The sequence below is a fragment of the Epinephelus moara genome, chromosome 23 (assembly GCF_006386435.1).
Source record: "Epinephelus moara isolate mb chromosome 23, YSFRI_EMoa_1.0, whole genome shotgun sequence".
NCBI classification, from domain to species: domain Eukaryota; kingdom Metazoa; phylum Chordata; class Actinopteri; order Perciformes; family Serranidae; genus Epinephelus; species Epinephelus moara.
The window spans coordinates 9,306,762-9,450,940 of NC_065528.1; the positions used below are offsets into that span (position 1 = coordinate 9,306,762).

At 40.4% G+C, this 144,179-nt stretch overlaps 7 protein-coding genes across 14 annotated transcripts; 4 read left to right on the forward strand and 3 right to left on the reverse strand.

Annotated features, from left to right (window-relative positions):
• Positions 1–3,667: 3,667 nt before the first annotated feature.
• ldhba (lactate dehydrogenase Ba) lies at positions 3,668–16,388 on the forward strand. Its single transcript, XM_050036590.1, has 8 exons — positions 3,668–3,827; positions 10,992–11,128; positions 11,291–11,408; positions 11,525–11,698; positions 11,790–11,963; positions 12,088–12,205; positions 13,776–13,899; positions 15,447–16,388. The coding sequence occupies exons 2-8, from the start codon at positions 11,000–11,002 to the stop codon at positions 15,612–15,614; spliced, it is 1,005 nt and encodes a 334-aa protein (XP_049892547.1). The 5' UTR covers positions 3,668–3,827; positions 10,992–10,999; the 3' UTR covers positions 15,615–16,388.
• Positions 16,389–17,826: 1,438 nt separating this feature from the next.
• On the reverse strand, positions 17,827–20,039 carry kiss2 (kisspeptin 2). The gene is made up of 2 exons (XM_050036487.1): positions 19,850–20,039; positions 17,827–18,226 (listed from the first exon to the last, which is right to left on the reverse strand). Exons 1-2 carry the CDS (start codon positions 19,959–19,961, stop codon positions 17,961–17,963), a joined length of 378 nt encoding a protein of 125 aa, XP_049892444.1. The 5' UTR covers positions 19,962–20,039; the 3' UTR covers positions 17,827–17,960.
• Positions 20,040–23,953: 3,914 nt separating this feature from the next.
• On the forward strand, positions 23,954–44,073 carry gys2 (glycogen synthase 2). Its single transcript, XM_050036475.1, has 16 exons — positions 23,954–24,222; positions 26,345–26,526; positions 28,894–29,085; positions 29,250–29,435; positions 33,004–33,148; positions 33,289–33,406; positions 33,582–33,702; positions 33,900–34,006; positions 35,067–35,126; positions 35,255–35,333; positions 37,640–37,753; positions 37,858–37,984; positions 39,932–40,027; positions 40,212–40,375; positions 40,845–40,925; positions 43,398–44,073. The coding sequence occupies exons 1-16, from the start codon at positions 24,099–24,101 to the stop codon at positions 43,614–43,616; spliced, it is 2,115 nt and encodes a 704-aa protein (XP_049892432.1). The 5' UTR covers positions 23,954–24,098; the 3' UTR covers positions 43,617–44,073.
• Positions 44,074–45,709: 1,636 nt separating this feature from the next.
• On the reverse strand, positions 45,710–49,536 carry spx (spexin hormone). Of its 4 annotated transcripts, none has more exons than XM_050036480.1 (6): positions 49,424–49,536; positions 48,939–49,022; positions 48,720–48,777; positions 47,757–47,819; positions 47,497–47,583; positions 45,710–45,930 (listed from the first exon to the last, which is right to left on the reverse strand). In XM_050036480.1, the coding sequence occupies exons 1-6, from the start codon at positions 49,427–49,429 to the stop codon at positions 45,869–45,871; spliced, it is 360 nt and encodes a 119-aa protein (XP_049892437.1). In that variant the 5' UTR covers positions 49,430–49,536; the 3' UTR covers positions 45,710–45,868. The 4 variants fall into 4 exon arrangements, with proteins under 4 accessions (XP_049892437.1, XP_049892436.1, XP_049892435.1 ...); XM_050036479.1 differs by having other exon boundaries at positions 45,710–45,933; XM_050036478.1 differs by having other exon boundaries at positions 47,443–47,583.
• Positions 49,537–53,070: 3,534 nt separating this feature from the next.
• Positions 53,071–62,645, reverse strand: golt1ba (golgi transport 1Ba). 2 transcript variants are annotated; one of them, XM_050035901.1, is made up of 6 exons: positions 62,471–62,645; positions 61,593–61,684; positions 59,306–59,484; positions 59,010–59,091; positions 58,465–58,499; positions 53,071–56,013 (listed from the first exon to the last, which is right to left on the reverse strand). In XM_050035901.1, the coding sequence occupies exons 1-5, from the start codon at positions 62,493–62,495 to the stop codon at positions 58,491–58,493; spliced, it is 387 nt and encodes a 128-aa protein (XP_049891858.1). In that variant the 5' UTR covers positions 62,496–62,645; the 3' UTR covers positions 53,071–56,013; positions 58,465–58,490. The 2 variants fall into 2 exon arrangements, with proteins under 2 accessions (XP_049891858.1, XP_049891857.1); XM_050035900.1 differs by lacking the exon at positions 58,465–58,499 and having other exon boundaries at positions 62,471–62,642.
• A 2,438-nt stretch (positions 62,646–65,083) lies between these two features.
• Positions 65,084–83,341, forward strand: recql (RecQ helicase-like). 2 transcript variants are annotated; one of them, XM_050035898.1, is made up of 16 exons: positions 65,084–65,223; positions 65,351–65,514; positions 66,266–66,357; positions 67,061–67,297; positions 68,328–68,507; positions 68,657–68,763; positions 71,864–72,062; positions 72,679–72,845; positions 73,154–73,235; positions 73,402–73,550; positions 74,584–74,701; positions 74,805–74,943; positions 75,038–75,129; positions 75,242–75,458; positions 75,852–75,981; positions 81,201–83,341. In XM_050035898.1, exons 3-16 carry the CDS (start codon positions 66,333–66,335, stop codon positions 81,894–81,896), a joined length of 2,538 nt encoding a protein of 845 aa, XP_049891855.1. In that variant the 5' UTR covers positions 65,084–65,223; positions 65,351–65,514; positions 66,266–66,332; the 3' UTR covers positions 81,897–83,341. The 2 variants fall into 2 exon arrangements, with proteins under 2 accessions (XP_049891855.1, XP_049891856.1); XM_050035899.1 differs by lacking the exon at positions 81,201–83,341 and adding an exon at positions 79,032–79,147 and having other exon boundaries at positions 65,085–65,223.
• Positions 83,342–85,064: 1,723 nt separating this feature from the next.
• Positions 85,065–133,337, forward strand: net1 (neuroepithelial cell transforming 1). Of its 3 annotated transcripts, none has more exons than XM_050036181.1 (11): positions 85,065–85,270; positions 99,345–99,408; positions 113,425–113,487; positions 128,993–129,100; positions 129,220–129,384; positions 129,889–129,951; positions 130,185–130,358; positions 130,462–130,719; positions 130,811–130,981; positions 131,215–131,401; positions 131,510–133,337. In XM_050036181.1, exons 1-11 carry the CDS (start codon positions 85,128–85,130, stop codon positions 131,956–131,958), a joined length of 1,845 nt encoding a protein of 614 aa, XP_049892138.1. In that variant the 5' UTR covers positions 85,065–85,127; the 3' UTR covers positions 131,959–133,337. The 3 variants fall into 3 exon arrangements, with proteins under 3 accessions (XP_049892138.1, XP_049892139.1, XP_049892140.1); XM_050036182.1 differs by lacking the exon at positions 85,065–85,270 and adding an exon at positions 98,898–98,970; XM_050036183.1 differs by lacking the exons at positions 85,065–85,270; positions 99,345–99,408; positions 113,425–113,487 and adding an exon at positions 125,875–126,199.
• The last annotated feature ends 10,842 nt before the right edge of the window (positions 133,338–144,179 follow it).

Here is a 144,179-nt window from a genome sequence, read left to right on the forward strand (position 1 = left end):
TTTGGTTATGTAACATGTTAGCCCCGCCTTCCTACACTGGCCAATCTAATCCCTCCGTCACTCTCCTTTCTCTTTACACGCAATGGCCTTACCAGCCCTCTCACTCACACACACACACACACACACACACACACACACACACACACATATACACACACACACACAATGGCCCTGAGGCAGCTGGGTGGGCGCCTTTAAGGGATCTACATCCCCGACCCCGTTGGAGGAGAGAGATGCATGACCGCAGCGTCCTATTGGGTGCCAGCCTGTATCACCACCACCATCATCATCATGTGTGACATGTGCAGCAACAGCAGGGGGATGCAGAGAACAGCATGTTCACATGGATATATGGGCCACCATTGGCTACTGTTGAAGCAAGGTGCAATGTGTTCACATTGCAAAATGGAATAAATGCCCTATAATTAGCTTTTAATGTGTGAAAGTGAAACATTTAAAGGGACAGTTCACCCAAAAATTAAAAACAAATATTTTTCCTCTCCTGTAGTGCTGTTTATCAGTCTAGATTGTTTTGGTGTGAGTTGTCGAGTGTTGGAGATACTGGCTGTAGAGATATCTGCCTTTTCTCCAATATAATGGAACTAGATGGCACTCGGTGGTGCTCCACTGAGTGCTCAAAGTACCAAAAAATACATTTGAAAAACTCAACAGCAATGTCTCTTTCCAGAAATCATGACCCAGTTACTCAAGACAACCCACAGAGCTTGTTGGAAGCAGTTTCCTTTTTGGAACTATTTTCTTTTTACTGAACTACGCCCACCAACCTTATCACCGTGCAGAAGGAAGCCTCCATAAACATTAATGGCATCCTCCTCAGCTAAGCTGTAGCGTTAGCTAGCTCAGCTTCTGTGCGATGATTTGGTTGGTGTGTGTAGTTCGGTAACTACAAGTTCAGTGCCACTAATGTTTATGGATGCTTCCCTCTGCATAGTGGTACGGTTGGTGGGTGTAATTTGGTAGAAAGAAAATAGTTCCTATGTGAAACTGCTCACAACAAGGTCTGTGGATTATCTTAAATAACAGGGTCATGATTTCTGGAAAGAGACTTTGCTGTTGATTTTTTGAAGAAAGTTTTGGCACTTTGAGCACCACAAGTTGAGTGCTATCAAGTTCCATTATATTGCAGAGAAGGCAGACATCTCTACAGCCAATATCTCCAACACTCTGCAACTCACACCAAAACAATCTAGACTGATAAATAGCACTACAGGGTAGAGATATGTATTTTTGATTTGGGCTTGAACTGTCCCTTTAACACTTTGTGAAAAAATGAAGGTAAATGTTAAAAAAAGAAAGAAAAATGTCAACCTGAGTTGTTCTGCCATAGAAAGGAAGTGGAGAAGAAAAGAAGAGGCTCTGTGGAGTTGAATATTGTATCTCTGTTCACAGACTTTCTCTTCTTCTCTGTGACCCAGTGACCGTTGAAGACATAAAACGCTTGAGATGAATCTCGTCTGACCTCCAGACCTCGTTAGCAGGCACAAAGCCCAAAGGTGACTGATGGATATTTTGTTATGCAATATCACAGGTAATTATGACTGAGTAAAGAAAGCTGCAGACATCACTGCAGATGGTGTTGAAGACGTGTCACAAGTTGTAAAAGAATCCTGATGTTATCATATAATAAAATGTCGGTCACATTATATTGAGAGTTTTAACCACATGTTCTGCAGACTGGACAAAGTGCACCACTGAGTTGAGTTAAATATTTTATTTGCTACAGTAAGTCTCACCCTGGAGTATTATGAATGCTTTATTTACAGGTCAAGGTCCACTTGTGTCCGGGTCCACCCAGATAAGGTAAACACGCCGGTGGAGTTTACAGAGACTTATTGGCTGGATGCCATCTCAGTTCAGATAACTTAAGGTAAAAGACTGGGTTGTGTTTTAGAGCTGATGAAGCTGTGTCTGGTCACCAGTAGGAAAAAACCACATCCTTTACTTCTGTGAAAGCAGAGATACTACACGTAATACAGTTCTGCATTCAACGTGTTTCTTTTGTAATGGTACCGAATAATGTCGGTAGTGTAAAGTAAAGTAGTGATTATGCTAATACAATAGCCCCTCTCAGTGTTATATTATTGTATATTATAATGCTGTTATTGCAATAAATGATGTTGTAGCTGGTAAAGATTGAACCATTTAACATTCTGCTGGGTAGTTTCAACTACAACAGAGAACCCTCACTTTAAAATCTACTTTCAAAAATCAAAGAAAATGACTGACCTCAAAAGGGTAAAATGTTATTATTATTATGTTATGTTTACTTTCTATCTAATAATAAATTTACTTTAAATTTAGTAGAGAGGTACCGAACTTAGAGATATCTGAACTCCACCACATGCAAAATCCCCTTTGTCATGATAAAATTAAGTCAAAATAACTTGGTTTAATTAAGTTGATAGAACATAGGAAGAACAACTTATTTCTCTTGTCATTTTCAAGTTGCAACAACTTATCAAAGTTAAGTTTTATAATCTGTTTTAAGTTATGTTTACTTTATGTCTAATGTTAGGTGTACTGACAATTTATTTGTATGTACTTTAATTGTTTAAACTTAAGTGTTGGCAACTTAAATAAACCAAGTTGGTCTGATTTAATTTGATCATGACAAAAGGATTTTGCATGTGGTGAAGTTAGGATATCCGTGAGTTCTGTAGTTCTATACTTAATTTAAGTAAACTTAATAATTACTGGTGGATGTAAAATAAACATAACTGAAGACTTATAGTTATATTTACTGGTTTCCTAGATCCTAGATTTTTTAGTAAGGTTAACTTGTCAGGTTTTCCAGAGTAATTTAAAAGTTGAGGTTATATGAAAAAAAAATCTGTTAAGTAACTTTAGCTGATATAAATGTAGTAAAATTAGAAATATGTTTTCTCTGAAATACACAAAAGTACAAAGAAGTATTGCAGCCAAATATATACGCTACTCAAGCAAAGTAGTTCCTCAAACTATGTATAAAAACTATAGCCTATGTTCATAGGTTAGGTTATTATGTACATATTTTATTTATATTATTTTAGTCTTTTTTGAAACTCTGCTGCTGCAGCTGAGACTGAACGTGTGGGTCAGAAAATCCGAAACCCCCAGGAGAGGTTATTATTGGATCTGTCCTTAATTTAACAGTCCTATATACTGTGGAGCATCTTTAATCACATTTTGCATCCTCTCCTCTCACATTCATGAAGAGATGTTTATATTTTAAACTTTTTAACTTTAAAATGACCTCTCTTTTATGTAAAAGAATGCATTCAGAGCTAGGAATCTCTGCTGGGTTACAGTTAAATAGAAATAAAATGCAATGTGTCACCCACTTCAGGAAATGAAAGGGAAAGTGTGAGTAAGATACCCTGGTGGTTGAACTCACTGACTTTAGTCAGAAGGGGAAATTATACGTGAGCAGGGAGCGTGGTTACATTAACCTACATCACTCAGGGTGGGTGTCCGTGCTGCTGCCTGACTGAGGAGTGGAAACTTAAAAAATAAAAATGTATCTTAAAGAGACAGGGGGGGGGATCATGTGCATTTTAGATCCACCATATTTCCCGATGCAAACATGTAAATGTCTCGCAGACAGCCTGGCATCATGCCCTGCACTCCTCCTCACATGTGAAGCCATCCTGGTCACATTGGCAATCCATCCTCCACCTCCTCCTCCTCCTCCTCCACCACCTCCTCCTCTTCCTCCTGCAACCCGTTCAGCTCCACACTCTCCCCATCTCTGTGCCAGCCGTCTCCTCCACCGTCTCCTCCACCGGACCAGATAACGGATATCAGCTTGTAGAAACGTCTGTAAAAACGTGAGTATCCTGCTTATTATATTTCATATTTCTCTGTCTCGGGTGCGGGGCTGGCGCACACAGATGCGTGCTGAGCGCAGCAGCAGCAATGGATGCTCTCAGTTGAAATGCCCGCTGCAGGAATCCATTTTCAATTTATGCGAAGTTGCACTAAATCTCATTTAAATGCTTGAAACTATATTAAAGGAAAGTTTCATGAATGTTTTGCGTCACTTTGGATACGTCAACAGCCATCGGGTAGCTAAGATTATGAATTATTATTTTTAATGACGTGCGAATTTTTTCAGCCTTTCATATGAGTTAATAAGTGCTGAAAGTGCAGCTACTGTAGCTCGTTAATAGAAAAATGTCGGGCCATTATTTTACATTCTATTACATAAATATCGACATATTTATATTTACGGTCATGTTTGATTGTAACGTTATCTCCGGAGGTGCACTTGACTGTGAGAGCGCTTATATATTTGTACTGACATGCCTTATTGTCGCACAGACAGGAAACCACATGCCAATGAACTCGCAGTGAACTTGAACGCCTCTCGGAGTTCGGATGCCATTAAGCGCTGTATTTATATGAACTGCACATCTAAATCTTTCTGCCTGCACAGTCTGTCTTCATGGTCACCAAAATCGAGGTCGACGGCAGGCAGGGCCGAGGCCGGGCTGTTACATAACCCCAATTCCATTGAAATCACTATAAAAAAAAAAGAGGAACAAAAGCAGCCTGTCACCTCATTAAAGTAAATCTCCATCAGGCTGTGTTAGTAGGACACCTGCCCTGTAAGCCATGAGGCTACTGAACCCATTACAGAGTTGATTTTTGGAGGCTAAAATGAGGCATTGTGTGCTTCAGCAACTCCATTGTCTCCTGAACAAGTGGCAGATATCTGCACAGCCCCACACACAGCCACGAGGTGCGTCCCTTTCTGGACACAAACCACCTCCCCTACCGCCTATTTCAACTAGGCATATGACCTTGGTATGAGCTGATATCATAACTTGTTGGCAGCGTGTGCCAGCAGGCTAAATATTACAGGACAGCACGAGCTCAGGGCATTGTCCTTCATGCATGCTGATAGATAAGGTCATCAGTTCCCAAAGTGAGGCCCTGGGACCTGCAGGGGTGTCTGTTGGGATCACTGGGTGTCCTGAACATGTGGTTTATTCAGTTTTCTTTGTCATAATATATTACTTTATATAAGGGTGCCATTTTTAGTTAATCTTAAGTTAATTGTATAGTGATGTGTTATATTTAGTAACTCCTATGATTTTCCTCTCAGTCCAGTTTATTAGATAAGACTTCACAGTCTGTTATATTTCTAGAGGTGAGTGAAAGTTGGCGAAGTCCTGATTTCAGTGAGTACATTTACATAACATTAGAGAAAATTGGTTTATTGTGTTAGTCCAACTAAAACCAGATTTTTTAAACATGTTAGTCCAACTTACATCGTACTAAATCAATTTTTTCAAAGTCGGACAAACACACTCAGATAATGCCATTGGGAGCTGAATTACTCCTACATATATACAGTCAATCGGACCCAAACTGGCCGAGGTGCTCTGCACATGCTCCACAGTTTCCACCCCGGGCTTTGACCAGAAGTTGAATGCATTAAATGCAAAATAGAAGAAGTCAGTGACAACATGACAAAATCTACATCCAGAGCTGTGCATTTTTGGACGGACGAAATATACAGAGCTGTAAAGTCGTCCACCATGGTACCAGTTTGCCGCTAGCTAAGTGTAGCTAACTTGCTTGTTGATTGTTTGGTCTGTGACGTAACAGGTCAACCAAAAAAAAGTTATGTCGCCTGCACTTTTTCTTTTTCAGAAGGCCTTTCGTTGTTTCCAAAAATGCTATACAAAAATAAAACGGCATGGAAGTTGGAATGTGTCAATATAGCATTATATTGCGATATTTTTGTGTGGCAATACCGTGTCACCACGCAGTGCCAAGTATCTATTTTGTTTTTGTAGAAATGATTACTATGACAAATACAAATTAAACTTTAGGTAGCCTACTACAGTAATAGAATCAATTGCTTTATCAGTCCACTAGATACATTTTGCTAGTGCAAAAAAAATGGCTGAAGTGAGATGAATTTTATTAGATAACAGATGTTGACAAAGTTTCTCTTTGGGGACATCATTTACCATTGGAAAAAAGGAAATAAATGGCAGTATATTTTATCACAATACACAGCATATCGCAACATAATTAAAATCGCAATAATATTGCATCTTCACTTAAGTATCATGATAATATCATATCGTGGATCCTCTGGTGATTCCCACTCCTACATTGTAGCAAATTACAAAAAAGAATGAAGGGAGAGTATGGAAATGAGAATAACCTTAAAATAACTTAAAAACTAAAAAGAATTTCAAAAATCTATGTAAAATCTTTAAAGTACTTACAGTATCTATTAGAGTGAAGCTCGATGTGTCTATTTTAAACCTTGCTAGATACATTTTTAAATCTTGAGCTCCAAAGGGTTTAATGGAGTTAATATTTTATTTTCTAAGAAAGAAATAACAGTTTATTGTTGAATACTTTGTTAAATATTAACTTAGAAAAATAAATTTCACTCCTCACTTGACACATTTTGCTTTATTGCACCATCATTGTTTTTGTGCAACTGTGCCAACATACCATCATATATCACCTTATGTCAAAGTAACCTTCTTTTAAAAAGGTGTCTGTGTGAAATTTCTGTCTGCTTTGTATTTAAAGGCCTCTATGAACTAGTTTTATGACATATTTTGATATTCATGTAGGGCAGACATGAGGGCAAATTTGACCTAAGTAGGTGAAAAATGACTGTGACACTGTTTGCTGTATAAAATATTGTTCTTATGACCATCCATTTCATGACAGACATAATTCGGCCTCTGGTTTCAGTTGTACACTGTGTCCCACTTTTGGTGAACAGCACCTACTTTCATCCTGCCATTTGAAGTGCTGATTTGACCTTGATAATATATGACATGATAATATATAAATGAACAGTGCTGCTGATTTAGGCACAATAAGATCAACTCAATTGATCGGTTGTTTTAGTGCTTTTCCTCGAATCATTTTCAGTCTCTGAGCTTCCTATAATTTGTAATTGAAATGTCTATTTGACCGTTACTATGAGAGGTCATTTCCCTGTTGATACTGTAACTTGTCAACAGAAAGCACATGAGCAATGCTGTCTAGGAGGAAGTACAACACTGAGGGACAAAATGAACTTGTGACTCAAGTTGAAAATGTTTCTGTGCAGGAACACACAGACGTAAACCTGCTGTTCTGTTGTTAAGTTTGAATACACTGAATTCAAAGATATTCTGTAACCCAGATTTGATTCATTGTCCTGAGTGTCATTGTAAGGTTGGTGAATAGAGGACTGAGAGACCTCTGTGGTGCTTTGTCAGTCTGGGGGGCCCTAAAGTGGATTGTTGGCTTTCAGAGAGCCCCAGTGCATCTTATTTTATTCTATTTTTTTTTGTTTGTTTGTCAGGAAAGTCATGTTTGACTCAAGTGTTTTTCAGTTGAAATGATTAGGGCACATGTGTCAACATAGTCCCCAGGGAGGAGTTCTCAAAATGCTGTGATCAACACTTTGAATAATTCATTTTAACTAAGAAAGTAATATGAATAGTACTTTAAACACACAAATATCAACATTAGATGAAGCTTCAATGACATCTACAAATGAAAGAGGGACAAGTTAGGAAAAGACACTACATGTGTTTTTGCAATAACGGCATGAAGCCATGAAAATACTGGGGCACATGGAAACACCAACACCATTTTTTTTCCAGACCGTCACAAATCAGCTGTTACAGCTGCAGCCAGCTGTACACATTTAAGAACTTGCTCATAATCATAGCATGTATCAAGACCATTTCCTGTATTATTTTGCAATATATTTAACAATTTGATAAAGTAATAAAAATGCCACAATGTGAACAAAACTGTGGCTGTGAACTTGCTTGTAATCATGCTGTAATATGTCATAAATACAAGTTAAAACTTGTAAAAATGAGAAAAGTGTGGGTTTCATGGCTCTCTTAGAAGCTGCTAGCTCATGCAGATAGCTAACATGTCTATCTAACAGGACATCTCGGTACTGTTCCTGGTGCCCGTATTACAGAACAGTGCTACACCCAGTCCTCACACAGCAACTAGTCATTAGCATGACTCACTTTTCTCTTTTTTCCCTCTTGGTGTTGTGCCTTTGTCACAACTTGCATACCCAATATATCCAAATGTAGTGAGAAAGAATTATTTTTCCTGCACAGAGTCCACTAAATCCACTCAGGTAGGTATCACACATATATTGACACAGAGATCTCAGACATGTGCTGATACAACAGGATCCAACTGTACTCATTTGTACCTGACCTGACTCAGGACTAAGAACTGAGAGGACCATGAACACAACCCAGTCGCCCCTGCAAACCACAAATATATTACATATGTACGTTATTATGTATTGAACACATTGAAACTTTATGTTTCAACAACGCTGTAGTTTGCATGTGGTTCTGTTTAAGCACAAAAACCACTCTGTTATGGTTTGGAAAAGATCATGTTTTGGCTTGAAATACCTGGTTTTGGGGGTAACAATCCTGGCTGGAAACGCAGCGATTTCTCAGTAAAAAAAAAACAACCATTTTTTTGGCTCTATCCCTGCTAGAAAAACAGTAATGGGTCACTACAAAACAGCCATGTTTGGTGTCTAAAAAGCAGCTGGAAACACAGCGATGATTCACTAAAACACAACTGGTTTTGCTGTTTGTTGGTTTTATGACCCAGCACAAATGGCCACCACAAAGCAGAAACACACCAAGGCAAATTTTGACAAAAGAATTTTTTTCAATCCAAATTTGACCAGATCTGACCAAAGTAAAGATGAACTTAATATTAACGGTGTGGAGGTCAGAAGTGTCACTGCCAAGGTTTTCCTCTGGCGACTGGGCTGGTGAGAGGAATGTGGCATTGACTTGACAGACCTTACAATTCTTGGTGTCAGATACACTCCTGCTTTTTCAGGTAGATGTAGTAGATTTCCCCATAATAACAAACAAGAGGAAAACATGACTCATCAGTACAAGATACTGACATTCTACAATGATCACAAATAAAAACAGTAGTAGCATTTTTCAGTTCCCAGTTGAGCCACTCTTGGAACATCAGGCATCCATGAAGGACACCATCTTCTTGTGATAAGTGTCAAGCTCTGAGTCAACCGTTGTGTATCAGAGGATGACAGCATCAGAAATGATAACTGCTGTCAGTGTCATACATGCATACAGTGGTGCAGGATGGATATGATAACAGCCACAGTAACAAACACATCATGTATGTTCAGATTAGCATGTTGCTCGAACAACTTTGTGTTCATGTCCGTACAGTGATGATGCCGTCAGTGAAAGTGAAGAAAATTATGACAGTGACAATCCTGATAAGACTTTACTATTTAAAATGGACACTGGCTTTTAGTCAGTCATCAGTTGTTGATTTCTGGGTTTGGTTCCTGCACTTGCCACGATGTCTCGCTTTCTGATGCCCATCCGCAAATCCTCCTGTAAGTGTTACCGTACCCTTCATGTGGGTTTTACGTGTTATAACTGCTTGTGTTTTGTTATTCTGCAGCGTACAAACCAGGATTGGTTGTGTTGTAGACTTTATTTGCCATTATCTAGTCTCTATCGAGACTAATTCCCTTATTTGTGGAGCTACTTTGTTTTTAAAATCCACTGCTGTTCATTAGTTTTGGAACTATTAATCAATGACACTTTAATAATCAGTTAATATTTAAGTCATTCACTGAACAGAACTGCCACACATGGTGGTGACATCTACCAATCTGAGCATTTGCTTTCCTTTTATATACTGTTGTAAATCAAATACATTAAGGGAAAAAATGAACAGTAGATTAATGGGTGATGAAAATAATCACTGAAGCTACTGCTTGTTCATTTTGATTCATGTTTGTGTATGCAGTCTCCAACTATTTGTTTGGAGAAACTGAGCACTAAAGTGATTCATCAATTCATCGATTAGTTGACAGGAAATGAATCAACACAAACCTGATGAGCTACTTTAGACATTTATCAAGCAAACATTGTCTGGTTCCAGCATTTCCATGGGGATGATTTGATGAGGCTTATCTCTGTGTGATATCACTGTAAAATCTTTAGGTTGTGAACTGTAGATTAGACAAAACAATACATTTTAAGACCTAACCTGGAGCTCTGAAAACATATGATGGAGATATTTTTAGTTTTAGATAATTTGTTGACGATATCTGTCTTCCCCATTGCTTTGGCTGGGAAAAGTTTTAAAGTGACGAGTTTGCTATGTTCCACAAGCTCTCTTAGCTTTTTTAGTCAAATAAAAACTAAAATGAACTCACAAAATGTCACGAGAGGTAATATTCTTAAACTTATTTTCTTTATTAAACAGACAAAAAAAAAAACCCAACAATCTTACATCCTCTGAATTCATTTCAACATTTCATTCAAACGAGACAAATCAAAATGAAACTCACCAAAATCATCTCAGTTAGTCTTTCCACTGTTCTAACAATCATAAGCTCTGGTTTGGTTGAAATAAACCCTAACTCACAGAGTTAGGTGTGAAAATATGCTGTTTTTCCTGCAGTCTCTCTCTGCTGTTGGTAGCCATTTGTTTGCAGTCCTGTAACGTTATCCCCACCCCTGGCAGTCACCATCTTTCTCAGCTCAGGTACCTGTGCCACCTGTAGAGACTGACCTCTGGTGGTGCATGCGGTGCACTACGATACATCATCTCAATACAGTATCTCCGTATCAGTTTATTAGAAAGACAAGTTTTATATTAAAAGGGTTACAAATTATAGCATCAGGATTTCTGAAAACCCTGGTATACCTTCACACCGCTCAAGCCTTCTGTTTACCCTTTTTCAAAACAGAATTCTGACTCACTTCCTTATTTATTGCAACCCCCTGAGAGATTCTGTGACCTCTGACCTGTGTGTTGCTACACTAAACCATTTAGGCAAACCGCTGCTGTAGTCTGCAGGCTGCTTTTCGGATCGGACTAGTTGAGACGGACTGAAGCCCAGATTTTTTTTCTTGCTTCCTGTCTGAGAGCTGCTCACCAGGACATGTCTCCTCTGTGTCTCCCTGCAGCTGTGATCATGTCCTCAGTGCTGCAGAAACTGATCAGCCCTCTGGCCAGCAGCCCCGCTGAGCCTCCCAGGAACAAGGTGACGGTGGTCGGGGTGGGCCAGGTGGGCATGGCCTGTGCCATCAGCATCCTGCTGCGGGTAAGACACAGCAACACATTCAGAATGAGCCGTCTCACAAGAAATACAAAATGGAAATGAGCCAATAGAAATAGCATTGGTGGTTAAGTCCAAGAAGAGTCAAAACCTTTTTGATTTTGTCAAGTCACACCCTCTCCTTGTCTTCCTCCTCCTCCTCTACAGGACCTGTGCGATGAGCTGGCTCTGGTAGATGTGATGGAGGATCGCCTCAAGGGAGAGATGATGGACCTGCAGCACGGCAGCCTCTTCCTCAAGACCTCCAAGATAGTCGCCGACAAAGGTCTGTATCTGCTGTTCACATGCTGCAGCTGCACTGCGCGGGAGAGCATCCTCCCCTAAAGAGAAAGCAGAAATCACTCATCAGATCTTGTTTCACTTCCTTTCCTCTTCTTTTAGATTACGCAGTGACAGCCAACTCCCGCCTGGTCGTGGTGACGGCCGGTGTCCGCCAGCAGGAGGGAGAGAGCCGCCTCAACCTGGTGCAGAGGAACGTCAACGTCTTCAAGTCCATCATCCCCCAGATCATCAAGTACAGCCCCAACTGCACACTCATCGTGGTGTCCAACCCTGGTGAATACAATCATACACATCTCTGGCTTTGTTTGCATGTGTTGTGTATCTTACATATCAGTAACTCCTGGCTGTAACACTCCCTCCACAGTTGACGTGTTGACCTATGTGACCTGGAAGCTGAGCGGTCTGCCCAAGCACCGTGTCATCGGCAGCGGCACCAACCTGGACTCTGCCCGCTTCCGCTACCTGATGGCCGAACGCCTCGGCATCCATGCCTCCTCCTTTAACGGCTGGGTGCTGGGAGAGCATGGAGACACCAGTGGTGGGTAGACTTTGTTATTCATCATCACTTCAGAATCATAAGAATAGTCTACACTGACAAGGTGAACTTAAAAAATGTGCATTGTATAGTATTAACTATGTGTTTGTGTGTTTTTTGTTTTCAGTGCCTGTGTGGAGCGGTGCTAACGTGGCAGGAGTCAACCTGCAGAAGCTGAATCCTGAGATTGGCACTGATGGTGATAAGGAACAATGGAAGGCCACACACAAGGCTGTAGTGGACAGGTACGGTTTGTGTGAGTGAATGTAAGAGAGAAAGCAAGACTTATGATCAGATAATAAAACAGAAAAGTTAAGTTTCAGAAAACTGAATTGATAACTCATCTCTAATATCTGGGATTTACGCACAAAATTAGGGTTCATATCTTTTCAATAACTAAGCTAAACATCTAATAAAACATCCAGTAGGCTGAACTAATCTCATCACAAAAATATCTATTGAGCCAAAGTCCTGATGTCACTTCCTGTTTAGCAGGTCCAAGAAGCAAAACATTTACTGGAAACAAGCCTTCGTAAGTTTAGGGGAGACTTGTGGGTACCCATAGAACCTATTTTCATTCAGATATCTTGAAGTAAGAGTTCAAGGGACTCTTTCGTAAATGGCCATGCCAGTTTTTCCGTCGCCACAAGTTAGCAGCATTATTAAGCTCTCTTTGCAACAAGCTACGCCGACATGGTTGGTACAAATGGGTGCCTTATGCTGTCTAGTTCTCCAGGATGCCCCACTACTTCTGCACTATCTTAAAAAATGAGTGTGTCACAGCCTCTTAAAGAAAGATGTTTTTGCCCCCAGTTATTTCTGCGAGGGGGTCCAATGGGGGGCCAGCAATTGTATCAGGGTGGCCATGGCCCCCCCTGCCCCCCTTTGGGTGGCACCACTGCTCAGAGCTCAGGCTGCATCCTGTCATGGCTTTTAAATGGAGACAAAACACAAGACCACAAGACTGACGACATCTTTATATGATTAAGTGGACCGATAACTGCTATCGTGTACATGATCATTGATTCTCTGTGCTGTTATTTAACTCGTCTGTCAGTGGGAGAACTGTGAGTGCTTCTATTATCTGAGGCATGAGTGATTACAGTTTTAGTTCAAGTGGCCCAGAGGGAATGTGACCTCCAACCCAGGCAGTGTTAATACCAGCCTCACTCACTAGCAGCCTGTCAGAGTGGATGTGCATTAAGGACTCTGCATGAAAGGCAGCAGCACAGTTAGTTCATCCACAGTACATAAAAGACCAATCAGCAGGTTGTGTCCGCTTAAACGGCATTTACACATTTTATAATACATTTTTATGATGGCATAGTATATTGACTATTATTCATCAGCCTGTGTTATATCAGTTTTGTTACTCATATTAAAATGGGTTAGGGTTAGCCTAACCCTGATCCCCAACCCTGACCATAACTCATTCACTGTAGAATAGGCTCTTAAGAATATAATGACTTATGTATTCTTGCAATATGATTAATATATTATACTGTAGGATGTCTATAAAAATGGAAAGTTCTATTTGTGTACTTTTCATATTAATATAAAATTGATTTACAATGATTTAGGTCAGTTTTTTACGGGGTAATGGTCAGATCATAGATTTTATATGAATTTACATGTTACAAGGTGGTTGCTACGGTGTTGTGGGTGGTTGCTAGTAAATATATATTGATATATGTGTATTTGTACACAATGTACACATGCGTGCGTGCACACACACACACACACACACACGCTATTATATATATATATATATATATATATATATAAATGTTAAAAGAGTGTGACTTTGTGTTTCAGTGCCTACGAGGTGATCAAGCTGAAGGGCTACACTAACTGGGCCATCGGTCTGAGCGTGGCGGACCTGACTGAGAGCATCGTCAAGAACATGAGCCGTGTCCATCCTGTCTCCACCATGGTCAAGGTCTGACAAAACACACATGCATGAAAAAGCACAAACAAAAACACACGTACACTCACATACGTTTACTTACGTAGACATATACATTAATTTCCTGGAAACTAACCCCTCACCTCTTAACCTTCATGCTAACTTTAACCATAACCACTGGAAGCTGACCCCATAATCTTCTTCTTGCCAACTGGGGACATGACTTCTGTCCCCAGTTGCACAAGCCGTCCCCCGATTTACAAATTTTGTTTTGTTATTTATTGTTGTTGTTTATTACCCACAATGCAAATTTTTGACACAGTTCCCCTTTGTTAAACAGGTAGTAATGCCTTAATATCTCATCATTTACCATCATTTAAGCTGTTATTGTGCCTTAGTGGTGCTTATACCCAAAATAATTTTAAGTGAATTTAATTACAACAAATCACCTGCAAAAGAATGAAGGTGGATTCTCAGGACCCCGGGATAGCTTCCTGCTATGGCTAGTTGGTGATCTAACCTTGCACTCAGCCTAAATCCTAAATACAGTCGTTGTTTCTGATAAAAACCATGGTGACGTGATTATTTTTTGGTCTTGCTATCAAATGATCCCCACCATGACTCATATTCCTCTGCCATTTCCATTCCTTGTTTATTATTGAAGGACAGAAGGGAGGTTAAAAAGACACACTGTTCTGCATCATTGTCTCATTTTTCTAACAACCTAAACTTATGCTGGTTAATTTGTTATCTCTAGATTACAGGTTTAAAAAATAAGAACACTTACCATAACCTAATCAGATAACAAATGCATGTTCTTGGACCGAAAGTTTATGTTGTGTATCTATATCTATCTGTATCTATACATGTTAGGTGATGTATTGTTAGCTTAAATTTGGAGGACATTGAATGTAAGTAAAACACTTACTAGAAACAGGCCTTCTCAACTTTAGGGGAGACTTATAGGTTCCCCTAGAACCCATTTTCATTCAGATATCTTGAAGTGAAAATTCAAGGAACCCCTTTGAAAAGGGCCATGCCAGTTGTTCCCTCGTCAAAATTCAGCCTTACTTTGGAGCATTATTTAGCCCCCATGCCTTCAACAAACTATGCTTATATGGTTGGTACCAATGGATGCCTTAGATTGTCTAGTTGTCCAAAGATACCACTACCTTCTTAGCTTAAAAAACAAGTGCACCACAGCCTGTAAAAGACAGTAATTTCAGCCTCTAATCATTTTCGCAATCATTTTTTGGCCAGTTGGGGCAACTGTTTCAGGGAGGTTGTGGCCCACCCGGCAACCCATTTGCAAATATTGATCGTGAGCAAATCCCTTTCTTGGCTTCTGCAGTTGCCTCCAGTTATATGACTTGTCTTAAATAGCAGTCCTACAGCTGGTGTGTTGATGACCAGTCATTGCGACTCCAGCACCATTTAGCACCATAAGTACTAGATGTAAATATTTAGTAGTCAGTTTTTTCCCAAACATCACTCAGTCAGTGCTGTCTCTGGAAGTCTCTGGATGGTGTGTGTCTTTGTGCCTCCTCACCTAACTCTGTGTATGTGTGTTTTTTCCTCAGAGCATGTATGGGATTGGTGAGGAGGTCTTCCTGTCTCTGCCCTGCGTGCTGAACAGCACCGGTGTGAGCAGCGTGGTCAACATGACCCTGACGGAGGCCGAGGTGGCCCAGCTGAAGAAGAGTGCCGACACGCTGTGGGGCATCCAGAAGGACCTGAAGGACCTCTGAACACACCCGCGCACATAGGACACACCCATGGTGCAGAGAGGCCTGTCGGCACGCACACACTCCTTTTATAACGCCCCCCTCTCTTAGACCGTATCGCTCTTATTTTGAAGGAGAGTACCAGAGTTTTTTGTAAAGATTGTGCCAGTGAGATTTTTTGTTTTACCTGTACGTCATCCAGCCTGATTTGACTGTTTAAAATCAGTGCTGTCAGCTTCCTGTCATTCACCTTTATGTCTGAGAAACTCTGGTATGCTCCTTTAACAAAATAAAGAGATTTGCTCTCCAGCACTTAGTAGGCTGAAGTAGCTGTGTTACTGTGTTTATGTAACGAGATGTAAGCTGACCTGTGTTACTGTACTCTTTCAGCTGTTTGGACCAGAATCAAACACAACCCTCAGAAAGCCAAAACTATCACTGTACTCCACCGCCACCACTTCCTGTACTGAGTCCTTTCTTTAGTTCACTCAAAGAAAGACCCCAAACGTCTCGGCAAAGACACAGAAAAATCCAAAATGACACTGTTTTCCTCTTGCCTTCGTCTAAAAGTGGTTTTCTGCAGCAGTCGGCTGCACACTTAGGTCAACACGCAGTGAAATTGTGATATCGTGAGTGTGATGGTGGATTGTTCTTCCCCTCCTGTTTTCTCAGTGTTAGCAAAGGGAGATGGAGCAGCAGGGGAGGAGTGGGAATGTTCAGCTTGAGTTGTTTTTTAAACATCAGTTGTTACCGTCTGACCTTGTGTTGTGTGTAACTTAATAAATCTGATGAAGAGTGGTTTGTGTATGTGAGTGTTTTTCCTTCTCAAATTACTCAAATTGTGTCGCCTCTTGTTAACAAGAAGAGAAATCATTGCTCCTTCATTTTTTGTTTGTGGAATAATAGACACCACCGTGAGAGCAGAGGGACGACTGGAAGGTTGTCCAATAGAAATGCACTTCTAAGATCAAATGGATAAAAAGATGTCAGTAACATTTGCAAAATTCCAACAGCAGGCTTTATTATCTCGGAAATGGTGTTTTAGTTGGAACCACATCAATATTACTGTCAACTATTAGAGCACAGATGCACCATTTCGTTACTGTGTTGTTTGAGAGTGGCCATCTCTTAAAAATAAGGATTTTCTTCCAAGTTTAAGAATGAATCTCTGTAATAAAGCCATTCTTAAAAGTATTAAAAAGTTATTGAAATGAAGTTATCATGTTACTGTAACAGAGTCCTGTTTTTGAGGAAGATAACAGATCCAAAATATTTAAGTACAGATCGTTTAGGAATCAACAAATTAGCCAATATCGATTAAGTTTGCTCCTTTTAAATTTTGTATTTCAAATGACAGAAGAGAATCTGGTTAAAGATTTGACCTGACGTTTGTTCATGATCATGTCAAGAATATACTGATATGGATGATAAACATAGATATTATGATATGAAACGAGGTAGCACTTCTCTCTCTCTCTCTCTCTCTCTCTTTCTCTCTCTCTCCGCAATCCAAAATAATCATTAGCAAATAGAATCATAATCATAGATAAACTTAACAAATTGACATCATTATTATGATATTATGTAATATGGTGTACTTTGTGCAAGTGGTGTTGAGGCTGTGGCTCGACTGCAGTGGGTAGATATAAGTAATGCCAAGCACTGTACTGTCTTTCTATTTCAAATTTATTTAAAAAAAAAAAAAGCAAAAAACTAGAACTGATAATGAGCGCTGCATAGGCTATATCACTGTCACTAAACTTTAATCTTTGCACGCTTATTGTGTGTGCTTAGATACTTAATACACAAGCTGGTTCAGTGCCACGTTAACATGTTAACACAGGGGTGGGGGGGACCAAATCCTGGTTAGTGCTTCCAAAAGTCTAGGGCCGGCTCTGATTGCTGATGCACATTATATGAACATGATACTTATTTGCACAACAATGTGGCCAAACAACTCGTGCAGTTTATTTTAAAAGGCACCACAGTGACATCTTATGGTCAGATCAAGCCACTACATAAAATTCCAATTGAGCTTCTCTAACATTGCATCTCTTCTATTGTCCCCTCATCACTAAAGCCTATGGACTGTTGAACTTCTTAAATACTAGAGGACTACAAGCAAACATGCAAGCAAAAAAAATGTTACTGTCTGAGGCATTACCCTTTTCTAGTATAGTAGTTTTTTGTTCCTCTCAAACTCTTGTTTTAAAATAATTTCACAGTGACAGTGGGTACAAAAGTTTTATTCACAGAAACATCATTTCATCTGAGACAAAAGGCCTTTTCCAAACACATATAGACAGACACTTGTCATGTTGACTTTTCACCAGTGGGACACAAGTCCTCAAAGGAAGACACGCATCTATTTCAAGAAGGCACCTCCAGTTCTCGCGAGAAGAGAGAAAAGGGTGAAAACTTATTTGTCCTGGCTGTTTTCACGGCTCTCCTGTAAATGTAGCCGTTGTATCGTTTCCCGAAGCGGAGGCCGAACGGGTTGAAGTTGAATTTACTCCTGCGGTCGTTACACAGCAGCTGCCGCTGCTCCTCATTCTCCCTCAGGGACAAACACGGGCTGGTATCCTCCGCCACAAACTCTCCTGTGCTCCTTCTCCTCAGTGCAGACAGGATGGATCCTGAGGAGGACAGGGACATCAGCTCAGTGCATGGACCTGCAGCCTGCTGCTGCAACATAAACACGCCATCACTGTCACTGTTTGTTAACTAAACTAAATGACAAATTCTATCATTAGTATTATTTAAAGCTAATATTTTACTTAGGCATATTTGGTCATATTTTCTGTCAATTTTATATCTGTTTTCTGAAAATGTAAATACGCAAATAAGGCAGCTAAAAAACAGCCCTAAAAAAATCTCTTTTATTATTATTGAAAATATCTTTTACCATGTTTTTGGGAAATAAAATGTCCTATAAATCTGACATATTGACAAACCCTTCTGTAAAAACCTTCAGAATATAGACAGGAATACAACTGGGAAGTTTGGTGTATGAAAGTGGTACTGATGTTGTTAGTCTGAGGAAAAAACTGCCTTTAAAAGATTTGTTTTGTAAGGTTCCGTACGTTTTTAGACCAAAAATAAGACAAATTAAGACAGAAGACATTTTTCTTCTCAATATTCTTGTTTTGTTTACATGTTAGAGTCAAAGGTTTAACAGAGGGAATTTTAAATTTCTCTTTTTATAACTCCATAAATTTGAAAATACTGTCAGCAGCCATTGAAAAAATCCACTGTCGCCATGTTTTTTTTAATAGAAATAAAAATTAAGGCTGAAAATAATATTTGAAAAAATTCCTCTGTATTACAATCACAATACTAGAAACATGGCCTGTAATGATAAATATTGTAAAATACAAAAAAGAAGACACTACAGTGGATAGGGTAAAAAACAAAACAAATAAACAAAAAAAACTTATACATATCACCATGAAACTTACCCAGTTTATTACTTACATTAAGATAATATTTTTTATCTTATAAATTCTCTGAAATTGTATGTATAAATTTGCATTATCTAATAAAATACATGCTCATTTGCCAATACAGAAATCTGAACTAAAACAAACACCTAAACTCTTAGACACTTTATTTCTACTAGTCTGAAAGAAGACAGAAGTAAAATAACCCAAAATCTCAAAATGACCAGTGTATACAATATGTTTTAACTTAACCCTTAATTATTATTCTGGACTGTAAACTCTAGGTTTCTACAGCCAAAATAAAAGACAGGTCCAGTGTCAGCCTAGATTAAAAGTAAAAATCCTGCATTAAAGGAAGTTTAAAAATATCAAAAAATATGGTAGTGAAGGTACTTGGTGGGACTGTATACTGTAAGTACTGTGGAGAATGGTCCCCTTTAGTAGTGGACTAATAATAATAATGATAATAATAATAATAATGATGATAATACATATATCATTTTATTGGATTGGATTAGTGCAGAGTGTTGTAGCTGGGCAAGGTGGAGCTGATTTGCTTCAAAGACTGTTTGGTTAGTGTAATTAGATTTCACAAGTTAATCATATGATTTGAGTGCAAAATCATAATCAGCAAAGTAACTTAATGTAAAAAGTAAGCTAACTCTCTCTGTAGTAGAAATTAGCATAAAAAGGAACAATTCTTAAGATTATATTCAGTTCTTGGGTAAATGTATCCTGTGTAGTTACCCTCCACCAGTCACAGTCTACTATCTCCATAAAGAATAATATAAGATTAAATATTCTCATCAGTTTGCCCACCTGTTGCACGTGTCCTCTGTGCAGAGTCAAATCCCGGCAGAGCTGCTCCCACACCGTCTCCATCCTGTCCAACAATCAGGCCACACACCACAACCAGAGTCACCAGTCTCATGTTTGGACACAAGGTACAAATCCTTTGTCTCTCTCTCCAACAGTGCTGATTCAAGTGTTTATCTTCACCTCCTCAGCAGGCACTAACATGTTCACTCCTATCAGACCTGTTTTATATTTCCACCAGGTGACCTTGTGCTCCTCCAGCTCACAGCCAATCACAGCCGTGTGCGTCTGTGAGCTGTAAATTGCGGAGCTGTCCGCTGCTGCTGGTGCTGAAATGTATCATTCATCAGCTCTTCTGGGAAATGTGGCCAGCTCAGTTTGCTGCTGGGATCATTCAGGTATTGCAAGATAATGTGTGACTGCATGTTGAAAATGGTGACGTCCTGAGCATTTTAAAATCAAATAAGTGACAGGAACAAGGCTGAAACGCCAGGATGTGTAATTGACCAATTAGGTTCCAGTTTGGCGACAGTAAAACAAAGAGCAGCAGCAGAATGGTGGGCTGAGTTGATAGTAGAAAACTGTTCTTTAATATATATTCTACTTTAATTCTTGACTTCCATGTGTGTAATACAGCAATGTGTTGCCATGCAGAGGGAGGAAGGCCCAAAGCATAAATGGCTACACAAACAGCATTTACTGACTTGCCACTGCACGCTGTACGGATATGAGCTTGTAGACTTTCCAGGGATGAAATGCAGCTGTATATGAAATTGGGACACAATCTGATAAATAGGTACATACCTGGATATAAGGAGCATTACCACTATTGGTAAAGGTCTGTCATTGCAGGGAGGGTTAAACAATCTTTCTTGTATTCATATTTTTTTGGCATTTCTTCCAGACAGGATGCAGGGAATGAGAGGGGAGAGAGGTAGGATAACAGGAACCATAGGCTCTTAGTCAGACTTGAACCAGGATGATGACATCACGTGGTTAATGTCTTGAAGCCCTGTGGCTACCAGAACACACCGGATTTCATGAATTGAAATAAAATACAAAATAGACCAGATTTAGATTATTAAATAAAGTGAATGCATTTGGAGAACTGTCTCTAAGTCATATTTAGACCTAAGTTACTTCTTGTATTTTTCTTATAGAACATTACAGAGCCGTAATCATCTAGTTAACATTTGGGGTAATAAGAATGCTGAAACTAAAACTAAAAGGGTATAGCAACAAAAATGGTGGGGATGTTGCATTTTATTAACTGTTTGACTTGTTACTCTACATTAGTTTTTATGGGGAAGGGTTTTAAGTAAGTAATTAATGCATTCAGGTAAAATGGGGCAAAAGATGATGCAGTGAGTTTTACATCAGCCAAAGTAGTCCGGCATTGGCCATCATTGTTACACAAATGCAAGCACACACAGAATAAGTCCATTGTGGACAATATGGCAACAAGGAAACAGACAACAAAAGGACTGGAAAAGCATGTCAGAAAAGCTGGACATATATTTTAAATGAATAGTTAGGTTACATTAATGATTTGACGAATTAATGACTGAACTGGTAAATGGATTTAATTGTTTAAAAAACAAGCAAGCATGAGTGTCCCACTTTACCTGAGCATGTCAGTGGAGTGAGGTAGCAGTTCTTAGGGTGTTTAAATGTCCAACATTTCTAAATTATTTTATTTGGCAACATATTTTCTTTATAGAAATATAGCAGAAATATATAAAGTTAAATAAGTAACATTCAAGGTAGTCCTCAGAGTTTTAGGCAGTTTTCTTAATAATTTACCAAAAAATGTCCCCAATGACCAGACTGCTAACACTTTGCAAAAACTACAAGTGACAGTGATGTAGCCTACATGACACTCATATAAGATTCTATTTTTCCACTTTTCAATGCGTGTGAGAGATTTATAATTACAGCCTAGGGAAATGATAAGCCTGACAACGGCTTGCAGGTATTGCAAGAAAACTGTATTAGACAGGATGAGCGCAAAAAACTGTGCAGTATTTCCTCACTGGAACATTACCCTGCCTGAGGTTAGCTGTCTGCCACTTAGTGTGTGATAATGTATGAAACACAGATCTGTTTCAGAATATGCACCAAGTGAGCAGAGTATTAGTGTTTTCTTTCCACTCTGTGGCATCAGTGAAAACACTAAACATCTTTCCATTAGGTGTCTGACAGTGAACCAAGACAGAGATGATGAAGATGACTATGAGGTTGATGATGACTATGATTAATTGCATTGTTTATGAGAACATTTAATGAAAAACTGATGTTAAATGAAAGCTTGAGAATACTGAAAGGAGTTCTGACCATAGGTGGATTATGACACAGTGGGCCTTTGGGCTCAAACATGAAAGAGCCCCTCCTTCAAGGTGATTGTGTAGGTTTTTCCTTCAGGGTTTTTTCTGTTTTAGCACTTTTGGGGCTTTTTTATTGACATGATGACTTACTCCTTTCACAAAAAAGCAAAGTTAAAAACAGTGACTTCATGCAGAGAGGCCCTTGGGCATCTGGGCCTGGATCTTTAAGGCCCATTTGGTTATACAGCCATGACTCTGACAATGCGCTGATTAAAGCCAGAGAGTATTGAATGAAATTGAAGATGCAGACAAAGCTTAAGCATGTTTGTGTGTCGGTGTAATTAGCCCATATTTACATTTTTATCAACCTGAAAATGAATATAACTTTGATACACTTTGTGCTATACATTGCCAAAGTATGAGTTAAAACATTGCTGCACCACACTTATGACACACCAGAGGGCTCCACAGGACTGCAACAATAACAGTAGTCCTTCTGGCTTCCTGGTCTGGTCTGATGCAAACCATGCAACTGCCAAATTCTCCGGTGTCACCGCCTCCTCTCTCCTCATATTTATTGTCAATTTTTACTTTTAAGTGTCACATATGAATTATTACATATTAGAATGCATATATGAATTTTATGTTAGGTCTTTTTATTCTATTTTCAGGTTGCCTTTTTTAGTATGACCAGGAATAACAGAAGCAAATGAACCTTTTAGGTTAACACAGGGTCATTTACAGTGTTCCACTGTTGATCATTAAGCACTGTCCCTGTCAAATATACTAACTAAAGTAAACATGAAAAAAATGAAGATAAAGGCAAAACATAGCACAAGTAATCATCTCAAAGAAATGTAGCTAAAAAAAATTCGGCATCATAACTTTCTTAACTAGTCATATGTCACATGTGTATGTCATAATGTGGCGGATACACTGAAACTTAACATCTCCTTTTCCAACAAACCACTTGGTTATGGATAGGAAAAAAAATCATGCCTGGATTTAAAATACCCAGTTTTGGTTGCACAGTCACAGCTGAAGAAGCCACCAAAAAAAACAAAAAAAAAAACACTTTTGTGGCATGTTCTCAGAAGGAAACACAGTGATGTCACGACTGCTTTCTGTTGTACTATCCTCAGTGGAAAAACAGTGATGGGTCGCTTTAAACCATCCCCTCCACCTCCAGGTGACAAGGTCAGCTCATATTGTGACATACGGAATACTGTTAATTTATTATGTTGATCTGTTTTGTACCACATCTATTGCATGTCAGAGGGATGTCGTATGCTGTAAAACCCTGTGAGGCAAATTGTGATTTGTGATATTGGGCTTTATAAATAAAATTGATTGATTGATTGATTGATTGATTGATTGATATACTACGTCACTTTAGAAACACTGATTTGATACGTATGACACATACAAATGTAACATATTCGTGGTTCGCAAAAACATACAAAGCCAAAACATTTTCTTCTGACATCTGGGCTGCCAGTAATGATGCTAAGTTTTTACTATGACTGCCAGGGTGACATTCTCTGTGAATATTCTGGCACTTTCAGTCAGTGGGAGTGCACTAATGGGAAGACCTGCTTTCATTCATCTACATTTCACAATCACATTCAGTTCAGCTCAGCAACAACACTACTAAACCTTTCACCCCTATGTGTGTGTGTGTGTGTGTGTGTGTCTGTGTGTCTGTGTGTCTGTGTGTGTCTGTGTGTGTAATGTTGACATCCCTTCCTGGAGGTCAGCCTCAGTAGGCGGGGTGGAAGATCTTTGCCCCCATCAGTCCCTTTTATCTTGTCCTGGAGGTCTGTCCCCGCTGAGCCCAGGACCTCCACCTGCAGGCCTGTTTGAAGGATCTCTCCACAGACTGTTACACTTTTCCATTCAGTTTCTGTCGGACCTTCAGATATTTTAAGATGCCGCTGTCACGTTCCCTGTCCATGTCGTCCCTGAGCGGGGTGCTGCCGGCCTGGGAGGAAGACGAGCTCCCCGTGGAGGATCTGCTGCTCTTTGAGGTGGCTTGGGAGGTCACCAACAAAGGTCAGATCACAAGTGTAATGATTTTCTGAAGAAATTAGATGTTTGAATTGATGCATTCAGTCAGTAAGTAAGCACGAGTTCAGCCACAGAGGGCTTTCTTCCAAATTCTATAGTGCGAACATTGCATTTTTATATTTCACAATGCTACCTTATCATTTCAAGTATTTGAACATAGTATAGCCTGCAACTTGAATCAAAGTCAGCCATAATGAAGGGAAAATATTGTCTGATTTTAGCAGGAAACTGCATGATTTATCCGGAGATTTCTCAGATTGTATAGTAACTGTAAAATAATTCCATACAGGGCATTTTATCAAAAGCAACAAATGAAGCATGTCCATTAATGCTTATGACTCAGCACTTAAAAAGTCTGTCTGTTTGGCAGTGTTGGTTTTATTTTGTGTAAATCTGTGTCTCTGTACCCCATAAAGAGCAAATATTGAAATCCAGTGAGCATAGACACAGAGTCTGCTCCCTCTTAAGAGTTAAACATTAAACTGCAGATAAGTGGTGAAAGAGAAAAAGGCATGTGTAATAACACAGACATGAAACAAAAACTGACAGCGAACAAACTGGATAAATAAATTCCTGGATAAGGTGTCAACATATCCTAAGTGTTGGTGACAGTGTGTCACCCTGTGTCACCACTCATTATGACTGTATATACCCTCAGTTTGACTTTAGCTTTGACTGAGGCAGAGCCGTACTGCTGAGGATGACGAGGTCATGATCCCTTTGGGGGATGTAGAGGTTTTGCAATTTGTTTCTAATGTGTGTAGCAATCAGTATAGGTGGAGATTAGTTGTGGAAATGGTCTGCTAGTGATGACATCATCTATTGGTTTCAGCACCAGTATGTTATACACTCAAAATATTCTAATGTTTTTGAATTAAGTCTTTTTGTCAGGCTCACGTATTTTAATGACATAAAATTTCCACCCAACTGAAGCAAGTAATTCTAACATAAACTAAAAAGTATCACATATGGAATTAAATCAAATAAAGCTGAGATTAATAGACCATAAGAATTTATCTAACTATAACTCACAGAATTTACCTAATTTACTTTAATAAAGTTTATGTAGTTACTGTTAATATTCTAAGTATTTCAAATATGTTAATGTTCATCAATTCACAGCTGGATGGAAATTTTATATGTAATTGAAATATGTAAACTTGAGAAAATACATAAAATAATTTCTGTCTTTCTTCCATAGAGTACATATTACAGTATTCATATTATATTGTGCATATAGTGCATGGTCATGTTGTCAAACAGTTCAGAGGTTATTGGCCATTCTGGTGTTTTCTCTGCCCTCTGCTCTTATATAACGCCTGCTCTCTGATGCAGTTTAGACGTCACTGATTGTTGATGGTCGTTCATATCAATATTTGTCTTTTTGCTGCCACGTGAGAGACTTGGAAAACATTTCCACATGTTTTGGTCTGTTACAAAAAAGAAAAAAAATCTGTCTGTGTCACAAACCAAACAGCGATGAGATCAGTTTGTAGCCTGCTTTAAATTTACATTTTCCATTTTTTTTTAATGTTTATCTGTATGAAATTACCCCCTTAGAACTGTGTCAATCTGGTCTTGATTTAATTTCAGACTCATCTTTTTTTCAGATTTTTCCTGACCTTTAAGATCCAAAATTAACACATCCATCCCAAAGTCCAAAGTCAACTGCATAAATACTCAGGGACAGATGTGCCTCTCCAAGTCTCTTAATAACTCCAAGTATGGATGAATGCACGTCTTTCTTCAGAATAACCTTCTTGAAAATAGAGAAACATCTGAATTTAAAATTTATGACAGATTATGTACATGTACAATTTAGGTTAGCCCATGAGACAATTGTTACAAAATGCACTTAATTATAATAGACTGTATCAGATGAGTCTTATACAGAACCGTAACTCAACTGATCACTTTGACTTGTGAGGACTATCTGACCTTTGACCTCTATTAGTGTATTCAGGTAGAACAGGGTCCCAAATTTAAAACAGCATTTCCTTCATCTTACTCAGTGACGTCACACTAATTAACACTTTAAATGAAGAGAAGTTAAAAACACAACTTCAGGGATTTCTCATCCGTTCACTCTCTGTATGTGAACCTGCAGTTGGAGGAATCTACACGGTGATCCAAACCAAAGCCAAGATCACAGTGGATGAATGGGGGGAGAACTACTATATGATGGGGCCCTACTTTGAACACAACTTTAAGACTCAGGTGGAAGGCTGCGAGCCGCCAAACCCCGCCATCAGGAAGGCCATGGACGCTCTCATCCACAACGGCTGCCAGGTGGGAGAGAGTGAGTGTTTGTGTGTGTTAGAAATAGACAAAATGTCTCATGTCTAATGTAATTAAGGACGTTGAGAGTGCTATTTTAGTTTTAGTTTAATTTTAATAATTGCTAACACGTATGATTGTGTCTGGAGCAGGTCGTCATTATTCATAGAATAAGTGGCTACCTGGGTTTGAGCAGATTTGTGTGTTTAAGAATTTGATGCACTTGATTCCTCTTATTTTTTCTCTTAACAGAAATAAGAGATATCCTTAAAATTAAGAGAATGTTGTTGCATAAAGCACATCGCCCAACCTCATAAGAGACTCGCTCACATCTCCCACCCAACACAATAGGCTATGATGCCAGAAATTAAAGTGATCACACCACTAAGCATGGGAAATAAACATAAACGGATAAACAAAAAAAGACACCCAACTATTAGCATATGAACTGACTACTGCACTAGTAGGCCTGTGTTTTCAAAACTTTTTTTTGGCTACGTTTAAAATATGGACTAAAATGTATTCAACAGAGATGTTTATTACATAGTATTAATAGTGTTCATAATTATCTCTTAAAATACACTAAATTCTATGGTTAGGCCTCCTGGTTTCACAGTTAATTCTATGCCTATTATCACTGAGTGCATTTTTATTTATACTTATCTTTTTTTAATGACCAGTCATACCTTTTAAGAATGCATCATACCCAGCAACACAGTCAACCACACCTTCTCACTAGGGTAAAAGTTTCTCTCCCTTTGTTGCTCAGAGTTGTGCTGTGAATTTCCCTAAATTACTCCTAAGCCAGAACTCCTTACTACAAAGTGAGGATCTCTCTGAGAGTATTCCCAGAATGTCTGTGAATATGACCTCTGTTTTTTTTTTCAAAATATCCAAAATCTTTATAGCTCAGTCTGGTTAAGGATTCACTTTGTTCTGAGGTTCACTAAATTCACTAGACTCAATAAGGAGATTGGTGGTTGGCATTAGAGCAATTAGATCTTCATCACGCAAAAAGACACTGGCTTAGAAAAATGAAAGTAAAAAATATTTTTTATGAAAGGTATTTTGTTAAGTATCAGTTCTCTGATACACTTCCCTTTTTCCATAACTCAAGCTTTTCCCTTTCCGAGAAACCCAAATTAATTCCACATGACTCAAATTTACCACTCAAATATACCATGGGAACCAAATAAATGTACATTGCACAAATATGCATATATTAAGACTGACTTTATTCTCCCACCCCAACAGTGTCACAGTGTACATGCACTTTACTAATTCACCAAACTCTCACTGATAGTACTTGTGCATTGTCTAGCTACCAATCAGTAGCCACTAGATGGCACCATATATCAGAGACCATGAGGATCCAGGAGTCTGGACAAATATTTCAGTCCAAAATTGTCCCAATTTAAATGCTATAGGTAGCTCATTGGTCTGCTAAAACAAAAAAAACTGCCACCACTTAAGTCAAAATATTTTACTCCAGTCCATGATGTGTTAGAAACAGAAAATGTAATGTTACAAGCCTGCAAAATTTGAGTGAACAGTGCCTGACCACATAAAGACAACCTGAAGATGAAATCTAATTAAGATCCAAAAGTTTTCAAAGGTAACAAATGCTCAGTTGCAGGGAAACATGCATAAAATGATGCACAATAATTTATTTCATTTATACAAAATTGCAACCACAATAATGGCTTCTTGGGTTTAAAAACTCAAACATAACAGTTTATGGAATTAGAAATGCTAAAAGAAACAAATATTGTATGTGATATTGTTCTTTTCCTTAAAGGTCCAGTGTGCAGGATTTAGGCTCTTCTGCAGAAATGTTATATAATATTCATAACTATGTTGTTCTAAGTGTATACTTAACTGAAAATAGAATTTCTTTACCTAAGAACAAGCCGTTTATATCTACCCACAAAGCAGGTCCTCTTCCACGGAGTCCTCCATGTTGTTTCTACAGTAGCCCAGGATGCACAAACCAAACATTGGCTCCTGTTAGGACCATAAGTATTTTCACTACCATAGTTCTCCTACACGCTTGGCACATGGGAGAAGTTTCAGTTCTGCAATCTCCCCAATAGACACCACTAAAACCTCACACTGCACCTTAAAGTAGAACCTTAAATGTAGGACTTCTGCATGTAGGGATTCTTCTATTTAAGTAAAGACATTGAGAACTTTTTCTACCACTATTATTTGCAAAAAAAAAATCAATGTCAGCAGCTGTGTATGAGCAGGAAATTGCTGATAGAGGCTCTCATCGCAGTGTGTTTTTAGTGGACCCAGTCACACTAATTACATTTTGCCGATTGCTCTCTAAATGGTATTTCTCTCACTGGGCTTCCTTTGCTGACGTTGATGCTGCAGGTTTATTTTGGCCGCTGGCTGATTGAGGGCAGCCCCTTTGTGATCCTGTTCGATATCGGCTCTGCAGCCTGGAACCTGGACCGCTGGAAGGGGGACCTGTGGGAGACCTGCCACATAGGCTTACCCTACCATGACAGAGAGGCTAATGACGCACTCATCCTGGGCTCCCTGATCACCTGGTTCTTCAAAGAGGTGAGGTGGTGTTCAGCCTGCTGTTCAGCACGCTGCTCATCTGTAAATTCCCAGAATGTCAACATTTTACCTCCTGCTGCCATTTCTGGCTAAAAAAGTGCGAAAGTGACCGTATGAATTTAGTAAACACTATTTCTAACTCAGATGCATCCTTTGTTTTCCAGTTAACAGACCAGCTGGGAGACAATCCCAATGTCATCGGTCATTTCCATGAGTGGCAGGCGGGTCCAGGGGTTATTCTCTCTCGCTCCCGCAAGATTCCCATGGCAACGGTCTTCACTACACACGCCACCCTGCTGGGAAGATACCTTTGTGCTGGGAATGCCGACTTTTACAACAACTTGGACAAGGTGAGAGACCAGGAGATCAAGTTGGTCATGCAGTATACAGAGGCATACACATACTGTCACTGCCTAAAACAACACTGTAACAGATATGGACACATTATTACTGAAGGCGACAATGCAGCTCCTGCATTATTCTTAGAGTTAAATGCAGCTTGTGCATAGTTGATACTGTGCGAACATGGCAACCTGATCTTACAGAAATACATGAAATAAGCACAACCTCTTAACACCACATTATGTGGTTATGTGGTGGCAGGTTTTAGCACCACAGAAACAATGCCAATGGAAAGTCAATTAGGACCATTTGTTGTGATGGGCACATGAATTCCCTGACTCAACGATGTGGTTAATGTTACAACCCCACAGGTAGTATGAAGAGAGGGAAGGTCCATGTAGGGAGGAGGTTAGGATGGTGGATGGGTCAAATAAATACAGGACTTTCACCCAGGAGACAGCTGTTTATGTCCTAACCCTAACCCTTACCCTAATACCCTAACACAGGACTTTCCGCCAGGAGCCTACTGTTTGTGTCTTAAGTTAAAATGAAACTTAACGCTGACCTCTTTTAACTTTACATACTTGCATCCTTTATGTAGTTACACCACTTTACAAAGTATTTATGTCCCGTACAAAACGAACATAGATATTTTCACCAAAAACACAATCTTTTTCTAAGTCTAACCAAGCAGTTTTGGTGCCTAAACCCAACTGTGCCACCACCATGTAATGCAGTGTTAAGTAGTCACGGTCATTTCACATATTTCTGTAAGATCATGTTGCACATGCTGATTATTTCTATAGGATTTCTATTTAGTTATCGAGGTTCAGGGTTAAAGGTTATTATACAACATATGGTTGGACAGCAAAACGCAGCTGTAGTCCCTCTATGCTACACACACACACACACAAAAAAAAAACAGCAGTGCATTTTTTGTAGTTTGCATGAGGTGGCGCAGCAGCAACAAAAACACAGGTGGATTCTCTGGGAAGATAATACGGCCGGCATCTTAACATTAAAAATGAGTGACACTTGATCATCAAGCATCCCAGATGCAAAGTTAGAGTCCCCCTTCCCCCTTCCCACTGGAGTCCTGCACTTTGTTAGCCTGGACCACCGACTACAAATAGACTCCAAACAAAAACCAGAATACTTCCGATACTAAATCTTGTCTCATCACCTATAGACTCAGAATCTGTGTATAGAGAGTGTTCCACACCTGACCAATTACTGCATAAAATGGGCCTAACCCAGCTGTGTGTCTGGGGCCAGGGCTTTTAAACACTGTTTCACCATTCAACAAGTACTTTGTTTGAAACATTCTAACACTTTTATTCCAGTGCACACCATAAAACATGTTTCTTTCTTCTAACTTCTGGATAGAGTAGTCAAGACTGGAGTGGAGTGGAGCACTTGAGAGACAAAACTCTTGCATACATTAAGACATTTAAAAAGGGGTTTTATTCTGAATTTTTGGAGCCAGCATTGAGCAGCCACTAGTTGCAAGATTAATTGCAAAAGAATTTAAGAATTTTGTCATTTGTTTCAATTGTCGGTCATCATGGTGGCTGCTTGCTAAAAAAAAGGTGTCTTCAAAATTCCAGGAACCAAGACAAAGACACCTGGTTTATTGCTTGATAACAGTTATTCATTAGCATTTAGAGCTACAGTATTCCCCAGGCTTTGAAAAGGTCCAAGAGGTTAGAAAATACTCCCTCATGTAACTCTTCCATCCCAAAAACAACACATGAAATCCCCATTTGATTCACCTTCTATGTTTTCACCAAAACGTGATTCTCACACCACCTATGGGAGTTACTGCACATGATTATCACATATGGACCTGAAGATCTCCCACATATTTCTTCTTGTCCATATCAACAACATATTAAGATCAACAAACCATGATAATAGCAATATGCATTGGATTTGGGACACACATGCAAACACAAACAATTTTGAACATGCACGCACACATCCTACATAGTTCTGTTTCATCAGATTCATTTTCACATTCAAAGGTTCAGGTCAACAAATCGCAGTCCTTTACAGTCACTTAGAGCATCATCAGCGGTGTTGAGTTGTGTGGAGGGGTCAGTGTGAGGTTTATAATTGGCCCTGCTCTCGTCACATCCTAAAGGTCAGCGTGCAGCTAAAGGCCACTCACTGGCTGAATGGATAATTGACAGACATCGTGTTTACAACCCTTGACTTGAACAGGAAGTCCAGAGGCACTTCACGCCTGTTCTATTGAAGGAATCATATCAATATGCATTTTCGGTTTTATTGGCTGTGTCTTATTATGCACGCAGGATAGAGGAATCAAAGCAGAACATGGAACCAGAGAGCTGTATTATGTACCAGAGATACACATTGTAAATGAAATCAAAATAAAATATATTATATATATATATATATATTTTTTTTACATGTATAGTAGTTGTATGTGTTTAGCAAACATCATTTGAAGTTTAATTAGCAGTGGGATGCCAAAGTCACAGTTTGATTTACATTTATTTGTTCACATTACATCACTTCCTGTTAGTAAAAACAATGCTTTTACAGCCTCTACTCACCTTTAGATGCATGCAGAATCATGCAAACACACACAGATGCACATGAGCTCAAAGGCAGTCATTCAGATTTGGATTTCATAGGTCAGGGTTTCACAATACAATTTATTATCCAGAAGCATATAAACTGCTGTAATACAAATTTAAGAAAAAAAGAAGCTGAAAACTAGTGTTTTGATACTGTTTGTTATAAGGATGTGGTTTTGCATGTTGCATGCAGGACTTAAGGCATCTACAGCTGCGATCTTACATTCACATTCACAAGGTTTAAATGAAGTAGATTTAATTATAAATACAATCCTTTGTGTCTTCAAAAATCAACTGAAAAAATGTATATTAATTTATTAATAAAATTAATAAATAAATAAAATTAGCTTATACATAGCATGTCACTTCATGTACCTGCAAGCTCTGTGGCACTTCTGTCAGGTCGAATGTTGAACTGAACATTGAGCATAGACTGTATGAAGTAATGGACATCCCAATGTAAGTCTATGGGAAAAGGAGTTATGCACTCAATGACACTAAGTGGCGGACACAGAAGTTGTAGTTACATGGTTTGGCCACTATGTCACACTTCCTGGGGGCCTGGTTGAAATAAGTTCGTTTGTAGTCTCTATATACAGACTTTACATTCAGTGAATGTAGAGTCTGTAGGCAAACCCCGGAGATCTTGCCTCCGGAAGAAGAGCGGAAGAGCCCTGGTTTCCAGTGCTAGGCTGTATTTGGCATCTGCCGGAAGTCAGACGCCGAATACAGCCGATGGGTTCCAAGAATGGTTCATTTGTAATGTAACACAATGCAACATAGATACATTATGTATGTGAGTTATGTAAGTACATGACCGCAACAGTAAGATTTGCAGTTTAATTAAATTTTCTTACTTTCAGTGCTTGAATACATTTTGTGAATTTTGTGAATCCTACATTTATACTACAAGGTTAAAAATGACAATTCTTGAATAATTGCCCCTCACACCGTACTGACCTGTGTGTTGTAGTTCAACATCGACAAGGAGGCGGGTGAAAGGCAGATCTACCATCGTTACTGCCTGGAAAGAGCGGCGGTCCACTGTGCTCACGTCTTCACCACGGTTTCCCAGATCACCGCTGTGGAGGCCAGCCACATGCTGCACAGGAAGCCAGGTGGGGAAGCTTTCCACTGTTGCACCTTGATTTTAACAGAGTTGATTTGATTGTTTTAAGCACAGTGATGACAGCTAGTTAGTCTATTCATCCATCCATTTGCCTATTAAAGCTGTCCTGTTGCTGTGTTGATGGTACAGATGTGGTGACCCCGAACGGGCTGAATGTGAAGAAGTTCTCGGCCATGCATGAGTTTCAGAACCTGCATTCCACCAACAAGGCCCGCATCAAGGAGTTTGTCAGAGGACACTTCTATGGGTGGGTGGAGTTTATTCATGTAGCTCTGATTCATCTCATTTAAAGGTAACCCAGATTTTTGTTTTAAGAAGGGGCTGTCCAGTTTTGATTCATTACAGGAGAGACCATTCACATATTAACTGAGACAAAGTACTTCAGAAAATTATGAATTTCTGTCATTCTTAATTCTTCTCAGTCACCTGGACTTCAACCTGGAGAAAACCCTCTTCTTCTTCATTGCCGGACGCTATGAGTTTTCCAACAAAGGAGCTGATATTTTCCTTGAGTCACTCTCCAGACTCAACTACCTACTGCGGGTGAGATCCTTTAGTCCTTTGCATTCAGTAGCACTTTGCTGTACGCATTAAATGTGCAAACCTCGCAAAAAGTACACCTTCAAATGTTTTATAACCTTGTAAAGACAAAAGATGAGAGTATAATCTTCAGCATGCATTCCTGTACGCTACCACTTTGTCCTGATCCCCCTGTTTTTCTTTCCTCACTCTATCCACAGGTCCACAGAAATGATGTAACAGTGGTAGTTTTCTTCATCATGCCAGCTAAAACCAACAACTTCAATGTGGAGTCACTGAAGGGACAGGCAGTACGCAAGCAGCTCTGGTATGTCCCGATGTGGTTTATATAACAGTTCAATACCAGCATAACAACCCCATTGCCAGAATAAATGTTGACATTGTACATTTCTGTGAACCATGGATATTTTACATTTGTAGGTTATTATGTAGCAGATAAGTTGAAAGTTCACATTTCAGCAAAGGTGCGGTTAACATGTGGTTAGGTTTGGGTATTTCCTGCTGAGGATAAAAAAAACTGTCCTCAGCAGGAAATGCAGAAATGTCTCACTAAAAACCAACTGCTTTTCGTTGCGCCATCCCAACTGGAAATGCAGCGATGTCTCAGTACCGTTCAAATACTTTTCATGACACTATCCATGGCAGGAGACACAGCAATGTAAAAAACAAATGTTTTTTGTTGCACTATACCCGTTGGAAATACCACGACGGGTCACTATGAAACACCCATGTGTGATGGCCAAATGGTTGCTGAAAACGCAGCAATGACTCGCTAAAAAATTGTTTCAAACAGTCTTCGAAAATAGTCTGCAGCTTGGCAGGTGTCTTGCCTATAGGCGGAAAAACAATGGCATTGACTGATCTCTTATGGTCATGCAAATAATGACTTGTCCCTAAGAAGCAAATGCAAAGGGGGCATGATAGTGTAGTATAACAAAACAAAAAAAGGAGGAGGTTGAGGTTGATGAAGTGTTTCTATCACCATAAGCAAACATTGGTTTAACCATGTCTATGATTTTTCCTCAACCTTAACCAAGTTGTTTTTATGCCTAAACTAACCACAGCAGCGGCAGATAAAAATAGTAACATAAACCACTTTTGGATTGGGGAACCAGCAGGCAAGCTTCTAGTCCCACGCTGGTTTGTTGAACCTCTAGTCTAGACCTGAAAATGTAGGACATTGATGGAGAGGATGGTCTCTCATGTTGTCCTCATAGAGAGTTAATAATAGATGTTTCCATTTTCATATTATTGTTTAGGACATGATATGTGTGTGGTTAAGCAATGCTGGTGACGTTCATTAGTTAGGGGTGAATGGTAAATATAAAGGTACAGTTCTTAAGAAGGTTTCCATTTGGCTTTTACAGGGATACAGCTCACACTGTGAAGGAGAAGTTTGGTAAAAAGCTGTATGATGCTCTGTTAAAGTAAGTAAATGGACACTGTAAGTGTACCTATAGCTTTATTGATTTTACACTGTGTACATCAACACGGCTTCTCTGTGATGAATGGTGAATGCTCTGTGTTAGTGTTTAATGGTCTGTTCTGTCCTCAGAGGGCAGATCCCGGACATGAGCTCCATTCTGGATCGAGACGACCTCACCATTATGAAGAGAGCCATCTATGCTACTCAGGTACTGGAGCTTTTCTCTTCTCCTTCTCTGTTTACAGTAAACATGTAGTGGCATCAGTTTGAGTTGTTTGTTGTGTCTTCCATATGATTTCTTTTTTTAAATTTGTGTAACATGGCAAAACATACGTTAATAAGACGGAACATAACAAAGTGAGTTATCATGAAATAACACTCGAAGCAGAGACTACAGCAAACAACATCAGGGTTAGATAAGACTGGGGTAAGCTTGCCTGTGGCGCCCAGTGTTCTAGGTCCAGCTCTGCCTAGAGTTCTTCCTAAAGTAACATAAATTATAACATAACATTTACATTATTATTTATCATTTCATTGTTCTTTAACAAAATAATTATTAACTGAAGTTTAATTAACTGTCAGTTTACCATTTATAAATGATGGTTATTGTAGGTGTTTTCCAAAGATTACATTTTTGCGAGTTAAGTAAATGTGTTGTGCACTGACTAAAAGGCTTCCTCTGTAATGATAACAATTTATTGGAAGTGTACTGAGTAAAATCCCCGTTTTCCATATTATTAGCATTTCTCAAGTTAAGTCCTTCTCAGGAACCTTCTTGTAACCTGACATTTCCTTTCTAGGAAACCATTAAATAATACAAAGAATTACTGGTGTTGTTTTGTCTTGTGATGCGGTGTGAGCCAGTAATCAGATATCATTAGTTTCAGATGATGCCTGCACTGATCAATACCTCTCAGAATCACACTCTGAAAGGTTACAAGACGCGGACCACTGACTCACAGTCATTAGGTCATTTCTCCTCTCTCCGCTGCTTTAGCGATGTGGGTTTGAATGTGTGTGACGTATAGTGTATGGATGCAGCTATGTAAACATTAACAACCCTCTGTCCTTAGGACCCTCACAGCGAATAAGGCAAAACTCCACCTTTGTTTTTCCCCCTTTAACGGGGGAAAAACAAACTGAATACACACATTGTTTCTCTGTCCAGTGGTGTTCACAGTAGACTTCATCATGTTTCAGTCTCTTATCCTGATACAATGAGTATGAGCTTAATTAACATTACTATCCTTCAGGGACATTGATTTAAGTGAAATCACAACAACATTCAGGACCCTGACCCCATTAAACTGACCTTATGAGGATATAGATCTTACATGGACTGTCAAGTCAATCACCAGAAGAAAATGTTGGCATTGTATATGTTTCTGTAGGCCACAGGTACATTATATTTATATGTTATCACGTAGTGGATACGTTGAAATATCCATTTTTGGAGGCTTGATAACAAAAACAACCACTTTGTGTGACAGAAAAAACGGAGAAAAAAAACTGGAGAAAAAAACGATGTCTTGGAAAAAAGAACCGCTTTTCATGGCACTGTCCCAAGTTCAAAACACAGCAATTTCACAAGAAAAAACAACTGCTTTTTGTGGCGCTATCGGGGCTGGAAACACAGCAGTGTCTCGGTAAAAATCATGCTTTTCATGACTATCCAGCTCTAAACGCAGTGATGTCTCTGCAAAAAATTACCACATTTCAGGGCACCCACTAGCTCACCTGGTAGAGGAGGCGCCCCATGTACAAAGCAGTATCCTTGCTGCAGTGGGTCCATGTCATTGGTCCGACAGCCCATTGGTCCGACATCCCATTAGTCTGACGGTCCGTGGTGCTGAATGGCTCCCAGCAGGCGTATTTCTACCTTGATGGTGTGCCATGACCGGCTCTTGGTCAGCTGGGAAAGGCTTGAGGCGGAGCAGGCTCACGGCTTATGTGTTTGTCACTTTCTTTTTCATTTTAACCCACACCATGATCTTTTCCTGACCCTAACCAAGTGGTTTTTGTGTCTAAACCTAACCAGACCTTAACCACAGGGCATCATGATGATTTCGGAACGGACTTCGGAACAATGGGTTTAATATGGTCGGAACAATGGGATGTCGGACCAATGGGCTGTCGGACCAATGGGCAGTTCCCGCTGCAGCAGCCACGGGTTTGATTCCAGCTCACAGTCCTTTGCTGCATGTCATCCCAGGCATCTCGCCAAGGTGTCACTGCAGCCACAATCACCTCCACCTCAGCTTATGTACTGCTTCCCTATATAAATGTTGATATGATAACTATAAAGCATACAAATGCAATGTACATGTGGCATGCAGAAACATATATTGCATCAACATGCAAAACATACAGCATTTTCTTCGAGTGAATGGGCTGGTGTTTTCATATATTTTGTCAGGTATGAAAATGTGGTGCTTGAAAATTCCATCACAGAACCACACAATCCAGACACCAAACTGACCTTTGCCTGTCTTTTAAATAAAACTGTATGCACAGAGACACAGCCTTCCTCCAGTGACCACTCACAACATGCAAGACGACTCACAAGATCCCATCCTGTCCAACGTTAGACGCGTCGGCCTCTTCAACTCCAGGACCGATCGAGTCAAGGTAGACCTCATATTCCTGTATTTACTGTTTCACATATTGCAAATAATGACAAGTCCACGTTCAAGTGGAGACTAAAGCTCATGTTTCTACTCTACATTTCTCAGATTATCTTCCACCCTGAGTTCCTGTCCTCCACCAGTCCACTGCTGCCGATGGACTATGAGGACTTTGTTCGTGGCTGTAACCTTGGAGTGTTCCCCTCTTACTATGAACCATGGGGATACACACCTGGTAACTTCACAGCTGGGACATAAATCTCCACAGCAGACACACGAGGCAATGACGGAGTAGTTCTTCAGCATTTTGTATAGCTGGTGCACACTTTACAATATGGCAGTCTATGAGCTCATGAAACCTGGAAACCAGTTCAGGCTTACAATGCATGTTGTGCTGCATCATTAATGCATGACGCATACTTTGCATAGCAATCTGTAGAACACGCTGTGCAAAAAGGCACCTTACATAAGCTGACATGCTGTGTTCACACTTTGAGCTACAAAGCAACACTGTGGCCAGCTGCATTAACACCGAATTGCCCTTGAAGTGTTGCTCGTTGGCGTAGTTATGTCATCCTGGGCTTGTATGTGTCTGCTACTTGCGACAAAGCACCCCGACTGAATGTTATCTAAATTTTGTATTTGGTCAAAAAAATATTTATGCTTTAATTAATGTCTGGACCTTATTTTTGAAAAAATACATGCAGTAGTCAGTAACAGCGAGAGACAAATGATTTTTTGATCCCATTTGATTGTGTCATATGATGTTTGTCAATTTAAAACCTAATTTTGCAAGTCAAGTAGGTTGCTGTATGTCGTGGGTTCGTCGCAGTACTCTATAGTTTTTTGTGAAACTCAGCTCAGTGAAGTACATCTGTTGTCTGGCACAATATACGTCACCTTTACCAGCTAGCTAAATAGCTATCTGGGTAATTTAGCTATGTTCCACGCACAAATGTAACAATATCTTATCTAATGTCTTTTATCCAGTGACTCCTGTTTTTGTAATCACCCAGGAAGCAAAGAAAAGAGCAAGGAGTACGATACAAAACACACAGGCATCGTAGCTTCAGTGAGAGAAAAAGCTATGATGTCATTTCAGGGCTCGACAGTGCGAGCGTTTCACTCGCATTTGCGACTAAAAATAGGTGTGTGCGAACTGTAAAAAATATTTAGGGGCACGTGCGCATAAAAAAAACAGCCGAAGCAGCCTATATTTTTGTCAATAAAAAAATATGATATCTAACCGCAAATGTTGGAGGATCTCCAGCCGCCTTCCCTCTTCCCTCTTCCCCGTGTGACACGGTTATGGGTGGTTTTCCAAGCCACTGTCGGCACAATGAATATAAGTCCCACTGTCGGCAGCGTGGAAATAAGTCAAAGTGTGGCGGAGAAGAGGNGGAAAACACATTATTTGATCAATTTACATTGTGCCCCTAAAGTTCTTTGTGTGCTCCTTACTTTTTCAACTTAGGAGCACATGTGCTCCTTGGGAAAAAAGTTAGCATCAAGCCCTGCATTTACATGACTTGTGTAAATGTTGTAATTACATATTTTCAGTCTTATAGTTAAACAGTTTTAGGACAAACTTTCTTAACTTGCAGAATGATCTTTTAAACTGACAAACATCGTATGTGTAATTCATGGCGCAATTCAAATCGGATCAAAAATTATTTGTCCCTCCCCATTAACTATGTACACATTTTCTCTGAAATTTTTCTACAAAAGTGGACACTTTTGGATTTTACCTATATATTTCCTCCAGTTCCATGGTGGTCCACCGAAAGGGGAGATACTTTGGCTCCCTATACATAGAAGGCTTGCACAGAGTGCCCCAGGAATGAGACCTAAAATTTGGAAATTAGTTTTTTGCATTTTTGCAACACGTGGTTTCCTCGTCTCAACGTTGATGGGTTTTTTTTTGAATGGGTTTTTGCTTAGATGCCCAAAATACGTTCTGTGCTGAACACAAGCTTAAGAGACTTTTGAAGTTGCATGTCACTGGCTTACATTGAAAAAGACTTGTAGCCTGTTGCTGTGTAGCTCGTTGTGTGAACATAACATTAAACCTCAACATTCTGTATATGAAATTCACCCAGCTGGTAGTCTTTGATCAGCACACTATTTAATGCAATGAGATGATCTCGTCATACTCTTTCTGAGCTGTGTTGTTCCTCCCCAGGTGAATGCACTGTAATGGGCATTCCCAGTGTGACCACCAACCTGTCAGGTTTTGGCTGCTTTATGGAGGAGCATGTGTCAGACCCTGCTGCCTATGGTGAGGACACACACACACACACACACACACACACACACACACACACACACACATTTTGTCTTATAATCAGAACTATTACTGCCCTTTCACTTTGAGGATTTACATGACTGTCCACATGCTGACACTGATACTGTCTGTGTTTTTTCTTTTCCCTCCCCATCTTGTCTCTCACTGTCTCTATCAGGCGTTTACATCGTGGACCGGCGGTTCCGTGCAGCCGAGGAGTCCTGCAACCAGCTGACCCAGTTCATGTTCAATTTCTGTCAGCAGTCTCTGCGCCAGCGCATTATCCAACGGAACCGAACTGAGAGGCTGTCTGACCTGCTGGACTGGAGATACCTGGGACGGGTCTGTCTTTGCTGCACCAGCATCAATTAGATGATTGATAGAAGAGAGAATACAATATCTATCAGGCAGAACACTTAATTCATGTCTGCACACAGTTCATATTAACGGAATCATAATAATCAATAAAACAGAAAGAGATTTTCATTAAACCATGATTCAGATGCACATTAGGTTTGACACTGAGCTGTAAGTCAGTGTAGCTTGAGTAGTAAACAAGTTCAAGACCAAGAAGTTAAGTTCTTGTACTGGACGTAAACATGGGCCAGAAACAGGAAGTCTTTTCACTGTGTTCCCTCCGTAAACCCATCTCCTTTTTCATGTTACTGTTTTGAAACAGAATCGTAAAATGCCTTTTAAAAATTTTCAAAACAAAGGCGAAAACTTGAGCTGAAGATGTAGATCTAGCAAGATGTTCTGTCAAATGTTACCCAGTTTTTGATGTCCATCACTGCTGATCTGTCATTTGCAGTTCTACATACACGCCCGCCATCTGGCACTTCATAGAGCATTCCCAGACAAGTTCAAGATAGACCCCATGGCCCCAATGAAGGTAAGGAATACTGTCCAAGAAATCTGGAAGTTTGTGAATGAGTGAGTGAACAGGAGAATGAACACCCCTGCCAAGGCCCCAGAGTCATCAGCATAAGTTATTTTAATAATGAAGAAACTGTTTTTACATTTTGGATCTACACCTGCAAACAGATGCCTTTAGTATCCAGTGCAACTGCTTTATGTGCAGTAGTTCATGGGAAATTAGGTAAAATACCATATCTATGTTAAGAGATTATTTTTTAAAATTCTTGGATGTGGGGCTTTGTCCCATATTGCCTCCCATTTAAAATGCCCACTGCCCCTTTACAGCAATTCTTGTGACTGCTGAAAGGGACAGGTTACCCCTAAATCAAAAATACATATTTTCCCCAGATTGTTTTGGTGTGAGTTGCTGAGTGTTGGAAGTAGATGGCACTGAGCTTGTGGTGCTCAAAACACCAAAAAGAAAAAATTATATAAATTTGAAAAACTCAACAGCAATGTCTCTTTCAAGAAATCATGACCTGGTTACTCAAGATAATCCACAGACCTTGTTGTGAACAATGACATGTAGGAACTGTTTTCTTTCTAAACTACACCCACCAACCGGATCACTGCACAGGAGGAAGCAGGTCACCTAGGACCACTGAACAAGCTAATGTTGCAACTCAACCCATTAATGTTTACATCTCATGCTGTCATGAGCACAAGCCTCTCATCCATGAGTAGATGTAGCTTGGAAGTAATGGGCTTGGGAGAAGGTATCAGGTATTTTAAATCCAAAAGGCTCAAGCCCAAGTAAGGTCAAGAGTCAATAGTGTTTAAGTCCAAGTTGACTTAGGCTATGTCAGTTCAAGACCAGTAAAGGGCCTCAGTGAGACTGAAATAGTGAGAGCATGTAGAAACGCCCAGTAGACGGTAATATGGCGGAGTGAGAAGAGGCTGTAACCGCATGATGGTCTTGTTGTGATGTTCTGCATTAATGCCAGCTCAACTGAAGATGAAGTCTGTTATTGATATCCGAAGATATCACAAGTCTAAAGTCATTAAATTTATGACTCGAGTCTGACTTGAGTCCAAGTTATGTGACTCAAGTCCACACCTCTGCCATCTAGTTAGTATGTACCTTTATTAAGCAGGATAAGCCCCTTGAGATGAACCATCTCGTTTACAAGGGGGGTCCAACATACAGGCAATAGTTCCATTATATTGGAGAGAAGGCAGACATCTGTAAGTGATATCTCTAACACTCTGCAACTCACACCAAAACAATCTATACTGATAAATAGCACTACATAAGAGGAAAAATATGTATTTTTGATTTTGGCATGAACTATCCCTTTAAGAGTGCTCAGAGACTGGGCCAGAGGGATGTCCAGGTGTGGTTCAGACACACAGGTAATTGGCTTGTTAGTATCAGAACCTCTGGATGATATGACTCCTTAAAAAGTCAATCCAATGTCAACAAAGAGATGCAAAATGACTAAAATGTTTATTACTGCAAAAAAACAGGACTTTAAATTGGAGTCTTACCAGATATTTTCTCATTTCCCAATGTGCCCCAGTCAGCCCCCTCCCATTCAAAAGCATTATGGCACTACCATGCTTCCCACCCTTATTCATTTTATGCAGCAAGAGTTTTCACTGACAAATAAGCAAACAACAACTTTTAAGCACAATATCTCAATGGTGCTACAGACTGAAAAGCATCTTTCAGCAGCTCCCAGTGAATTGCTGTCTGAGAGCCAAGAACGGGGTCTCACTCTAACTGCACATGCATGTACATGAGAATCCCTCTCATGTACTGACTGGCACACACACATTGGATACTTTAGATTTCACCCACATTTGTCAGACTTTAATTGACAGCCTAACATTTGGATGAATGACAAGACATTATCGTGGAGTGTGCTGATGCCGATCCCCGCAGAATTACATAAAATAAGACTCCCCCTTTCTACCTTTGCTCCTCCTTTTTGATTCAAGGACTGTGATTTATACTATATCTGATACACAGTTTTCAGGTTCGATACAAATTTTGAATTTCAAACACAATTTGATTACATGTTAATTCGTCATTGACATGTATTAATACAAGAGTGATAAACATCTAGTTCCAAAAAAGGGAAAAAGAAGAAAGGGAAAAGGACGGGAGGTAAAAAAGAGGGATACAAAAGAAAGAGAAGAGATGAAGAAGGGAATTAGGAAAGAGGGGGACAAACAAAGGAAAAGTAAAGAAAGTGGTAAAGAAAGGAGGGAAAAGGAGGGTTGTGAATGACGGAAAGAGAGGAGTGACAATAAAACTTGACCTGACTTAAATACAATTTATGAAGTAACTGATAGTGATAAATTATTTATTTGCAGAAAATCTGAAGTCTCTGTTAGGTGGTTTAGACGTGAACAGAAAGCCGTTTGGAAAACAGAAAATCTTAAGGTATACTTTATAAAACTTTATGCAGAGTAATCTTCAATAACACCTTTGTCTCCTCAGACTGAGGGTTTCCGTTACCCCCGACCCTACTCAGTGCCCCCCTCTCCCTCTGCCTCCATCCACTCCACCCCCCACCACAGTGATGTGGAGGATGATGATGACGAGCCCTATGATGAAGATGAGGAGGCTGAGAGGGACCGACTGAACATCAAGTCTCCCTTTGTGCTGGGTACCATACCAGGGGGCAAGAAAAAGCAACCTGGAGAGTCAGGAAACTGAGATTTACCTTGAGTAGCTGCAGATTATACACAGGTTAATGGAATGTGAGGAGAATAAATTAAAAAAATAATAAAGTTTCTTGAACGTTAGTGGATTTTGAGACAAAATCATTAAAGGCCTGAAAGTGTAATGAAAATGGATGGTCTTGATTGCACTGGTTTGAAATGTACTAGTCTTGATCTAGGTCCAACACAATCCCAGACCTCGCTTCTGAAGAAATAAGCTGTCTTTGTGGGGTTCCCCAGGGCTCCATTTTTGGTCCACTGTTTTCAATATACATGCTTCCCCTCAGTCAGGTCATACAGAATAAAGATGTTGTCCTCAGTTGCTATGCAGATCATATTCAGTTATATGTTATAATGCAATCCAGTAATTCTAGCAGCCTAATTCATTTAATTGTTTGCCTTAATAACAGTGAAATTAAAAGATAAATAAATAAAACAATTTTACAATTTCACACCCTGTGTGTCTGTGTTAATCAGTTATCTCGGACAAATACATGTCAACAAGTAATTTTGGGTATGGATATTTTTTTTTCTCTCTTAAATCATTGCATATTTATAGATTTGAGACAAAATGATAAAAGGCCTAAAAGTGTTACAAAAATAGATGGTCTCGATAGAGTTGGTTTGGAATATACTAGTCCTGATCCAGGTCCATCACAAAACCCACACTTCTCCTGTAAAGCTCTTAATTAAGCTTCAGTGGTGGTGTTCCCCAAGGCTCCATTCTTGGTCCACTGTTGTTCTCAATATACATGTGTTCTCTCAGTCATGATATACAGAAGAAAGATGTCGTCCCCAGTTACTATGCAGATGGCATACAGTTACATGTTCTGGTGCATCAAGCAATTCTAGTAGCCTAACCAATCAAGTTCAAGTTCAAGTGCTTTGTCACATGTACGCATACAGTGAAATGAAAAAAAGAATATACGTATATCATTTGCTGTTAAACCTCACTGTTGATAGCTCATCAACAAATTAGGTCCAACACTGATGTCGGGCGATAAGGTCTGCTATGTATGTGGACAGGGGCATGTAGAGGTCAGGGGCTCGAGAGATATGACTTGAGTCAGACTCAAGTTGCAGATCTGAGGACTTAAGACTTGCTTGGCTTACATTATTAAAAGACTAGACTTGACTTTTACTTGGTATTAATGACTTGAGACTTGAATTAGTATTGAAACAGATGACTCGAAAGGACTTGGATTTTTAAAATTAAAGATTTGCATTATTCTGGATATTGCAAAGTTATCCATTGTTTTTGAAACACGACTGGCTGATTTCTAGTGCAACTTGGCAACCTACTCAGATGCAGTAGACCAGCCTAGCTTTACACACGGGGCAGCTATCATGAAGGGGGCTGGTCCAAAAATAGTAAAATTTGGATCCAGGATTATGCTGTTGATGATGGTTGTAAGAAGAGAAGTGACATGACCACAACAACATCCAACGTCATGCATCTCTTACAAAATCAAAAAAGAAAGTTACGTGAATGTGTCTTTTTTGTTAACTTATTAGCTTATTGGCTGATCATAATTGACTTGAGACTTGCTTGACCTGAGCAATGACTTTACTTGTCTTGCTTGACTTAAAGCAGGCACTTGACTCGACTTGGGACTTAATTGTGACTTGAAGGTTAGGACTTGATGCTTGCTTGATACCTGCGCATGTGTGATCTACCCCCTCTTCTTGGGGTGCATGTACTTTTGGCCATACAGTGTATCATATTTATGGACAGATGTAATTGTACATGTAACGTCTCTTTCCCTTATGTTCTATCCTGTTACTTAAAAAAAAAAAGAGAGAATCATTCTCAGAGATAATTCCCCACCAAAAAATAGTGTATGTACACTAAAAAAAAAAAAGAAATCATCTAAAACAAACAAACAAAAAAAAAAAAAAAACACCAACTCTCTTTGGTTACATTTGTCATTTACATGGCTATATTACAAAATTTTGATTAATTTGTATGCATTGTAATTGATATGCCATCATAAATGCTGTATGTGTTCTACTTTGTAATCACAATAGTAGAACCCTCAATATTTTGTCAAGGAACTTTACAAAACTCAGTCAATCTTAAACCAGTAGTGCTATGAATTCAAACTCTTTTTATTAAAACATTACATTTCAAACATAGTCAGAGAATTCGTATTTACAAAACAGCTGTTTTTCTTCTCACAGAGCTGAACACCTTCGACTGAAAACAAAGACTGTTGTCTGGCAGCTTTAAAAATGTATGAAAGACGGTCAGAAGTATTCTCTCTTCCACACCGGCAGCTCCTGGAAATACACTTCATCTGGGTTTTCATCTGCTAAATAAGAGAAAATGACCATTAATTTATAGAATTCAAATATATAAGGTTTGAGTCAAAGAAAGAGCAAATGACACAATCACTCATCTGGATGCCTTGAATGCCCTCAAAAGTTTTTCACTACTCATTTGTCCCTTTTTTTAAAAAACAAAAACAAAAAAAAAAGAAAGAAATTTCATGACCATAACATGCAGTTTTCTTTTTTACCCCAGTTTCCTTGAATTTCATAAATAAATGACCTTGAAAGTATTGGAAAGACCCTTACATTGGATTTCTAAGTAGGTGTTCAGAGAAAGGACAGTAACATACTCGTGTTTAAAAAATTTAAATGTCACAAAAATGATGAACTTGAAATCCTATTGTTTTACATTTCCAGTTTGTTTGATTAACTCACTAAAATCTCTGTAAACATTGTTCTTTGTCTGTCCAGCTGTCATAATCCAGAACAAAAGCTCTGATTTTATAAAAATGGTGATACACTCATCTGGGTGACCTTCAGTTTTTCTGTGCGCTCAAAGCAATAAACTTTATAAGCAACAGAAAACATTTGTTGACTTTTTTGCTTTGGGTTTCACCTAACAGACTACATACAGGCTGCCCATATCCTCTGATGCTGGATGCTGTCCAGTACTGAATTACTGAGGAGTGACGAAAGCACTGTCACCTCTTATACTTTTTTGGGGGGTTAAAAATCAATCTAAATTTTGATTTATGAAATATAAACATCAAAGTTAACAATGTGTTTTTTTCAAAAAGTTACCAATACAATATTATCCACAAATAAAATTGGGTGTCATTTAAAGTCGGTCTTAATAATACAGAAATTCACACGAATTAAATTGGTTTCCTTTCTGGCCTTTTTTTTCTATTATCATTGCAATCATTTTGGTCATACTCTGCTATTTGCTTTTGAGAGAAATATATTGGCTTAACTGTCCTCCCGCACTACTGAAACCAAACCTCAGCTCTTAAAGCTATGGTAGGCAACTTTTATGTTTTAAAAAGTGTCATATTTGGTGAAACTGTCACTATATCCTAATAGTGCTACATGAGACGGATAATATGTGAAAAAAAAAACAAACAGTCAGAGCTGAGGAGTCTCTAACGCAGCTTTCAATCATGACAATCACTGCTAGTGAACTGCGGTCAAATTGTCAAACTAGGCAGCGCTGATCAAATATGATCAATATTTTGTTACCGCATTGCCTATTTCTCGCCTAAAAAGTTTTCAGAAACATATTTTAGTGTACTGTTTAGCTGTAAAATAAGACAGTTTGTGACCTGGCTGCCATGTTGGTTAGAAATCCAGTCATAACCAAATACAGCCCGTCAGCCTTTCACGTGTTGTGGATTCTTACAGGTGCCATCAGGAGCACTATGTGGAGGCAAAGGAACCTGATTTTTTTTCCAGATTATCCGTCTCATGAACTACTGTCAGGATATAATGACAGTTTCACCTAATATGACAAACAGCTCTTTTTTTAAATCAAAGTTACCAACTGTGTCAACCTGCATGTGTAGATATAGTTGCTGTGTGGCAGCTGGTGCAGATGCTGCTCTCACCTCCCTCTCTGGCCTGCTGCAGGAAGTTAAGCAGGACGGTGGCTGCCTGGTCCACGCTGAGCTTCTCTGTGTTCTGACTGCGGGTCTCTGTCAGGGAACAAACACCAGATACAGATTATCTGTCTGCTTTATGTGCCAAAGGTGATTCCAGCTTCAAGACTGTTTTAGGAAGCTCTTGGGGAAATTTCTCCAATAAAATAAAGACGGTTAACAAAGTGTGTTCTGAACTACACAAAGAATTTAGTGTAATGTTCATGTACCTAAGTGTAATGTGTCATAGACATCTCCTTCTTTTCGGTCCTCTGAGATGAACCTTCGTCCCTCTGGGAGAAAAAATAAAATAAAAAGATGCATTCATCTTTCTTCTAGAGTGCTCTTAAATAAGTACATTAGATATAATGAAGTAAATAATAATATCAATAAGCATATAGATTATGTGAAATAAACATGCAGCCCAGAGGCCAGAGGAAAATGTTTCAAGACCAACAAACTACATAACTGTTGTATTTTAGTGAATCATTGCTGTTTCCAGTTGCTTTTAAGGCACCAAGCATGGGAGTTTGGTGGCGTCCTGCCACTGTGTTTCCAGCAGTATTTTAAGTGATCCATCACTGTTTTTCCAGTAGGCTTTTTCGGCACAAAAAGCAGTTGTTGGTTTTAAAATACATTGCTGCTTTTCCAACAGGGGTTGTGCCACCAATATCAGGTATTTTAGGCCAAAACATGATCTTTTCCTAACCATAACCAAGTTGTTTTTGTGCCAAAACCTAACCACACATTACCCACAGCATTGTTGAAACATAACACTTCAAAACTACATAATAACATGCAAATGTAACAAATCTGTTGTTTGCAGAAATGTACAATGCCAAGACTTATTCTGGCAACTGGGCTGACACATGACACTGTAAAAAATCCAAAAGGTGTTTCAAAATCAGTTCATTCTTTTCATAATAAAAGAGTGGTTTTATCAATTAACGGCAGCTCTTATTTCACAAAGATCGTTTTTAAAAAAAAAAAAAATTCTCAAAGTCACAAACTTTGAATTGCTTGTCTTGACTGGATGAAGGGTTCCCAAGGACGCATTATGAATTAAAACTGACTGCGGAAAAACTGCATTACATAGTGCGTCTGTCTTTAATCATATTTTTTAAAAAAAATCTTCTAAAAATTGAACACTTTGAGTCTGCATACAGACATGGGATCATTAGGTAGATACATACGAGTGCCCTTGAGGTACAGCATAGCCTGCGGCGTCCAGTTTCTCCGTTGGAAAGAGCCCTTTAATAAAGAAACAAATCTTAAAGCTGCATACATGTAATGCTTGTAACCCTGCCCTTCTGTAATCTTGCAATCGCATTTCATATTTGGAGCTCTCTTCCTCCAGTTATTAAGTGAAAACATCACTGTCGAGAGTTTAATAAAAAAGAAAATAGTTTTACCTTCGGTGCGCTCCACGACTGCGAGATAAGTGATGCCAGCAGTAACAGGCTGAGCACATAAGTTGATGTGACGGCCTTCAAACCCTGTTGGAGATAAAGGCAAATGGGAAGAAACTTGTAACACAGCAGCGTCCTTCTCAGAGAAAGATTTAATCGGGCATGTGCGTTTTTGGAGCGTAATTTACGCACGGGGTACGCGCATTAGAAGAAGTTTAACCAAACATTGAATTCATTTAGTAACTTTGAAAATTGAGTGCAAGATAGTATAACTGATATATGTAGATACGAACCATGTTTTATTATTTATTTTATCAGCAGCAGTCCAATGGTGCGTGAAATGCCAGAAAAGCTTTCTTTCGTTTCAAAGAATTGTCGATTTTTTAGAAAGCATTTTAATTAAAATATTATTAAGCTTATTTTCTCCAATAAAGTGTAGGAGAAAAACGCATCTCACTATATTCTCCACATCTCTACACTGTACTTACTTTCATGGTGTCGGAGCTCCTGATGTCCAGCAGAGAGGATGAGAGAGTTGAGGATGCTTGCTGGCGGTGTTCCCTCTCCCTGTATTTATATCCTCCGGGATGGGGAAGCCTCCGTGCTCTGCGCTCCTTCACCACGCCAGCAGCGATAGGTCACGCCAATTTGTTGAATCGGGGGCGGTGAGGGGAGTGAATGAACGGATCCATCGATCGATTCAGCTCCTTCCATTGAGAGCTGGCCTGTAAATACTTCTGAATTAAACCTGCTGCCATAAGCACATTCAGCTCCCTCGATGTAGTTTTTCAAAATTACACATGTTGGTGCTGCAGGTCATTGTTGTTAAATGTGGATGGGCTCTGGGGGATGTTGTCACAGTCGATATGAGAGGTAATATGTCCCCCTCCGTGGGAGTATTGATATGTTTGCACCTTGCTCACTGGAGCATGACGAGAAGGAATGAGAGCTGGATTTTATGAATCAAAAGGCCACACTTCCAATTATGAATGTAATTATCCATGAGTGAGTGAGACTGGGAGCACTGAATTTTCCTGTCAGTGATGTCAGACAGTCTAAGTAATACCATTAACTGTCAGGGCAGCACCCCCACCCCTTCCCCGGACACTGAGGCAGGAAGATTGCTACTTTTAGAAATACTGAGGTCATGAGTCCAAGTTTGCCTACCACTGCTGCCCCACTGAAGAATTACCTCAACATGTATAGTGTTTATTAGTTTATTATATTGTCATACACAAGCCACATTTCTTTATCAAACTAGAATTACCGCCTCATGATTGTATACCTATACAAATAAGTTAACTTGCAGTAACAGTTTACAGTAATGTCTGTCTAGACTCATATGACTGTAGACAATGTGTCAAATATGGATGTTACTGCAGAGATGCTACAAATTCTAAAATGTGAATACTTCACATACATCTTACGATCATCTAATCATCTATACAGTCAGCACAGTTTCAAGATGGACACCCAAGATTAATGTCACCAATTCAGTATCTGACCAAATGTCAGTGACCTTTGAACATCAAACAATTCATCACAAAGTCCACGTGGGCATTTGTGCCAATTTGAGGAAGTTCCCCGAAGGCGTTCCTAAAATATCATGTTCTTGTGAATGGAATGTATGGATGGATGCCTGTGTCCATGGATGTAGCTGGCATAAAAAAAAGGCTATTGGATTACCAAATTATTAAATTTTGAATTCTTGATTTTTGGTCAAAACATGTTTTGTGAGGTTACATTGACCTTGACCTCAGCCATCAAAAGCTAATCAGTCCTCGAGTTCCAGTGGAAGTTTGTGCAAACTTGAGGAAATTCCCTCAAGGCATTATTGAGACATCATGCTCACAAGAAGGGGATTGGGACAAGGTCACAGTGATCTTGACCCTTGATCACCAAACACTAATTGGTTCATCCTTTAGTCCAAGTGGATGTTTGTGCCAAATTTGAGGAAATTCCCTCAAGGCACTCTTGAAATACCGCATTCACGAGAATGGAATGCATGGATGGACTGACAGACAACCCACAAACAAAATGCCTCCGACCATAGCTGCTGCTGATATTAAAAAGGCCATTGGATTACCAGAATTAATAACTAAGATTCTCCAGAGAGAGTCATAGCAAAATTCAAAATTTATATGCTCTCTGTCCAGTAAAAAATATGTCCAGTAAATTTTAGACCAATTTGACTATTAGATTTTGAGATAGTCAGATTCTTCTGGGGTTTTTTTGGTTAGATTTTAGAGTTTGTCCCGTGGAGTACCTAAACATAAATACAAATAGCAACTGGCTGGTACTTTCAAGATATGGATGAGTGACAAATGAATGGAAAAATCAATATTAAGTGTGTTAGTGATGTAGTGTTCCACTGCAAGCCTCCAGAACAGCTTCAGTGCTCCTTGACGTGGATTCTCCTTCTCCTCTACTGGAGGTATGAACAGAATTTTTTAAAAAGACATTCTATCATTTTCTCTTTTGTTGTTGATTTACATGATTTTCACACAAATTCAGTATGTATACTACTCAAAAAATTAATGGAACACTAAATTGTGACAGCACTGTATAACGCCGAGTCAGTTCAACTTCAGGGATATCACTCTGTCCATTTAGGAAGCACAAGTGATAGTGAATCAGTTTCACCTGCTTTGGTGCAAATGAACGTGAAAACAGATGCAACGGCGAGGCAAAAACAAGACAGTCATCAAAAGGGAATGGTTTTGTATGCAGTGGCCACAGACAGTTGCTCTCTCCTTATCTTTCCTGACTGATTTTTCTCTAGTTTTGTGTTCTAGTGTCCTTGTAGCATGAGGCGGTACCTGCAGCCCAAACAGGTTGCACAGGTAGTCCAGCTCCTCCAGGATGGCACATACATACATGCAGTCACAAGAAGGTTTGCTGTGTCTCCCAGTACAAGAGCATGGAGGAGATACCAGGAGACCAGCTGCTACACGGGGAGAGCTGGACAGGGCCATAGAAGGGCATCGACCTAGCAGCAGGACCGCTATCTGCTCCTTTGTGTGAGGAGGAACAGGAGGAGCACTGCCAGAGCCCTACAAAATGACCTCCAGCAGGCTACTAGTGTGCATGTTTCTGACCAAACTGTCAGAAACAGACTCTATGAGGGTGGCATGAGGGCCCGATGTCCTCTAGTGGGACCTGTGCTCACCGCCCAGCACCATGCAGCTCGATTGGCATTCACCAGAGAACACCAGAATTGGTAGGTTCGCCTTTGGTGCACCGTTCTCTTCAAGATGAGAGCAGGTTCACACTGAGCACATGTGACAGGAGTGAAAGACTCTGGAGATGCGGTGGTGAGCATTATGCTGCCTGTAACATCATCCAGCATGACTGATTTGGCAGTGGGTTAGTGATGGTCTGGGGAGGCATATCCTTGGAGGGTCACACAGACCTCCATGTCATAGCCAACAATACTCTGACTGCTGTTAGGTACTGGGATGAAATCGGCATGGCGATTGTAAGACCTTACGCTGGTGCAGTGGAGCTCACTGACGCCCTCATCCAGGTCTGGGAGGACATCCCCCAGGACGCCATCTGCCAACTCATCAGGAGCATACCCAGACATTGTTAGGAGTACATACAGGCATGCGGGGGTCATGCACACTACTGAGTCACATTATAAGTTGCCGTGATAAAACTGATACAAGTTGGATCGGCCTGTGATTTCAATTTTTTACTTTGATTTTCGGTGTGATTTTGAATCCAGCCCTCAGTGGGTTGATGATTGTGGTTTCCGTTTACCATTGTCACGTAAATTTGTTCTCAATGACTTATACAATGTACATCAGTAAAAAAATTCCAATTTGGAATAATTCGTTCATAATTTGTTGAGCAGTGTATTTATACGTACTTATTCAGGTTTTTTTTTTGTCCTCTATATCTGGCGCCAAAGTGCCGGATGGGCTGACTGACTGATTGGCTCACATCACCTACATCTGTTCTTTACTTTTTCAGTTTAGTTTTGAACGGTTACTCTAAAACTGCTCAGACAATATGCAAATATATACTGTGTATATCTATATTTGTGAATGTTGAGAAATCTGATTTACACTGAATGTAAAGAGTCAATGGCAAGACAGGAAGAAATGAACAGAAACAATATGGATGGCAGATACAAAGCTAACTTCCATAGTTTATTTACAAAAGTGCCATACAGCAAAACATTGTCATTTCACAGGTCACTTCAATTTTCTGGATACCCTAAACAGAAAAAACCCACAGCTGAAGAGTTCATTTTTTCAGTTCCTGGGTTGTGGTGGCCGATTGACGAACTTCTGAAGAACTCTCTCTCAAAGGAAAAAAAGGAGACTTTGAACATTAAAGCTCAACAGAGTTTAAGGACACAGAGGGATTCTCTAAGTGGTATGATCTTATAAAACTAATGCTCATTTAGATATAAAGGGTCTGTAAGTCCACAAGAACGTGAAGCTGCTTCAGAGTGAAAGTTCTCAGGTTTAAAAAGACTTTTACACAAAAACTGGACAGACTGCTCTAAACCACTTAAGTAATATTTCTGAGTAAATAATACATTCTTTAAGTGAGAAATCAGGGCCATACCAGTATTTAACATGTTTTAGTCCATACATTTTTTTGTTTTTTACAATTTGGCTCTTTTTTTCATAGTTTTGGCTTTAATAGGACCCACATTGAAATAAAGCAATAATACCCTTTAATAACAAAAGGTGTACACTTTATATTGCCAACCATTTTCCACAGTATATCTAGTTTTCTACCTCACAGGCAGACACCGGTTCATTTCAGTAAGCTATGAAAATCAGCTTGCAGAGAACTCAACCATGCTGCTCAAACAATCCATTACAATTAGCATTACATTTTGAAAAATGTTCTTTTGGTGATTTGTTTAAGTGCTTGTGTGGGAAACTTCTTGTTGCACCAGAAAGGTTGAGAGACAGGATGGTACAAACATGTATTGAATAAACTGAACCTTGAGTATTTCACAACTAAGCTACCTAGCTTGCTACTAACAGCAAACCAGCTAGCTTGGAGAGCTTTTGTGACCGACTAGCGCTAGCATGTTTCCGGCTGGCTAGTGTGTTAGCTCACCAACTACAACACTGTTCGAGGTGGCGTTATGAGTGGTCAATAAATTACCAAGCTTCTAGCACCACCTGAACAAACTTCCCCGTCCATGTGTCATTGTGAATTAGGTGTTGTCACTTTCTGATTTGACCAGTTGTTAAAGGGACAGTTCACCCCAAAATCCAAACTAGGCCTTCATATTTTCCCTCCTTCCTGTATTCCTTTTTATTTATCCAGATCAGTGGTCTTCAACAACAAGGGTTTTTCGCTGGTGTCTGAGGTGGAGGTATGTCTGTTTGAGTCTTTTGTTCAGAAAGTTACAAAACAATCCACTGTGGCTCACAAGAACCGTTAGCTTAGTAGTTCACATCGCTGTATGGACAGGTGCCACACAGTGACTTAGCGTTAGCTAGCTAACATGATTGCACAAGATTCATGGTTTACAGTTAGCCTGTCATTAATGCTCTGTACTGTAAATTAAATGTTTTTTATTAATAGGCTAATTTATCCTAGGTAATATATTTGACCCACATTCATGTGTATTTTCAGGCATATTTTAATTAAAAAATAAACTAAATTAAAACTTAAACAATAATTTGGCAGCCCCCCTACAGTAAGTCTGAGGACCCCCTAGGGTTGAGGACCCAGAATGTAGCTTGTGGTGCTCAAAGCACCAAAAAAATACAATTGAAAAACTCAACAGCAATGTTTCTTTCCAGAAATCATGATGTGGTTACTCATAATAATCCACAGACCTGGTTGTGAGCAGTTTCATGTAGGAACTATTTCCTCGCTACCGAACACCTGCCAACCGTATTACTAGTCATGGACTGGAGGCTCATGCTTGTGACAGCACAAGATGTAAACATTAATAGCGTTCTCCTCAGGTGAACTGTAAAGTTAACTACCTCAGCAGTGCTAGGTGTGCTAGCGGTAGATGCACGCTTTCTTCTATGCAGTGATGCCGTTGGCAGGTGTAGGTTGTTAGAAAGAAAATAGTTCCTACATGAAACTGCTCACAACAAGGTCTGCAGATTATCCTGAGTAACCAGGTCATGATTTCTGGAAAGAGACATCGTTTTTGAATTTATTTATTTTTTGGCTCTTTGAGCACCACAAGCCGAGTGCCATCTAGTTTCATTATATTAGAGAGAAGGCAGACATCTCTACACCAGTTATCTCCAACACTCGGCAACTCACACCAAAACACACTAGACTGATAAACAGCACTACAGGTAAGAGGAAAAATATGTATTTTTGATTTGGGGGCGAACTGTCCCTTTAACAGCAGTAATAACATTAGTGACAAATACTAGTATGACCTCATAGCACCTCACCATAGATTAAGTAAAGCACAGATCACTTAAAAAATAATTTATACTGAAGTACTCATTAGCCAACTGTGAACAGAAATAACATGTAATAAAGGGAAAATATTACAATAGCCACAAAAAATGAACAAAGTGTCACAGAATAACTGCAAAGAGACAAAATGCTGGACTTAAGCTTTTGTCCAAATAAAGTTAAAGCACAGGCACAGAAATATGGCAACATGACAGGCTGTCGGTCCACTTCTCATCCTTGTGGAGGGTCAGTGGTTTTGTCTGTTTGTTCCACAGAGTAAGAAAGTCACGTAGACAGAGTCGATGGTGCTCTGAGGGAGTCTTCCATCCTCCATTTTCATGCCAGATGCACTCAATGGCGAAGGGATCAATAGCATTTGAAATATTTATTGTAGTGACCTTAGTGACTCCACCCTTTAGTAAGAGACTGGTGGTGCGACGCTCCGATGAACCTTTGATTGGTAGCACTGACCAGTGAAATTGCAGACAGACAGAAAGCAGTCTTTGCCTGCTGGAGGAGGGGAGGAATCTGAACGTATAACCTTAGCGGCTTTAAATCAGCCCAATGGGAGACTGTGTTGCTCTATAAAACCTGCTGTACTCAAACAGCCTTCTCTGGGTACAAAGAGTCACTGTTATACCATGGTGTTGCTCTCGCCCGCTTGATCCACGTACTGAAAGAAAAGAGAAAAAATCATGTTAAGAGGCAGTTGATTGATTTTCAGCTTCTCCCATGTATAAAGCATGATCTGACACACACACACACACACACACACACACACACACACACGCACACACATACACACACACACACACTTGTGAGCTTTTGATGAGATGCAAAGTGTTAGTGTGGATTAATCCGATGACTGGACTGCATTTTCTGCCCGCTATCCTGAAGCATATTATAATGGCAAGCATGCATGACTTAAGGGGACACACCACAGGTGAACGGGACAAACAGAATTACTCTGTCACTTTTGGTTGTATTCTTATTACAGTTTGGAAATGAAATTTTCATTGAAAATGTGCAAATTTGTGCATAGGTTGAGTTCTGTTTTAATTGTGAAGAATCATTCAACAGGTTATAATTTAAAGAACACAAGAATTTGATTCATTCATTTTGATAATATCTCATAAAACAACAAACTAAACTTCACATATAAGCCTAATGACTTTAGTTGGGGTTCCATCCATATGTATCACAATGTTCAATAAATCGGTGAAAGAAAATGAAAATTTATGTACTTTTCCATCCACTACTGTTAAGTGAAAATTAGGAGTTGGTTCATCAAGATAAGCAACAGGTGGCGCTAAGTCTTCAGCCTGGTGCCATTGTACCACTGCAGAAGAGCACCTACCAGAATAATAAAATCAATAGCTTCAGTCCACTTTACTGCAAAAAATGACTGAAATACGAACAGACTGAAAACTTTATCTTATTTAATAAAACAGATGTTGACAAAGTTTTGCTTTAGGTACATAATTTGCAGTTGAAAAAAGGCAATAATTGCAATGTATGTAATTACAATACTCAGCACATCACAAAGCATTTAAAATCAGCATTTATAAAGTATCGTGAAAACATCCTATCATGGGGCCTCTGCTCATTCCCACCCCGAGTATTTAGAATAGAAAACTGGAGTAAAGCTAATTCTTTTCGAGGGAAAACGGTGTTTAATGGATTTGCTGACAGAGGTGAAATAACGATGCACGCAGCTTTATATGTGAGTTTAACTTTGTGAATTTACCAAACGCTAAAACCCACAAGGCCTGACTCGGGAATTTTACTAAAAACTGACCATTACTGACTACGCAAGCTGTTATTACAAGGTTTTCTTATTAACGACACTGGCTGTGGGTTTGATTTATGGGTTTTTATTTTGAAAAGTGTTACAAAGGATACAGAGTTGGTGGAAATAAGTCTTTTGTTGGGTGGCAGACCCATGTATTAAAGAAAAATATGTAAGAATACATCTGTAATTCATACAGAGAGGTGAAAAAATAACTTTTGACTCTGTGTGATAGGCTTACATGAACTCAATTACTTACGGGGTGGAAAATAATTCATCGTTATAAGAGGCTATAAAAACTCAAGCTTGTCAAGCACGGATTTGGCTTATTTTCCTTGGTTAATACTTTTGGAGACATCCCTATATAATATAACTTAATGCGGAAGTACATAGTGCTAGCTAGCTAGCTAGCTAGCACTATGTACTTACAAACTCCTTGATCATTCCAGAGCATAGAAACTTAAAACACTGCTCATTTTCGAAAGGCCACCACTGTTTAGATAATTAAACGGAAAATGGATCATAGCTATTTGTTTCTGGCTGCCCCCAGCATAGCTAGCATGTTAATGCTAGCAAGCCTTTATTTTCCCAGGATCATGCTGGCTGGGGGACGGGAAACAATCTGAACCCACATTACATATATTACTTTATGTAACAAGTTTGTTTCAACCTCACTCCCTCTTGACTTCGCCTGTGTGTTTACTTTCGTCAATTCTGTTTCTGTTCTTGTGCGTGAGGTGAACTGCCAATCAGAGTGATTTCATTCATTGACGGAATCTGCAGTCAAATCGTCGATGGGGGGGGGGAGAAGCAGATGCAGGCATTTATCTTGTCTTGTCCAATGTGTCGGAAAAGTTGACGTATGATCCAGCAGCCAATGAGGCGTCTATAGCACAAAGTTTTGCTATGTTTATCTATGTTACCAGTTTGCTTGCCAGCTATAGCAGATCACAAACTTCCCCTGCTAACAGTCACTATGCCATCACCCTTCCTGCAGGACCCATTTTGCGAGGCTGAAGAGATAGATTTTTCTGTGCAACATTTACTTCCCATGCACATATTCTCAATAATAGTTCAGAAAAGGCTGCAGAAAATGTTGAAAGTACCATTAAATAAATAACCTGGACTTTGTAGTTGCCTTTGAATCTTGCTTTACCTACGGTGTGTGCCTTTAAAGTCAAATGAACATTAAGGTTTATTCTTAAAAAAAAAAAGGATTAGCAGATCTCTAACCAAAGTATATATTTCCCCGTTAATCATGAGGTAATTGTTTACTAGATACTGTAAAGCGTATTAAATATGTTAGCATGCAAGGGAAAATCGGCAGTGACTGACCACGACTGCTGATTGTCCTCAGAGCCTTACGAAGGCTTTAATAAAAAACAAAGACAGAGAGACATTCACCTCAAAACAAAGCTTCGCACACAACAGCATGGAAGGAGCATGTCCACTAGCCACAACACTAACTATGTGTCTGCTAACTCATAGCTCTAGATGTAAATGGGTACCAGCCCCCACTGGGGACCTCATGAGACTGGGGTTAAAGGCCAGATGACCCTCATATCACTTCATTTCTGAAACTACCTTTTTGATGTTGATATACCACAACATTCTTGCCATGTATACTCAGATCTTGTGATCACTGAATTAATCTCTGACTAGATTTGCAGGTAGTTTCCCAGTGGTTTACTAACCCAGACAAACTGACAGTTTCAGCCAGCTGTAATGTGCAGGAGCTGAGCTGTCACTGGATCGGGGCAGTTTGGTTAATCTGTTGTAGCTGCGGTGTTTGAACAGAGTGATTAATAAACAAGAAAAAGCCATGCTGCGTGTGGACGAAGCAGAGCTGCAGGATCGCTGCAGTGCTGGGTAATACATACTGCACTGATGAAGGGCAGGTTTAGGATGGAGCCAAGGACAGGTATTCTTCTGATAAAGCCCACTACAACTGGGAAGAAACCCCTGGATAGGATGAGAGTGAAAGAGAAAGGGAGGAGAAAAGACAAAGACAGTGAAGTCAGAGTCCAAATAAAGAGAACTGCACTAAACAGAGGACGACAATTTATGAAAAAATAATAACATCTAAACATGTATAAATGATTTGGATCTTGTAAAATAAGAATGATGTCCAGAAAGTACAGTAGTTTATTATTATTCAGAGTTTCTTTACCCTTACCTAAACAAGAGGAAAAAGCCGTAGACCTCCAGCACAACTCCAATGATGGGCCAGCCAATCAGCACCACAAACACACCTCCCAGGAAGAAACTGGTGGCTTTCATCTTGTGCTTCTGGAAGAAGAAACGGAAGGTCCTCTCCAGCCCAATGACGAAGGCAAGTCCAGCAACAAACAGGATCTACAGTGTAAGAGGGGGGTGTGTGTCAAATTTGGTCCAATATTTGTCCTTTGAAAGTGCAGGAACAACTCCACCTTTTCCTTTATCCTGACTGAGGAGTCTATTTCAATTTTAGCCCCTTTCTCTGCTGCACCTTGCATGCAGCATCCAATCAGACTGCAATAACGCATTGGTTAGTGCTGGTATAGTAGGACTAGGGATACAATTTAATTTAATGTTATTAATGTTTACCTTAATTCTGTAATTTTACATGAAGTACGTGGGGTGCTAATCCATAGGATATTATACAAATGTGGTATAAGGACACATCGATGTAAGAAACAATTCTAGCAAAGAAACAATATTAGAGACACATTTCTGAGACTCCTCTTGGTATGTCCCAGTTGTCAAAATAAATTTGATCTATTTATAGCCAGTATTTGGCAACTGACATTTTGCAGATCACATTTAGCAGGAATACACCACCTATTCTTAAATAATATATATATATAACTACTGTGAAGGGGCACTCAACTGATATCAAGATAGGGTGAGAACCTGTGAAAACTGTCTTGTGCTGCTCTGGAGGAGCTTTGTCACGTCTGAGAAAATAACCCAGATGATGTCATAGTGATGGCATTGGGGTTATTTCAGTTTTGGCTTGGGGACTTCAGACTTAAGACTGGCCCACATAAAAAGATTTTTCAAATCTTAACAGATGTTGGAAATGTAATGATAAATTTGACTATTCTGCTCCTATAGTGTGTGCGACAGCCATGATTTGGCCAAAACAGCACACCACACACTTACACTCACTAACAACCAAAGTCCGGTGACTCAAAACTGGAAATCTTGCAAATTTCTCACAATTAAATATGACTTCAGAACAAACAAGATGGCAGAAGTCAGGCAGGAAGAACTAACTGTTAGTATGTGCACTACTTTTTACAAAAAAATTCAGGAAGACAAAAGAAAAAAATCTGAATAAAGTAATGGAGACAGCATGAACATGGATTGTACAAGTTACAGCTCCAAGTTGGAGGTGAGTAAATTCTGAGTTGAATCCCATTTGACATTGCATTAAATTCTCTGACACCTGCAGGACTGCTGGTTGTCCTTGGGGTTCCACTCTCACAACAGGGATATTGAACAGCAAACATATTGAATGTGTTTACAATTTGAAATCGATGCAGCCAAGAAGGACTTCTGAGCAAATCGGGGGCTGTAACAACACTCACAACATGGTCTTTAGCACCATCAAAAAATCAAGGCTTTGCTGGCTACTGTCGGGAGGGTGGAATGGGGCCAAAACTATCCTGATTTTCATGTAGGGTGTACCCAGCATTAAACAGAAAGTATTAATTATGAAATAGGGGGTGTGGAGTTTAAAGACATTTTTTAATTTTTTTTTTTTTTTTTAATTTTATATACTTTATTAATCCCCGAGGGGAAATTCAATTTTTCACTCTGTGGTCAATTACACACAGGTCCGAACACACACATGCACAAACTGGACCTATACATGCACTAAGTGGAGAGATGTCAGAATGGGCTGCCCATGACAGGCGCAGGCCAAGTTTACATGGCAGGGAGGAGCTAACAAAGAGATGATATGGAATTGCATTGTAGGAAATGTGTGAGCCAGTGATTTTGAAGGTCTAACCAAGGTAAGAGCTTATGATATCTGCTGCTTCAGTTTTTAATCTGTCGCTTGTGACTCCCCCAATGCCAACAGTGAGAGACAACAGAAGAACAGCAAAGCTAGAGGAGTTGTTGAGAAAGCTGTGCAGCAAAATTTCAAGAACATGTCAGTTAGCCAGTTTTGATACTATCAAGGACTCATGCAGGTGGTTTTACTGTACAACAAACACAGTGTTTGTAAACCTGTTTCTACAAGTGCGCTGAGACTGTCTTGAACTGACTTAATCAGCACTATCAACCAGGTGAAACCTGTTAAACTGCTCCTCTTTTGTGAAAAGCAGAGGATGGACCTTCATGTTAATAATATATAACTTGAGGACAGAGTGCTTTCCAGGGTCAGCACAAACTCTTATGGAGGAAAGATAGCTGCATCTGTATGTTTCTCAACATTACTTATAATAACAGTTCAATGAAGCAGAATTACTCACATTCCCAATAGCCAGGAGTGCTTTGTCGAAGAACAGGATCATCCCAAAGAAGAGGAAAAACACGCCGAAGCCTGTTAATCCCATTCCAATCTCTGCAGGACACACACATACCACAGTAAAATTTAATTACTCCATCTGAGATAGCCACTGAAGTGTAGAGGTTTGCTTTGCATGTCACTGACTGTTCAACTCTTAGGAACAAGTGGAAATCACCTAGAAAGTGTGATTTGTATTGTTATGGGTGGCCAATTCAAACTAAACTTATTGTTACAGAGAGCTGCTATAGAGAGAGATAGGCGATGATGTAAGGTTTAACAGGTCCCCAGCTGTTTCACAGCCAAGGCCACAATCAGTTTGTCATGTAGATAAATATCTGGTGAATGCAGCACACTTTGTCCTGTATGTCATACTTGTTAATGATCAACTTAATTGAATGGTTTCAGTATTTAACCTGACAATACCTCAAAGTACTCCGTTCATACATGGAAAAACAGTTAGGTAAACAAATAAAGGTCAATATTTCAAGTTGAACCACATTCAAACTGAAACAGTAATTTCACTGAAGCTTCCTTTGGACCTCCGTTGTTCCCTCTGTATTTGAAGCTAGTCACAGCTTTTCAAATGCGGAATTAAAACATGGCCGTATGTTATTTACAAGTAAAAGGCTTGCCAGGAGCAGCACAAATAGTAGCAGGAGGTAGCTATTAGCTTTCTGGGCCACAGGTTATCGTTATGACACACCATGAGAAAAAAAACGAAGCTAACTTTCCTAGCAACGAATGCTAATTGCTAGTTAACCAAGTGGTGCAGCTGAGATAAAGCCGGTGTCACAGAGAGAGCAGCAGCTCACAGAGATGCTCAAACACAAAGAGTCTTACTTTGGGAGTCCGTTAACGAAATCATCTTGACGCCGAATAAACGGGTGAAGATTAAACAGAAACAGAAAAAATATTATTGTGGCATTCAAGTACTCCTCCTGGAACAATTTGGATGACAGCTGCCACTGCAGCAACAGCCACGTCTTCCGGAAACACACCTTCTCGCGATGTCATCTTCCGGAACAACGCCGTGTCGCATTCAACGTGGCAACTTCACCTTCGTTCTTCACAGAGTTGCGAAGTGGATCGTGAGCTAATTTGGACAATGGTATGTGACCTGTGTGACTCACAGTTGGAAGTTCCAACTGTACTATTTGGATGAGTACGAAACTCAGCAGGAGAAATGATTGAGAACTCATAGTTCTCTGAGAAAAGAAACCAGAAGTGTGTGTACATAAAAACTTTGAGGTTGATGTTAACTACGACTCCCTAGATGCATTTCGTCAGCAAGAAACATCCAATCAGTATTCGTGGAAAGAGCTGAGCTGGAGCAAGAGCTGCTAAACTTCAAATTCACATGGCATTAAAGGAGAACTACGCACATTTTCTAAATTCATAAATGTTGTTCCTATGGTCTGAGACCATCCAAAAAACAAATATAAACAACTATATCCCAAATCCATAAACAAGAATGCTAAAACTCAGATTTATGTTGTCTTCAAGTGTGGAACTGCTCCACAGACAATGAACTGAGATAGAATCAGAATCAGAAATACTTTATTGAGTCTGGAGGGGAAATTATGATTTATTGCAGTCGCCCCAATGTAAAGAATAGATAATTATAAGTAGGAAAAGACTATGAAATAGAACTATGTAGATATAAAGCAATAAAGTACAATAAGATATAAATACATATACAAATGTGCATTATGCTACAATGTTTAACACTAGTACATATAAAATTGAGAATAAAATATATATGTTTGTTAATGTGTAAAACATGTACAAATATCTGCATTGTGCTACATTACACTGTATAAAATGATGTCACAGAAATATAGAATATTTATTATGCTATAATGTTGACTACAATATATACATCAATAGAATAAAGATAAGAATAAGAATAAACATAATAAGTATGTACAGTTATGTGCATTGTATGTTGAATAAATATATACATTCAGATCAGCGGTCTCCAACCTATTTCCTTAAGGGACCCCTTTTCTATCAATTAGTCAACTGATGACCCCTAAATAAGTGACATATTCTATGCATATTTCATATTTTATTTAATGCATAACAATAACATTACAGAGCAAAGGACAAATTATACAATCAATCAAAATAGTGAACGTAGTAACTGCAGGAAGTTTGTGTAAAACAAGCAATTTGGATGAATTTTGAGCAGATTCTTTTTGCATATTGCACCAGAGATGACTTTTCCTGATACTTTTTAGGGACTCTTTTGGGGACTTATACAATTCTCTGTCTGTATTGTTTTTTTTATATATATATATAGGCTATCATTCATTCATTCATTTTCCGTAGCTGCTTATCCTCTTGGGGGTTGTGGATGTGCTGCCTATCCCACCTGACACTGGACAAGAGGCAGGGTACACCCTGGACAGGACGGCAGACCATCACAGGGCTGACACGTAGTGACAACCATTCACGCTCACATTCACACCTTGTTCAACATGGCAAACCACATAAATACTTGGAAGACTCACGATTTGACATCTTTAGCAAGCGAGCTGCTGCTGGGAGCATCACACCTGAGAAACTCCCCCCGACAACAGGAGCTGCAGGACAACACTCTCTCTGGGCTTACCTCCAGACTAGGGACTGGCTCATGCTGCAAAGTCTATCGTTGGATGCCCTGGACTATGGATGGCAACTCACTGAGCGAGGATATGCACCGATTCCTTCAACAGACCCCACTGCACCAGACTACCTCCTGTCAGCTGCAACTGTGCAGGCGACTGTAGCACACTCAGGTGCTGCTGTAAAAAGCAAGGAGTCAGGTGTATCTCAGCTTGCGGCAACTGTCATGGCAACATTTGCCAGAACATTAACCAGCCAAATGACAAGATGAGTGAGGGAGATGCTGCGGAGTTTGATAAATAAGGTTGACTAGAAAACTGATAAAACAATGTTTCCACTGAGTTCAATTCTGTTTAATTATGTCAATAGAATACATTTTATGTGATCAGGGAGTGATTTTTTCTGATAAATAATGGCTGGAATCAATTCAGCACCCCAAAAAACCCCTAGATAGACATCTCACAAGCTATTACTGGCAAAAGTTTATTTTCCCATTTTTTTGCCCAGGTCCTCTGAGCACCCTGATTTTGATTGGCTCCCCAGAATTTTCCACAAGGATTTGGGTTTGCATAAATTGATAGATGTTAGTAGACACCTAGATGAACATATTAGTGAAGAAAGCAAGTGGTAAGCAATTTTGTCACAGATGGTCTATGCAATTTGCTAAAATTCCCTAACTATCTTCTTCTTCTCACTGGATTCATATTTGGCGCCTCTGCTCTTCGTATGTTACACGAGTTCCCAGGATGCTTTGTGTTCACCGCGGGATACGTCATTGATGACGAGACATCCGCAATAAATGTTCTAATTTATATATATTCTCTCAGCAACTGCATTACTGCTTCTCTGCTGGTATAACACACCACTACTGGACTGCATATGACAAGAATACCAACTCAAAATGAGAAACATTTCCATTTCGGTACAACGTCCGCTTGAATACGCGGGATATAGTTGCCCTGTGGTAATTATGTCAGGCAGCGCTGGTATGGAACTTAAAAAGTACAATATTGTGCTCCTTCTAGGTTATGTTTTAAACGTAGACTATATAAGCTTCATTTATACATTTATAAAACGAGCCATATTTGATAATAATGTGTGTCAATCCTGCAGCAGGAGGCGGAAGTTGCCTAGCAGGCAGAACTCCGGGTTTAATTCAAGACTTCAAGTACTTCATTGCACCCGGCGCGGTCTGTGTCTGTATAGTGCCACAGTACTATAGCAACCGTGAAGTGGATTCACCAACAAGAAAGGGGCCTGGACAGAGTTTTTGAATGGTTCGTCACTTGTATTTGATATTTTCTGCTTTTCCAAAGTCTTGTCCCAGACGTGTTAACCCATTTTACCGACAGCAGAGAGGAAGTGTTTCAAGTAGGGAAGCTTATGTAGCAGTGACACGAGAGCGAGAAGCCGTTAAACATGATGCTCCAATATGTTTGTATGGTGAGAGTATCCGTCAAGAAGCTAACAGCTAACTTAACTGTGCTGTTTCCTGTGTGATGAGACAGGTGCAGCGCTGTGGAGTCTTAGCTAAGTTAGCTTATGTTAAGATACAATAAGTAGTTTGGGTTGGCTAACGCTATGTGAAATTTATGTACTTAGTCACTACAGTTACGTTAGTTAATGATGGGTAACGTTATATAGCTGTAGCCTGAAATAGTTACTTAGTTTGTCCTGGTTACACTGCTCCATTAGAGGTGAACTGGCAGTGGTTGGAAATTAGATTATAAATGCTCCACTTGATAATAACTCTAATAATTTAGCTAACTAAAATGTATTAATACTGACACGTTTTTATATAAAAAATCAAATTATTACACTTAAAACACTGAACTAAAAGAATAAGTCGGATATTCACTCACATAAACAATCAAGAACTAAATTATACAGCACCATTAACTAGTGTGCAGTCAGATAACTGTAGTAGAGGCAGGAGTAACCTAAGTTTGTTCCACATTTGAAAAAAAATGGGGCCCAGTCAGATTCACAGTACGGCAAAACTGACTTTCATGTCTTTCTGTTTTACAGGAAATCATATTTGCATCTCTTACAGTCTGAAGGTTGGCTCCTCTCTGAGCAGATCAGTCTGACAAACATGGATGGTGATGGTGGAAGCAAGGGTAAGTCAGTTCTTTCCAAGCCAAGAAACAAACTGTGCAGATATGTTGTCATCTAACTACTTTGAATTAGTTTTATTTGTGTGAAAAATGAGCCAAACCTTATTGGAGACCAAGCAGGGCAACAGAGCCAATATGTAAACATACAGAAAGTCTTCTGTGATAATCCTGTTGTTGTTTTTCTGTGAGAGGAGGTTGATTTCATGGGGACTGATGACAGATCACACCCTGCCTCAGCTCTAATGGGACTCTGAGGGGAGGTACAAAGAGATGGAATGACATCATTAACTGTGGAGGTGTGATCCCCAGAGGTCTTAAACCTGTGCAGGTGCAAGACCTGACAGTCTCCTCCCTGTTCATACTCTTAGGATAACTCCACTGAGAAAACCTGCTGCACATGTTACTCTATAATCATGCAGTCTATCCCTGCCTGCCTGTTACTAATTTGATACAAGTGCTAAGTGGACTGTAGTTTACTGGATTCATTGATCTAAATCATGTATTATAACTTTGAGTAACATTTTACATATTCAGAAGTGAAGAACATTTTCTTTCTTATCTTTTTTTCCCAATAAAACAGTGAAATAGAAGTAAAATGGGTTTGCAACTATCTTAGTGCAGCCATCCTATCTCCATTCACATGTCCATGTATCTGCTCAGAATCAGTGTCCCTAACAGTGTTCCTGGTGTGTCTGTTACTTCTCAGATGTGCAGGCAGAGCTGGACTCAGTGGAGGCAGAGCTGGAGTTAGTGGAGCTGCAGATCACAGAGCTCCTGCAGAAGCAGGCCGAGCTGACTACTCGTAAAAATGCACTCCTGCAGCAGCTGGAGGAGGACTGTGATGCTGCCCAGCCGTCATCCTCTTCATCCTCATCTTCCTCAAAATCATCTGGAGCTGATTCAGTAATGAGCAAGAAGGAGATGCAGCTCTATGATGGCACAGGTACTCTACACTCAGGGCTGTACGTTTTCTTTTTTTGCACAGCACTGGTGCTACTTGGGTTGAAAGTTTTGTAGCAGAGCCTCAAAACTCAGTCCCTCTAATATTTCATGATGTTGTAAGTGAAAATATTAAGGCAAGCTCAGCAAATCCCTGTGAATTCTGTGCGACCCTGCATTGTTGTCCAGTCACCACAACTTTCCTGCAAATTTAACTTTTTAAAATGTGTAAAATCTCTTTTTATTTTAGAGCTGCATGCAGCTCATTGATTCACTCAGCCTCTGTCTCTCTCTTTTTATCAAGAGACTGCTGCCAGATCAGAGCTCTGCGCCTGGGACAGTCACACACACACACACAGCAACAGGGCTAATTGTTAGCATCACAAAGCTAACGTTACTCAATGTTTATTAACAGGTTGAATAACAGAGTCGAGCCCTTCCAATGTCGGCTTCTGCCGGCAATGTTGCCAGAAAAACATGACGAGTAGTGATGAGACCTCTTTGTGCTGTGTTAGCTCATGCTAACTGGGAGAGTGGCTCATGGAGACAGTCCTACAGGACTGCATGAAATGGCAGATCTGTCACGATCAGCTTTTGCAGCCCCCCCCCCCCCCCCCCGTCATAAATAGATTCTAATTCTGTGGGAAACCCTGAATGGTCATGATAAAAGACTCAAAATCCCAGACAACATCCCAGCTGTTTCTGCAATTTCCACTTGCCCCTGTAATTTAATTGCAAAAAAAAATCGCTGATATGTTATGCCCATGTTATGAGCGTAACATGGGCATCTGAAGTAGGGGTTCTGTGGGGACTGCAGCACCTCCTAAAACCAAGTGTTATGACAACCATACTTTTGATAAATAAATGAATAGATAAATAAATAAAACTTTGTGTTCAGTGAGAAACTGTATTGTGTAATTTATCTGACAGGCCTGAAAAAATTCAAATGTAATTTGTAACAAAATACTTTAGAGTGAAGTCTGTGTTTTTCCAAACACTCCAAACAATTTCCCCATGCTTTATTGATTTGGTAGATTTTCCATGGTCCAAAGAAGTGGAGCGTCACCTGAAGGACACATTCCATCTCTCCACGTTCAGACCACTGCAGCTGAGGGCCATCAACCTGACCATGTCAGGAAAAGATCTGTACCTGGTGATGCCTACAGGAAGAGGAAAAAGCCTCTGCTACCAGCTGCCTGCAGTCTGCTCCAATGGTACACTGGCACACATATATACAGTGTTGATGCTCACATACCACTTTTGTAGTTTCTAAGATAATTCTGTTCATCTTATGAGTACATACATGCGTACTGTCTCAGTCTTTCCCACTATAATCTCATTACCTGAGTGTGTTTTATGTCAGGTTTTACACTGGTTGTCAGTCCCCTGGTGTCCCTGATTGAGGACCAGATCATGTGCTTGACGTCCATCAATGTGTCAGCAGTCATGCTGAATGCGTCCAGTAGCAAGGTAATGACTGGCAGCCATATTCTGCTTATTTATTTCACTTCAACCTTTCAGTCTGTCAATCTGCTCTTCGGCTACTCTTTGACAACCATGCATGAACCTCAGATTCCACAGAACCGCTGATAAAACTGTTGACATGATCACGTCTCTTTGACTCAGCGTAACATTGCTAACACTCTCTCCAACTTTGCCCTGATTCAATCCTGTGAGCTGCATGATGTAGTGCAGCAGCTCAGTTCTTTAATATGTGCTCTTGACATGATGCCAACTAAAATGTTCAAAAATGTTTTTAGTTGTATGGTGGAGGATGTTCTTGACATTGTTAATGTCTCCCTACTTTCTGGAACTTTCCCCTCATGTCTCAAACATGCTGTTGTGAAACCACTGTTAAAGAAAAATAATCTTGATCCACTGGTTTTTGACAACTACAGACCATAAAGTCTCTGTTCTGGTACTTCTTGATCTAAGCGCAGCGTTCGATACTTTGGATCATGAAATTCTTATTCAACGTCTTGAACACTGTTTAAGCCTTAAAGGTACAGCTCTGAACTGGCTTTCTTCTTACCTCAGTGGAAGATCTTTCTCTGTGTCCATCGGTAATTTTGCTTCAGATAAGATAAGCATTCCATATGGTGTCCCTCAAGGATCGATTTTAGGTCCTCTTTTATTATACATGCTTCCTCTTGGGTCCATTATTCAGCAATATAAAGTCTCATATCAGTCATATGCTGATGATATACAGCTATACATATCGGTTTCTGCCAATGAATATGACCCTCTCAACAATCTCATCCAGTGCATCTCAGATATCAGTTCCTGGATGAGCAAAAGCTTAATCAGGACAAGACGGAGAGTCTTGTTGTTAGTCCTAGGGCCCTGAGGCATGAAATTCAATCCCTGCTTACTCCCTTATCTGTTCAACCATGTGATCATGTCAAAAACTTAGGTGTGGTTCTTGATGCTGACCTCAACTTTCACAAGCACATCTCTAATATATCTAAGACAGCATTTTATCACTTGAGAAATATTGCAAAAGTTAGATGTTTTTTATCCCAATTAGATTCTGAGAAGCTGGTTCATGCTTTTATTTCTAGTGGACTAGACTACTGCAATGCCCTCTTTGCTGGACTGCCAAAACAAACATTAAACAAACTCCAGCTTATTCAGAATGCAGCTGCTAGGGTACTAACAAAAATCAAAAGGTACCCCGATTTTATCATCATTGCACTGGCTCCCAGTAAAACAAATAATTGATTTTAAAGTTCTTCTTATTGTTTATAAATGTTTTAATCGGTTAGCTCCTCCTACGTTTCTGACATGCTCACTGAGTATGTACCAGAGAGATCCCTTAGATCATCAAACAAAGGTCTCCTCACAATACCTAGAATCAACTCCAATTCAGGTTTTGGTGCTTTCAGTCATTATGGTCCCACTCTCTGGAATTCGTTACCAATTGAACTACGGTCTGCTACTTCAGTATCTTCTTTTAAAAGCAAACTTAAAACATATCTATTCTCAAAAGCTTTTAGTTAGGTTTACTGAATTAGTATTATTATTGTTATTATCTCCTGTTTTTAACCGTGATAAGAAAGATATCCTCTTATCTTGTTTAACTAACACCTTTGATTACATCTTGTGTGTTTTTATAAATGTTAGTCACTCTTATCATAATGTTTATGTTTTGTCGTGTACAATGTACCTTTGTTTCTGTTTTTAAGTACACTGAGTCTGCGCTTGCATGAAATGTGCTATATAAATAAACTTAACTTGACTTGACTTGTAGATGACATAGATTAATGAGGACACTGTTTCGGGGAAGATGTTGCTGTTGATTTTTTTTAAATATATTTTTTCACAGGTGTGAGCTTTAGAAACTTTATTTCATTTTCCTCTGTAGTATTGGGGTGGAGGTAGACATCTTAGGGTGAGATATCTCAAACTTGTAAAACCAAAACTATCTGGCCAGATATAACAAAAAGTAAGTGAGAGGTTTTGTTAATTTGGTGAATTGACCGTTTTAAAAATCTGTTATTGGCATTCAGAAAGGGAAACCGGAAGACCGTCTTGATGTTAGTTAGCATGTTAGCACATTCACAACACAATCCAATGAGAACAAACCATATTTACTCTGCAGGAGTGAGCAACTACACAAACCATCTTGTTTCTGCTTAAGAGCTCAATGCTAAAGAAAAATAATCTTACCTTATGTTACAAGTTTGTTTAAGTCTCACTCCCTCTTGACTTCAGCGGTTTGTTTACTTTCCTCACTTCCGTTTGTCGTCTCGTGTGCTGAGCTGAACTGCTGATCAGAGTGATTTCATTCACCGACGGGCTCCACTGTCACTGTCGCTGATTCAACATGCTGAATCGTCAAAAAGAGAAGCAGACACTGGGCAACAGTGCGGGACACATCACACTGACTACAGTGACAGACACTCACTGACGATCCAACATTGACCCATGGCTGACTGTCGGCTTGGTGTGTCAGGGCCTTTACACCTATTTCCAGAAATACAACTTCACACCTTTTTAAAATTTAAGATTCTGTCTTTTACCAAACTAAGACTGGCTTAATTGCCTTGTAAAGTCATTGTTAAACACAGTTCATCCAAGCTCAACAGAAACAAAATAAACAAAACCGTTTAAGTTAGTGTTCTTAGTCATCTAGTTAGTTAGGTGTGGTTGAAATAAACCCTTAATTCACAGAGAAAGTTGTAAAAAAAAAAAAAAATGCTGTTTTTCCTGCAGTCTTTCCCTGTCGTGGCTCCCGGCTGTATTCAGTCCTGTAACATTATCCCCACCTCTTCCAGTAACCATGTCTGTCTGCTCAGCTGCCTTTTGCACCAGTGAAAACTGACCTGTGGTGGCGCATGATGTGCACTACATACAATACAACCTCAATCAATACAGCCTCTTACTATGAGTTAATAATTAAGAGGAGCATCTGTATTTTTGACGGAAATGGAAATAATGCCATCGGGATTTCTAAATACTCTGCTCCAGGCTTGGGTAGTATCATGGTATACCAGAGTTTTTGTGGGGTTTAAAATGTCAGCTTTCACAGTGTAAAAAAATGAAAAAGCAATGTTTATACATTTTTTAGGAGCATGCCAAGACCGTCATGAATGGATTGACTGATCCCAAGGCCCCCTTTAAGCTGGTGTACGTGACTCCAGAGAAGATCGCCAAGAGCAAGCTGCTCATGTCTCGTCTGGAGAAAGCCTACAACGCAAACCGTCTGAGTCGCATCGCTGTGGACGAGGTGCACTGCTGCAGCCAGTGGGGACATGACTTCAGACCAGGTGAGCTTCACTAGGATGGAGGGGTGGAAGTATGGTGCTTCTAAAGCCTGGTTTGGGCTTTTCATAGAAAGATGACCAATCCGAAAGATTTGGGCGATATCTTTGTTCGTGGCTCTAAAATGGTGGTCCTGTGTTGCCCAGTGAGAGAGGTTCAGGGATGGCCATTGACATGGTCTTGCAATCAAAGACAGCCTGGGATAAAATCATGTTAGAAATTTGGGATGACCATCTCACAGTGTGACTGCTGTTACGACCTATGCCTACCAACCAACCAATAGAAATCCAGCATGAAATGACGCACTGATCGGCGCAACAATGCTAATGCATTGGGCTCGACTTTGTTTTCATTTGTCTCTTACCACCACAGTGACATAGATGGATGACGCACGCTGATGATATTTCGTTCTTGCGTATTGACGCTGATGGACGCATGCTGTAGCCTAGGATTCAGTATAGACCCAAGTTTTTTAGATCCATGTCGCACCGTTTAAACTTAGATGATGCTAAAATCCCACAGTCTCTAGGAGGCTTGAGGCAACCATACCCCTTCTGATCAAAATTCTAGGTTTATCTTCAAAGTTGCTAATTATGTGTTTGTATGTATGACCCTGTGCAGATTATAAACTGCTTGGCATCCTGAAGAGGCAGTTCCCCAAAGTCCCGCTGCTTGGCCTCACAGCCACCGCCACCAGCAGCGTCCTCAAGGACTGTGAGAAGATCCTGTGTGTGCAAAAGCCAATCACACTCTCTGCGTCCTTCAACCGAACTAACCTCTACTACGAGGTGGTAACCACAGCAACTCCACCTCTCAGCCACCTGCTTCCTGCACAAACACACACACCGAATGTCTCTTCATCAAGCACAGGCACACATGCGCTGCACAATCCTGCTTACACACCTGTCAGACCAGTTAAAATCCACAAATTATAATACACAAATGACCATTTTGTGTTTTTGCATGTTCAGCCTGTTACAAAAAACATACTGTCATCTCTACGTACTACCTCACACCTGTTGAACAAATTTAACAACTTAGTTTCACACCTCTATGGGAAATATTCCAGTAACACTGAATTCTGCTCTTTTTTCAGGTTCGTGTTAAAGATTCTAACTATGATGTATCAATAAGTGACATTGCCTCTCTGATCAAGAACAGATACAAGGATCAGTCAGGTACTGCAGCACACAAGACTGATGAGACTCAGAAAAAGCAAATATAATGCATCACACTGAGGCTAATATGCTCAGGTTTAGGACTGAATAGATTATTTAAGGTGTATAAATTCACATACAGAGCAGTCTTGTTCAGCAGTCATTTTTCCTGGTGTGTGTGCCACAGGGATCGTGTATGTGTTCTCTCAGAAGGATGCAGAGTCAGTGTCATCTGAACTCCAGAAGAGAGACATCCTTGCCTATCCCTACCACGCTAACATGGATCCTAATGATAAGTCTCGTGTTCACCACAAATGGACCAACAACAAAATCCAGGTATTTGGGTGTGACACGTACTGGTATTATTCTTTCACAGGAGGGACTCCAGAATATTGGGCCAAGATTTGCTTTAATTCTTTGATTATGGTGACTGGAGGTCTTTCACGCAGCATATTCTTATCCCAGGGCTTACTTAGCCCCTTTTCACACACACACAGTCAGTACCATTCACAGTTAAAGCTCAACAAGGCCATTTAATTAGACTCCTGTCCTTGTCCCAGTATACAAGCACGGGAGTGGAATCAATTTATTGACCGAAGTATGTCCGACTCCACTACCATGGGTGGCCATACGCCCCCTTTCAGCTGGTTAGTATTCGGTTGACGTATTATGTCGCAGACCAAACAATCAACAAACAAGTTAGCTACTGACAAACTGGTACCTTGGTAGACAACTTTACAGCTCTGTACATTTTACTTTTTAAAAGTCCAATATTAGTCGGGCTAACACAATAAATCGATTTTCTCTAATGTCATGCAAACATACTGATTGTTAACCCAGGGTAAAATAAGCCCAGGGCAATACAATTCACTAACCCACTAACCCTTAAATGTCTGTTGGAACACATGATGGATGTTTACATTCTAGAACGACACAGGACTACTCTTTGAAAGCAAATAGCAACATCAAAATGTCGGCTTTAGCAGGGCTTTATATGAGTTAAGTTTAAGTCGGACTTTCGTTGGCTTTGACTTTTACTTTTACTTTACTGAGCTGGCATGAGCTGGCCCCATTGTTGTGGTCCAGCCTACAAACTCAAATACAAACAGACTGATGAGTTGATCCTCTCTTCCCCCCCATCAAAAAGTGCCATTGGACTGGCTAGTTAGCTAGCTAGGTTCATACTCATAACTCACTCATTGAGAGACTTTAGCATTTATAGAGCTGGCCTCGCCTCTCTGATCCAGCCAAAAAACAAAACAAAACAAAGGATGATGAGGGCAATACGTACGAATGCCCTTTTATAAAAGATACACACTTACTGCTTATATTTGAACATGTTACGGTACGTGACTGTGTTGTTCTATAGGTGGTGGTTGCCACAGTGGCGTTTGGCATGGGCATCGACAAGCCTGACGTCCGGTTTGTCATCCACCACACCATCAGCAAGTCCATCGAGAACTACTACCAAGAGAGTGGACGCGCAGGTAGACACTGTTTGTCTTCTGTCAGGACACAATACTAGTTTATACTGCTCTAGTGTTTTTGCAGATACATCTCGTTAAATTCCTGATGTCTGTGTATCTTCAGGACGAGACGACCGCCAAGCAGACTGCGTCGTCTACTTTGGTTTCTCTGATATCTTCCGGATCAGCACCATGGTGGTGATGGAGAACGTCGGTCAGCAGAAGCTGCTGCAGATGGTTGACTACTGCCAAAACATTGACAGGTAACACACACACACACACACACATACACGCACAGTTTGTTCTTCATGTACCATGACTCGAAGGTCTGCTGAGTGTCATGTTTGCTGTGTGAAGGTGTCGACGCTCTCTCATGGCTGTTCATTTTGATGAGGTGTGGGACGATGAAGGATGCAACCAGATGTGTGATACTTGCCGCCATGCAAAAGGTGCGTGTGTCTGTGTGTCAATAAACATCATGGTTGCATGTGTTCTTCAAGGTTGTGAAAAGCCATCTTCTCTAAATTTGAGTGAGTAATAGTCCGATCTCTATCCCTGCAGACTCCACCACCGTGGACATTACCGAGCATGCCAAGCAGGTGGTGCAGATCCTGGAGTTAGCAGGGTCAATGGATGAGAAGCTGACTCCTCTGAAGCTGGTTGAGGCCTGGATGGGGAAAGGCCCAGCCAAGCGCAGGAAGATGATCCAGACCACCACACTGTCTCGACTGCAGGCTGAAGCTGTGATAATTCAGCTGCTGCTGAAGGGGTACCTCAGGTGACTCATCATGTTCTGTAGTTTGTATTTAAAATACAAGTACAACCATGGTCCAAAACACACTGACTTTTTTGTTCTTTATTTTGTCTTTATTATGACAAATAGGCTTATTAGCCTTTGAAGCATATGGAGGCTGGTAGTTTGGGGTTGGTATGATGCAGTTTGCCTAGAGAGCATTCCTCTTGAAAGTTTGTGTAATAAATTATGGAAGACTCTGGACTTTCAGAACCGATTTAGATCTGGCCCTACCCTTAAGGTCTCTGCAATACAAAAACATCTGTTACTATCAGACAATAATTAACAGTTAATTGAGCTACTCCCACTAGATATATATTGTAAGAACATGCTTTGGACAGTTTAGACTCTGACATAGATTCTGTCTGTTGACTTCAGAGAGGATTTCAGCATCACTCCATACACCACCTACTTTTACATGAAGCTTGGCCGCAAAGCTCCTCTGCTGAAGAACCAGACTCACACACTCAGTATGAACATGAGGACAACAGGGGCTGGATCTGCTGTGGTGAGTAAATGCTGCCCACAGTGATATATCACAAAGCAGTCAAACAGAAGTTCACTGGATCTAGTATATTGGATCATACGCATGTAATCAAGCTGATGTTCGCTCGTTTGCATCGTTCCCAGTTAGGAAGAGGTGTAACACCATCTGAAAACAATTTTATTCACAGTATGTATTTAAGTTTAGAAAATCAATGTAGGGTTGGGGCCTGATAGCCGCCTCCAATTTGGATTAGGGTCCATATTTATGAAGCATATTTAGAAATTAGAATCAAGTGTGAATGTAGGACCCACCCTAAACAATTCAGCTATGCATGTTGGCCACCATACACTGTAAAAACAGGTTATCTGTGACAAGCAAACAATGAGTACAAATGTTGTACATTACAGTATATGTTTTCTTCTCTCTTTAGTGCTCCACTGAATATTATTTTCCTGTATCTCCTGTTTGTGTAATAATGTGATTTTTCTTTCGATCTTCTGTGTTCTCTTTGTGAAGTCTCTAACCAGTTTCCTCTTCTTCTATTGTGTCTTTCCTCCATGTCACCTTAAATGTTGTCAGATATTTTCTAATTGTTTCTAATAATCCATCGAGGTAAGTCAAAATTGAATTGAAGCTAAATATTGTGATGTTTATGCTGCACACTTATAAACACATACAAAAGACTTATGTCCACATAGTGATTAGAGGATTTTTGTGTTTTTATTATCAAGATTTCACAGGAAAATAACCTTCGCACCATGACCACGACTGATAATGATCATTAGTATTCTAACATAATTAATCATAGATTAAATAGTTGTAGTTGATGTAGATTCCACTGCTGCTCTTAATTTTGCCACTATGATTTGCACAGCTGATCGAAAGGTACGAGGCCAAACAACTATTACTGGCATAGACCACTACTTAAACCAACCCAGTGGCCTGCAAAACAAAATGCTAGCATTGTACATTTCTGCAAACCACAGATACGTTACATTTGCACGTTATTATTTAGTGTAATGCTGTGGTTAAATAATGTTTTAGCTTAAAATGCTTGGTTTGGAGGGCACAATCCCGGCTAGAAACAGAGCAATACCTCAGTAAAAACAATTGCTTTTCGTGCCACCACCCTGGCAGGAAAAGCAGCGATGTCTTAAGCCCCTTTTCCACTACACAAAAAAACTGCTAACACCTGCTTACATTTGGCTCTTTAATGCAATGAGAAGGGTTTAAATCAGCCTTCACACCTGGGTCAAATGACTCTGCAGTAGTCATGGATATTATTGCCTCCACCTCCGATTGTCATTGATGAAAACACAACATCCAGGTGAATGTGCTAATCTATACCGTCAAGATACAATGACACGCCACCCACAAAATACCATCCGTTTCCGCACAAGCAGCGCTCAAACATTGATTCAAATTACTCTGAACCAAGTTTGAAAGAGAGACTGAATAAGTAAGACAGATATAAAAAGAAGTACATGGTAAATGGACTGCACTTGTGTAGCACTTTTCTAGTCATCCGACCACTCAAATCACTTTTTACACTATGTCACATTCACCCATTCACACACACACACACACACACACACACATTCACACTCTGGTGGCCAAGACTTTCATACATGGTGCCACCTGCTACTTAGTAACCATTCACACGCTACTTTGGAACAACCATCGGAAGCAATTTGGGATTCAGTATCTTGCCCGAGGATACTTCAAACCGAAGGAGCAGAGAGCCGCCAATCGACCAATTAGGGGATGACCCACTCCACCTCCTGACCCACAGCCACCCCATCAAGTAGCCACCATAAAGTTTCCCTACTCCTCTCTACTTTTTACCTGTTCTCCGGCCTGTCTGTGATGTCGAATGTGTCACACCAAAAAACCCCACCCATACACACAAAGGCATACTCATGTGCTGCAGAGCCACTCTTGTCTACTGATAATGGGAAAAAAAGTCTGTAGCCTACTCTTCGCGGGTTTGCCCGTGTTTGAAAAACCCACATACGTGCATGAATTCGGTGGAAAAGGGGTATTAGTTAAAAAAACCCAAAAAAACCAGGCAATTTTTGTAACACTATCCTGGCAGGACTAACAGTGATGTCTTGGTAAAAAATCAACTGCTGTTTGTGCCTAAATAGCTGCTGGAAACACAGTGATCACTTTCTCGAACAAAACAGGTTTTGTTGCTTTTTGGTCTCGAACAGTGGTCTACAGCTCAGCAGGCGTGTCACCAAGGTGTCCTGCTATCCACCATCCCCTCCACCTCCTGATGATACTACGTCACTTTAGAAACTTTCATATGATACAAATGAAATGTACTAATGTAACATAATCGTGGTTTGCAGAAATGAACAATGCCAACATTTTCTTGTGGTGACTGGGCTGGGAAAAATATCAAAGTGTGACCTATGGATTTTTACTTACTTACCTGAGTTACATATTTATATCATGTTACACAAACAGTGATGCTTAAATAACCATTGAGATTGTCAGTGAAGTAATTTAACAGAAATTAAAGATTTTAAAATCATATTTCAAATGATCAGTTTTAGAAGATACATTTTTTAATAACGCCAAAGTTAATTCTTGACCTTGTGAATGGTAGTTTGACAAAACACTCATAGCTCACAGTCCATTTAATATATTTTCTGTCTGTGGACTTTTAAATGCCTGTCATGGTCTTCATCAGCAGATTTTTTGATGAAGACCATGAGATGTGGTTTAATATTTAAATTGAATAATTTGGGGTAATTAGACTGTTGTTCAGACCACTTAAGCACTTATGATAGGCATTTTTGACTAGCATTTTTTATTTGATTTTTAAGCTCAGGTCCTAAACAGTTCCATGTAGATCTGGAAAGACTCAGCAAAGAACCTGAAAGATGATCTGAGTACAGAGACCTCTGGGGATCCCCAGCATCAGCCAGTGTGATGATGAACGGAGGATTCTGTCATTTTTGTCCATGTGCAAACTTGAATGTCCTCCCCTCTAGTTTTCCCTCATCCACTCCATGTAGGTCCTTGAACCCTCTCAGGTAAAGACTGTTGTTAATGACCTGCAGGTAAAAGCTGTGAGTGGCCAGGGCAAAGCCAAAGAGGGAAAGAGATCAGTACAAAGCGGTGGAGACGCCCCTGTGTCCAAGAAAGTCAAGACAGAGCTCCCCTAACCCCCCACCCTGTCCAGAAGACAAGCTGACAAAGTACAGTCCATCATTCTTTCTTCTGTTCACTACTGCTTCTGTTGGCATGGCACTGTCCAGACCTTTACTTCATGCTTCACACGTGGATCAGGCAGTCTAAGTGCGGGAGTATTAGTCAACACAGAAAATCTCTTTTTAAGTTATTTAAAATGCTCTTAATGGTTTTAAAATAATCAGCATGATGTCATCTATTTGTTTCTAACCAGCAGGCTTGGGCGATAAAAGGACATTATTGGCTCAGTTTGATTGCATTGATCTTCCTGTTGACACTTTTTGCAACAAAATATGAGATTAGAGGTAGGATCTGGAGGATTTTCAAACAAAACAAAATATAGACATATACAAATGAAATCCTGCTTAATCATCACCTATGGGCTTCTACTCATGTGTGGTGGTGACTCTGTTTGCAGAGCTCCTGCCTTTAACTGTATTTTGATGTTTTTGTGAGCTCTGACCGCTTCTGGGCAGAGATTTCCCCAGCCAATGAGAGAGCGCAGGTGCCGTGCCCGAGCATGCACCAGCGTGCACCAGCGCGAGCCTTGCCTGAACCTCTTCTGTGAAGCCTTCTTCCGTACCTCCGGGCTCCGTACACCCTGAGAGTTGAGCCTGATAGGAGGGGCCGAATTTGAATGTGTGTTTACAAACAGCAGCTGGAAAATCCTCCAGACCCTACCTTTAACTAATGTGCCCCTTGTTTAGCCACTCTGCTAATGGATGTAGGGTGGTGTAGCTCACTAGCAAGCTAGCTCGATGAAATGTTGTGCAGCTGTATGTGGCTGCTTAAAATGGAGCTCTGATATATTGTGTTGCCCTGTGGATACAGGAAACTGATAGATCCAAACATCTTTATCTTTAAAACTCCTCCACAATTTTTCATTAGTTCATAGCATGTTAGCCAAATTTTGAAGATGCTGCCTTTTTTTAAAAAAAATCACAGTCTTATGATATGAATATTCACTTATTCATTGCACATTACAACTGTATATACATAGTTAACATTTAAATGAAGGCTAGATGAAAAAAGCTATGCTACTGAAGCACAGGTTATTCTGTGACTATGTCTACACTGTCACTTTTTCAAAAAACTAGGCCTACTTTACAGCGAAGAACTAACACCTTAATTTGTTTAAATGAATGCTAACATTAGCATTAGCAAAATCATTATCCAAACACGCCAAATTGCATTGCATCTATAGGATCAGTTTTCTAGCCCCCAAAAAAGGGCGTGGCCCTTACGTTTTATGAAGACCCCCCATATGTGCCGGTCTGTCTGTTGGCATATGCAGCTAATTGGTGGTAGGAATATCTAACGAGAGGGTAAAGTTAGGAAGTGCGAGCAGTTTGCTGAGCCGCAAATACTCTGTAAGTGTGTCAATATTGTATTACTGTATCGCAGTGTAGGCCTACATTATCTAAACTTACTTAAATAACGTCATGGAAATGGGGTAAAATATTATGGAAAAGTTTTTTAAAAAATTCATTGGTAAAATGTGTGGGAACCCTGGAAGAAAATAGCCTGGCACAGGAACAGGATATGCAGTGTGTCAGATGGACAGTGCACAGCTTTGAGGTTAGACACTGACTGATAGTGACAAATTGAAATATGTCATTTATTTTAATGTGTGAACTGTTGATTGAATCATGACAAAGAAGACAGTCCAGTGATACTAGAGGTATTAAGTCTCCTCGATATTTTGGGGCATAAATGATCCCGACTGACTGACAATACTGATAGCTGTAAAAATTAAAGTATCGCCCAAGCCTATTGCTCATAAGCAGAAGCATGTTGCCACTAACTGTCACTAACATTTCATCACACTGGCCCTGCTAACATAATCAGTTTATTCTCACTGACTACACAGAGAGGTCAGCTAAACTTCAATATAGACTCCCTTTGCCTATCTGTTATGGCACATACCTGAATTGCATATTACTCAAACAACAATAAGTAATGAATATGATGGTGACTGCTAAAACTGGTGTCACTTTTCTACTGTCGTTCACTGACACTTGGTTGTCACATGTTTACAGCACACATTAGCCAGTGAGGAGGGGATTGATGTGACCTTTGACCCCACTGGCATGGACAACAGCTGTCCCCCACATCCCAAACAGAAACTGATTAAAGAACAGAGGAACCTGTCCAGGAAACAAGACCTGAAGCCAGTCAGCCAGACAGACAAACAGACAGAGCAAGCAGAAAAACTGCCGACAGACAGACATGGAAAGGAAGAGCAGGATAAAAGGAGGGCCTGCATGCCTCAACATGAAATTGAGGTTGATGTTGAAATAAACATTATAGAAAACAGTGATGGTCAGAAAACACCATCGCATCCAGCTAAACTTTGTTCTAAACGTAAATCCACCACCCCTCAGAGAGTGAGGAGGAAACCCCGTGCTGATGCAGTGGCAGCAGCAGTTTCCTCCCCATCCCCAGGTGGTGACACAGCCACCAACACTGTGCCTGGCTCTCCATCACATTCCTCCATCATCTCTGAGACTGCAGCCGAGGAGCTCTGTGACCTGAGGAACTACTACAGCAAACAGCTGAGGAGAATAAACTACATTTCCCATGAATACCTGGGGCAGCCCTCAGAATCAGGAGTACTGGCATGTATCAGGGAGCCTCTTAGGAGCCTCCGCCTGCCCCGCAGGGTTACCATCGCCCAGACGGCTCGCAGCCTGTGGACACGAGTCAGTGGCAGGAGGAAGCTGGTCCATCGGTGACACCATAGTTTGGAGTGCAGTCAGCTGCAGTTAGAATTAATGTTCATTATCAAGAAATATTTGCTGCTGCTGTTGTACTGTAATCACAAAGGTTTTATCTGCTGCCCCAGATTGTTTTATTTTTCTACAAACAAAAATATATGCTGTAAGAAAACTTTGAAAGATGCTGAAATAGGAAATCTTAAAAAATTTAAATGCCCTTCACAGGTTTATAAACATTTTTCATAATTCATACCTCAGCTGCTGTTCTGCAAATTGATGAATGTGTTCATAAATATAATATGAAGTTCTGGACCCTGATTTAAACTTGCACTTCTCTTTTCTATAATCTTTGTTATTAGAAAATCTGTTCTTATTAACTGCAGCCCAAAAAGGGAAAAGATTATGATTGCAGATTTAGAGTGATTTGGGGCATTTAAAGGAACTTGGATGAATTCACATAGATGCAGTGGAGTTATGTTATGTTATGTTTTCCTGCTACTACATAAGCATCTGAAAATCACATGTCCATTGAGGAAAATCAGAATCCCAAAGGAAGAAATGTATGTATTTTGTTTCATAGTGGCACCCGCTGCCTGCATACCATAAACCCTGCTGGTTCTCTGTAAACATTTCTTTTTAAAGTTTGTGTCAAACCAGCAGCTAATGCTACAGCCGAAAAAAAGTGCAGTTCTCCTAATGGCCACATGAGGCTGGCTCCAAATGCGAGTCAATCCCATAGACCCCCATGTTAAAATGCCCAACTTTACAGCAGAAATAAACATGTTTACAGCCTGGTATAAAAAACAGTTTTGGTCTCCATAGCTAATATCTACAATTTCAAGACATCTGTATGAAGGGTGAATTTTCATATAACTCACCTGTTTTCAATCTTATGGATTAAAGTTATGTATAATCAAGGAGGTGACAAGTGGATGTAGTCCATTGTCAAGTTGCTACCACTGTGACAGCCTTGTAGCTGTCCCTATTTCATCGTTTTCAGTTTATAAAAGCTAATTGTAACACGACTAAAAAAAGTCTTGCCCAGGATTAGGTTGTATTAACAGACCCTTAAAACCATTAAAACAAAATGTACTTACTGGAAATTGAATAAATTATCACTGTTAACCATAACCATAAATGCACTGTAGTTACTAAGCTAGCAGCTAATGTTAAGGTTAGCTTCACCCTCTTATTTAAATATGGTCACATCTGGCTCCCAAAAAAACAAACCCAATATGACAATGGCCAAAATGCCAAAGTTAGTGTGTGTTAGTTTCATAATGCCATTCCTTAGATGTCTTTTGTGTGTTGACTACCTGTTGAACTGTCAGATCTGTCAGATTGGTAAACTCCTCTGTCCAAGTTTTGTTACATTTTTGTTGTTATTTTTCATTTATAACAGCAGTGTGAGTTACAGCTGAGGGAAATGTGACCTGTAAATAAAACTGCACAAGGTTTCTAAACTCTGCTTTTGCTGTCATCTTATTGGACTGTTCACATTGCCCATGGCCGGATCAAGCTTGTACAAATCAGTGCAACAATGCTTTATTTACTGTGACACCTCGGCTCCAGGGAGTAATGAAAAGCAACATCAGAGACAACATGACTGTATATGTTATTTTCAGATTTGTAAGGGTGTGTTAATCAACTTGTGAGGAATTAATCTTGAGATTCAATATGGATTTCTTCTGTTGCATTGACGATTCACTGTTGGTAAAAAAAAAAAAAGAGTAGAATTTAAAAATGAAAGAAACTTTCTGCCAACCCTTTTCTGATGTAGATTTCAGTAATTGGGTTCTTTCTGTTGCTTCAACAAGTTTTCCTGGTGGAATTCTTCTTCTTCTTCTTCTACTTCTTCTTTTTATTCTTCCTCCTTTTATTCTTCTCCTCTTCCTCCTTGTTCTCCTCCATTGGTCGTCTTTTCTAAAAAATATATTTTGAGACTTTTTCCTCAGATTTCTCAAACTCCTATTCTTGAGAAATTGTTAGAAACCCCCATTCATCTCAAAACCTTGGCAGGGGCAGGACAGCTCCCAGGAGTATTGTATTCTGGTTTGTATATTGACATAGTTAATTTCAGTCCCCCATTTATTGTCCATCCTAATAAGGTATTGACTGTGCTTGTGCTGAACTGTGTTCCTGTTATTCCTGCTTATTTTAGTGGCTGGTTCCTTCCCTTGATTCTCTGACCATGTGCCTGTCTTCATGCCTGATGTTTTGAACTGAATACGGACCATGACATCTATCTTCAAATACAGTAGTGGAAAAAGGAAACATTATAGACACTATTACATTTTATTCAGCATAGCTCAGCCATTCATCATTTACTTGACTTGGATTACTTAATGGATGATAAATTGCTGGTATCCTACTGCACATTTGATTTTTAAATATATGTATTCAGCTGTAACCTGACAGGGACAAAATACAGATGACAGCAACTGAAGATGAAAACATGATTGTACAGATAAAACATAAATTCTTAGTCTGACCCAGTAATAATTATTTTGTTGATATGCAGTTGAAAAGGTGTCTAGGTTTTAAAATCTAACTCAACCGCATTTAATGATTAGTCTGTAATTTAATGTGTGTAAGATGAAATGCTGTCAAAAAATTAAGTCTAAAAGCAGCCTATATTGGGGGGGAAAAATCCATTTCTAACTATCTTTAGTCCAGTTTAGAATCAGTTTCAGCTGTACCACAATCCTCAATACTCAGAAATATTGACATAATTTGCAACATAGTAACAACTTGTCTTTGGATGTCTGCCTGTTTTTTCCAAATATATAATTGAAATGATTGTAGAAGCAATTATTTCTTTTTTTCCCTCAACAGTTTACTTTGCTATTCTAAATAGATTAAAAATGTGTCTTAGGCAACCCATGAGCACCACTGAAGATTGTGTAGCTTCTCTCTGGTTAAATAAACTGAGTGAACGGAAACCCTCAGTAAAACTGTTAATATATAAACAGACTGCACTATCATTACAGACTGCTGATTATAATATACCGTTGTATTTTTATCAGTCACCGCCGTCCCTGCAGTTGACCTACCCTGGCCCCGCCCCTTTAGCGTAATATCCTAGCAACGAGTTCCTCTGTTCTCCCCTCATTGGTCGTTTTTTGGATTTCCGCCATATTCAAAAACAGTCACGAGCCCCTGCTATTGTAGTAAGATTTATTGTTATTATTGTGTTCAACCTATTCAGTAGCACGTAGTTAAAGAAAAACACGGTCTGTGACATTTCAAATGGGTGAAACCGGTGAAGTCCAAGCTCCCGTTTCAACACTGGAGAAACCTAAGAGACAACCGAGCTCTAACAACCTGAAGAGGAAGTGTTCAGCTGATGAGGAAGAGTTTTCCCTGGAGAACACCGGCAGGAGTCTGAGACGGTGAGTGGGTGTTTTCTGTTCGGACCTACAGTCTGTGGTTCTCGGAACGAAAGTCAACAAAGCTGAAGTCACAGAACTAAAACCCCGAAAAACCTTCACTTGCAAACCAGTCTTTGCTGTTAGCCCGTGACAACATTCACAGTTAAACTAACTGTGGCTAGCATGCTCTAGCCTAGCACTTTGCTGCAGGTAGCGGTCGTGCTACGTTAACGTTACATGGCTTTAAACTTGGACACAGCCAAGTGAGCATGAGCAGTCATTTTAAACAAGCTACAAATCCTCTAAATACATACAATGCATTGTTTTGAACCGTGTAGATAGTTTCGTTGCGTCAAAACGCCACAAGGTGTCAGCAAAGCGCCACAGTTGGCCCTCCTCAGGTACAGAAAAGTGTGGCCTGCCACTTGTACACTGTTCCCTTCCATTGTGTTACATTTCCTGATGCTTACTCAGCTTTCATTTTTATGCGTCCCTTAGCAGTTTTAAATCTATGTTTAACACCTTCAGCATTTCTAGTTAATGATGTACAGAAGTACTGTTTTTCCCCTTTTTTTATTGAGAACTTTATCAGTACACATTCTCTCTCAAGCCTTGTTCATCAAGTAGACTCTGCCACAGGTTGAAAAAATTATAGAAATAGAAATTTAATAATATAAAAAAACAGGGCTATCTCAAATTAACTTAAACATATTAAGTAGAAGAAGAAGCTATACTTACTTAAATTATTATTGTTTTCACTCTGTTGTCATACACACAGGCACGAAATACACACACATGCATAAACAGAACCTATACATGCATTAAATAGAGAGATGTCAGAGTGAGTGGGCTGCCTTGGACAGGCGCCCCAAGCAGTTGGGGGTTTAGTGCCTTCGTCAAGGGTACCTCAGCAGTGCCCAGGAGGCAAAATGACGCCTCCCTAGCTACCGGTCGACACTCCATGCTTGGAGCATATGAAGACTTGGTCTGTATTGGGATTTGAGCCGGCGACCCTCCGGTTCCTAAGCCAAGTCCCTGTGGAATGAGCTACTGTCACCCCAATAATGAAAACAAGAGCTTTCTTTTCCTAAAACAAGTTTCAGTGACTTACTCAAGAATCTTCATTACTGCTTTTTTATATTGTCACAGCAGGTTCAGCCTTGTGATTACCATTGCATTTTATCCAGATGCACTTATATGTTTTATCCCATCTACATCTAGCAATTTGTATTTTTTAGTCTTGACACAATTATATGGCAAAATGGGTTCAGATACACAAACCCATGGGAGCACTATGAAACACTGGCCCCCTGGGCACACATATGCAAAAGGCCTCACCACCTCTTCTACAGAGGAACAAGACTCACAGACTTTGTGGTGGTTTTGCATCTCATTGTCATCATTATGCATCTTTATGTGCTTATGTGTGTCTTTGTGAGGTCATTTTGTGTCTCTTTTGGTCCTTTTTGTCTCTTTGTAGTCATTTTGTGTCTCTCTGAGGTTGTTTTGCCTGTTTTTGTAGTTATTTTGAGTCTTTTTGCAGTTCCTTTGCATCTGTTTGTGGTCTTTGTGTCTCTTAGCTGTTCGTTTGCATCCCTCTGTGGTCTTTTTGCATTTCTTTGCAGTTCCTTTGCATCTGTTTGTGGTCATCTTCAGTCTCTCTCTGGTCAGTGTGTATTCATTTGGATGGAAATTTTGCAGGTGATGGCCAGGGGGGGGCCCTGACACTTTGGGCCCCTGGACCTGTCCCTGGGAGGCCTGTTCTGTAACCCATCCACGCACAAACCACATAGTGAAGAAGTGGTTTATACAAAACAAAAAATGTGTCAAAGGATAGTTTCTCATTTTTCAAAGTCTGTCTAAAAACAACACTCACATGGCCATCCATATTTGCATATGAACGGTTATGTTGCTGTCACTCCGCTTTGCACGGTCCGATAAAGAGGGTATTTTGTACTAAAAAGACTTCACTTTGGAAGATATCCACTTGATGTGACTCATATTAGCTTCAGTTTAGCTTTAGGTTGCATATTTGCAAAGATCTGTGGATTTTCCCCCCACTTACATTGGAATTGTGCTAGATGGGGATCATGTCACAAGTAATACTGATGGAAAGAGTTATTACAGCGACCAGTAACTCGAAGTTTATCCCAAACTGAACTGGCATGATGTTTTTAATGTCAGTCCAGTAACGGGTGAACTTTGAAAACTCCCAAGACAGTACCCATAATAGTAAACCTAGTATCAAGGGAGTGTTATTCCATCCCTATCTCTGTGTATAACTTTAGAGATCATGTTATTCTGCATCCAGGCAACTCAAGCACTCGTCACTGTCTCTTTAGGTATTCTCTTTAATTCATTAGCCATAAATGTGACCGGTACTTAAATAGTATCCCAGAGCTCATTTGTATCAGTACAATGAGATTTATCTAAGTTCTCAGACTAACGTACAATAATAGTAATCAGTGTGTTTTGGTGTAATAAACCCCTGCGAGAGTTTATATTGGACTCTTTTCAAAGGCTTTCCATGTTGTGTGCCAAAGTGCCCCAGCCCTGCCCAGTGCCCAGCCGGCTCTGCAGACAAACATGGAAAACCATCACCCCGTATGTGACCTCCATAACAAAGTTTATGGAAAAAAAGCATAAGCGTTGAGTGAGAGAAAATAAGGCTCAATTTCCCAAGTGAGATTGGCATTAAATATTAGACTGGCAGTGGAATTTTTTTAAATTTATTTATTTTGTGAGTTGCCAAGCACGTGCAGCATTTAACCAACATATCTAAACAAGGTTGATCCACAGCTTGTGAACTCAGCATTGTAAGTTCATTGTCCATGTAAAGCATTACGGTTTCAAACAGCACGTTGAGCGGGCGGATGCAGGGTTGTATAAATGTTCTGCAGGTGGGGTTTGTACCTCATAAAAATGGGAATGTTTTTCATTAAACTTCACTTAATGTAAGACTTCATACAACAATAGAATGTAAGCACCCTGCAGTGAGATGATGTTATCATTATGAGAATGCAGTGTGTGCTCTCTGTAGTATCAGTTAAGGAGATACAGGGCAACATGTGGGTGCAGGTGGCATTGGCACTGGGGTACTTCAGTTTCAGAGTCAGCTTTAACAAACAAGGGCAGGGCTAACTGGGATGTTAATCCACTGACTCATGAGCCACTCTTCCCTCGACACATAAGAGCAGGTACAGGAGTAGAAAAGACCTTTGTCCCCTGGCTGTCGGCAGTGACGAACATGTGAAGATATTAATCATGAATTTATGAAGAAGCTACACACAGAGGCTATCAGCTTTCAGAATAGCTTATCTTGTGGGAAACATGACATTGGATAAGTCTACATCCAGTGACTCATTTAACGTAGAAATATGTTTTAATGACCTGACAATTTGCTGAGATGGCCTCAGTAGTGTTACCCATGCTGCACATTGCAGACAAAATAGGTAATAAAACCAACCCAAGTATTCTCAGCCATTAGTAAGAGCTCTGATTCTTTTTGGAGAAGTTATATTTCATATCTTTAACTGTTGCTCATTAGTCCACAGGTAACTGACAGAGTAAGCAGAGATTTGGTTCCTGTCTCAAAGACACTTTGACAGGATACATAACTGTTGACGTACACACTGTTGCTGTTTAAAGGATTGAACCTGCAGGTTCATGAAATAATCAGTCAGCTCATGTGAGAATAGATTACTGTTTTTACATAGTAATTTCCTTTTATCCTGGATTCCTTTGTACAGCAGTTATCTGACTTGTTAAAGTAGGAAAATGTGTTAATGGAAAAATAACTGCTTCAAAAGCCTTTTTACTATAAATAATGTATCATAATTCCCTCTCTAATATATATTCTATATTGCTGTGAAAACATCAACAAATTTGCCCTTCAAACAGCTGTATTTATTTGAGTTTCTCACCAGAAACTACATTTTACAAGATTACATGTGAACACATGAGAACATTATATTTACCTTCACCCAATACTCATTTTTACTGAATAGAGCTTGAGTGCATCCCTATATAACTCAATGTGACCTCTGCGAGCTGTGTGTTCCGGCCACCGGCTGCTAACATTTACTACCTCTCCTCCTGCTGCTTTACATGGATTTGTTGTTCACAGTGTAACATCGGGGACACAATAGGGTGTGTCCCCTGACGTGTCGATAGGAGTTTACTGCGTCCTTTCGTCCTATAAAAGCTGGCTGCTACCGGCCCTCTCGTCACATAACAGTGAAATCACAGAGCCCATTTGCCAAATAGTCATTGTGTTTTTCTTGTACCTGCTCATTAATTTAAGTTTATGTTCGAGACCTACTTTTCAGTCTGTGCAACACTGATGTAAACACAATAAAAAAAACATCGCCCACTGCCATCAGTGAATCTCACCTTATTTGCTGATAGGCCAATGGAATACAACAAGACCAACATGGATGTTAAGACGATAAATCCGAGCATCCCTACTTTTATTCTTTTGTCCCTGTAAGTTATGACAGTGTGAGTGTGAGCCAATAAGGTTCAATCTGGTGAATTTTTCTGCAGCACCGCAAAAGAGTGCCCCAGGAATTAGTCTAAAATCTGGAAATGAGTTAACGTTTTTGCACTCCCAGTTCATTTGTCTTTAAGTCAACAGGTTTTTAAATAGTTTTTTTGCCTGAAATAAGGTCTGTGGTTAACATAAGCTAAAGAGACTCGTACGTTTTGCTCTACAAGATAAATACGTCAGTAAATACCCCACTCATGAATTTAGAAGCTTTTACGTGTCTTAAAAAAGACAGTGGCTAACAAGGTGCTTAATCTGGCTGGAGAGTATCATCACACCGAAAACGGCTTTACAGCCTCGTTGTGGTGATATCAATTAAGTCATGCCACCGTGGTGTAGTTCGTTTGTAGCCTAACATTAGCTTTTTACTTCTGGCGACTGCATTTAGGCTTCAAAAATCATAACAGTGGTGTTAATTTGTGAAGCTTATCTTGCTGAACAAAATGTGTAAGTACCATCAACTTTTGTTTGCAATAGAGCTTAATTTCTGCAATAATTCAAAATCAAACTCCCAAGAAAATCCCAGAGGCTTTTTGACGAGAGAACAAGGGCAACGCTAACTTCTTTGTTGCCTACAAATAAAAATCATCCTTGCAGCACTCTATACAATGTCATAGCAACTCCAGACGGCAACCTCAGGGGCTGAACAATGAAGCCATCTCAAAAATGTCAAAACCCGCAGTACCTCAAATGGCCACTTGAGGCTGGCTCTTGAGATGAGTCAAGAGCCAAAAGCCCAACTTTACAGCAGAAATAAACATGTTTACAGCCTGGCGCAAATAACGCTTTTGGACTGTTGGGGGTTGAATTTTTATGGAATTCACCTCTTTAAATGTTATAAGGCCTTAAAGTTATGCAAAATTAAGGGCTTAGGTGCTTTGAGTGATAGTTTGTCTGCAAAGCGTCACTGCAGTCTGTGAGTCAGATCCACCCTCTCGTCCATATATGGTCACTTCTTGTTTTGAAAATCCAAGATGTTGATGGCCAAACTGTCAAACTCGAGGCTTCAAAACAGGAGTCCAAAAACCAATGGTTGGTGTCACAGTGGCCCTGCCCATAACAGTCTCTGGGCAACAAAGTCTTCTTTATAGCATGATAACTTTCTAGAATTGTAAAATCTTGTCTTGTAGTGTTAAACTGCTGTGCATTGTTTTGGCATCTGATAAGTAGCCTATTTGATTTTAGGACTGTCAGTCATATTTCATTGTCTTGGCAAGATGCCTATGGGAACATAGCTCCTAGTTTGTTTGTTTATTTGTTTTTAAACTGGTGATCTGTTGTTAATAAGCTTTCTTCCTCACAATCTTTTATTACAGATATCCTTGTCTAATCTGGCACCATTTTCTGTAGAATTTAGATTAAGCAATGAGACTTTCAGTTTACGAGCGGAAGAGTGGTTATGGTGAATTGCTGCAGGCTCTCATCTCCTGTGAGATTCCCAGCATGTCTCTCTACACCAGCGTGAGAGATCGGCCTTGGCCAAAAGCCCGATGATATAACAATCCTTAGATACTGCATGTAGCCCAACCCTGCTCCTGTGCCAATGCTTGCCTTTAGCTACAATGACTGTCTGTCTAGAGACTGTGCCCATTCCACAGAAGCCTCTGCTTCTTACTCAGCTCATCTCCATCCTGGGTCAGTGTCGTCATGTTTCAGTGACACTTTAATAGCCTTTTAATGCCTCTTCATTGAGTGACCCTCTTATTGTGGGTGAATTATATAATATTTTCTTCTACCGAAATAAGCTAAATGGATGAATTCCACAGAAGTATTTACATAATTGCTGTGGAAAATGATGAGACCAGTGTTCCAGAGAGACAGTGCTAATGGACATAGTTACAGGGATGTCACTCATTAGTTCGTGGACTGGCGGTTTGAAGCCTCAAGTTCAACATTTTGGCCATCGCCATGTTAGTTTTTTGGAGCCAGAAGTGACCATATTTGCATTAAAGAGAGGGAGCTGAGGAAGAGCGAGGGGTGGATCTGACTCATAGACTGTAGTGACTCTTTGCAGACCACCTGTCAGTCAAGCAGCCCCGCCCTTAAATATGCATAAATTTGGGCCTTAATAAAATATAATCTGGTGATTAATAAAAAAAAATCATCCCCAGTACAGTCGTCATGAATGAGGAAATTTACTATAGAGACCAAATGTCTTTTTTTGTACCAGGCTGCAAACATGTTAATTTCTGCTGTAAAGTTGATCATTTTAGCATGGGGGTCTGTGGGGATTGACTCTATTTTGGAGCCAGCCTCAAGTGGCCATTCAGTGAACTGCAGTTTTTTTTGCACCTCTGCATTGGCTTCATTCATCAGTCTAGGAGATGGTGCTTGGTTCTAGCAATATATTAAATCTAGACCTCACTGCCTCTGGTACCATGTTAGTCTCTTCTATACAATAATATGTTATTAATAATGACATAGGCTGCTGTTTTAGAACAGCGAAGAAGAATTTATCCAGGTGTGTAACTACTTCACAGTTTCTTAATAAATTGCGTGGTATCAGATCAATGCATAGATTCACGGACTTGCCAATCCTCAGTCCAGCATTTCGGCAGTATCGGAGGCATTTCCAATACTGGTATTGGAGCAACTCTGCTGTGAACATTTGCTTAAATGCTGTATTTCTTTTTTTTCTTTTTTTTTTTCTTTTAAAGCAACCTCATAAAGAATCTCACCCGCGTGTGCATCTCCTTTTATATACAGTATATAGCCTATATATACACATGTATACATACATAATAGATATAGCCTAATTCTTCATTCTTTTCTTTTCTTTTTCTATCATTTTCTTTTTTCATAAACATCTTTTGGCTTTTCACTGATGTTTATAAGCGGCTTGGTTTTTGTAACAGATGTTGTAAACATAGGCCTACAGCACTACAATCAAATGACTGTTTTCTTGAGACTAGAGAAGCATATATATTTTCCTTTATTCAATGTAACCTGAAGATGTTGATGTCAGTGTGACAGTAGGCCTATAAATATATATATTAGTTTGAGCAGTTTATATTTGTAAGGGTAGTCAAGGGAACTTTATTTGTACGGAATGTCTTCCATGAAAAACTCAATACGGTATTGCACATGGTCAGTAAGTTTTGTCATAAGGTGTACTTCATTTCAGATGCAGAAGTGAACTTAGTGGACACTCCTTAAAATGTATTGTAAATCAGTAGATAGGCCTACCTCCTGATGTAGTCACAGAAAATGTTAGTGTGTTAAGACTGTAATGAAGTATATGATAAGAGATACAGAAAGAAACCATTTTGATCTTTCTGTTCAACTTCTGGGACAGCTCATCACACTGCATTTGAATCTGGTTTTGTGCCGTAGATCTGTCATCTTTAAACTAGGACTGCAACAATTTACCAATTAGTTGTCAGTTATTAAATAAATTGGCCACTAACTTGATAATTCCAGCTTCTTAAATGAGATTTTCTGGTTTCTTAACTCCTCTATGATAGTGAATATCTTTGGGTTGTGGACAAAACAAGACCTTTGAGCAGGTCATTTTGGGCTTCGAGTGACACTGAACAACATTTTTCACCATTTTCTGCCATTTCATAGATCAAACAACTAATCGAGTAGTCGAGAAAATAATAACAGTGAAAATAAAACCATCAACCAGTTTGCTGGGTGGTTGAGACTCAAGTTAATTCAGCACTTTGACAGTCTGAACAACACCTGCAGTGACCTTTGACTGCTGACTTGCCTCCAGGACACCCAGGGAGCTCCTCATTTTCCTTCTCTCTGGAGCTATTGTTGTTGTCCTACAACACATGCTGTTTATCCCAAACACCTTACAGTAGCATCAGTGCATGCATTTCCAACATGGGTGGTCCCAACAGGAACTCTAACTTAGTTCATTGGTGTGTGTTGGTGCTCTGTTTCACCCACTGAGCTCCACAGGACCTGTCTGCTCCAGTTTTCTCCCCTTTGCATTTATTGTCTCTTCAGCCAAACCCATCTGTGATAGTTTATATATGAGAATTATCACTATTGGTCAATCAATATTGGTTCTTCAATGGCCGATGTCAATATTTAGAGAGCAAAGCAGCTTATGGCCAATATATGATGCTGATATTTTGTTTTTATTTTTTCTGATAAAATACAACAACTTAAGTATGATAAGAAAACTATTGTACTTAAACGAACATTTGTTAAACACTGTTATTGTCTGCATTGTCTCTCAGAAATGCAATACTTGAACGATACGTGATTTAGGGACATTATGTCAACCTCAAAGTTTTCTTATTATCTATATATTTATTTAGAATTAAAAATGAATGAATGAAACTAGAGCTGGGCAATTTATCAATATTGTATTGATATCATGATTTGAGACTGGATATTGTCTTGGATTTTGGATATCATAATATCATATGTGTTGTCTTTATCTGGTTTTAAAGGCTGCATTACAGTTAATTGATGTACTTTTTTTTAACTTAGCGGACTGTTCTAGCTGTTCTATTATTTGCCTTTACCTGCTAAGTCATTATATTCATATTACTGATGATTATTTATTAAAATTCTTGTGTAAATATTTTGTGAAAGCACCAATAATAAACCCTACAATATCATCGCAATATTGATGTCGAGGTATCTGGTCAAAAACATTATGATATTGGATTTTCTCCATATTGCCTAGCCCTTAATGAAATTAATAATTAAAAGAAGAAATTCCCTCTTCATCAGGCTGGGCAGGAGGTCTGGCCATCTGCCAGTCTGGTTTTGATAGGACTTATTTGGATAGTCCACCTATGATAGTATTTGTTACATCTCAACAGCTTTGTTTTGCTTTGTCTGTATATTTATCTATAGTATATGTAACATGTGTGATATATGTGAGTATGTGACAATTTATGAACAGACATATTCCTACATATTCTCAGAATTATTTACTTGAACTTGAACTATTAACTCAACCTATGAGGTACTGGTTGAGAGGCAGATTGCAAAGTGTAGGTACTAGTTCTAGTTGTAAGCAGCAAGTTAATAAGTCATATTGTATGTTTGGATCATTGTAGTGTCTTAAGACATTACGGCTCCTTGTGGTTTTTATCGGTATTGTATTGTTTTTATCGCAAACACATTGGAGCAAAGATACTGTATCTCAAAGGCTGTTGCAAAACTTAACTATCATGTTACATCAATACAGGGCTGCAACTAACAGGTATTTTCATTTCAATTAATAAATTAATTGAAAATAATGACTGTTTTTAACGGGCGGCACGGTGGTATGGTGGTTAGCACTGTCGCCTCACAGCAAGAGGGTTCCCGGGTCGATCCCGGGTGTGGGAGCCCTTCTGTGTGGAGTTTGCATGTTCTCCTCGTGTCAGCGTGGGTTCTCTCCGGGCACTCCGGCTTCCTCCCACAGTCCAAAGACATGCAGATTGGGGATTAGGTTAATTGATAACTCTAAATTGTCCGTAGGTGTGAATGTGAGCGTGAGTGGTTGTCTGTCTCTATGTGTCAGCCCTGCGATAGTCTGGCGATCTGTCCAGGGTGTACCCTGCCTCTCGCCCAATGTCAGCTGGGATAGGCTCCAGCCCCCCCGCGACCCTCAAGAGGATGAAGCGGTTAGAAGATGAATGAATGAATGAATGAATGACTGTTTTTAATTATTAGTAATAATTAATTAATTTTTTAGTCCATTAAAGATCCATAGTGTCAGATTTAGTGGCATCTAGTGGTGAAATGCAGAACTGATACTTCTCCAGTTTGTCAAGCGTGTAGGAGAACTACAGTGGCGGGTGCGAAAATGTGAATGGTCCTGTCTAAAACCATTGTTCAAATTTGTCCGTTCTGGGCTACTGTAGAACAACATGGCACACTCTGGGAGACGACCCATTCTTTATGTTGATATAAACTGCTCAGTCTAAGGAAACAAAAACACAGATGATTATTAAGTTAGTTATGAAAACGAAAATAAGAATATTATTTACCATTTTGCCTATAGTTGGCCCTAAATTGCACACATTGGACCTGTTAAATGTCAAAAATAGCCCAAAATTCCCATCACAACTCCTCAGAGTCCAGGGGGATGTCTCTAGATGACTTGTTTTGTTCAAACAAAACTCAAAGAAATACAGTTTACAGTGATATGACAAAGCAAAGTTGGAAATCTTTTCACATGAAGCTGGAACCAGAGAATGTTTGGCATTCTCTCACTCTTTTTTTTTTTCTTAAATGACTGAAATGATTAACTGATTATCATATAATAGTCAAAATAATTGATTATTTTTCTATTAAACAGTCACTTAGAAGAATACCTTATTAATCTGATTTGACCTTAATTAAGACCTTAGTTTGTCTAAGCAATAGTAGACATGATGTTCAATGTTCAAAGGAGTGATGTGCACATACTACTTTATAGTGAAAGACTGTAAATGATTGCGTAGCCTCAACTAAGACTGGAACAAAAAAATATCTTCATAGACAGTTATTTTCTATTATTAACTGTAATTTTCTTGATTTTAGTGTTTATGTAAATGTAAAAAAGAACCCAAGAACCCAATGTGATCCCTTCAGATGTCTCGTTTTATCTGACTCAAAGTCTCATATGAAAAATATTCAATTAATAATGATATAAAACCTGGAGAGGCAGTAAATCCTCACATTTGACACGGTAAAACCAAAGAATGTTTGACATTTGCGCTTAAAAATCGTCAACAGTTCAACAGTGAATCACTTTTTTAAATGGTTGCCGGTTAATTTCTGACTAATAAATGAATCGACTAATCATTTCTGCACAAGTCACAACCCACTGTTATGGGGTGTCAGAGCAGAGTGAGAGGGTGCAGCTGCCTGCAGTGCTGACTATAGATGGACAGTTGGCTGTGTCACTGGATAAATGCCAACTGGAGCAACAGTGGTTGACCGGTAGGATAACTGGGATGACTCAGCCTTACGAGCAGCACTTGCCGGACACACACACAGAACAAGTGTTTCTGAGCAGTCCTGCATTCTCCGAATGCTGGAGTCTTTTTAGTTCCCCCCATCTAAGGCAGCTCCAAGACATTCATCATTAATATTATCAACTACTCTGACACCATGTATGATCATGTGTAAGATTGGATTATGAAAACTGAGGAACGTAGGAGGTTTTGATTCATCGTGCAGTCATGTCTGCTGAGTGTGATGCACTGTTGTTGCATGATAGTCCCTTTAAACATATTCCACAATGTCCTAACATTTCATCTTTTGCTGATTTCACATTAGTTCAATTGTGGTATCTGCATTTATTAGAAATGTAGCTTTTTTCATAATTATATGCCTCCACACTGGCAACAGCATAATGTTTTTCAGGGTCATCCATCCGTCTGATCCTCATGAACGTGATATCTCAGGAAAGCTTTGAGGGAATTTCTTCAAATTTGGCAGAAACGTCCACTTGGACTCAAGGATGAACGGATTAGTCAAAGGTCACTGTGACCTCACAAAACATGTTTCAGGCCATAACTCAGGAATTCATACACTAATTATGACAACATTTCAAACAAATGTCTAATAGGATAAAATGATTAGGTGATGACATTTTATATCCTAAAATTAAAGGTTAGCTTCACTGTGAAATCATAATGTTCTGCAAAAAACATTGGACTAATGACTCTATGTAAAGATGGACAACACATCTCCACTTCCTCCCACTGTACAAAAATAAAGTCTGTCTAACCATTGATTGCAAATTATTAATTAAAACCAAATGTATCAGAATAACGAAATCGGCGTGGGGATTTATTTGGTGTGTGCTTTGATCTTTTAGTTTGGCCCATGTCCCGCTGGCTAACATGACCTATTATGACCCATAATGAAGCCAGCGAGCAGGGCACAATCGAGACGCTTTGGCTTGTCTTTTGGGGAGCTGTAATTATGCCCATCTTTATCATACAGTCAACAAAGTGCTGCAGAGATACTGTTTTTTTATGTAGACCAACACGGAAGTTAGCTTTACCCTGGTTCCCTTGTTAAAAAGCCAAAGGGATTTTTCCATTGGATTTTTGATTATTGCAGAAAATAAGCTCTGTGGCAAAATTTATGATACTTACACGTTTTGCTCAGCAAGATAATTAGTCTATAAACGAACTATACCACAGTCGCATGACTCAGTGTCGCCACAACGACAAGGCTATAAAGCCGTGTTCAATATGATGTAGTTCTGTAATTTTATTTAGCCACTTGTTAGCAACCGTCTTACTGACATATTTTATGAACAAAACGTAAAAGTCTCTTGTGTTAGCCACAGACCTTATTCCAGGCTTCTAACCAACAACCTATTCAAAAAAATCCATTGACTTTGAGACAGGGGAACCAGGAGTGCTAAAATGCTAACTCATTTCCAGGTTTCTGGACTTATTCCTGAACCGCTCTATGGTCTGGACAGACATGGATGTAAACTGTAACTTGACTGGTTGATGGAGGCATACAACTGCAAGCCAGTAATTCTAGTTTAAAACTAGTGGCATAAAAGTCTGCCTACCAGTGGTTTCCATTTTTTAAAAAAAGTTGAGGCTTTATGTTTTTATCAACAAGAAGTACAAAGATAAATGCAACAGGATACAGTCTTTTTCCACAGTGTGTGTCAAGACTCAGTTTCGTAAGCTGCACTGTTACTTAGCCTTGTACGGCAGTCATGAAACACAGTTCTGGCTGAAAATATTTCATGAAATAATGCTTCAATAAAAATCCAAATTGTTGGTATTAGACAGATCTTAAGTACTGCTTTGATGTTTTTCTTCTTGCTGAGTTACCATCCATTCACAGAGTGTGATTTGTTGTGTAATTGTCCTCAGTGTGGCCTTTTCCAGCAGAACCTTGTAATACTTTAATAATCACACGGGTTGAGGATAAGTTGTTTGACAGAGGAAGGAATCACAGTATGCGTGACTGGTTTGGGGGGGTGTTTAGTCCAGACAATCCCAGCATGGAGTCCCAAAAAAGGCAAAGCTGTCCCCTGAAAAAAAAAAAACCCAACAAAGAGAGACGTTTGGGCGATGTCCAAATCTTTGGGCGGGAAGGCGGTGTAGAATAAATGACTCCTCCTTCAAATCTGACAGGGGTCTTAGGTCTAAGGACAGTCATGTTCCCCTTCCCACCCTGACAGGGAGGGTCCTTATCTGTCAGTCCTGGTCTGAGCTGGAGGGCAGCGCTGTGGCTACACCATGCTGAGGCTGTGGTAGGTAACAGGAGGTGAATGTTTTCTCAGGACACCACTGAGTCACAGTTCCCCTCTTATCAACTTATGAATGCTTTATGCTCACTAAGTCATCAGCTTTACTCACTCTTTGTCTGGGACTTAAGGTCAGAGTGGACTCCACTGGTGGTTTAATTTGATCTGGTGCTTCTTAAATATTCTCATGGTTGCTTCTGAATCATGGTTGTTCACAGCAGTGGGTTTTGAGGGATTACCTTCTCTAATAACATTCAGGGCAAGGCTGCACACTCAGCAGTGCATCATACTCAACAGGCCCTACACATGTTGGTTTTTGTGGCTGAGGGTGCATTGTATTTCTGTTCTAATTGTGACCCTCCCCTCTGGTTGTTGTTCAGGTCACTGCGAAGAGGAAGCTCCTTCACCTTCCTCACCCCAGGACCACAATGGGACTTCAGTCTGGTAAGTACAGGCCTTTTGCAGATCATATTAGGCCACATGCAAGACACAGACATTGAATTTTGGAAGTTCATTGCTAATCAAAATAACCTACAGCAGAGTGCCGACCATCAGCGCTACCTGGAAGAAGGGAATAATATGTGCAAGGTGGTCCACAGCCTAGACAAAGTGCCAAGCAGCAAGAACATGACATTTCTGCTTTATTTACTTTTTATGAAATATACAGTACTTGCATGAGGTATGCATTTGTCATATATACATTTACTGTCTGCACATTTCTCTGAGATGGCTCCTGGCTGACTTCTGTCCTGTCGTGCAAAGTGGGAGTGCACTTGAGCACCGCTTCCCGTCTTAACAATGTGTTTTGGCTTTAAATCTCGCCTTGGAGTTTTCAACAAAGTCTCGGAAACGGTAGCCCTGTTCATTGTCACAGCGATGGAAGGCAGGTCCTTTGTTGGCCCTCAGCCACTTTAACCCCGATAAACACTCCAGACCCGAGGACAAATGTCTTATTTACTTTACGTCTTCACACTGTGAGCACGTTATGCATCTTGCTACATACAAAAATTCTTTATAATGCCAATCCCTGGGCAGTATTTGTGCTCCAGTGGTATGCCATAGACTCTGTATGTTTATTTCTTTTGGGGTGTGAAAGTGGGGAGAGACAGTGTTATAGAAACAAAACTCAGTGACTGCCCACAATAACAACACTTCAGGGCAAGATATAAACTCTGTGTGCAAAAACGCTGATATTTATATAAAAAAAAAAAAAAAAAAAAGTCAATAACAAAAAATACATGTGTTACGATATAAAGTGTACATTTAAAAGCCCTATACACCTATTTTCTCAGTCAACATCTTATCATGAGCTATGGGGGCCCTACAACACATTATTTTCTCCCAAGATTACGACAGTTCTGCTTATTTTACACAAGAGATTTCTCTGTTTGTGTTTTTCAAAGTGCTCCACTCAATGACTTGACGTGGGTGGGCCTCAACTGGAAAAAGGTGACGTTAAAAGGTGATTTCCTTGCACCAGTCAGGATTTAGCAACATTTGAGTCAAAGTCTGATGACAGTTGTTGGGGTGTCTGCATAATGTTGCAAGCACTGTGAATCAAACCACACCCACACAGTACTGATAAAGCAGATGAACTGAATTTTTGAAAAATAAACTTAACAGGTAATACCTTGCGATGTTTTTCCAAATTAAAGTTTGATTGTCACTTATTTAGTGATAAATATATATGAATAGGGATGTCCTGATAAAGTGTTTTTGGCCCTGATCCCAATAATAGTCCTTTTAATATTACGTATATGCAGACGCAAGTCTTGTATTTACCCTAATGTTGATCAAATATGTAGGCCAATATGACACATCCAAATAACAGCTGTAGCCTTCTAAATTTCACCCACCTTATTTTTTAAGAGCTACTTGATCCAAATACTGAAGGTCCTAAGTCAAATAATGTTTCACATTCATATACGCGCTGCAAAACCAGTAGGCTGAGGTCAACAAAACACAAATGAGTACAGTGAAGAAATAATTTTATTTGATATTACGTTATTAAAATAAGCCTGGATTAGCCCTTATACAGATCCCTAAGGACTGTCTGGGGACAAATCCCTAGTTATAAAGAAATACGATTTGAAATCAAGTTTTCAGGGTTTTTAATGTGTAAGTGAACATATGGATGTTGGGGCTACACAAGACAAGGAGAAACTGTTACAGTAACAACAATTACAGTAGCCCTTTTAACACAGAGATCGTGCTGCAACAAAGTCCTTTCTTTATGCTGCCTTTCCATTTTAACACAGAACCAAACAATGGCGGCATAATGCTGCTCCAGTGTGTGATTTTAGACAGCATGCGAGCATCACAGAAGCAAAGGAAATGTGACAGGCGTGACTTGTTACAAAACAGCGCCAGTCTCTTGTGTGACATACTGTATAACGTACGTATTAACAGCACTTTCTAAACAATAACAATGGCGAAAATGTCAATAACAATCATTTACCGTGTCTGTTATATGAAGGCTGATCTCATTCTCTGCTCGGAGGGTAAGGAGCTCCCGGACCTCATTGTTTTTCCAATTTGTGGACATTTTTGGCCGCTGTTCTTCTTCTTTGAGTTCGCTGCTAACTGCTATCAGCTACCGTTTAAATCTCTCAGGGGTTTGTCGAACGCACAACACATCATCAAAACATCATACCTGTGCCACCCATAATCCCGTCCTGCCGGCAGTTCTTTTTATACAGAACTGTGAGGCAGAATAGCGGCTTGAATGTCCTGCCTTGAAGAGGCAGTATAAAAAGGGTAGTGATTCTAGTATACATTTGTTTACAGGGAAATGCAGGGGAACTAGTCCACTTAACAAACAATCATGCTGACATATTAGCTTATAAATACTTTCTAAGGTAAGAAGTGTTTGTATGCACACCTTTGCAAATGAATGGATGTGTTGATACTGAATGAAAAAAAAAGATAGAACATTAGAATAAAAAAGTACAACAACTTTGACATTACTGAGTCACTTTAACCAGCCTGATAAACATATGTCTGAGTTTTAAGGGGGGGGGGGGGGATCAACAATAGGTTCATTGCACCAACAGAGGTTATATAACAGTGCTGGTTGGCACCAAGCAGCACCTGTAGCACTATTTGAGATTTACAGAGTTGTTGGCACTTGTTCTGTGACTTTTTTAGGTTAGTGTGATCTATAGCAGTATTGTTGTAAGTGTAGCACACATTTGAGAGTTATTGTCCTGTGTAGAGATCTGTCCATCCAAAGTCTTGAGTCTTGGCCTTGTTTCACTCAGGGCTTCTTAAGATCTGCGCCGGGATGCATAAACTACCTTAAGATGTAAACTTCAATTTGTCCACTATACAAAATATTTCCCGAAGGTGAGAAGTTCATTTGAGAGCGTTGCATAATGTCTCTTAGGTTGTCTCTTTGCCTAAGTGTTTAGACCAAGGCTTTCATAGCAGTAACAGTCATGTTTTATTTCACATCATCATAATAATCATAATCTAAAGTAAATTTAACCCAGTCATGTACAAACAAGCACATGTGGCAAGAAATAATGAACAAAATCAATGTGAGAAATCTCGCAGTGAGACAAACTGTAGAAGAGGTAATGAAGAGATGTGAAAATATTACTGTGACAGCAAGAAAGGAGATAACCAAACATCAACAAGAGTTGACAAAAACTGATGAGAATAAACATTATAGCTATGGCTAATATATGAGACAGTTATGTTAATGTTTGGCTTGCTAGCTACAAAGTTGCTTGTGCAAACTGTAATGCTACAATGCTGATAATTTAATAACTGTTAACTGCTAGCGTTGCAGGGTTAACAGCTGAAAGAACAACAGGTAGGACTAATATGCAGGCTATGCGGATGCCTTGCCACATTAACACATTGTTAAATCTAACAGAGCTGAACTAGCTTATGGTAGACATCTACTCCTTTTAAGAGATGACTTATGATTTCTTATGACTCATAGAGCCTGTTTTCGCCTGGTACTAACACGCGCTTTCCTGGTCCAAACAGAAATGCCGAGACACATCGTGGTTCACACGTGTATCTGTCATGCATCTCCAACTGACCACTTGTGTTCAGATTTCATTACTGCCTACTTCAATTACGGGAGAAGGTCAAAGGGCCCCACACACAGCTATAATGTCCACACTCTAGGTAGCTGCTTGACATATTAGTGGTTGTGTCAGTACAGCTGGAGGTATCGCTGTCTGCAGAATTCAACACGTCTCCTTCCTTATGGCAAAATGATGGACGGTTTTGCAAGACTTCATCCAATTTGTTGTAAAATGGGCAAGTTATAGAGCGTTAGCGCCTGCATTGATGACATTAATTTTAGCTCCATGTTAAGTGAATAAACATGTTTTCAGATAGCATTAATGCTCGTTTGCCTTAATGACACAGTTTACACATTTTTATGACTGCTGTTTTGTTAAATCAGAGTTCTACTGAGTGAAACATAACACTGATTTCAACAGAATACCTCAATAATGTCAGTAATATAAAGTACTGGTTTGGTGTTTAAGGTCCAGTTCAGATTTGTAGAGATTTTGAAGATAGTCAGACAGTGTATACTCTTCAAGGGCCAATAAATAGTTTCCATGTCCCTGAGGGTCCGCTTTGGTCTACGTGACATAAATGTCATCTTCCTCCCATGTCCATGAGAGTCCATACGGACAAACTCTTGATCCAAACTCCAGTCCAGTCCAAAACAGTGTGTTTCAGTCAGTGGCAGCCGACTAACCACAGTGAAGAGAGTTTTAAGTTGGATATTTGAGAGACATTTACCCCGGACCCAGTAGCTTTGCTAGTGTCACTGTCTCCCGACGTTGGCAGCAGAAAGACAGTAAACTCACCTCCTGGCCCTCCCATTTACTGCTGGGGGCTGATGTGGATAGAACCGCATGCATGTCTGCGTGACCGCAGCCGTCCATTGACGTCCAATACTCAAAGCATGTCCAAGCCTTAAAATGTCCGAGCCATAACATTGCTCATAGTGTCCAGTGGGTTTTCCCCGGCCCCAAAAAATGCGTTTTTGTATCTCCCCCGCCTTTCCAATCATCACAAATTCAGCCATTTTCATTTGTTCCACAGATTATTTCACTTTAAAGAGACTATGAGTCCCTTGAATTTTCTGAGGCAAATGGTCACTGAGGCCCTTTTATCAATGCATAAGAAAATACTTAAGTAGCTAAGGGCAAACAAGTAATCAAAGGGTTTTCCTTTACAACATCCTTAGGAAATCTTTTTGCAACATTTTTTAAGGCATCCTTAGGTGAAATTAAGGGGCAGCCGTAGCCAAAGTGGTTTCGTGCAACCAGAACTGGAGCCCCTGTACTCAATCTTCATAGTAATCGCCAGCCTTAATCCTCATACCTTGGTTTCAGAGTGCCATCAGTGGAGTGAAAACTATAAACTTGGCTCTACATTCCAGCCCAGCTTTCCCTTTGGCAGCTCCAAACACTGAGCCTATATCTTCATCTAATACCTCGCTAAGGGACCGTGATGACTGTTCTTATGTGGCTCCCTCATGGCTGAACAAGGCCTGTTCATGTAGCCAGGGACCAAATGCTGGATAAAGGAAATCCAGCCTGCTCCGATTTCTTATCCCCCCTCCTATCAGAGAAACATAATGGCCTACAAACCGCTGCTCCCTCTAATAGACTGGCCTGCTTGTGGTTTACAGTCGGCCTTAAATGAGACGAGCTGATTAGAAACAGAAAAGAACGAGCAGATTAGACAGTGAGCAGCATGACGAGTGTGGAGGCATTTCAGGGTTTACAGCTGCCTGAAACACAATCCATCGCTCATGTGAAGGCCGAGGACGAGGAATAAAAGCGGGGTTAGAAAAAGAGAAGGCCAACAGCTCTTTATCTCGTGCCAGCCTGCTGCCTTTGATTTGAAAACATGGTACGCTTAGCTCATACACCAAACCATGTGGACCTCGTTAGCTCAACCTTTCAATTTACTCCCCCCATTTTATCTGTCATTTATAAATCTATCAAACAGCAAGCGATAAAAGAATCCTGGAAGTGTCTTTGTCTCAGTGCCCCTCTTATCTCAACCTTGCCACTTTAAGCTTGAAGGTTTAGCCAAGTCTTTGGGCTTTGAAGTGGTTAGGGGAGATTTTTTTTACCTCTGTCTAGGGCTGGGGGAGGGATAGGTATAGGTGGGGGTGTATTTGCCCCCAGGAAAATCTTGGAAGCAGGCGAGGCGAGCATTCCCCGGGCGCTTGGTGCATTCTCTCAGACTACATCAGGTACAAGGCCTCAAGGGGTTTTCTGTCACGCCAAGAATGTGAGTCAGGTTTCCAACCCAATGCCAAGGTGGAGCAGATCAAACCAGACTGCCTTTTGGTGGAATGTGAAGGTAATTAACAACAGTGAGAGTCAGATTCTGAGCTTTCTGTATCATCAGGCAACAAGTTCAGGCGGCCAGAGATGTCAGCTTCAAGAGTGGCCTGTCTGATAAGTAGCATTCCAGACCAGCTTTAATCAGATGATGTGATTTAATGTGGCTGTCAGCTGCCGAGTCGCGTCAGGCTTTTTCATGCAAACATTGATAATTATTGTGGGAAGGCCTTGCCCATATAAACAGCAATTTATATTCAAACTAAGACCGATTTCTTAAACCACTGACTGTCTGAAGATTCCTCAGCATTCCACAGAGATGGGGATTTATATCACTGAACCCTTGATAACACGCAAATGCATCTAACGTGCTGCTCCCCAGTGGCCATTCATTCATTCCAATAAGAGAACCCAGTACAGCTGTATCATCCCTCTGCAGATACAGATACACTTTGATGTTACATTGCAGCTGTTCAGTGTTTTGGATTCATGCCTCTTAATAGTTGCTAACACGTGTCAAGTAAAAGAAAATTGTTTGGCTGGTTTTACGAGTTCTTTGTGATGTTTTGCAGGCTTTTGACAGGGATCATAAATGTATGTTGTAATGCTGTAGTTAGTGACCATAACTGATCAGGCTTATCTCACGGAAACACAAAATCCATGTGTTTCGAACATGCACTTTGCAACTGCATGAATGCATTATATATGAAATATGACTTGTCCTTCACTTTCCCTTGTTACTGTGTTTAAAGCAGCTCTGTAGAGAGTGGGATATAACTTATTAAGTTGTGCAGTACACAGATCGGTCAATGCAATCCAATTCTCAGTCACTCCAGGATTTTGTGTTGCTTTTGGAGATTGCTGCAGACTAAAATCTCACAGCAGCTTTTCTTAAACACTAAGATGCATGTTGCAATGTTTGTAGACATTTTTTTTTGCAATGAAAATTATTGAAGCAAGTGAAAATTGCAAAAATAGTTGCAATTTTTTTTGTGTATGTAATTCATTAAAACTTGAAGGCAACTTGTTCCACTGAGAATATCACGGGAATTTTCTGAGTTCTCTGATTAGTGTGAGTTACCACTGATCATGCATATTTAAAAGAACTCACCTCGATTCTTTCAGCACATGGAACAGATGGATGCAACAGCCTCTGTCATGGTGATTTGTCTGTTGTCAGTGTGTTAAAGCCATTCTCTGGGTGTGTGTTTGTGGTAGACAAGTGATTGTCAGTTGATGAGTTTCATTTGTGTTCCACCAAAATGTTGCATGCGGTGCAAAATAGGTTACCCCCACTTTCATGCAGAGCACAAGGGAATTGCCTTGCATGATTTTTAGCAGTAATTTTTGTAGGTATATGTGAGACATCCATGCTGCATGTCTGTATCTTAACAACCAGAAACAAGGAAGTGAGTTTGGTGATTTGTAAAAAAGTTGCAGTGATTGGCGAAAAATTGCAAGGTTGCACAGATTTCAAAAAGACTAGTTGAATTTGTGTCATTGTGGAGGAGCTGAGCTGATTTCTGGATGACATTACAACCAAAGTTAAGTCTGGTTCAGTGTTTTTCATCTGCATCTGAATTGTTGCATCTGAATCAACTGGCTGCATTTTTTTTTTTTTTTGTCTCCCACACAGAGCCTGTTTCTACCTGGTATTAACATGCATTTTGAGTGATTCGATTACAAGTGGACAACTCTAACTTTGTCTGTTTACACCTGGCATTAGAATTTGTCTTGTCTCTCCCACTTTACTATATTCAAATAAAATGATAGCCTACTTCATCTCATTTACCATCTTTAGGAGACTATTGCTGCAGGACTGTGAGCTCTGCGCTGGGGACAGTTGGTGAGAGTCTTCACAAATAGTGACAGGACTTATTGTTAAGAAGAAAAATAACACAGAATGACATAAAAATACAAGAGGCCTTATCTGTAAGTCCTGCACTTTATTGACTCCGTAAGTGTTAGTGCTGAATTTCAAAGTGCCATCCATTTAGAGGTGGTAAAATTTAAACATTTTGTGATGTAAATATCTCACCTTATACTTTATTTTCTGTTGGCTTTACTGACAGCTGGCTTGCTGCATTAACATGCAAAACATAGTGCCCACTGCCCACCCTCCTCTGGTCTTTACTGGTTAGTAGGGGTGTAACGGTACACAAAAATCTCGGTTCGGTACGTACCTCGGTACACAAGTCACCGTTCGTTTTTTTTCGGTACAGTAATGAAAAAAATAGACAACTATTAAATATCTTTTACTTATTGGTAACCTTATTAAAACATACCACCACAGCAGTTAACTCTTTTTACACAATTTTTGAATGAAACAAATATATATAAAATCCTGCTTTTTCACATTGTTTGAATGAAAATAGAAATATAAAAGTGAAAAATAAAATCCTGCTGTTTTTTTAACACATTTTTTGAATGAAAAATATAAATATACATTTCTGCTTTAACAGTTTTACTCAATTAAAATAAAAAGTATAGTGCAGCTGGTCAGCTTTAAAGCCTGCTCAGATTCAGTTTTACTAGGAACTTACTTAGCTTTCCCACTTTGTTAAAGTGCAGTAAACAAAACATGCTTATATCTAAAGTGCAGCTTAAACAATTTTACTCAACTCCAATGGCGTTGGTTATTTCTTTAGCGCGATGGTCAGGGAAACGCTCTTTCTTTTTAAACGACGACGATATCGTAGTTTGCACCAGATTGCTTTTTCTAGTCGTGCCGGTTAACGTTCAAACTCGGGTGGTGTCGCTTTAGATGCGTTAGCATGTTAGACGTGTTTCCAAGTACATACCCGACCGCTGTTCTGCAGTGTCGGCACACTGCTTTTGTCTTGTCAACTTGTTTATTTCCATCTTCGTATTTTACCCTGAAACCAAAGTGTTCCCAAACGGAGGACTTAAGGTTTGCGGGTGGGTCTTCAGGTTCGTCAGGCTCACTTGCCATGTTGTCAAAATGCGAGAATGCGCTGCACAAAGTGAAAGCGGAGATTTACGGTCGGACTCAGTTCGTCACTCAATTATGTCCGTCGGGGAACTAGATATTTTAAATGGTTCGGCTCGCAAAAACGGAATTAAAATAAAACAAAATAAAATAATATCCTGTGCCCAATAATTAGGTACAGGGTCGTGCCGAACCGAAAGTCGCGTACCGAACAGTTCGACACAAATACATTTACCGTTACGGCCCTACTGGTTAGCGATCCTTGGTTTAGGTTCATTCACACCTGTACTCAGAGCTGTCCACTTCTGATCCGATCACCCAGGACACATGTTTAACCAGGTGTCTGGTCAGTCTGAACACTGATCTACATAAGGCCATTGTAGAGGTTTGGATGCTTGTGTACTCTGTCAGCAGACCAGCTCATAGTGTTACTGTCATTTACATGTGACTATGGTGGGGCAGAACAATGGCCGTGCGTGTTTGATTTGCATTTGCATTTGATTTGCAAACACAAATGAGTCTTGCTCTTTGTTTTAATGTTTCTTTTTATTTCTCCCTTTCTCCCTCCAACTTTTCTGTGTCCATATAGTAAATATTTGTCTTCCTTTTCACCAAACTCTATGAGTTAAATATTTCTTGGCTCGTTTGGCTCAGGTCTCATCTAGGCCTGGGTCAGAACGAGCAGCTTGTCAGGTCAAAGAATGGATTTTTCTTTGAACACTCAGCCCATGATGTCATGGTAATATGAAACTGTGATATTGTTTGAATCTGGCAGACAGAAGAACAAGCCTCTATGAGCAGGCTGTTATCCAAAGACAGAAAAGCAAAACCCCTCATTTTCTGTCTGAAAGTGTTGAAACTTGTTTGTAGTGTTTGTGGCTGTTCATTATGGCTGCTGTGTTTATGTTGTCTGTGTACATCATCATCCTTTTATGTAACATACAAATCTGTCAGTCTCTCCCCAGATGAGTAACTGAGTAACCAGGCCCAGGTCGCGACACTTTCTATAGCCTGAGTGTGTGTGTAATGAGCAGAGAGGGGGGGTCGTGTTTGTTGAGTCAGAGTATTTACGAGGAGCCCAGCCCACCATTTGAACAAGTCGCTGCTTGGAGTGTGTTATTCCATCTGTGAGCTGCTGACGGAGGGATTTCCAAAGGTGGCAGGAACAGGATGGCTAATTTTCTTCTCCTTTACCCTGCCGTGTCTGTTTTTGCACAGAGATTACTCTCGTGTCATTTTTATCTCATGTGTAAGACCCGAGCTTAAGGCAATATTTAACTTGGAGTGAGCATTCACACTTAGCACGCACACCTCATGGACAATAAGCTGCGGACTTCAGCTGACCTGCTGATCTGTACCCACAACCACTGTTCCGGCTTTTCTTAGTCTCAGTTGACGTTTTCATAACCTAGTCTGATTGTTATTCTCCTCATCTATATAAAAATCCTGCACATAAACACAAATACTGTCTAATCAGCAATGTAAAAAAAATGTAGCTATGTTCTGCAAAGAGCTGGTACAAAACATGTTTACCTGGGGAGGCCTTGGTATTGAACCTCACAGTGTACTAGTAGTTGTAGGTTTTGTACCTCTGGACCAAAAGCGAATGCCACAGCCCATTTTCGTGGTTTCCTCTGGTCATGTAGCACCAATTTTAAAAGTTTGTTTCTCTATAGACAGCCTAGTTTTATGAAAATACCATCTTTCCAGCAGTGAAATACTTATTTGATAGTGGAGGCACCTGAAGTAAAGTATAGCATTGTTACCCCGGAATAAATGTATTAGAGTTTTATAAAATATAATATGAGCCATGTTAAGCTTTGGGAAAAACACTTATTTAGTAATGCCTAGCTCATACTACCTGACTTTAGCTGTGATTTTCTACTCACCGACAGTTTTTGAAGGCAGCTTTTCAACAAAAGCCCCCCCAGGCAAATCAGCACTCTGTTCTGTGAAGCAGTGTTTGATGCACTTACACAGAGATCCTGCTACAAGGCTGCAACAAAGTCCCTTCCATATGCGGCCTTTGGATTTTCCTACAGAACAAAGCAACAGTAGCATCATGTTGCTGCAGTGTGTGATTTTAGACCGAACGCCATCATCCCAGAACCAAAAGCGGGGTGACGGGCTTGACACACCTGTGCATACAGATATCGTTTTGGCACTGTTACTACCTCCAATGTTGGCTTAAAGGCAAGACAACTATGTCCCCATGTTCCACGATTGTACCTTTTAAACAGAACAGTGAGGCAGCGTAACAGCGTGAAATTCCCACCTTGAAGAGGCAGTGTAAAAGGAGATAATGAGGAAACAGGCTATTTTGTGAACATGTGTGCCAATGATAGGTAAAAAAAAACCCTAGTGTCCATCTAGTGTCACTTTGCATGTGTGTTTTTGTGACAGCACATACTATGGAGACCAGAATAATTCCTCCTGGTGAAAACTTGTAGCGTGTGACCTTCTGTCACCGGTCAGTCATGTAGTGTGACACAACGATTTCAGGACTCCCAATTACAAGGCAACAAGTTGTGTAATGTGAAAAGTGCATCAATGTGACGACTTTGTAAGTCCTGTAGTGTCAGTCTTGGAGCTTGTCAGATATCAGTCTGATGCAATAAAGCCTCTGGAAGTAACACTATTTTGGGAGATCCAGTGTAGAAAGTGAATATCCGGGCCAAGACTTCCTCTTTCATGCGCCGCACATTGTTAACAGTTCGATTTTCAGCTTGAAACAGGCCCAGACATAATTTTGGCCAATCTCTATAAACAGATATCTGCACATGAATGCAGATCAATAAGACAAAAGGTAATTAAAAGCTATAGGGCTGACCCAAAAGCTGTGAAGCTTCAATCATTACTGTAAATAGTAGTTATCCAACAATATTCATTATGCATTAACATTAATCATTTAAGTTATTCTTACATCAAGTGTCCAGAATGATATCAAAATTTGCGCAGATGACCCCCAAAAGTCAAGGCAGATACGCCAAAGTAAACAGGTATGTCACAAATCCACAATGAGCTCGGCAAATTACTTGGAAACCGTAAGCAACGGCTCACCAGAACCAAACAAACCAAACCAGATTGCTTCTAATGCCAAAATCCTTCTCGTAGCCCACAGATTCTGCATACATATGCAGTTATTTGTTTATATAGACTAGTGTGGCATGAACGAGGCATAAGTGAGACGATGCAAATTGCTCCTCAGGAAAAAATTGTGTTTCAAATTTGAATTTGAATTGACTGTTCAAAGCACTATCTAGTAAATGCATTGATGTGCCAGGATCTGTCTGATTGGGTTCAACAGCTGTTTGATCAATCACACTGGACATTAACTTCACAGTAATTAATCAGAGCAGCACATTGCAGTAGTGCAAATAAAGACAGTCTCCTGAATTTTTACAACTTTGGAAATCAAGAGATACTTGAGAGTTGACCAACAGGGTCTATATCGGGTTTTCCAGGGGAACCACTGCAATATGATATGAAAATGACATGTTTCGATTATTCGGTTATTTTGTCAATACTGCCCACCGTCAATGGCTTATGTAGGCATAATTACGTGAAATGATGGAACCCATGTTTAATCTAATCCATCTGCTGTTGGTCCAAAGATTATATCAGGAAAATCGTATTTATTCAAACTAATTTTGTTAGTAATGACAGTTAGCTAGAAATAGGGCTAGACAATATGAGGAAAATATCACAATGTTTTCGACCAAATACCTCAATATCAATATTGAGACAATATTGTAGGGTTGACTATTGGTGCTTTCACAAAGTGTTTACAATGAGATTTTTGCTAAATAATCATCAGTAATGTAGATATAATGACAAAGTTGGTGTATGCATATAATATAACAGCAAGAACAGTTTGGCAAGCTCAGAAAATTACATCACTTTACTGTAATTCAGCCTCTAAAACCAGGAGAAGACAACACTTACCGTATTACAATATACAAAAGATAAGACGATAACTACTTTCAAATGCAGATATTGATATGATATTGATATAATATTGATAAATTGCCCAGCCCCAGCTGTTAGCTTGTCAGTCTATTTCTTAGCTAGCTGTAAAACCATTGGTGAAACCTCTCTGCTGTGCTCAGCTGTGACGCTGAATAAAAGGTTGCTGTGAAGTGAATTACACAATCTTGTCTTATTTGCAGCTCTGCCTCCTATTGAGATGCAATCAACTTTAAACATCCCTTACCATTCATTGCTGTGTTAAGGTTAACAGTCACAACACCACCTGAAATGCATGCAAGGGGGAAATATTTAAAGCTGTCGAGTAGAAATAGTTGAGCAGATAGCTCTAAAGTTTTTACGGATGTGGGAAAACAAACAGTTTCACCCGTCAGAGAGGAAATACCTTACACCAACACAAACAAACACACAGCTCAGTCATTCATCGTCAGCCACCCCTGACCATTATGTGTCCATTTTGGCCCTCCTCACCTCGCTGGTCAATCAGGTCTTGACGTCCTGTGTGTCCAGCCAGAAGCAGTCTGGCCTCCATGGTTAATGGAGCGCAGTAACAGAGCCCCAGGGGTCCCAGAGGCCACCAGTGCTCCTCAGGGCTATTACAACCCTCAGCTTCAGCAGGCCAGACTGCTGTTCTCACCTGCTAACTAAACTGACTCTCCCTGCCTACTGTCAGTCCACATGCAGGTGTTAAAGTGTCCTGCTGCCTAATTAACCATTTCCTGTTCCCAAGAGGACCTCCAGCAGTGTCTAGTCTAGCTTTACAATGGAGCTAAGGGGGCAATGAGCATAATTGGCCTAAAGTACGAGCAGGGATTTGGGTGGCCATAAATCGCTTTTCATGATAGTCTCATATTGGCACCCAGACAAAGATGTGTATTCCGGCATACAGTGAAGAACATATACTGATGTTACTGAATGGAGCTCCAAGAATTTGAGAAATGTTTGCCCATATTCCCAGTCTGAGATCATTTTGTATACAAAGTTTGGCATAGAGCACAACAACTTAAAATGCTACTATAGACCTGGAGAGGAAAATCCTCTTCTGTTTAGAGTGTTTATTCCAGACTTCCAGACTTTTGTAAGTGTCTGAGTCTTCGTCACACTCTAAGAATGTTTAATGACACATCAACACGTTCCAGTGATGCATGTTGAATTTTCCAGCTAACATCCTATCTGCTCATCTCTCCACAGAAGAGGAAACGCAGAGAGAAGGATGACGGTGACGCAGTCAGCCTCTGCAGCTTTGACTTCAAGGTAAATCACATCAGCAGACATTCAGTTTCATTTCCAGTTAGAAACACCAGGGCTTTCCACACTCTCATGCAAAGAAGAAAAACTGTGTTTTAGAGAAAACCCTTGGTAAGATTTTTTTGAAAGCTTTTGTAATGGTGTTTTATAGAAAGTAGAAACTCACAGTAGGGAAAGTGAAACCTATGCATTTGTAGGAATTAATCATGTTTTGTTTGCTAGGACCCCTTTGTCATGCGTCAAAGACCCCTGTGTCTGTAAAGCCATCTTTGAGAACCAGTGAATGGGCTCTGCATGTTCTTCTTTGTCATGAAGTCACAGCGGATTCAAAGATTCACCTATAAACCATTCATTTTATTTCACAAAATTATAAATTTAGAACAAAGCCATTATATCCAAAATTAGAGCCAATTCAGGCATTTTTAATGGCCTAACATTTTACAGTAGTAGGCCCAATTGCAACAGGCCAGTAGAACAGTTGCTTTGCACAAAACAGCTGGCTTGTTATAATGGTGTCCTATCCAATACAAACTTAAAGGAATACTTCACCCGTAAAATGACCATTTGTATATCAATTACTCGCTGTGTGTAATGTTGAATTTGTAAAGAAAACTTTGTTTTTCGCGCACGCCTCCACGATGAACAAAGAATCCAAAAAAGTCAAACATTCTCCATTAATTAAAGTAAATGGGGTCAACGTTTACAATAGCAAAACTATTTCAACACATTGGTTTACAAACTCTCACACAACTCATGCAGTATAATCCAAGTGTCATTTATCCAGTCATATGCTCAGTGCTTCCTAAACATATGCATTTTTGCTAAAAAACATGATTAAGAACACGGCAGCATAAACACTCTCACGCACGTCCCAGTAGTGTGCCTAGTGGAGCTCATACGCACACACATGTCCCGGCACGCTACTCAGAGGTGGAAGTGTTTTATTTTGTAAAGTTTTAGTGAAAATACATGCGTTTGGGAAGCACTGACCACACAACTGGATAAATAAGACTTGGATTACACTGCACGAGATATGTGAGAGTTTTTAAATGGATGTTTTGATATGGTTTTACTGTTGTTAAACATGGTCCCCATTTACTGTGTTTTCAGTTGTTATGTTTGTCTTTTTTGGATTCTGCGTTCACCATTAAGGCATGCGAGAGAAACAAAGTTTTCTTCATGATATTAATGTCGGTAATGAGTAATGACCACGATGAGTAATTAATGTACAAAGGTCATTTTGCAGGTGAAGTTTTCCTTTAAGGATTTCTTAGTTTAATCAGTTTTCATGCAGTTGATCAAGCAACCCTGCTTTCCTACCGCGTTTGAAAGCTGGTTCCTCTGCCATAGAAACACTACATCAGAATAAAAGGGCTGTATATATATGCTATAATATGCTATACTTCAAAATTATGTTTAAATTTGTTATTTTTCTCTAACAAAGTTCTTCCACACACTTGCCATACCCTTACAATCCACTCAGCATGAATCTAAGTCCCAGTAGTAGTCCCATATTTTTTTAATGATGTTTCCTCATTCACATCATTATTAACAATGAAATAAAAATGAACCCACAAATATTTTTTATTGTAAATCTATAGGGTTTTTTTTTAATTAGCATTAATGAGCCATGATCAAATAACTGTTTATACATCTTGTTAAATCATCTGTTGGGCTTTATTGAATGTGAGTAAACTTGGAGAGGAGAGGAAAGTATTGCCACGTGTCAAAAACCAAAAAATGATACAAAGACTTTATTTTAAATTATTTTATTTCATGGAAAACTTTTGTACAATCCAGACTGCAGCACATCCAGAACAGTTATATGAATCTGTGCCAGAAGTCTGTGCTGTAGTCCACCACACTGTCTGCAATAGGCTCCAACTACAAACCAGAGGTTTTTATTTGTCTTTCTGCAGGCTACAGAACACTGTGCATTATAGTGTGTGAGCAAACAGGTTTTTTGTTTTGGGTGACATAAACAAGAAAAAACATAAGGATAACCAAACAAACTGGTTTGACACTTAAACCAAAAGGAAACATAGTCACAAAGAGCTTTTGAGAGGCTGATTGGATGACAGCGGCTGTCTGACAAAATCTCAGCGGATAAGAGATTGGATCAGTCATGGCAGATCCAGGGTTGTTTTTTCTCTTATTATATCATTAACTGTAATAAACAAAGTGTTTATTTTCGGACCAAAAGGGTTTTTTGGGGGGGGAATTTTTCCTTATCCGCTGTGAGGGTCCAAAGGACAGAGGGATGTCGTATGCTATAAAGCCCTCTGAGGCAAATTGTGATTTGTGAGATCGGGCTTTGTAGATAAAAGAAATTGAATCGTGTGACCAGAAGTTGCTCCAAAATGTTGTTTCTGCAGGGTTCTAGACACGTGTAGTAAAATATATAAATTCCATTATCTACACTCTTGTTTGTTACTCTTGTTTGTTGTGTTGTTAAGACACATCTGATAGCAACCATGTTGCGTAACTAAAAACTGATGGCCATATCTGATGTGTTGCTGTATCTGGAGTCATTTTAGAGCATATCATCAAAATGACTAAGCTTATCACAGAGATACATCTAGATAAAGCTTGTGTTTTTCTGGTGAAGAGCCCATTGAGGTCTGCTGTAGGATCTCTAAATTGAAGAACCTGCTTTGGAGTAACTGAAAGGCGGGACTGGCTGGGTTGGAAAATACACCTCATTTGGTGTGTGGGTGTGAAATGAGCACATATGCGAACAAAGATCTGTCAGTGCTATTTCTATGAAGGATGATTTCGTCATAACTGAACACAGTTAGCTTCAGGCACATTTCACCTTTTTACTAGCAATGCAGCTGATCTGAATGACAGTGTTCTGCATGTACAAAGCAGACTGTTCTTATGCACTGTTAGTATGCATATCTGCGAAAAGTAATGCATCAGAATTCATATATAACCCACATAATCGTGAAGGCTGCAATAAGTTGATTAATGTGCCGACAAGAGTAAAGAAGGAAGTAGTATAAAGACCGAAAAGTCTTTGTAAGGATGCAGCATGAGGAATGGTGGATAGGTCAAACAAACACAGGACTTTTCCCCAGGACATGTTCATGTTCCGTGTGAAACAAAGTACGCCATCACGTTACTTTGAGTGTAACTTTACCTTAAATATGTAATGTGACAAAGCCCAACCATGATTCTTTTCCCAAACCTAACCTACGTAACTTAACTTTCCTCAACCTAACTTGCATAACTTACGTAACTCATGATTCTTTTTCTAAGCCTAGCCTAACCAGATACATTGACAGTGTCTCAAACTTGACTAACTTCATTTCAGATCTTATTTTTTGGTTGCTCTCACTCTTCTTAGAAATATTTGGGTATAAAACTCCTCTCGTGCTGAGGGTGCAAACAGTTTAGAGCCAACCGGTGGCCTATCTCCATCTATTCTGACTCCATACAGGCTGTTTTTGTCCTGCGCCCACATGAGAGGGATTAGCGGAGATGTACAGCCTGGACTTCTGTAACCAGTTGGATCAGTTGCTCTGATTTAAGTAAACAAAGCTTTAACAGTGTTGTGGAGAGTCCTGGGGGCCACTCCTTGATTCATATCAGAGCAGCGCTCAGTGTGCTGCTCTGACTTTCTTCTCCTCCAGCGCAGTCTAATCCCTGCACTTTCTGTTTAACATTCAGAGGCAGTTATAGTAGAAAACCATATGGCTGATGGTATGCTGCTGTTCTTTGGTTCAGAGCTGCAAGAAATGGTCTTTGAACGCAGTTCTTTTACAGTATCTCATTTTTGTGTCATGCTTAATAACATTTGCCATGATTAGGGCCGCAACAAACAATTACTGTCCTTATTGATCAGTCTGCAGATTTATTTTCCATCACAATTTCTCAGAGCCCAAAGTAGCATCTTCAAAAGTAATTTTGCCTGAGCAACAGACCCAAACCTGTAGACTATGACATTAGTACTCTCCAGATGTAAACTGTGGCTATAAGCCTGCCATTAGGTGCTGATTTCAGTCGGTATTCTCCCTGCCTTGTGCTATCTGTGTGTTAACATTTTCAAAATCCTCTTAGCTACAGGAAAAAAAAAAACCTCAGAGCTAACAACCTACACTCTGAAAATGGCGAGTTGTGATGAAGATTTGGATTGTGCAGTAAAGCATGCCTGCTTTGCTCTTTCGGCCAAATGTTGTAAAGATGTACAACAAATAAGACAACTTGTGAACGCACCTTGGTAAAGCCCAGACTCCGTCTCGCAGGATGCTTGATGTTAATCTGTTTTCTGACACAGCCAGGCGGAGCAGATTTGCCCCATCTTCTTACCCTAACAGCAGCATGTGCCAGTGACAGTGACCTCACAAATGTATCGATCCATTCCTCTTCACGTGAGCTTCTGTGATATTGTCAGAATAAATAATGTTTTGCAAGAGCCACATAGTAACAGTGCTCACCACCCCACTTGAAAATGTTCCACCAGAAGAAGTTCCTCCCCAACACTTTTGTAAGGACATCATCACTGTATCCAGAGCCAACACATTCTCACTCCGATTTTGTCACTAATCAAGGTTTGGTCATTGATTTTCCATGTCGAGGTCTAGGTCGAAGTTCCTGGCTGTGTTGGTTGTTGACAATCTGGGATGCCATGTCAACTTCAGCCTGTTACCTACATTGTCTGTTTTCAAACTACACTTCCGTTTTCACAGGATTTGTACAGTTTGCATATAGTCTCTTTCAAAATAAATGCACTACGTAGGTACAACACCATGAATCAACACTTTTTTCCTTCAGCAACAAAAGCACACCGTTGGATTTAGGAAAAAATAACGGTTTGGCTTTACAATCTTACGGGAAGTGAACACTGGCCTCCTGGGTGAAAGCCTGTGGATGTTGGTCCCATCCATCATCCCTCTCACCTTCCTTACTCGGGCCTCCACTCCCTTAACTTTTGATGTTGTTAAACATCCACAGGCTAACCCGACAAGCATGGTTTATCTAACAAACAACTTTTGCACAGCTTAAAGGGATAGTGCACCCAAAAATGAAAATTCAGCCATTACTCACCCATATGCCGAGGGAGGCTCAGGTGAAGATTTAGAGTCCTCACATCCCTTGCAGAGATCCCAGGGGAGAGGGGTAGCAGCACAACTCCACGTAATGGAGGCTTACGGCGCCCCAGATTCAAACGTCCAAAAACACATAATTGAAACTACAAAATATCTCCATACTACTCGTCCGTAGTGATCAAAGTGTCCTGGGGCGCCATAAGCCTCCATTAGATGGAGTTGTGTTGCTAACACCTCTCCCCTTGGATCTCTGCAAGTGATGTGAGGACTCTAAAACTTCATCTTGAGCCTCCCTCGGCATATGGGTGAGTAGATAATGGCTGAATTTTCATTTTTGGGTGCACTATCCCCTGAAGCTTTCCAGGTGGAACTAACACTTTAAAAGATATGATCTACACATGCTTTACGCTTAGGCTCAATCTGACTGTATTTGGGGAAGTCAACTTGAATTATTTGGTTCACAGGGATTACTTTAAAACAGCTGTGCGGAACTTCCACACAGCTGTTCCGACTACAGCCGGCATTCGGCTTCATTCGTAAAATCTCGACTGCAACCGGCAATTACCGCATGCATTTGTTTTGAAGAGCGAGAGGATTAACGTTACTAACATCAGGTCAGTCCAAGTGGAAACAGCAAAATTAATCAGTAAATTCTCCTGTCATGTTTCTGTTCTGATCTAATCCTAACACAGCAAAGCTGTTACCTGCAGCCTTCGCTTGCAAAGCTTACGTTACTAACGTTAGGTCAGTCCAAGTAATTAGTGGAAACATGCTAACATGCTAACGTTACACACAAGTTAGTAGTAAAGTAAGACCTGTTCATAAATGTTCTGGTGTAGCTCTGAATTTCTTATAAACTGANGTATATTCTCTAAATAAAAACAAAAATTACATACCCGTCGATTAGGAAAAGGGCCAACTCAGGATCAGTTTTAAAACCTTTCAAATCTCTCAGCTCTCTCCACTTGGTGAATGCCCGACCGAGGTTTACAGTGTTTGGGCTCGAGCCCTATCACTGTCCCGTTTAGCCTTCTTCTGTTCTTTTTCTTTTTCTTTTAGATGGTTTTCCTTCTTTATTCGCCATGACATCGAAAGTACAACCAAGTCCTTATAGATACATCTGGTAAAACTGCTATGTGTTGAGCAATGCCTGTTGCATCCCGCTTACTCGAAGAACACTCTCTGTAAACACGGCTCCTTCTTCTTCTCTGGTTTAATGGCTGCGGGCCGCTGCAGGCGTGCAGACTTACTTCCACCTCCGGGTGCCGTATTCTGGTTTGCTGACTTCCACTGTGTCTGACCCGACTGAGGCTACGCTAAATAGCCATATAGAGAAAGGCTTTTTTTTTGTTGCTGTTGGGTTCAAATAAATATGCGGATCTTCAAGGGGTAGAATGGTAAAAAGTTCCGCACAGCTGCTTTAACCAAACATCCTGTCACAAACTGTTTCTAAATTACTTAAGAAACCATAGCCCGGGATGTAATGGTAGGGTAGGGTGAAGTGAGTAAAACAGTCAGACATGAAGTTTTAAGTTTATTTACTTTATTAATCCCCTGAGGGGAAATTCAATGTTTTCACTCTTGCTTGTCAATTACACACAGGTCCGAAAGACACACACATGCACAAACAGTACCTATACATGCACAAAGTAGAGAGATGTCAGAGTGAGGGGGCTGCCCTTGGTGAGGCACCCCGAGCGGTTGGGGGGTTTGGTGTCTTGCTCAAGGGCACCTCGGCAGTGCCCAGGAGGTGAACTGGCACCTCTCCAGCCACCAGTCCACGCTCCATATTTTGGTCCGGACGGGGACTCAAACAGGCGACCCTGCGGTTCCCAAACCAGGTCCCTATGGACTGAGCTACTGCCGCCACCAGAGGTGTGGTATTGAAGTATAACTACCACTGGAAATATGATGTATTTCATGTGATGCGAAATCTATCATCATAACTATCATCCCACTCTACTGCAGAACTGTCAAACTGTGTCCTGTGGGTGGGTGCCTCAGAACCAGAATGTCGCAATGAAAATTTCATTGTACATGATGGACGTGAGTCACATGAGACGTAACTTGAACATGAATTCCCTGGAACCCTCAAAACGCTAATGAAACCTCTTCCACTGTCATATTTCTGCTGAACTCTCTAGTTTACAGTAAAAACATAGACGCACATTATCAGCTGGCAACTGTTCACTAAGGTCTCCCTTTGCACTGTAGTGCTGTTGTGTCACCCATGTGCCATATCTACAGAAGTGTGAATTATCCATATGTGTGTGGGCCACCATGACAAAGGACTTCATATTAACTTGGAAAATTGTGTTTTTATGTTTGTGTCTGTAGGCTGAAGATCTATCAGTATCACAAAGCGTCGGCGGTATCACTGTGAGTCTTAGTTACCGCCCTGTGTTTGGTAGCAACCAGCGCTGCTCTGGGTGTGTGAACACTGGCAAAAAGAAAACAGTGTTGAGTAACCCTAGCATGTTAGTCTGGTTGGAGAACTGTGGTTTTTCTACAGGCTGTTGTGTGATTAGATCACTGTCTACATCTTTAGTCTGTATTTAATTGCAGCCACAGAGGAGTGGAGGTATTTATAGTTACTCGTTGTCTTAACAGAAACTTCCTGGATTAATAGTAGTTCTCTCAATCACGCCCTAACCTTGTGGGATGGGGTTGGTTTTGAACTTTACAGGCAAAGACAGTTAGAGATTTCCTCGTCATAGCCTTGATTCAAGTCAGATAAACTGCAGATGCTTCCACTATACAAAAAAATAATGTTTCTCAATCATATAGCAATCAAACAACTCCTTATCATTTAAAAAAAATAATTTATGCAAAATTTTAGCTGCATGGATAAATAAATGAATATCCGGCAAAATGCTTTTCATATAGAATGTGAGCTAATAGGACTGAATTTGCTGTCTGACCATATTAAATGATGGAACGGATGACACTATGTATTAAATGACAGTGATAAGCAGAGGCCAGCTTGTTGTAACAATGTGGGTAGTATGTGTAAATGAGCTATTGTGCGTAAACTTCCCTTCATGTTGCCAGCACTCAGATCTCCCTGCTCATCTCACAGCGAAACATGTCACCTGGAAGATTTTTGCTGTCACTTAGGATGTTGCTCAAACTACAGATTTTACTCATTCTCATATGCCTGCAACCACTAACACAAACTCCAGTCAGAGTTTAACACTAGGCAGTGCTGATCTAACACAAACCAAGTTTCTGTTTCTGTATTGCCTCTGTCTTGCCTAAAATGTTTTCAGGAACATATTGTAGTGTACTGTTAATCTGAAATATAAAAATTTGTGAACAGAAAGTGGGTGCCAAACTGTTTCCTGTTTTGTGTAAATGGAAGCTAAAAAAAAAATTAGGTCCAACAGTAAAACAGTAAAGCCGATCAAATATGAGAAATTCTGTTTCTGCATTGCCTATTCCTCACCTCAGGTGTTTTTAGGAACATTTCAAATTACCGTTTAGCTGCAATACAAAGTCATTTCTTACCACCTGGCTGCCACATTGTTTTTGGAGAAGGCGCAGTGCATTCTGGTAGTTGCAGGTTTTCTACCTTTAGAACAAGAGCGAATGCCACAGTCTCTTTTTATGTTTTCTCTGAACATGTAGCACCAATTTCAAAACTATTTGTGTCTTTCTCGGGGTGGGGCAAAAAAATCGATACAGTATAGTATAGCAATATTTTGTGTAGCAATATTGTATGGACACACAGATGCCAAGTATTGATATTTTCATTGTATAACTTATTAACACTAATACATTTGCTGGAATTAACATGATTGAAGTGAGATGACATAATTAGGGACATAATTTACAGTTCAAAAGAGATCATATTACAGTATATGGCAATATATGTTATGGCAATACCCAGCATATCACAAAACATTTTACATTGCAATAATATTGTATGGTGACTTAATTATCGTGATAGTATCGTATCGTGGGGCCTCTGGTGATTTACTTTCTACTGCATAGACAGCCTAGTTTAATGAAAAGACCATCTTTCCAGCAGTAAAATATTTCTTTAAGGCTTCCAAATCAGTATTAAAATAAGCCTGACAAGAGAGCAGTAAAACCTCCTCCTCTCCAATAATAGCAAGAAACTAAAATACTTTGCATGTTGTTATGACAGCATTGCTGGTCTTTCTGTGACAGTCCTATCATGTCTGAATGAAGTCATTACAAACATTTATGAAACGCACATTTCCACATTTACTGTAACTCAGAAACAGAGGGAAAGATAAATAAATGATATCATGTGGCTTGATGAAAAGTTGCTTATCTGAGAGGTCGGTTGTTGCTACCCAGAGAGATTAATCTTTCAGTCGTTTCTCCCCTCCTCCCCTCCTCCTTCCTGTTGCTAAACTCCATCAGCAGAGGGCGGCAACACCTCCTCCTTGTTGTTTTAAGCCAGTCAGCACTCGGCAGTGTTTCTTTGCCCAGAGCTGCCTGCTAATGCCTTCCCCTAAAGCTGTAATTAGGCCCTGTGCGTCCTGTCCTCTGCTGCTGATGTGGAGTTTAAGTTGAGCTCAGCTCCTCAGGCCTCGGGGCTCAGTCCGTCCCTGGCACGGCATAGGTTAGACAGCGGTGAAACTGTATTACTCATCTCACTCCAGCACTCTGAGCGCAGACTGGCATGTGTGTGTGTTTTGGAGTGTAAATCACGGCTGCACTCCAGCTGCAGCTCAGTGTGACTAGAGGCTACGAGGCCAGGCAGGCCGAGCCATGTTGAGTTGAGTTTTTATAGTGGCTGGGCCAGACGTACAGCTGAATCAGCCCAAGGTCTCCCCATACAGAGTGAGTAACAGCAGGACTGCACACAGTGTCTTCTGAAGACACGCATAGACTACACACAGACATACAGATTCATTTTTTATTAGATCCTCTCTGACTCCTCAGTCTGCATAGTTTTTCGCTCTGCTGTCTTATTTTGCTCCTGAACTTTCTCCCCTCTGAGCCTGAAGTCATTCCCGATCCCGCTTCACTTTGTTTTGGTGGTTTGTGGGTGACGTAATCCCAACTTGGCGTCCTGTTGTTCTGCAGCAAATGAGACCTCCTGACCGCTGCGTCAACAAACCCAAAGAACAAGGTGTCAACATCCATACACCTCCATCAGCATCTGTGTTTTGTCACCCACACACACACAGCAACAGCATGAAGCCTGTGTCCTGTTTCACACCTCCATGTTGACCCAGGAGGATGAAGCAGAGCCATGATCAGGCTTGTCCATTTGCCCCAAAACACACACACATTGTGACACCCTGCCTTGCAGCACCTCCACATTAGCTGCTCCATCAGGCCCTAACACCTCCACTTTTTGCTGTGCATTTGTGCACCAGCTGCAAGGGTGTGTAGAATCTGTGGCTTCAGGTGTGGTTGTCCTTCAGCCATCTGCCTGTCTGGGTGTGCACACATGCATGAAAAAGAGACACAAATTTGATTTCAGCTTCTTTGTCTTTGCTGAAACTGACCAACACGTTGCCCTTTCCTCCACTGTTGGATCAATCAACATATGGGTGGCACTTGCACCCCCCCAGTGGTGCTCAATATACAGGTTTCAGTTTCAACATCTGGCTGAGTGTGTTACAATGCTCCCCTATTGATATTCTAATTGATTACCTCCCCCATTTGAAATGATGAGACTGATAACAGCTCTGTTTAAAGCAGGGAGCAGAGAGCATTGCCCCCCCCCCCCCCAAAGCAGAGACTGCTTTGATAATTAGCCGGCAAGAAGAGGCCAAGTAATAATGACTTTGTAGTTTATTAATTAGTGCAGAATTAGTAATTTAGTTCCAAACATTTTAGTACCTGATTCCAACCTAGTAAAAGCTGCAATGAATAATCCCCCTTTTGTGTTAGGACTAAAACTTTTGATCTAGATTGGACTTTTATCTCCTCATGACTGTAACACTCATTACTGATCACAGTGATGTGGTAAAATAGTTAGATATGTTCACTTTAGTATTTATGGTTTCTCCTTGTCTCGGTTTTTTACTTAAGGAATCCCCAGACTGTTGCACAAAAGACCTTAGTGACCAAAGCAAGGTAAACAAAAAAAAAAACTTGAGGTACCTCTGACTCTAGCTTAACTACAACATGACCGAGTTTAGGGTGATAAATGAAAAAACTCATTTATCACTCTCAGAGAAGAGTGTTCTGGGACCAGGAGAACCAGATTGATACACTTGATTTTACACTTTAGATTTGACTGAATTAATTTTTGTCGCAATTTCTTCCTGCAATTGTTTTCTGGTATTTGGGGATCAAATTCACAATTAAACATACAATCTCCATGGAAACTTTAAAACTGTAAAATCTCCTTCAACGCAGTAAATGAGTTAACGTTTTTTCTTAACTAACAAAACCTTTTATGGGATTCTGTGCAACTGTGTAAGTCCCTAAGCTATGAAGAAATTAAGCCCTAAGTGTCATACTTAAGGAGAAAACTAAGGGTGTTTTGTGCTATCTGTCGGAGGACTCCCAAACCCTGCCATTTTATATATACCCCTGCCAGTGTTGAATTGAAACCTATGCCCTTAAAACTTAAGCTGTCTAACTCACAATTAAAATTCTTTTGAACTTAAAAGCTTAAGAACAAAAAAGCTGAATTCTGAAAGCTAAATTCTAATAACTGTGGCAGGTATATCAAGAGGCTAATATTGTCTTTTCACAGATCAGATATATATATATATATATATATATATATATACATACATACATACGTGTGTGTGTGTGTGTGTGTGTGTGTGTGTGTGTGTGTGTGTGTGTGTGTGTGTGTGTGTGTTGCAAGTTCTCCCCAAAAAAGTTGAAGATGTTTGAATTATTGGGATTTGTTATCAATTAATTGTTTCCAGCTCTAGCAGTTACATCATCAATCATTTCCAAGTAAATTTGATTGTAAAGCTAGTTGCTGAATTGCAGCAAAAACAGCTTATCCCTTGTAGTACTCTTTCATAATAGTTGTGATGAATCATTTCCAGATGTATTTTATGCATTATTGTCAAAACGAAAAAAGGCTTGTTAGGCTTTACAGCAAAAGTTAAACTATGAGGAATAACCCATATTGTGTTAGATAAGGTTCACTCTTTTTCCAACATTAATGCACCCTCATCAGAATTGTTTACGTCAACTCTACCTAGCAGTAAGCTCTTCCAGTCATCGTAAAATTCTCACTACTGTTTTTATTCTGCGTTGATGGACCAACAGAGCCTGCGGGCAGCTGCTCCCCACTTCCAGGGAAAGCTTTCCTGCATCATCTGCAGCTATGAGGGCTGAGCAGAGGCTTGCTCCTCCCCTGTCTGGACTGCCGGTATAAAGCCTTCCCTCACTCAGTTTACCTCAGACCAAAGATTAGAAAGCGTGTTTGAGGGTAGCGCACAGAGAGCTCCAGCCCCTGAGGCAAGAAGAACAGGGGGGAAGGTGTATTTATTTATTTAAGTTTATTTTTTTGACTCACACAGCTCTTGATTTTGATCAACGTTTTTTCTGTCATGTGGATTACTTCAAGCTGACTCGCCAGGATTAAGAAAACGGATATTGTGTTTTTATTGAAAGCTATGGTGGCTTACGATGAACTGGGTAGCTTGGTGCCTATCAAACGGACTCTGCAAGTGATAGACTACCAGAACCAAGCCAACAAAGAGTCAGAGGTGAGATGCAAAAACACACTGTGAAGGTGGTGGTGGTGGTGGTTGATATTTCTTCTTTGTTTAGCTGTTGCCTGTGTCTCCAAGTCATTGTTTGTCCGGAACTCATTCAGATGAAGTCATATCTTTGTGTCAGATTGTGAGTGAATCAGCGCCTAACCCTGCTCTTATCTTACTTGGGCACACAGTGTTTGTGTGTGATAATGTGCGTGTGCTTTCAATTGCCTTGTACCTGTAAGATGAGACTTTGAACTTTGTCCCTGGGCAGGTTTGAGATACTGCCTAACCTGGAAAAGTTAATCATTGGATTACACTGTACCTATGAAGTTGTAAACAGTGGACAGACCCCCCTCAGTGTTGTGTATTCCCATTCTGTTCTTTAATATGCATCCCAGCAGGGAGCTCAGTCTTGATGGGATATTGGAGGGATTGGGACAGTTGGTAGACTCAAAGTACTACAAACATTGAAGCAGCAGGGGGTAAACTCTCAGTCAACAACCCTGTCTAGAATTACTTGTTTTTTAACTCTGATATTTGGAGTGAAATGCAAATTCAACACAGCAGCCTGAGAGCATTCCTTCAGCTGCAGACACAGTTAAAGGGACATTAGTGTTGAAACCCAGGTGTGCCTTCTGTACTATTTCAGCTCCTTCCTTCCCTCTCTGAGGCATACATAGTTCTCTTTCGGAAGAGATTTCAGGAAGATGGTTTCATTGACAGTAAACCATATGATAAAGGAGAAGGACAATTCATGAAGTGAGTCCTGTTCTCACAGAACCTTTCGTTTTACACCCTGTGCTGGCTTACTGGTGACCTCAACTCTTTCCTTTGTGGTCTGCTCTCAGCACCTATCAGCACAAACTGTGCTGCAATCCCAGGAACACATCTGGAGTATTAGCTCACAGCACACACAGAGTTACATCAAAGAGAAAGCACAGGAAGCACTTTGGGGATCCCTGAAAAAAACTCCTGATGTTTATAAGGTTGTAATCTTGGGTCAGGAGTTTAAGGAGTGCGCTGCACATGGTCAGTATGTATGTCTGGAGGCTCGGTGTTTCACTGATAATAGTTATCCAACACAGCAGCACAAACCCCGGATCTGTCTGGTTTCCTGAAGTGAGCCAGATTCGTTCGTACCTCCACAGAGTGCATGAGTCAAACTGCCATGAATAGCAACTTTCCCTCGTTTGTCTGCACATTTTCACTTTACAGCTGATAAACAAAGAGTGGGACTAGTGGGCTTTTGTTATTCTGGGGCTGGTTCCTGAAGGACAGGAAGGGCAGAATGACCAGCATGCGTTTCCAATGTTGACATTGGAACCCCCACCCACCTGAAACTCTTTTACTCTCTCTGTCTGCTGATATTAAAAGGTCAAAAATAAGATTCAGGCAAGTCAAGTCCCCAGAGGCAAGGTAAAAAAAGAAAGATCTGTCTTTGCATGCGGAACACGGTCAAAGCAGTGACTCCGCCACTAGAGGGCTTGCTATGTTTTCAAGGCTGCTCTGGTCCAACTTGGAGACCCAGAGCAGACGGTGACTCGACCGCAGCCTCAGCAGCTCCCAGGCCACAGCAGACTGAGCGGATCTGTTCTACAGCTGTGTCCGCAGAGCCCGGAGCCTCAATGGCTGCTCTGTTTCCCAGATTCGCTGAGCCAAGGCAAAACCCAATTTGGCCTGAGTCAGGAGAAAACACATACGGCTTTTAGCAGTGCGGTGCTCGATTTCAGAGAGCAAGCCCTCATTAGTGTGAAGTTCTTAAAATGCAAAATGTTTTGCGGGGAGTGCAAACTTTGGGAATGCTAATTATGGCTGTCTCCTCGTGTCATGTTTTTGAAGAGGCTCTGTGGGCTGAAATCATTACCTCAGATCTTCAGCTCTTTGATTCCTGCAGCCTGTTGTTGTTGGCACGGGGCCAGGTAGCTCTCTCCTTTCTCTCAGCCTCGGGGCTGGGTGAGGGGAGGAGAGAAGGGGGGTCACCTGGCCCAGGTGTAGCACTGCTCTCACGCGAAGCCTGTTGAGGAGCCTGTCTCGACTCGCAGCCATAAACACCACCATGCACCCCCTGCGATGCCGCACTGTGTAAGCACTTGAGAGGGGACAGATTCACTGACTTTTTATGACTGCTGCTCCTTTGCCCGACTCACAGCGGTGGTCTGTTTTACTGAACAATCCTGACACACTGCCACACTTTCCATACTGTGTCCCTGGGAAAGGCAGTTAAAGAGCTGCAGCAATCAGGAAGCATTTATCTCACACTGTCACACTGAGTGATGGAGCAGATCCACTCTCAAGTGGAGCTGTAGCTGTTGTCAGGCCAGATAGCAGCAGAGTGTGTGCGGGGAGGGGTGCTGAACAGCTGAGAGCAGGGTCTCGTGCATTCCTGGCATTCCTCCAGACCCCCTTCCCCTCCAGATCAGCAGTCAGAAAGGGTCTTTGTGCTCCGTGGGGCTGGCCTGGCTCAAGACCATTCACATGATGGAGCCAACAGCTGCTGGAGCGGCTTCCTCCTCCTCAGTATCTCAGTCTGTCCACTGGTCCGCCAGTCTGTCTGGCTGCGGCTCGACCTCGGCTCCAGCTACTCCTATTTCCTCACCCCAAAGCTGGGAGTGGAGTCAATAATGAGGATTTATGACTTGACTTGATGTGTTTCATCACAAGGAAGTCACAAGGGAGCATCTGGACTAACTGCTGAGGTCTCTCACAGTTGGCATTACTGATGGATTTGCCCTGTGCTGCTTTTCTTTGACATGACATTGCCTGACTAATCTTTCCCACCATTTTTCTCTTGTTCTCTAGGAACCCAGCACAAAGCGTGTCCGTCCTCTCGGCAGGGTGACGTCGCTAGCCAACCTCATCTCTCCGGTGAAGAATGGGGCCGTCCGGCGCTTCGGCCAAACCATCCAGGTAAGCTCCTGTGACACCCCACAAAAAGGGAACACCAAGGGGCACCTCTTTGCACCAAACAACTTGGCTTCCTGTTGCAACACGTCTGACATCTGGGGCTTCCTCTTTCCCATCTGCAGGCCTCTTTCAGGGGCGATGGAAAGTCGCCGGGCATGCCCCAGAAGCCTTGCAGCAAGGCGGCGGCCCCAACACCACCCAAAAGGAGGAACAGCACACTGTGGTCAGAGACGCTAGACATCCACCAGAAGGGAACTTTCTCCACCAAAGAGATCAAGCGGCAGGAGGTGAGAATCAGCACTGACACATGAACATACAGTAGAGCATGGTGAGGACACCAAGGGGTACAGGGGCAGGTAAATGAGTTTGCTCAGTACGAAATCCAGACGGTGGTAAATTCGGCCACACTAGTTTAACATAACCCTGTAGTATTTGTGTCAAATAGTCTAAATGGGGCAAAAAGCCTTCCCAGGCTTTTTTCCCAGTCTCACATATACCTGACAAGCCAACAAACTCGTGCTCTCCTGCCCTACCTCTCTACTTGTCCTGCATATGTCAGACATCTTAGCCAACTGTCAGAAGCCATAAACTTTTTATAGTTTTAAACACAGAGAGCACAGAAGAGCGGGAGAGAGCAGCCAGAAAGATTTCAAAGGTGACCTCAGTCATCAGGCACCAGCACAGTTTTAGATGTAATCTAATGGCTATCAGTTGCAATAATGTAATGGCATCCTGATCCATGTGTTTTACTAAAAAAGTATCTTTTTGTTCCTCCTCCTCTCCTTCCTCAGGCCATATTTGAGCTGTCTCGTGGAGAACAGGACCTGATCGAGGACCTCCAGCTCGCACGCAAGGTTTGTACTTGTAAATCTCTGAGGCAGAGGGAGTACATATTAAGCAAACAGATTAAATCAAAGTCTGGCAGGGCTTCCACACAGCCATTCCAGGAACTAAAAAAAGACGGGAATTATTCCGCTGTCTTTCTCTTGTACCCCTACTGCTCTATACGAGCTATTTTTAGCATCCACCCCCTTTTGGCATGATGGGATGTTGTTGTTTGACTGTTTGGCTTTTCTCCCGTACACAGGCGTACCATGACCCAATGCTGAAGCTCTCCATTATGTCTGAGGAGGAGCTCACTCACATCTTCGGCAACCTGGATGCCTACATCCCTCTGCACGAGGATCTCCTGGCACAGCTTTCCAAAGCCACAGGGCCGGATGGGACCGTGGGTGAGATCGGGCAGATTGTCGTGAGCTGGGTAAGCATCCTGTCAAGTACCTCAACCTTTTTGACTCTGTTAAAGTTCAACTGGTTTCCAGTAAGAAAGGCAGCATTAGTAAGTGTCTCCTCTCACCCTCCAGCTGCCCAGGCTTAACGCCTACAAGGACTACTGCAGCAACCAGCTGGCAGCCAAGGCGCTGCTGGACCAGAAGAAGCAGGACCGCAGGGTGCAGGACTTCCTGCAGCGCTGCCTTGAGTCACCCTTTAGCAGGAAGCTGGACCTGTGGAGCTTCCTGGACATCCCACGCTCCCGCCTGGTCAAATACCCACTGCTGCTTAAAGAGATACTGAAACACACTCCACCAGAGCACCCAGACGCCGCCAGCCTGGAAGAAGCGGTAAGTCAAGGACACAGATTTGTGGCATTATCTTTAGATTGAGCTTATAAAACATGGCTGAAGTTAATATTTTGATCCTTTGTGTGTTCAGATCACCATCATGCAGGGTGTGCTGTCAGACATCAATATGAAGAAGGGAGAGTCTGAGTGCCAGTACTACATCGACAAGCTGGAGTATCTGGATGACAGGCAGAGGGACCCTCTTATCGAGCAATGCAAGAGCCTACTGTGTCACGGGGAGCTGCGGAACAAGAGCGGCACGGTGAGCAAAACACAACACAATGCTCCTTTGGCTGCCTCTTCACTCATCAACACAAGCCTCACATCCCATATAAGGCAATCAGGCTATAACTGTCTGCTTCACTGACCCCTAACCAGCCCATGATTTAACCATTCGAGTATGAACTTTTGATAAGAGTAAACATCTTGCAGGAAACTTTATTGGTGGTTATGTAAAATATCTGGTTTTAATAATTGTTTTTTGTTTCTTTCCAGAAGTTGCATGTGTTCCTGTTCACTGAGCTGCTGGTTCTGACCCGCCCCGTCACCAGGAACGAGCGCCAGTGTTTCCAGGTTTACCGGCAGCCAATCCCAGTGCACGATCTTGTGTTGGAGGACCTGCAGGACGGAGACGTCAGAATGGGCGGCTCCTTCAGAGGCGCCTTCAGCAATGCAGATAAAGGTGAGGCTTGTGTCAAAGTCAAAAAGTCTACAGGGGTTAGCACAGGAATATAGACAGTGCTCAGTCAAAATTTTTTGCTAATTCAACTTTTTTCCACTTTCTCCACAGCCAAGAACATTTTCCGCGTGCGTCCCCAAGACCCAAGCCAGGCGCAGTCCCACACGCTGCAGGTCAACGATGTTTTCCATAAGCAGCAGTGGCTCAACTGCCTCCGCAGTGCCATTTCCGTCCACCGGCCCCTCAGCGAGCCCTCCACGCCCTCCCCGCCTGTGAGCGACTCCCGCTTCAAGCGCCGCCCTTCCTCTGTCTCTGCCATCGTCCACATGGAGGAAGCAGACGAGAACTGCCCACAGCCGGCTTCTCACTCTGCCCCCAGCTCACCGTGCAACAGCACAACCCCCAGCCCCACCACGACGTCCCCTTCATCTCACTCCTCCTCATCGTCTTTGTCGACGACATCTTCGACGTCGCCGCTCTCCTCACCCACATTGCTCAAAACCAAAAAGGACAAGAAATCTTTGTGTTCTTTAGGGAAGAGAAAAGAGACTATGGTGTGAGCTGAGGTGAAAGGAGAAAATGGACTCCTGGGTGGACATTTTGTTTTTTGTACATAAATGTTAAGAAAACAACACGGAGAAGCGTGGGACTCGTATTTATGTGTGTCTGCGTGCGTGCGTATTATTACAACAGTGTTCTGTGTTACTGTCCTCTTCGGCAGCTATTTACCTTACCCCTCCATCCAAGCGCATCCCACAGAGACACAGTATTCTGGAGAGACGTGCACGGCTTCCACAGGCTCTTAAAAGGGAAGCATAATGAGAAGCAAACCCATTTTTCACACATGAATCTGTGTGTCCTGAGTTTGTTGATTTCTTGAAGATAGAGGTGGTGCATTCAATCCTGTTTACTATTAATTTGATATTTAAGCATTATTTTAGACCTTTTTTGGGGGGCTAATGAAAGTTTTACATTTTTATATTTTAAAATTTATTGTAGTATTTTTTTAGGTATCATAAAGGAGCACTGTTTTAGTTTTTAGGTGAAGTAATTTGAAATTTTGAGTATGTTTAGCAGGCAAGAAAGGAGGAGAATCCCCCTGAAAAAAGATAAAATGTACGACACAAAGCTACAAATTTTTCTGTACAAGTCTGATTTTTACATTAATCAGAAAATGCGTCTTATTTTTATACATTCCTTTAATGACAGATGTTAGGACATGGAATCTTTTTTATTTTTCTGCATGTAGTGCAGTCGGAGGCATTAATTTAAAAATCCAGTGACAGATGAGACTTCAGTCTCTCTGTTTGAACAAACATCACTATGAAGTATAGTGGTAGCAAATCATCTGATGTCAAAATCATGTCAGACAAGAGATGAGAAGTTTTGTTTTAAAACAAAAGTTTGAACTGAGCCATGTTGGTTTTAAAAAAAAAAGCTGACCTTTCAGAATGATACAGACCACTTTTCAGCGTAGCATCTTGCATGGAACTTTAGTTGTGGACACTGCGTGCACCAGTACAGGCAGCAGGATGTATTTACGTGTCCTGAGGGACAGGACAGTTAAACATGTCAAAGACTGGTTGATGGAAATAAGAGAATGTTGTTGAATGCTGAAGGGAAAAGAGAAAAGATAGACAAAGCTGTGTTTTGGAACTGAAATAGACTGTCAATGCAAGACGTTAAACTCCATTAACTTCCTGTGTAAGTTGATGTGATATCTTGCTTACAGATTGATGATAGGTGGTAAAAATCAAGTGAGTGTTAATGGCGGAAAAAAGTACGTAGGGGAAGAGAAGTAAACAAGAAGGTTTTTTGTATGTGTGCATTAAATGTTGTTGCTGAGATGGAAAAAAGAAAAGAGAAAAGGGCAACTTGCCTGCTACGAACTGTATGTAACAAAAGAACAATAAAGATCTGTGTAAGATTTGCAACTGAACTTTTGTTTCATGTCTTTTATCTTTTTCATTCTGACTGGTGATTTGCTTTCTTGCTGACCTGGATGAGTAAACTGATACTAGTCTCATATCCTTCTGTATGCTGACCATGAAGCTAGATGTATTAGCCGATTAGCTAGCTTAGCATAAAGACTGGAAGCAGAGAGAAATGGCTAGCCTTGCTCCGTCCAAAGGTGACAAAATCATATAAGCACCTGTAAAGCTCATTAATTTTACAGTCTTGTTTGTTCAATCTGTAGTTGGAAGTACAAAGACAAGCTGTGGTTACGCATGAAGTCTCTGCTGTTCTGTGGTAAAACCATTAATCATCCTCAAGTTTTTGAGTGGATTAATCAGACAAGATGTAATGTGTAAATTAGTGATCTGCATGCTGTCAGGCTAGCTGCTTCCCTGTCTACACAGCCTTTATGCTAAACTAAGCTAACCAACTGCCTGCTTCCATGCTAATGTAAACTAACAGACTGAGTTTTCATGCTAATGTAAGCTAACAGACTGTGTTCTCATGCTAAAGTTAGCTAACCAACTGCCTGCTTTCATGCTAATTTAAGCTAACAGACCGCAAGCTTTCATGCTAAACTAACCTGACAGACTGTAAGTTTTCATGCTAAGCTAACCTAACAGACTGAGTTTTCATGCTAAATTAACCTAACAGACTAAGTTTTCATGTTAAACTAAGCTAACAGACTGCCAGCTTTAATGCTAAACTAAGATGAGCTGCTGCCAGCTTTAATGCTAAACTAAACTAACAGACTGTAAGCTCTCATGCTAAACCAACCTAACAGACCGCCAACTTTCATGCTAAACTAAGTTAACCTGTTTGTGTTTGCGAAAATGTCAAACTGTTCTTTTAACAGACTTTGAAACATACGCAGCAGCTTGCACGTCCACATTGGGTTAGGTCAGTACTTACATGACACTGAATAAAAGAGTGTACCAAATGATGGCAGAAGGAGGAGATACACTGATTTATGACTCTGCTTAATTCTTAACTAAACAGTAAGTTCTGGGTGCCAAGAAAAACATTTCCAGTGAAGGTATTAGTCAAGATTTGGTTTTTCAAACTGCGACATCGCTGCCTGGTCCCTGTTTGAATGAGCTTATTTGTTTTTAGAGAGTCTTGAAAGAATACCCTCACTTTGTCAGGTCTGTGATTTCCATTTGGAAGACCTGACAAATGGTCCACAAGAGCCTCTTGAAGGTTTTGATAAACAGATTGGGTTTAAAGGATTTAAAATTGGATAGGCCTCTCAGTTGGTGTATAGTGGGGTGATGATGCAAGATAAGTAAAGTGATCACTTGAAAGAAAACAAAGAGGGACAGCTTCATTTCAGCCATCATGAGCTTTTTAACTGTTAAACATTAAATCTTTGCTGGAGCAAGGCAGGTTTTCTTCCCTTTTAATTTGTCTGCTTGGCAGAACCCAGTAATGGCCTCATGTCTGCCTTTCAGAAACTGAGAGCATTCTCCAAACATTCGCTCATGCTCTCCACACAATCGTTCATTTAATTTAATGTAAGTTGAACATGTACCAGCATTACAGTGAAATGGGTACTGTTAAGTTCCTGGGCAGCGAAGAACCTCAGCCTGTGACTAAAGTCAATAAGCAAGCTTAGAAAATACAGAAGTCATTGTACTGTCAGTCATTTAATGGTGTTTATAGGTATCATTCTTCATACAATTAAATATCCATATCATTGTCATGACCTTTGACCTAAAATCAGACCTGTTGAGCTGCTCTGTACCATCTTATTACTACCAATAGATAAAAAAAGTCCCTATGGCAGCAGTAGCTCAGTCCATAGGGACTTGGGTTGGGAACCGGAGGGTCGCCTGTTCAAGTCCCCGTCCGGACCAAAATATGGAGCGTGGACTGGTAGCTGGAGAGGTGCCAGTTCACCTCCTGGGCACTGCCGAGGTGCCCCTGAGCAAGGCACTGAACCCCCCAACCGCTCTGAGCGCCTGTCATGGGCAGCCCACTCTGACATCTCTCCACTTAGTGCATGTATAGGTCCTGTTTGTGCATGTGTGTGTTCGGACCTGTGTGTAATTGACAAACAGAGTGAAAAAATTGAATTTCCCCTTGGGGATTAATAAAGTATATAAAATTAAAAATTAAATTAAATTAAAAAAGACCAACACCACAACAATAACTTGGGGTGTCCTGCAAAGTCCCTGGTTCCATTCGGCCCGCGAGACCTTCTTGTTTGTCTTGACTGTCGGCTGATAATTACAAGAACAAAAATGCAAAAAAAAAGATAAATAGATTAATAGAAAAAGAAAAGAAAAAACTGCCAAGTCATAATAAACCAGAATTGTCATTTGATTGTTGTCCTGTGAAAACAGGCCATGGAAGAGAAAATGTGGACGGAGATATTTTGTGAAACGAAGGTCATCTAGAAATAATTCTTTTTTTAAATGGAGGGGGAAAATATCTGCCCGTTAGCTTTTTAAATGTATCTAAATTTATATGCAGATATCTGTTTGTAGAGATAAGCCAAAATAAGCAATGCACGGAAGCACAAGTCTTGGCCCAGATATCCGCTGGCTACACTACAACCCGGAGTCTAATTAGCATTCAGCTCGACACATCACTGGTAGATGTGCCAATAAACTGCACTTAAGGGAGCTACGGTGTGGGGACCTTTTTTCATGTTATTTACTGCTATCTTTTTGTCCAACACGTGCCTTAAAAAGTTCTTGGATGTGCACAATCAGAATCCCCAAAATATTGGCTGTGCCACAGAAGTCACAAGACTCACAACCGACACTTTCCAAGATTGGCAGAATCTAGACTGGTGGTGGAGGAGTAAAATCAGTGGATGGAAAACAAATCTTCCCAGTTGAATCTCCTGGAATAATCTGCAAACCATAGTAGTGATGGAAAGGTGTTGCATCACAGGTCTGAAAGACAGAATGGCCGGATGAAAATTATATTCACAGAGTTACATTCAGACCAGAAAGATAACTGGCCAGATCTGACGATGTAAGATTAATGATGATGACGATGATTTAGGTAGGAGAGGTCATTCCAAGTTGGGTCCTACAGAGGCTAGGCAAGACTCCCTCCTAACGTTCAGTGAACACACATTGGATTCCAGCAAATCATGAGCAAAAATTATGGGCACTTCATGCCCATTGAGGATACACACATGTATCCTTGAAAATGCTCTAAAGAAAGGACTCTGTCCTTTGTAGAATTTCAAGGATTCTTGACATTGGAACAGTCCTTCAGCAGGATTTGAGGACATATCCTCCTTGAAATTCAGCCGTTTAAGGATCCTGTCTTGACTTTGAGAAGCACCAAGAGATGGCTAACTTGATTGTGGTTTAAAGGTAAAAGACAACCATTTTTTTATGAACACCCAGAGACTTTTGACTGAGTAGGGACCATGCTAAACGTTCACCTGGCTTAAATTAAACCTAGTGTTGCTTTTGTTTTCCTCCATGCAAACACAGAACATGGTTGTTTATTTTAGTGTTGAGTCTGAATCAAAGTGTTGTTGAGGAAGTGAATGAAGTGGCTGAGGTTGATTTAAGGGTGCCATACTCTATTAACTGCAGCTGCTGTTACATAACAAAGCGGTTCTTTTGAAGATCTTCTACTTTATGAAACAAACACATGGAGATTTTAACCAGCACCATAGCATTCTCTTAAGCTTAAACAGCAAAATAACTCAACTGAGAATCAGTCCAGACACAAACACAACAAGATACTTTCTCTAGTGTACCAGAAACTTCCCTCTCAGCAGCTCATCTGTCCTATTGAAAGAGCTGTGAGTTGACAGACGCAGACAGCTGAGCCTCCTGTCAGTGATCCATCACCACCACATCCTTGGACACTTATCTCCCTCCACTGAATAACTCCACAAACACACCCAGACAGCTACAAACTGACTTTAGCTTCAGCGTCTGAGCTGCCCCATGGCCACAGCCAGCGGAAGAGACTCACCACAAAGGATCAGATAAACTGACTCAGTCTCCCAGTTTTTCTTTTGAATGCAATGTGGAAGTGACACCTAATTCTGGACTTTGGCCAGTGTGACACTGAGCTGAGGTGGCAGAATTCTCCTCTCTGAGCAGTCCGAAGCAGTTAGTTTCAGAAATAAAATCTACGTCCATATTATTCGACTTTGCGGTTGCTATTCACGATAAGGGGAACTGGGTTAATTCCTCCGGATATACCAAATGACACATCACCACCAAATGAAGTCAGCATTTCAGTTCATCATCTTAAAACTGAATTCCTTGACGTATCTTAAATAGGACCAATATAGTATTCTCTGTTGGCTGTAAGTCACATGTGGCCTTGCTATTTTTCACTATGTTTGAGCTTGGTCTTTTGTAATAGAATGCTCCAGGAGTGAGTCCTGAAAACCCAGAAATGAGTTAGCATTTTAGCACTCCTGGTTCCCTTGTGTCGAAGTCAATGGGTTTTTGGTTAGATGCCTGAAATACGGTCTGTGGTTAACACAAACTTAAGAGATATTACTGTTGTGTTCTACAACATAAGATTCATCAGTAAATACCCCACTGGTGAAGGCTGAAGCTTTTATGGGTCGTAAAAAAGACAGTTGCTAACAAGTGGCTAAATGAGACTACAGAAAATCATCATGCCAAACACAGCTTTACAGCCTCGCCTCATTGTGGTGGTGACATTAGACATATCAACGTCTAACAGTGTTGCCAGGTTTTTAAAATGTCACAGCTGATAAACAGAATAGTCAACACGTTCTTATCCCAAGTTGTCACATATCGCCGCTTTGTTAGTGGACTTTGGTCTACATATTATGCGCTAGGTGTCTTCCTGCATATGCTGCAGACTTTCTGGGATGTTGCAACTGTTTAGGAAAAAACATCATGGTTTGGCTCTACATTGATACGGGACCTGAACACCAGGCTCCCAGGTGAGAATTTGAAGGTTTGTTGGATCATCCACCACCCCTCCCGTCCACCCTATAAGGACTTTCCAGCCCCTATATTACGCTGTCACCAGAAGCCATTCAAATTGATGCCATCCTGCGGTGTATCATACCACTGCAAAAGGTAGTTTTTGGTGGTGGCATCTAACGCCAAAATCCCTGACAGAGCGGCAGTTATTTGACGACTTCGGAATGAGAACATAACACAAATACACTGACTCGTTTTTTTGCCAAGAGTTAGACGAGTAAATAATTCCACAGATTAAATAAAACAAGATAAAACATGTTACTTATTAAGCTTCGAAGATACTGGAAGGCAGATCTATTGGTTTCAGCTTTAGACAGAGCCAGGCTAGCTGTTTCCCTGTTTCCAGTCATTATGCTAAAATAGGATGCTGTCAAGAAATTCTCTGAAATCATATAAATATTATTCTGGCTTCATCCAGTACTGAGGATTAGGAAGGAACATGTGTTTGTCACATAGTCATAAAAATACTGCTGTTTGGAGAGGTACACGAGGCTAATTTACCCGGGACAAAGGCCAGTCTAAACTGCCAGAACATTGCCGGCCTTGCCAGTGAAGAAAATTACAGACAAAAAGGTTGACATGCAAGGACTGTTTTGGCAAAAGTGGTCAGTAAAACAGCTGCGGAAAAAGAATTTAAAGCATATTTCATAGAGCACAACAACACACTGCGACTTGTTGAAGGGCCTCTGTCACTGCTGGTGGACCACGTGGGCGATGAATTAATTTACTCATGGCTCATGCATGGTAAAAAGGCCACACAGCCCCACACAGAGTGGAGATAATATAACAGAGGGATTGTCTATGAGATTAACATGCAGACACGTGAAGACTTACAAGCTGTGTAGCTTCTCTGTGTCTTCTAAAGCTTCACTTAAATGCAACAACATCCCATTTATCAGTGGTGGGCTAGATGCTAGAAGGCACTGGAAACTCCCTGGATATGAAACTTTAAGATCAGTTTACCAAATCCACACCCACAGCTAATAACACAATAAGCTCCAGATTAAATCTGACCAGCAAAGTAGCGCTTGGGGGCAACCTCAGAAGACTGGAGGTCAAACAGGTTCACAGCACCCCTCCATCAATACCTGGACTCCATGTTTATGTCAAAATACACTCAGTTCTGCTGGTCCTGACAAACCAGGAACTTGTTCAGTCATCACTCAAAGGCTGCCGAAAGGAGCTGTCAGCTCAATGTGCTTTACTCTCAGACAAATATCACTTTGTCTCATGGATTTCCTTTCGCCTTAGGAGATGACATGTGAGGGTGGGAAAGAAAAAAAACCTTGAACAACAATTAATGGCTCACTAAAATATTTGGGTGTTCTAAAAGGATGATGGAAAAGATTTTCCTCAGGGATGTTTTACACAAAACAAAAGCAGAGCTGCAAGTGGCAGTTGTTCTTGACAACAAGAACTTGTTTCAAACTTACATAAGCCAAAGTCTTTATCTCTTTTACTACCGTCTTGTGATGTACAGTACATTGTTTGCTAATAGTATTGGTGTGCAGGGTTACGCTATCAGGCCACAACTGTAGCATACGGGTGCGAAAGTTCTATCCTTTTTTCCTATAGACAGTTGGCTGCATCTGGATGGGCATGCAACTTTTTTGCAAACATGCAATACACTCAGGGGTTGAACAGTAGCTTATTGTGGCTAATGCTGGCAAATGTTAGCAAACATTCTCTAAGTATTGCTGTGTAACTGACATTACCTAATCAAAGTATTGGTGTTTCCATTTAGTTGTCAGGCAAACTTTTGAAATGTGGCAAAGAAAGAAAGTCAAATTAGACGCATTGCCATCAACTGGTTTAGAGCAGCTAATTAAACGCAAAGTGTATTTTTGTCAGAAGTTGGTAGTACCACGCTTTACACATGGCTGTAATCGGCTACTAAACAGAGTAGAGGAAGTAGAGGTTGCAAACAGGAAACAAAACAAGTCTCCTTTGCCACCATCTAGGAGAAAAAAATGCAAGTTATGTTCAGGAATTTGTTTCAACTGGGAAAGTTTTAATTGGTCTTCCATGTCAGCTATTATTGGTCATGTTTCATGCTGTCTGCAGATGAAGACAAATTATGCAGGCTGTTTTTATGCCTTATTCATCCGTGTACCTACAAAAAGTAATGGGTCATAATTTGAATGTCATGAGCCAGTAACTTGTATATAACCCACGTAGGCTGTGATCACATGACCAGTGCTCTGATGGGAGTTAAGATGTAAGTAGTCCCCATAAGGAGGCAGGTTGAGGTGGTGGATAGATCACAAACCACAGGACTTTGCCCAGGACATTTCCCCAGGTGACCACTGTTCAGAACCATGTGAAACCAAATGAGTCATTCTAATGCACGTCGTCACTAGGGTTGAGCCGAATTCCTCAGACGAAACAAGTATCTGGTACAGATAATGTATTTTTTTACAAGTCTGAGGATCACACAAGTAAAATGTGTCAGATATCTTTATTTGTGGTGAAGGAAAATTCTCATTTGTGTAGCTGTTCTGCATATGCCTTTCTTAAAAACAAAATACTTATGGCAAGCCCACCTCGGCCGGCCTAAACTCCGCCCACCCCAAGTACAGGTACCGATACAGATAACTTATTTGGTTACAGATACAGACACAGATACAGATAATGGTGTACTCACTCATCCCTAGTTGTCACCATGTCTCTCTTCCTAAACCTAATCTATTTAACTTCACGTTACATTCTTAGGGCACAAATTTGTTAGATACTGTATGAACCATTGTGTGCACGTTTTCGGAAGATATCATACAAACTGCTGTATGAGTTTACGTTGAATTATGTCATTATGGCAAGAAGCGGGAAGAAGCCAACATAGAAAACAGCTAATCAGTCATGTAAGTTAAATAGGTCTGAATTTATTTGGCAAAGGCATTTCCACATCACATTTAGTGAATCATCTCTTTTTCAACAAAGGCAAAACCCACCTCAAGCAAGCAAAAAACGTTTTGTGCAACTGAGGGAGTTAATCAAGACAACTTTTCTTATTCAATACCTTAAAGTGTGCATAAAGATAAATTTACCAAAACACAGCTAGTGACTCTTCTCTACCTTTGCAACTGTACGTGGTCAATGAGATGTTTCCAGAGACTAATACGTGAAAACATCTTCACAACAGACCAAAGAAGGCTGTTTTCCAACAAACATTGGCTAACCTTGCTTAGAGGCTTAAAGCTAACAAGCTAGCTACTGTGCGCAGCAGGTAAGCTAGCATTCCAGTTGAAAGAAAATGTGAAACAAATACTTAGAAGTGCATGTGATTTTCAGTGAAATGGTATATCCTCCAAGATATTGCTTTCAGTGTAAGAGGGAGATTCAGACTTTCTTTCATTTCCTCTTGAAGAGGCCCAGGGCTTTGGAGAAATGAGACAGTGACCGCTCACTCTGAGCTAACTGGAGTTTTGCTTGGACATGAGTGATGCCAAACTTTCCCTGTGTTTTTCATGCTGTGAGTCTGTTGGAGTGAGTAATCACTCTTTATATGCTGACATTGGCTGAGATGAAGTGCAGTGGAGACCAGAAGTGCTTTGAGGGCACATGATCCGCCAAGAGTGGTATAAAAACTTACATACGAGATTGTTATCAAACACCTTAAGATGCATTTTTTTTCGTATTACTTTGAGTTAGAGCACACATGCAGGTTATAATCGGGTGGAATTCTTCCACTTTGATTTGGCTTTTGCATCAGTCATGAGAGCTATCAAACAGGAATCTGCTCCACATATCAAGCATTCACTAACAGATTAGGCAAAGTCTAAAATAGTGGTTGGCTTCTTCCTTGTTTGCCTCACCAGACTGACTCACTCTGTCAGGTATGAATGCTCCCCGAGTGAGCGCTTTGTTTTAAAATCTGTCAGCTGTTTGTTTACTGTTCTCTTCTCCATCCAAGCCTCCAAATGTTGGAGAAGAGATTAGCTGAACAAACCAAGCTCTCTAGTTCAGAGGAAACTCGAGAATCTCAGATTATCTCAGATTGTAATGAGGACTGGGTACTCTGTAGCCCCTATCTCACTGCACCACAACCCATAAATGGTCCTGCAATTTTCCATGTCTGCATTAGGAGCCACGGTTCATTTTCCATGTGAGACGCTCCAGCAGCATCCTGGCTCAGGACCTGGTACAGTATGATTTCCATAAATATTCGCTAATGGCTCCAGTGGGAATTAAAGCAGCAACATTCCCAGGTAATAGTTAGGGTTATGAAACTCTTCCGTATGATAGCTTAGAACAAATGAGCCAATCAGTTACTAAAAGTATGTAAGTAGGCTATAATCAGGAAAAAAAATTAAAAGTAAAACCCCCTGTAGACAGTGGGGCTCCCAGAAATTTTTCATAGGGGTGGCCAGATAGGGCCACTGAAAATCGTCAGGTGACACACCAAAACCAAAAGCCATAACTGAAGCCATAACTGAATTTCACAAATTCAGTTATGCTGTGGAAGTGTATAGGCTAGATGAAATTATGTCAATATGGAGAGTTAAGGAATCGTATAATGAAATGCTTTGGTTTCTTATTTTACAGTTAATATTACTAATGAGCTGATCTGCTTTGAATTGAAGAAGAACATTATCTGTGAGGAACAGGACATTGACTGCGAAGAATTCTTTTTAAGTTTAGGGGAAACACATGGGTACCCATAGAACCCATTTTCATTCACATACCTTGACGTGAGAGTTCAAGGGACCCCTTTGAAACTGGACATGCCAGTCATTACCTTGCTGAAATTTTGCTTGATTTCGTTATTTAGGCCAATTCCCAACAGGTTATACCAATATGGTTGGTACCAATGGATGCCTTAGGTTGTCTAGTTTCACTAGATGTCATAACCTTTGCACTACAGCCTCCTAAAGACAGTAATAGCAGTAGGGGGACCAACATTTGTATCAGGGGCCTTGCCCCCCTCGGGGATGCCACTGCCTGACGTAGATTATTATTACTAATGTATTTATGTAAGAGCAGGGTTTGCCTGTAGCAGTAGGTTGAGGTTTTGAACTTTTTGAATCGGTTTTTAACTAATGATTGTTTTCATTATGGATTAGTCTGATGATTATTTCCTCCATCCTCTGAAAACAGTCAGAAATGCCATCACATTTACCCAGTGCTCAAAGCGACACCTTCACAGTGTTTGTTTTGTCCAACCAAGAATCCAGACTGCAACATCATTAAAAATAAAGTTGCTAAAATATTAAAAAGCAAAAGCAGCAAATCCTCATTTGAGAATTTGAATGTCTGTCATTTTCATATACACAAAAAAGCTTATCAATATAATAGCTCATTCATTTAATCTATCGCTTCACTGAGTAATCATTTCAGCTGTAATTGTATATTTTTGTACGTTTTGTGTGCAAAAGTCTTAATTTGTAAAGAGCTGACAACAGTTGGGAAATAATTAAAGCTGAGTAAAAGTACAGTATTTACATGTAGTTGAGTAGAAGTGTCATGAAAAGAAAATACTCAAGTACAAGAACCTCAAATTTGTGCTTCAGTACAATACTTGAGTAAATGTACTTAGTTATATTCCACTGCCACTGATAAAGATAATTTGGCTAAACTGTTGCCATGTTTACAGTCTGTCTGAATGCTTGACTGCTTGAGCGCCTTGTCCTGTCACACTTAATTGCAGTGACATTGCCTTGTTCCAGGATTTCAGCAATTACTCTCATGAGTACAGTGTTATCATTACTGATGGAAGTGATAACCCAAACTACAAAAATAAGAGCAAAAATTGTAATAAACTGGAGTTATACTTGGTGATGGCCAGCATTCATAGACCAAAGACTTGGACTGACTTGGACTTGCCCACAAGGACTTAAAGCCTGAAGGAATAATTCAGAACTGAGTTTGGCATTTTTGCT

Coding starts and splice junctions, on each gene's coding strand:
- golt1ba (XM_050035900.1), bottom strand. CDS start 62,495: ATGATTTCGTTAACGGACTCCCAAA. Junction 59,092..59,305: donor GGCTTTTTCCTCTTGTTTAG/GTAAGGGTAAAG, acceptor CATCCTATCCAG/GGGTTTCTTCCCAGTTGTAG. Junction 56,014..59,009: donor ACCTGCCCTTCATCAGTGCA/GTATGTATTACC, acceptor CTTTTCTTTCAG/TACGTGGATCAAGCGGGCGA.
- ldhba (XM_050036590.1), top strand. CDS start 11,000: ATGTCCTCAGTGCTGCAGAAACTGATCAGCCCTCTGGCCAGCAGCCCC. Junction 11,699..11,789: donor CATCGTGGTGTCCAACCCTG/GTGAATACAATC, acceptor CTCCCTCCACAG/TTGACGTGTTGACCTATGTG. Junction 11,964..12,087: donor AGAGCATGGAGACACCAGTG/GTGGGTAGACTT, acceptor TTTTGTTTTCAG/TGCCTGTGTGGAGCGGTGCT.
- kiss2 (XM_050036487.1), bottom strand. CDS start 19,961: ATGAGACTGGTGACTCTGGTTGTGGTGTGTGGCCTGATTGTTGGACAG. Junction 18,227..19,849: donor ACAGAGGACACGTGCAACAG/GTGGGCAAACTG, acceptor TGTCCTCCTCAG/GATCCATCCTGTCTGCACTG.
- net1 (XM_050036181.1), top strand. CDS start 85,128: ATGGGTGAAACCGGTGAAGTCCAAGCTCCCGTTTCAACACTGGAGAAA. Junction 129,101..129,219: donor GCTTCGGCCAAACCATCCAG/GTAAGCTCCTGT, acceptor TCCCATCTGCAG/GCCTCTTTCAGGGGCGATGG. Junction 130,359..130,461: donor GGCAGATTGTCGTGAGCTGG/GTAAGCATCCTG, acceptor CTCACCCTCCAG/CTGCCCAGGCTTAACGCCTA.
- spx (XM_050036476.1), bottom strand. Junction 48,778..48,938: donor AGTCGTGGAGCGCACCGAAG/GTAAAACTATTT, acceptor TCTTTATTAAAG/GGCTCTTTCCAACGGAGAAA. Junction 47,584..47,756: donor CTATGACACATTACACTTAG/GTACATGAACAT, acceptor GTTCCCTGACAG/AGACCCGCAGTCAGAACACA.
- gys2 (XM_050036475.1), top strand. CDS start 24,099: ATGCCGCTGTCACGTTCCCTGTCCATGTCGTCCCTGAGCGGGGTGCTG. Junction 35,127..35,254: donor CTGTATGATGCTCTGTTAAA/GTAAGTAAATGG, acceptor TTCTGTCCTCAG/AGGGCAGATCCCGGACATGA. Junction 35,334..37,639: donor GAGCCATCTATGCTACTCAG/GTACTGGAGCTT, acceptor CTGTATGCACAG/AGACACAGCCTTCCTCCAGT.
- recql (XM_050035898.1), top strand. CDS start 66,333: ATGGATGGTGATGGTGGAAGCAAGG. Junction 66,358..67,060: donor TGGTGATGGTGGAAGCAAGG/GTAAGTCAGTTC, acceptor GTTACTTCTCAG/ATGTGCAGGCAGAGCTGGAC. Junction 72,063..72,678: donor GGGACATGACTTCAGACCAG/GTGAGCTTCACT, acceptor GACCCTGTGCAG/ATTATAAACTGCTTGGCATC.